General features: G+C 29.5%; 3 protein-coding genes across 5 annotated transcripts in view; 2 read left to right on the plus strand and 1 right to left on the minus strand.

Moving 5' to 3' along the window:
* The first annotated feature begins 4,105 nt into the window (after positions 1-4,105).
* On the plus strand, positions 4,106-15,683 carry LOC129959617 (zinc finger protein 586-like). Its single transcript, XM_056072485.1, has 3 exons — positions 4,106-4,665; positions 7,333-7,573; positions 13,449-15,683. Exons 1-3 carry the CDS (start codon positions 4,543-4,545, stop codon positions 14,084-14,086), a joined length of 1,002 nt encoding a protein of 333 aa, XP_055928460.1. The 5' UTR covers positions 4,106-4,542; the 3' UTR covers positions 14,087-15,683.
* Positions 15,684-29,219: 13,536 nt separating this feature from the next.
* Positions 29,220-73,455, plus strand: LOC129960879 (uncharacterized). 2 transcript variants are annotated; one of them, XM_056074588.1, is made up of 3 exons: positions 29,220-29,378; positions 67,117-67,336; positions 71,568-73,455. In XM_056074588.1, exons 1-3 carry the CDS (start codon positions 29,315-29,317, stop codon positions 73,135-73,137), a joined length of 1,854 nt encoding a protein of 617 aa, XP_055930563.1. In that variant the 5' UTR covers positions 29,220-29,314; the 3' UTR covers positions 73,138-73,455. The 2 variants fall into 2 exon arrangements, with proteins under 2 accessions (XP_055930563.1, XP_055930564.1); XM_056074589.1 differs by lacking the exon at positions 29,220-29,378 and adding an exon at positions 52,007-52,148.
* A 17,987-nt stretch (positions 73,456-91,442) lies between these two features.
* Positions 91,443-115,849, minus strand: part of LOC129960702 (homeobox protein Nkx-6.1-like) — a 51,857-nt gene continuing 27,450 nt past the window's right edge. Inside the window, exons 2-3 of one of the 2 annotated variants that reach the window (XM_056074268.1) lie at positions 100,354-100,526; positions 91,443-92,058 (exon numbers count right to left, since the gene is read on the minus strand). In XM_056074268.1, coding sequence (XP_055930243.1) covers positions 91,864-92,058; positions 100,354-100,526 — 368 coding nt within the window. In that variant the 3' untranslated portion in view covers positions 91,443-91,863. Of the gene's footprint in view, positions 92,059-97,503; positions 97,661-100,353; positions 100,527-115,849 lie in introns of those variants that run through there. The other variant, XR_008783671.1, reaches the window with a different exon arrangement.

Consider the following 115,849-nt stretch of genomic DNA (forward strand, 5'->3'; position numbering starts at 1 on the left):
TCATAATCAAATGATAATCGGAACATGTATTGAGATGAATTTCTCTAATTGCACTACTCAAATCAAACGGCAGTCCTAAGGCAAAAGAGTTCACGGCTGTTGATGAAAGACATCAATAAAATTATTTCCAATTTATATATATATATAAACAAATATTTAAATTATTTATTATTTTTTTTCATATTCATATATATATATATTAAAACTTCCGTTGTTAATTCATCAACTGAAAATGCCAGGCAATTCATTGTTCATCGAATTTCCATCTTTACTGAGCGTCATGTGCCGGGGATTAATTGAGCGGTGGAGCAACAATGAACAGCGGTTTACCTCCACAACTCCCCTCTATTGTGATGACGGTGACTCTTCATGGAAGGCAAGCCGCCACTTGCTACCTTCATGAAAGCAAAGCAAGGGGGCGCGTGAGATCTTCACAGCTGGAACTATTGTCAATGAATCACGGGATGTTGAAACGTTACGCCGCATTTAGTGAATCTGCACCTGTACCGAACAGAAAAGATTGAATAAAAAGTTCAGAATTTAATCTGCTTTGCTGCAAGATGTTAATCTGCTTTGCTACAAGATGTTAACCTATTAATTAAAAATACAGAGCAAAATTTTATTTTAAAAGTGGCCAAAGTCACCTTTTTAGGAAAATTCCTTGAAATTAAAATGGATGAATGAATTGAATTGAATGAACTTCAATTTATTTTACCACAGAAGCATAATTTTTACATAGGAATAAAGGCGCGATGCTACCAGAAGACAAGAGCGGAAGTGACGGAATTTTTCCCTTCTGTGATTTTACTATAGGATTTTGGTAAGGATTTCTTTGACAAGTAGCGATTTTTAGGCAAGAGAATTATATATATATATTTGTGTGTGTGTGTGTGTGTGTGTGTGTGTGTGCCATTTTTTTAAAGAAATAATCTGGGAGGTTTATAACCGTTTCTATTCTTCAATTTCAATGAAATAATTCAATTTTTAGTTTTTGTCAAAAGGATTTTTTCCAAGCTATGGCAAACACGATCTTTTCTACCGAAAAAATAGGCAGAAAGAGAGGAAAAGTGACCATGAGAAAATATTCGAGGCTTACATAGCTTTAGAAAAAAATTTCCCTTCTCAGCGCCAAGGCAATTTGTTAAAAAATATTAGAATAGTGTCGTTTGAGGAATTTTGTTTACAAACAGGTTGTTTGAATGCACTCTTATTATTGTTACATATACATTTGAACGTGTTTTATTTTCTAGGTATTTTCAGCGGACCGCGGTGGCCTGGTGGTAAGGTTTCGGGATTGGAGGGTTTCAGGTTCGAGACCCGTTTCTACCGAAGAACCGTCGTGTAAGCGAGATCTGGTGCATGTTAAATCCGTCGGGACCAAACGTCCTCCAGTTGCTGTGGTGTGGAATGTGGAATATTTGAAAGGGGGTGCCAGCTCAGGCGTCGTTCTCGTCATCTGACCGCGGTTCAAAATTACAAGGTCCGTTCCACAATAACCTTAGTGTTGCTTTAAAAGGGAAGTTAATATAACTAAATTAAATCTAGGTATTTTCATCCAGCGAAGATTTCAAATGCAGATCAGAAAAAGTCGCACATTAGCAAATCATCCAGCGTAAAGATATTTTCTGATTGACTTTGCTTGGAGGTTCCACGAAAAATTTCATTAAGGCTATATAAATTATTGTCCAAGTGTAGAAAATAACTTTTTTCATTTCACAGTTTTCAACAATGATAAAAAGCGCGTATTAAATATTTATTGAAACAATATAAGTACTTTTATTTCATCCATAAAATGTATTGCTATAAACTATGGTTAAAATGTTTTTGGAAAAATTTTACTAATAAGGGGGAAAATTGTGCAACGAAGAAATTGGTATAGGTCAAAATACATTTTTTTTTTTTTTTTTTTTGAATTTGAAAAACGGTCGACGGTACTTTTTGAACATATTGCAGAAAAACACTAAAATGTTGTTTAAATTTAATTAAAATTTCAAGAAAAAGATTCTCGAGTGCATATTCCCCCTTTTCCAAAGTATTTTTGTGCCAATATTTAAGTTGCTCTAGCTTTAAAGGTATATTCAGTAGAGTGCCAGCAGACAAAAGGCATGCATATTCTTATTGACACTCAAACACACACATTTTCTTTTATCTTTAATAGAAGTAAAAAGTTCAAAGCCATTGAATATAAATGTCAATGATAACTGAGAAATAGAAATTTCCCAGGGTTAAAGTTGTTGTTTCTTATGGCGCTTATCGTAGACAAGCCCGCTGACAAGGTCAGCGATTTCAAGCCGAGAGAGCGTCTCTTGTTTTCAGTAGCATCATCTAGGGTCCAGAGTACGCCTTAGCTACTCATGTGTCATATTGGCTTGCACAACCCCTTTGGTATTTAATGCAAAAAATAAAATGGAAAAAGAAAATCCAAAACGTAAGAAATATCGTTCTCGTGATTTTTTTCTGTCAAATGACATTTGCTTTTTTCAAATTATCTTCAACATGAGTTGCTGCCACTTTATCATCATACTCACTCGAGATTAAGGCAAGAATAAAAAAAAAAGTATAATTTGCAAAAGGTGAATTTCACGCATAAAGCCCAAAGATGGCCATTCAGGTGTTCTCTTTTGAAAATTTCTCATTGAATTCAGCGTTTTTCTGTAAAATGGGATTATTTTTACTTTGATAGTTTTTTCCTTTATTGGCAAGAAATTTAAAAAATTCAAGTGTACAGACACATTTATACGTAAAGAATATACTACATGCAGGTAATAGAAACGTGCTGTTGATTGCAGATATATTCTATATATATAATGTCTTAAGGTATCTGTCTACATATGGAGACAAATTTTTGAAAAATCCCTCTAACGAGCTATTTCAGTTCATTTTCTGGATCAATGGGATTGCAAATAATGAAAAATATTGCTCAGAAAATTCTGTGCCAATTGAGATTCTGTAAAATGTGCCAATTTGGTTTAAAAAAATAGTAAAAATTCCAACAAAAAGCAAAACACTTTACAAAAAAATTCTATTGCACGTATCCCACTTATTTTTATACACAACATACTTACAGCTGTGATGAAGGGAATGAACTAGAAACTAAGAAATATATACATTTTCAAAAAAATTATAGCTAAGCGAGTATTTCTATATTGAAAATCATACAAAATTTGTTGTTGAAAATTACATTAGGCATCTCTAAAACAAAAACTTACTCAGTTCAAAGTTATATCCCTAGTTCATTGCCTTTGGAACACTTAAAATAACATATATGCAAAATTTCAAGGTAATATATTAATAAGTTTTTAAGATATCATGTTTTGCGTATGAAATTTTTTTTACGAAATCCAAGTTTTTCAAAAAATTCATTTAAAGTTTTTGTTTGTTTATGTTTACAAAACATTTTTAGTACAAGACAATGTTCAAAGGCAGATGTAATAGCCAATCCTTTCGGGATAAAATCTACTCAAAACGTATTCTAATACGCGTGGCTTGCTAATTGAACATATTATAAAATAAATTATAAATCCGTGGAATTTGATATTTGTATTTGATAAAATATTGAAAAACATTCAACTTCCGGTTTCGTTTTCAGCTACAGTGGTTTATAAAAATAACATATCTCAGTTTCTATTTATCGTAGAATTAAACCAAACACAATTTTGGAAACCCAAATAAAGGGATTTTAAAGTAAAATAATAATAATAAAAATTGTATTTAGACCAAAAATTGACTTTTAAACATAGGTATATACCTTAATATATATAGAATTATAAATTTTGTCGCTTTAATTAAAAGTTGAATTTAAAACATAGATCCCCCAAGAAAAGAATCCGCAAAATTAAAAAATAAATAAATAGATCTATCTGTTAGTGCCATGATTATGATAAAAAATATTGCTTTCAAAATGTTTCATACAGAACTCATTTTTGAGTAATGCTTATTCATAATAGTTAAATGATCTCAAAGATTAAATTCGTTGGATAAAAAACTTGAATTGATATCCATTTACATTAATGTAGATATTTGTGTATAAAAGGTTTGCGTTTAGTACAATGAAGAAAGCCTCTCAATAATTCTCTTGTATACCAAACGTGTTTTATTATTTTTTTCTAGTTATATCACAAATTAACAAATGATTAGTCTTTCCATTGACGTAATTTATTCAAAATTTGATATCGAAACACGTATTTTTGAGCACAAAATGTTATTCTTCCATTTTTGAGAAATCATGTTCACATACACCTTGGAAAATTATATATTTCACACTTGGGAAGTTCCAAATAGCGAAGACTTTTTGAGTATGAATTTTTCGATGAATACGAGAAAGTAAAATCCGTTTGTGTCGTCACCCTTGTCAAAAGCGGGGGGCACCCCTCTCAACCGATGGGAGTCAAACACCTGGTACTTGGGAACCCAACGGGAATCAGTTCATGGATCATACTCTCCTCGAATCAGGTGTACGACTGACTTCCCTGCCACACTTGGGTAAAGTTTTCTCAAAAATCATTGGGAAAAATTTAGGCGGGCAAATGACGCTCTTTAAAAATGAGTTCTTCTGTTACAGCTGTTTGTGATATTCCTGAAGGAACGAGCTCACTGCCGGGAGTTGGTGATATAGCTATACAAAGGCTGTTAGAGAAGTCTACAACTAAGAAATTCCATTTTCACGTAAGTAAATATTTCACCTTGTTTTACTATCTAGATTATCTAATTTAAATGTTCTGCTTTTTAGTAAAATATGCTTTAATTGTCAACCGTCCTAAAGGAAAAATTTCGAAGAATGTTTAACTTATTTCGAATGTAACTTTCATCGTAAGACAACCTCAACCTCTTTTTCTCTTGATATCGGAGCTGCACTCGAACAATTAAAGAATCATTTTCCAATTTTCAATTAATTAGCTTTGATAAGAATGTGCATTTGGTAGAAGCATCGCTCTATATTTAAAAATCTGAATTCTGAAAATCAAATCGAATCAATATATTTATTCAACCTGAAGAAAAGGAATGTGTGAAAGAATGATTAAAACTTTTTTTTGTCAAAATGTTTGATCCTTCAAAGGCTGTTAAATTAATATTTTTTAAAGTAAACATTTTCTTTATGCTTTAATTTAATTTTATAAACAAATAGAAAGTATTTACAACGATCCCAATATTTTCACCTTTAATTTTTGCCAAGCACCTATGCGCAAATATCCTGTTTGTTGAATATTTAAATATTTTCTATTGAAAGTATTTTATACCTTATTAAAAATCAGTTGAATTGATTTTCAATGAAAGGGATAATTAACGAATTTCGAATATGGCATAATTGTGATCACATTTCTTGAAGCTTATTTTCGGATGAAAAAACAAGAGCATTTGCATTTGTTTGAAATTTTATTCCCAATTTCACTATTGTACAAAATATTTCTAAGAGCCCAAAAGTAGTTAATTTTGTATTATAGTATCAAAGCAAAGTCTGTGAAATCTTGAGTTTCATGATTTTCTTGAAAAAGATCTTTCGGAGAGTATAGAAGTACAAAACGACCAGTAGAGAATTCTTGTAAATATACTTTTTGGCGAAATTAATCATTTACTGTAAAAGAACACAAAGTCTACCTAACAATGTTTCTTTTCCGATGATTGAAAAGAATTGGATAAGTGACAACTTGTAAATTTGTGCGGTTTAAACTATTTATTACAAGATGCGTAGTATCATAAAAAGTGCTTAAATTTAAAAACTGTACAAAGATTTTTTTTTTTTTTTTTTTTTCGTTTCCGCAGACGTTGAATACGATGCATCGAAAACATAACCATACATTTTTCTATACCGAATGTATCAAGAAAGAAAAACCGGCGAAAATGAAGAATTCGCGGAAGACATCGAGGAGTATACATTTCATATTAAGATAATTAACTTTTCTTCTCGCTTCCCTTTCTTGGCACCGAAATATTGGAATAGTTATCCCGAAGAGGAAGTGTGAAATGAGAATTGTGCCAAACTTATCGAGAACGAACGAGCTTCTTTCATCTGTAGAATTCTGTCCTCTCTTTCTATATGCATATATAATGGTTTGCCTGACTGACAGAGCAACCACAGCCTAAACCACTGAAGTTAAGAACGTAATTTTTGTCAGAAAGTTACTTTTAAGTATTAGAGATTCACTAAGGGAGAATTTTGGAAAATATTAATTTTAGTTTTGCAAAATTCTTCCTTAGTGAAAATATTAAGGAAGAATTTCGCAAAATATTAGTTTTGTTTAGTTAAAAAAATTAACATAATTTTAGCATTTCCGCCATAGCACGACTTCTTACAGCTTTCGAGGAAATAAGGAAATTCTAAGCTTCATAGCTCGGTTAAGAGTATTGGTCTGCTTTATTAAAATGTCAATATGTCAAGATTATTTTTTTAAATTTGATCTATTGCATTGGGAAAGCATACATTTTTAAAAATTGTTTTCTTCCTGAAATGCGCATATTGACTCATATGCATTCCTTACTTCATTTAGAAGGTTCAGAAATTATTTTTGGATCTCCTATTCTAATGGATATTCAATTGCTTATTCTTGAAACTAGCAACATGGGATTCACAAACATTAATTTCACGGCCCAATTAAGAAATACTTTCTAAAAATTTTAATTTTTCAAACCTTTGATATTCATCAAGAACAGGTATCAAAAACATGTATGAATCATAAAAAGAAATTTTAAGACTTTAAATATTTAGAACATAAGGTTTGTGGATATAAAGTCAATACTTATGTCAATACCAAAATAAAATAGTGAAGACCAGTTTAAAAGTAAAATTCAAGAAGTAACATTTGGTTAGAAAATTTGAGAATTTCTTTTTTCTTAGAACCATTTATCGATTATTTGAATTTATGAAACTGAATAAGGTTTGAAATCTGTTTTCCTGAATCTGCCTTCCACCAGTATTGTAATATAAATAATCAAGCATTCTCATGTTGAATGGGTCGTTTGCATTTAAAGCCATCTTGCTTCTTTACATTCCTTGATTATGATTGGATCAGGAAGTAAACTTCATCTGAAACAAGTTTAGTTAAAGATCTGGAATTATTTACATTAACTTTGAGTTTTGAAGACAATAATAGTGAACGAGATGTCACCCAAAGGAAAGAAAAGTTTACAAGAAAAAAAATTATCGGTTTTTCAAGCAAAGTTATATATATATATATATATATATATATATATATATATATATATATATATATAAAATGATTCGTGATCTTCATTAATTTAGACCTTTTTTCACGTCTTCTTAGCATTTCTTATTTAATAATAAATTTATATATGATTAGTGACTTGGAGGATTAATTTTTATGTTTTTCTTTTTAGGTAGAGTTAAATGATGGCTTTTTAAATATTGTCGAAAAGCAGGTATGCCCAAAGTGGGCATGTCTCATAGCTATAGCTAAAAATTGTCATGAACAAAATGTGGAGCTGACACAAAGTCCTGGTGGATTAATTCTTAGAATGACTAAAGCTGTGAAGGCTTCTGAAGAGCTCTTTATTTGGATGGGTGCTGATCTTCTGTCACAGTTAGAATTCCCTTTCTTGACACCTATTAACATCAAAGGTAATAAATTAAAACAATTTCAGTTTATTTTAATAATTTGTACGAAAAATCAACTTATCCATCGATACAGAGGGTTGAAATGAAACATTTATAATAAACGCTCTCAACCACGAACTCCCACGTTATTTCAAAATGTTATTTATTAGCGTATTTCGTAACATTTATGACTTTTTCTTTCTGATTATTCATGATTTCGACCGATTATGTACTAAACCGTTCATTAGTCGCATTCTACACCAAGGGATTAAAAAGTATCTGAACAATTTCGGATTCATGTATTTCGAGAGTTGTTGAACGGCGTATAGTAATTTAAAACTCCAACTTTTTTTGTTTTGTTTTGTTTTGCTTTGGGCAAAACTTTCGATCATTTTCGTAAATGTAATACGCATAATCGGGAAGATATAAAGCTTAAAAAATCTTAAATTCTTTCACAATTTTTTTTTTTGCTTATAATATATAGTTTTCAGCTAAATAATACGAAATTTATGGAATACATGACAAAGTAATATCGAAATATTATATTAAAATCTAAAGTGAACTCTTTAAATATTCTAAGAAATAGGAGCATTTTAGAAAATAAATTTTAACTACGTATACATGAAATATAGAATATCTTTTCCCCCCTAATTTCTAGATAGATATATAGGGTAACTTATACAAAGATTCAGAAAGTCGACGTGGCAGTGAGCTGAATTTCAATTATTTTCGAAGTGAAGCTACGAAGTGATTTCCACAACTTGATATTCTTTTAAATTGAATCTTCGAATAGTTATGCTGAATTCTATACGAGTTTATAAATATATTAAATACATCTTTGTATTTATAAGTGAAGCACATAACAGAAATTGCAATAAATTCGACATCATGAATAACAAAGAAATTTATAATGTTACTCATTATTATTTGCTCAAACATTTGTATCCTAACATTATGCAGTTTATTTACAATATAATTGAAAACTTTCGGATATGTCAGACAAAGGGGGATGTGTGGGGATCAACATCTGCTATTGAGACAACTTCAATTGTTACTCTTAGTTGCTCGAATGTTTCTGGAGGAATTGCACACCGTTTTTGTAAAAGGAAGCTCTGTTACTAAAGTGGTGTTTTGTAGTCTAGCCCAAATTCATCCCTTAAGTGTAAGGGATTGATATCCAGACTCTGAACAGGCCGTCCTGATTCTTCAATTTCCATACGTAAAAACATATTCTGCACTTTGTGAATAGGAGCACGGGCATGTTGAAACGACTCTTTCCAAACAGTTGCCATGATTTTGAAAATCGAATTATAGCTACACCACAACGGCCAACATCAATAACAAAGCTTTCCAGTTTTCTTTTATAAGAATGAGGTGCAACTTGTTCTGAAACATTAAAAAACCTATTCGATAGCCTTCCTTGTAGAATAGAAATTGTAACTGCAGCAAAAGGTGGGCCCACCTCGTATTAGTAACAGACACACTCGAAGAATTTCAGTTATATTATAAATGAAATTTACAATAAAATTAAAGGTTAATAATGTTAGCGCAAATGATAATGATTAACATAAAAATTTTCTTTGTTATCTATGTTTGTTATATTATGTACTTACCTTATAAATATAAGGAGCTATTAATACATTTTAATTTAAGCTATTTAGTGCATTTTTAATTCTGTGTTGAATTCAGTATAATTATTCGAAGTTTAGTTATATTAACGTCCCGTTGTTAAAGCAACACTAGAGCTATTTTGGGACGTACCTCATAATTGTGAACCGTAGTCAGATGACGAGGACGACACTGAGCTGGTACCCCCTCTCCAAATTTCCGCACCACATCAGTGGGAAAATGTTTGTCTCCGATGGATTTAACGTGTACTAAGCCCGCTTATGCGACGATTCTTCGTTGGAATCAGGTCGCGAATCTGAAACCCACCGATTCCGAAGCCGAGACCTTACCACTCGGCCACCGCGACCGAAATAAAATTATTCAAAGGTCCAGGTTTAAAGATTATCAATACGAGGGGGGGGGGAAACCCATAATTTTTCTGTACGAGAGAAACTAAAATTCAGGTCGCTGCAACGTCAATATCATTCTGAATCTTAATGGCATTCGACTGTAATTTTTATTTAAATTCACTCATATATCAGGCTTTGAAATTATGAAACAAAACGCATGCTATATTTCGTGCATTAGCAGCTATATTTTATTTGCTAAAAATACTCGTATTTCCTCGAATGTTTACGGAATTCACTTCTGATTTTGCCATGTATTCCGCAAATTTTGTGTTATATAGTTGAAAACTCGGCATTTTCTAAACAAAAGACTTGCGGAAAAATTTGGTATCTTAAAAATACCTTTTATACCTTCTCGAACATTCGTCCTATATTTACGAAAATGCACGAAAGTATTGTCCAAAGGAAGGAAAACTATTGTCGAAAGCTTCAAATTCATGTTTTCAAATCATTTTCTTCCTCGTCAATTTCTGGTCGATTCTCTAAATGTTTTCATGTTGAAATTTTCACTTTAAATGGTGAGTTATAGTATATATTTTACATGAAAGAAGTTTAAAGACTGATTTTCTAACCTTCCTAGAAATATTCGGAAAAAAAATGCATCATTTCGAAGGTGTCCAGATACTTTTGTTCACATAGTGTATGAATATCGAATGAAGACGATAAAAATTTTTCTCAATCCTCGAAGCATCGCAGTGTATCGAAACATAGGTTGTCAGATTCACAGCACGGAACAATCGTTTGTGCGTATCTGAAATGCTACTGTCTTCTAAAGACTCATATCATTGAGAAAATCGCACCTTTCTTTTCTCCCTTTTCCTGTAACTATCTTTGTCTCTTGATTTCGTTTTAATATTCCTGCAAAGGGTATGTTTCTGGTTTAACAAGTACAGCATTAAAATGCTTTTCTTTACATATCTTTAATCATATAATTTTTTTAGCAAGGGAAAATAAGCATGTTTTGGAGTGTTTTTAAATGCGTTTTGGAATTATCTTGTTGAAGCATTTGCTAAAATATAATTTTCTAATTTCAACTGAACGGGAAACATTAACTTTTGCTTATTTAAAGATTCGAAGTTTTACGTTGAATTTAGGAATTTTTGTCTAGCGAAAGTTAACAGTAATTTTTAACTTCTCCTTACTAAGACTTTAAAAATTATGTATCTGCACATTGCATTGTTTTCCTGAATAAAGAAACCCTTGTAAACGTAATAACATAAACGGTAAAAGGTAGACGGATGAAATTTGGTATACGGTCTTTAAACCAAAACTATACATTTCCATCAAATTTTGACAGAACCTTTTTTAAAAGAAAGTCTATATATATGTTTGTGTTATCTATCTATCTATCTATATATATATATATATATATATATATATATATATATATATATATATATATATATATATATATATATATATATATATATATATATATATATATACCAATTTATCTTTTCATTCATATGTGAAGGCGATTGTTGATATTATGAACAAGTTTTGTGAATGAATTTTAGTGCGTTATCTTTAAAATTTTAGTTATTTCCTTAATTTCTGAGATCATTTGGGCAGAATGCCCGAATGTATGTGAATAAGGCAACATCAAAATTCAATAAGCGTGATGGATAAATTTCAGCATGCAGTCTTTGCATCCAAAGTGTAAAATCTGGACCAATCGGAGAATGCGAAGAGCTCCAAAAGGCTTATTCGGTTCTCTAACTTAAACAAGATTTAAACAAAATATGTCAAATTGTGCAAGCATTCGAGAGAGAGAGAGAATTGCTTTGATGTATTTTTCTGCCCTTGAGAAATATCTTTTGAAGCATTGCTGGATTCTGAATCTGCTTTTGATCTGCTTTCTTAGAGTGACAAGTGCTCCAATCCTCATACCTCTTTTTGACAGAATTTTTCCATAATAAATGTATTTTAGGAAAATATCTAGCTCTGAATGTGAAAAAAAAAGCACAATTAAATTAAAGTAAAATTTATATATATGTTGCTGCTGATATATGAACATTCAAATAACATAACCTTTATGTTGAAATCTTCGTTTCAGCTAAATGTGATAACTTTCAGAAAAAAAGCCGTGTTTCAGTTAAGTATTGAAATTTCAGTGCGATCAGTCAACCTCATTAAAAAATTTACAGATGCTTAAGTAATTGCAAATTTTTAAGCATTAAATAAAAAAATAAACTAGTAGTTAACCTTTTCTAAGGCCGGGAGAAGTATGCTTCTCACCAAATTTATCAATCTTTGTATAAAATTATGTAGGTTGGCATAAGTTCTGACAAATTTTTTTAGTAAGTCAGAAACTTAGATGCTTCAGTTCTTTATCTCACACAAAATGATGTGTCTTGATTTGTTACTTAATTATTAATTAACCAAATTAATTAATTAATCAAATTAAATTTATCTAATAAGCTAAATGAATCTCTTTCCTTATTCTAATTTCAAGCCTAAAAATATTTTAACATAATATGACTAGAAAAAAATGGCCCTTTAAAGGGTTAAACTATTTGATTAAGTTTCTTTTTAATGTATAAAAAGTTTCAGATTACGGAATCAGAAATTCGAATAAAATTGCTTACAAATTCATTAGACATTATTTATTTTATTAATTATTCTCCACTTTTGATGTTTTCAAATTTATCAAACTACTAACCGAAAGAAAAAAGAATGGCTTTTTTGTTCTATTCATAAACTCTCTCATTTATTTCCCAGTTAGTTGATTACTAAACAATGTGAATTTTACCATTTCCCTAAACAGAAGAATATTCTAAGGTATGATGCTCTCTATTTTTGTGAGAATCTTTGAAAGCTAAATGAAAAACAAAAACTCAATTTCTTTTTATTGCTGAATTTTCGTCAGTACATCGAAAACTGCTATCTCTTCTACAGTATAATTGGAAAGAAAGAATTTGCATATTGGTTTATTTTCTTAGCTCATATTCTAATGGCCCTCGATATTCAAGAACACAGAATGTTCACACTTTCTAAAATGTTTCTGAACGTTGGTTTAATTGAGTAAATGCATAAAATAATAAAAAATAAAAGATTAGTTTTTGTAAAAGTAGAGGACAATCATTCTTTATTTTTCTGTTACCAAGAGGGAGACCTCAAGTACGAATATGAGAAGTTGCTGAATAATTAAACAAATTCCGGCCCTCCTGGTGGGTGTAACAATGATATGGCGTTGAGATGATGACGTACTTCCTGCAGAAGGATATGGGCCTTTGTTTGTTATTAAGATTTAAATTCCGGCTTCTGAATCAGTTAAAATTCGGGTACTTAAGATAGACTTCTTTGCGGTTACGATTATCACGTTCAGTAGAAAATACTTCGAGTTATTAAGCTTATGAGATACAAATAAAAATATTCTACAAAATATTGAACTAGCCAGATGCTTGTTCAATATGCTGCTTGTAGCTATTAATATTCTCAAAATATATTTAGTTTCTCGAATCTTTAGAGTGGAATGTTATGTTTGTAATTTTGCAAGAGCAGCAAAATAGACTAAAGTTCTTCCGCTTTTAGTTGAATTGATGTTTATACCCATATCATCATACTCTTTGCATATTTTTTGTTCTGTCGGTGCCTTTCATCTTTGCATGTTCATTCATCCATATTACTTAACATTTAAATTTTTAGATTTATAATTTCTACAATAAAATTTTTTAATGGATTCTCTTTAGAATATAAACCAAAAATGAAAGAACTTCAATTAACCAAATCATTATGTCTGAATTTTAATTTCAAAAACAATGTTAAAATACGTTACTCATTTATGAACTTTGTATTTTTATTACCCAAAGATTTTTTTAATGTTATTTTTCTGTTTGATGACTTTGACACTGTGTGGTTCATGTCGATTTTTTTTTCCATAGGAAACCAAGCCTATCATTGCCATAAATGTAGCCGTATATTTCAGAATCCCAATCCATTGAAAGTTCACCTATTTTTCCAGTGTAATTTCCTAGAATCTCGAGACTCTCCCAGTATTTTGAAAGAAGCATTTCAATTGGAAAATTCTATGCCTTTTTCAACTCTTCCGACAGCAGAAAGTGAAATGCCGTTGTACGTTGGACTTGCTAACTCGAGAGCTCTTCAATCGCTGAATTCCATCTCAGCTTTAGAACATGCGAAACATTTTTATAAAGGTAATGACGCTTCGCAAGAATCAACATCATCAAACAATATGTGGGGTGATTATTCTTTATCTTCAACATCGGGTCATGTCTGCGGATATTGTGGTAAAGTCTATTCTCGAAAATATGGATTGAAAATCCATGTTCGCACACATACGGGTTTCAAACCCCTGAAGTGCAGGTACTGCTTCAGACCTTTTAGTGATCCAAGCAATCTAAATAAGCACATTCGTTTGCATTCTGAATCATATACTCCTTATCGTTGCTCAATTTGCGGTAAAATTCTTGTCAGGCGAAGAGACTTACAACGTCACATCAATTCCAGACATACTGAAGACTCTAAAAATGATATTCAAAACATACTTAAAAAGGTTTAAGAAAAGTTAAAATAAAGACATGTCAATTTTTTAATAAAGATGTGTACTTATTGCGCTTGGCTCTTTTAATATGCTCTCTAATTTTCGAAAACTGTCCATGAAATTATAATTAAAATGAATTTTAATGATCATCATCACTTGTTAAAGTACTTGTAGCGAAAGAAATTTGCTACTTTATTGATCATTCACTCAATTTGAATTAAAAGAAAGCGTTTTATATTTCTTACAAAGTGCGTCATATTAAAAAATAAATAGATTTTGGACTTATTATATCAAACAAAAATCTCCATCATCGCAAAAGATATTTTACATTATTCTAGTCACTGTCTCCCCCCCCCCCCCGAATGTTCTCATTCAACTGTTAAACATTGTAGTACTAGTAGCAAAGAAAACAATCCTTTAAATAATTCTTTAAAAAGGAATCTGGAATTCAATTGATTTTGTAGCAAACTTCCAACAATTTCAATCCCTTCGTTTGAGCTCAGTTTCATCCCAAATAATTTTGACGCTGTGTCTATTAGTGTGCATGAGAACACAATATCTAAAAAAACGTTACAATATAGATGAATCAAATTAGGATTGTGCACTATCAGTTTTGAGTTTTCTTTTGGTTATGAAAGCCTAAAAGCACCTGCCTGAATTCGCTAACAACTTTAAAATGCTAATCACGAGCAACTTGAGCAATCGTGAGCAACTCGAGGAATCACAAGTTCATCACGAGCAACCTTAAAATGCTAAATTATCAAAATAGATTCAATAATGTCTTCCATTACAAAAGAATCCTCTGTTCCCAATTTCCTACACTTTTGTTGTAATCTGGATGTGTCATCTTTTAATAACATTCATAAGTGAATTTTGACAGTAAAGGGAATAAATATAATATATTGGGTGTATAAATATGAATCAACAGATTTTTAAAAGATGGTATTTATTGTCCGCAAATAAATCGAGAAACAACAACCTTTAAAAATTAGTATGTGGCCTCTGGTTTATATTTAAAGCGAATATTTTTTTAGCTCAGGAAACGTGACAAGTTTGTGCCAAGGAAACAGCATTTGCGGGTAGTTACGTTTCATTATTTTATTTCAAAGAAAACTGTAGTAGAACCACGTCGATTGTTGTTGAATATTTATGGTGACCATGCCTCATCGAATTTAACTTGCAAAGAATAGTTTCTGCGATTTTAAAGTGATTATTTTAATACATATGGCAAACTGCATAACAAAAAGCAGAGTTTATTATGAACTGTTATAATACAATCAAACCATCAAATGTGGTCAATATGAACGATATATTGAAGGAAAAATATCCAGAATATGGCGGAAGACATGACAAGCTGTTTTCCAACATGACAATTCTTGCCCACATGTTACCAGAAAAGTGAAAGAAACTTTAGAATGATTTCGCTGGGATATATTACCTTATTCTCCGTATTCACCATATGTTCTTTAACTTGATGGAGAAAGCCGTTTCTGAAGAGAAGTTTTATTCTGACGCAGTTATCAAAAATTGGCTTGATAAGTGGATTGCATCTAACCGATTGGACCTTTTTCTTCACGGAATTTGTTTGTTATCCAAAAGATGAACAAATGTTATTTCTGGAGGAAGTAAATAAATTTGAATAAATCTATTTTATTTTTCATAACAAACATGTGTCTTTTTTGGTTAATAAAAAGATGGAGTCATATTTATATATTCAAAAGTATGTGAAATTTCCGCATGAAGGCATTAGATGAAGGAAATGAAATCGTGTTGTGAAATATATTTCTTAGTTATCGAAATAATACATTCTATTTCACCTTTTACCAGACTAAAATTCTTGCATTCAGTTCTTTATTTACAATCCAGTTTTAAAATCAACACATTTTATCAAAATTGATACTTTTTCACTATAGGAACATGAAAAAGGTAACTTTTTTCCAAAAGTGAACTTCATTTCCATTACATTTAAAAAACTTTTGAATGCCGGTTTGAATGTATATTCTGTTATTCTCTTTTATGAATTTTGGTTTATATTTAATAGAATGATTGCTAAAATACAAAAACGTTTAGTTGGTAATTTATCCTTTGTGCTTCTTCCAAAATCGAAGAGTTTAAAAAAATTACCCACAAAAAATAAATGAGACAAGGTAAAGAAAAAAAAAAATGTGTGTGTGGGGGGGGGGGGGGGAGAGCCTACCGATTACTACATGTCAATCAGCGATTCTATTCTATAGTTTTTGAATGAGGCAAATTTTCTACCTCACTCAGTTTGCTTTACACTTTAATTGATTTTCTGCTGTAGTTTCAAAAATTTGTACTCGATTTTCCATTTAAATTAAGATTATTGGTTTGTATTTGCATCAGATCATCGAGTATTCCATCAGATTCACGTTCTTCTTGCAATTAATGATTCAAATACAGAAATATTATACGATCAATCAAATAGATTGAAGCACATGGACATATACTGAACAGTTAAATCGTTGCCTTCAATTTATTAGTAGTTAAAGATTTGATGAAATGTTCTTTGATGTAAGCAAAAGAACATTTTTTTTTAAAATTATAAACTATGAATATTACTTTGAAAAATTTAATATGCGATTCGTCTACATTCTTTTAACATGAGAATAAAATGAAACAAAATAATTAAAAATTACTAATAAAGATTTTTTTTTCATTACTAGACTGAAGATATCAAATGGAATCTTACTACTGAGAAATGGTACAAATGTATTGATTTTGTTCACATTTTAATTGATTGTCGGTATTCTGTTGTTTTTACATATTGATTTATACTTTATTTCTTGCTGAGATGCTAAGTTAAAAATAATTTATTTTCTAAAAGGCCTAATAGGATCTTTAATTTCTAGGTATCTCAGCATTTGTGAAGATTTAGGCATTCTTCAATTTTAGGAACGAAACTTTATTAAAGAAGAAATACTCATAAGTTTTATTTAAACTACTTATTGATAGATGCGTTTCTTATCGTGACCATAAACCTGATCTTCTGGATAGGTCGCAGAAATAAACAGCAAAGCGTATCAAGTCACTTGGTGCGAATCATGTTTCAATATAATATCATGAATTAAAAATATATATGAAATCGCAATCGAAGTAGTAGAATTGAAGAAATTTTACTGGAGATAGATTCTAACGTGAAGAGAAATATGATCAGATAAAATAAACGAAGCAAAGTCAATATTGAGGGGAAAAAAACTATACTGTACATTTGTCTTTAGATAAATCATTTTGCAAAAATTAAAAATATAAATGATCTACTGTTTTGATATTTTAAAATTCAACATTAGTTTGACATTTGATGACTTCTAAGAAGTATATATATATATATATATATATATATATATATATATATATATATATATATATAAAAGAGAGAGAGAGAGAGAGAGAAATTACAACGTGATATTTGAAACGACACTAGAAAATTATTTTCTGTGAAAGAAGAACTCCGTTAAGCAGAATGTGACTTTGAATTATTCTGTCAAACGAAAGAGGATGATAGAAGAACCTATGTGGATCATAAAACACTATAACAATCCCGTCTTATCTCTTATCATTTGTAAGTTATGGCGGATTAAATGAATATGTTATAAATCCAGGGAAATCCTAATTTGAAAAGTTATTGACGGCCTTACTTAAAATAAGCACATATTTTGAAAGAACTGGAAAATCCTATAAGATGACAGCATTTTCATCAGAGTACTTGAATTTAAAGCGGAACTGCAAGTGCCGAAACCTTGGCAAAATGCAAAATGGAATTGTCGCCGAAATATTTAATACCGAATACCGCAAATACCGTTCTAGCTTCACTCTGTTAAATTTACCAAAAATTTGTCCATCCCATCAGCTTTTGACTGAATTTAAAATAAGTTATATCGGTGTTCCAGCTCAAGAGAAATTTAGTCTTTCGTTTGCAAAACATCTCTCAAATCAGCATTTGTCAAAAAACAAAACAAAATATGCCTATTTACAGGCAAGTAGAAATGTGCACAGAGTGAGAAAAAAAATCGACCGAGCTGAAACAAAGTCCAAAAAATGTTGACGCAGTAACAGCAGCAAATGCCAAAGAAACTGAAGAACTTACAAGCTGTTCAGTGGATTGACCAGATTTTGTATCCGTGAATGGGATGTGCACGTAAGCAAACTGGAAGATATCTTCATATCTGAAAGAATATAAACTGTCAGATTTTCGTAGATTCTATTCATCTACTATCCTTTCATTTGCTGATTTCAGTGATGTATGGCAAACCAAAGACTAAAATTTTCAAGAATTAGAGCACTGTAGTACTTATTGTACACTCATTCGAAAACTGATAAAATGGACATTTTTTTTTAAAATAATTTGACAGCTTGTAGTCAGAACGGTATTTGCGGTATTTAATATTAAAAAATTTGGAGACGATTCAATTTTGCATTTCGCCAATGTTTCAACACCTGTAGCTTGGTTTTAATTCCAAGAAATTTGGTTTGTAATCCTGATGAAAATGGTGACATTTCATAGGATTTTTCTTGCTCCTTTAAAATATGTACTTATTTTACGTGTAGGTCTGTCAAAAAAATTTGCAAATTGAATTTTCTTCCGATTTGCAGTAAATTCATTTTTATCTGCCATGACTTGAAAACGGTAAGAGAGACACTAAAGAGTTGCACTAGTGTTTTGTGATTCCCTTGAACTCTTCTATCATCCTCTTTTGCATGTCAGATAAGGCCAAACCCACCCTATATAATAAAATTCATTTTTATTATTTATATAAAAAATAAATAGAGAGAGCTATGTACCTAGGGTCACTTTTTTGCAAGGTACAAATACTGAGTTATTGACCTGTTTAAAAATTGTGAAACTTAATTAGCAAGTTACTTTTTATTGGAAATTATTATAAATACTTAAAATAATAAATGCTGTCTAATAGAAGATTTTTAAAGAAACTCCACAAATGTCCTTAGGTACCTAGGGCTACTCCATGAAAGTCAGATTTTATTCGGTAATGAATAGAAAATGAACATATACATTTTAATTTTATAAAGGAACAATATCAGGTAATAAATTTATTTATCATATAATAAATTTGTAAATTGCAATGTGCCAAATTATTAGTAAATTGAAAGTATTTCCGTAAGTTATTCAATATCATAATTTGAAAAATTGATTCCAAATGTCAGCTTTGTATATTGTTCCTTTGAAGCATCTGTAGGTTTTTTTTTTGTGCAATTTGTACACGATATTGTAATTCCCTTTTTCATAAACAAAATTTTTATCACGCAGACACTTTTTTGAATGCGTAATGTTTTTAGGTATTCAATACAATATTCTTCCTCATTAATATCTATTATTTAAGATACATAAAACTGTCCAATTTTCTGCCTTGTAATCTTGTTAAACAAAAGTATTCTTTTTCAATAGTACACTCATAACAGCAGCGTATTTATTTGAATAACTGAATTTGTATCTACAGTGGAATCAGAGGAATCTGTATTGACCTATACTTTTTTCGATTCCTCAATCTGAATCGCAGATTTTTCCAGGAATTCTCTTTTTCTTTTCATCACTTTAATTGCTTAGTTTTTCTCTCTTTTTTAAAAATTTCTTTCTTTTCTGGAGTATTTGTCAAGAATTGGTTTTCCACCGCTTCGATAACCAGGTAACGACAAGATACTAAACGAGGGCAATCTCTTCGTCTTCATCCATTCAAATAGTACAGCAGCTAGAATATGTATTATTGAATTCCGTATTTTCGGAATGAGTTTTCCAGCAAAAGTCAATACTGTATTGTTCTGTTTACTCAAAACTATCGTGTTTCATCCCAAAGTGGAACACGATTCAAAACTGCTTTTGCAGCCGCAGTTGCATTATCGGTATTAGTTTTGACATCTTTATATCGTCAGGATTTCTATGCATCTAAATATATAATTATGAATATGTAATTAAAGAAGAATACTAATAAATTAGGAACGTGGGATAAAAATTTAAAAATTCGATTAAAACATGGTTGAAACTTTATTTAAAATTATATTTTTGCCTTTAAAAACATAAAAAAATGTCCTTTTTAATAGATTATCACGCTTATTTAAAAAAAAAATAATCTGCAATAATAATAATAGCAAACGCATTTTTTTTGATAAATCAAATATATTAAAATTTACTAAGTGATATACACTCCATCCATTTAAAAAACATTCAAAGACAAAGAAAACTGATTACTTCACAGTGGTTTAGATAATCAAGGCTTTTCCTATATATATATTATGATAAAACTTTCAAAAAATAACAACATATACGATATGAGTTTTGTTGTACTTAAATCCATGTCCCTAGGTACAAGACTATGTAATTTCATACAAAATGTCTTCTACTGAAAAATCCAAATAGAGAATGGACATATTTGACTTTTCAATTAGTACCTAATGTCACAAATAAAATTATGTGCTAAAACTCTAAGAAAAGTATTTGATTTACCTTTGTGAAACAGTAGAATCGATGAACTGCAGAATTTTACTTCAGACTATCTAAAAACATTTTTCACTTATAACTTGTCACAACTTTCACCTACAAGATTTCAAAATGGCAGTTGGTATTGTGAAATATGCAACACAGACATAAAATTTAAAAGGAAATATTTTCTACTAACAAGTGGTGACCCTAATGTTGTCTTTTAAATATTCTGAAGAATCTATTAATCACTCCCATTCTTTCTTATCTTTGATGTCAAACATCAGTGATGAATTAACAACTTCGACCAGAAGACTCCTGTAATACTTTTCCAGAAATAATATACTCCCTTAAAAGTATGTAGCTTACAAAATTAATTTACCAATTAAATCGTTGAGTTATTTAACACAAAATGCTACGCAGTCTTACAAAAACGCAAAAGTAAATTACTCAAATTCAACTTGAAAATAAACTTTATCATTAAATCAAATATTACTAAATTCCTTGAATTCAAATCCTCTTAAACAATTTTACGTTTCACTTCATTTAAAAATATTTCCTTAAACAGCCTTACTTTCTTTTACAATCTATTTGTGCATTAAAAATTCCAATTTTTGAAAAATTTCTAAGGTAGAAGAAAAATAAATAGTCTATTCAAAATCGGCTTTCTTTTTATTTCGATATTTGAAATGATGTCTGACTTATCGATAACGATCACCCCCGGCGTATTTGCATTTTCATGAAGAGAATAATATTCTCTTTTCATGACACGTTTTGTTGGCATAAACTAGTTTCACATCACTAACCGCAATGATTCATATTACTTTCATGAAAACAATCTACATTATTCATTTCATTCTTTAATCAAGCTTCCTGTTTCAGGTTTAGAGTGATTTAAAACTAGTGATGATAGCAAAAGTACGCGAAAAAGTGGTAACATTTAAAATTGGAAGCATTCGCAGATTTCAAATGACTGATTTTCTTTATTTTCTTTTATTTTATTTATTTATTTTTTTGTTTTTGTTTTTTCAATCTGAAGTAAAAATTGGTATATTTTGGAGATGAATGGATTCAATTTTGTGCAGAATAAATTTCACGTTTTGAAGAACAAAAGTATTTTTACATGCATAAAGTGAGTATGATTTGCAAAAGAATCATTTATTAGTTAAAAAAAAGAATTCAAAATCTTTAAATATTTTATTCCTGAATTTATTAGTGTAAATACACTTCTCTACATTTAATCTTTTCTTTGTTCCACGTAGGTATTTCTAGATATCTGTATCGAGAGGATATCTATCAGTCGCTCTAAATACTTAGAATTTTCTATTTGCAAAAAACCCTCTGCTACATAAATTCGCGCTTCAAGTGAAATTTCATCTATGATGCATTTTTCTTCGAATTCAATTTTATTTTAGACAGATTAATCGAAAAAAATGAACTGAAAAACAAAACAAACAGAATTAACATGCTTCAAAAAATTCTATGATACTTTCTGTTTTCATCATAATTACAATATAAGGCTTTTTAAGAAAATTAATAATGCTAAATATTTAATTTGATAATATCTCTCTATCTGTTTCTCTCTATATACAATGCTGATATATCGGGCCCATAAATCGCGCGTATTACTTTTGCCGAATGGCAATAATCAAATAAATCTGAAAAAACTCTATAGGAGTGCTTCAGGTAGCTTCATCGACGTTTTTACAACTGCTTCTATTTCAATTTTCCCCTAATTTATGGAGCTACAAAATATTATTATAAATATTTTGTAGAGGGCTCGCCGAGTCCCCCAGAGCTCTATTCAGTCAGAAGAAACGAGATGTAAAAGAAATCAAGAAATAGGCATCAAACAGAAAGATTGAGAGTAAAAATAAGCTTAACTATTATCAAATGGATAATCAGTATGATTTAACAATGGAAATTGATGACCGTATCTTCCAAAATTATAATCTTACAAAAATTATTTTTGTATTAAATTCAAACAATTACCTTTTTAACGATATCGATTTCATGTTTGATTTTTTTTTTATTTTTGCTAATTTTTCAAAATTTAATTCAATACATAATCTGTAACAATGTTTTTAATGCTCTAATTAAATTCATACCCATCTATCAAAATATCCAATTGTATGCTTTTACTAATGTTAAAAATAAGATTTAAAAAAATTGCTTTCTTTGGACATTTATTCGGAAATAGGATTTTCATTTCCTCTTTCATTTTGTAATATATACGTTTTTTAAAAAAAGTGTGCACTCACATTTATTTATAGTAGATGGATTCAATTAGATTCATATTTTTCAATCGTATCAAATGACAAGATAAAATTATGAAAAATAAATTCCATATTAATGATGCAATAGCGTAAAAAGTCAATAATCTAGGCAAATATTCTGGTCGCCAAAAGCGGCTAGTTTAATTAAATAAATGTCTATTAAAGTAATAATAATACAGATCGTCACATCACCGCATTGACATTTAGAGGCTGACAAAACTTGAGTTTATCTATCCCATATTCTATGATAAGTTAACTTGGCTGTACACAAAAAGCTACAAAGTCTACCGAAACGACATAATAAATAGTCCAGTCATGCAGGACAGATTATCTGCAGGTGTTTTTGTATTCTGACCTAGAGCCGCAAATGTGACACTCCTTGGGGCAAGTCTTTTGTCTCAATAGATAAGTGATCAAAACCACATGCCTTGGTTAACACATTCACGGACAGAACGTTTATAACCGACATTTGCATATATGAGATTTAAATGCACCATAAAAACAAATGACGGCTATCAATAAAAAATGTATAAAATGTACATAAAAATATTACTCTCATCTATCAGGGTACAAAATTTTATGATTCTCTCTGTAAATTTGCTAAGATATCAAAAGGCAAATTTATTGATTTTATCTATTTATTCATAATCTGGCCGGTGTTTCAGATTCGGTTTTCAACAGAAGTTTTAAGGAAACTTCTGTTGTCTACACAACATGGACGATTATTAACAGGGCAGAATCAGAAAATAATAACGTATATTTACTATGTTTAATTAAATTTTAAAAAATGGTCAGATAAAACAATAACTGTATAGAAACTTGATTCAAAATGCGACACATATTCTTTTAACAATATTTGCACATACGGGATCGTGTTCATCTCTAGTGACTTAACGATAGACTTTTTCTATTTGAAGGCAAATGTCTACAGAGAGCGTACTACCAAAGCCATTTCACCCCTTAGTTGAGACACAATGCTAATCAAAACCAAAAGAATATATAGGTCACCATTCAACATATTGTTGTATAACATAGAACCAGCCAAAGAGTTTCTAATTTAACTAATTAATTAATTTTCTATACGACACATTTATAGAAAACTTGTACTGATGATGAACCTCTTGCACAAAGAATGGATTTTTATCATTAGAAAAGTGATAGTTTTGACGATAATATTTCTGTCTCGATTAAAATAACATTCGTTCTCCCAAACTGCATTTCTGAAAAGTAGGATTTGATTTTACCTATGGTAGATTTCAATTTAAAATTATAGTCGTGGATCTTGTAACTGTACTGAATCACGAATACTGTATAGATGCTAGTTATTACGTTGAAACTCTACATTGTCAGTTTTGGAACGTTGAGCTCTGGACTGATTGTTTGTGCACAAGCAAGAGGAGAGCTTAGAAAACAAGCTCAAATATAATTTTTGCATCACATGTATAACGCCTCATCCACCCCGCACATCTACGAGAAAGTAAGGAGCTTATCTTTTGTAATCGTTAAGTCGTTTTGTAAAAACTCTTCCTAGAAAGATACGGGGAATTCGAAAAACGACATTTGTATTCTACAAAAAGATCGGCATTGCGATTTCATACATCATAAACGATCAGTATATCCATGCTTTCCTTACTACTAAAATATATCATTCTTTTAGAAAGTACACAAGTGTCAGTAAATAGTTTTATTTTCTTGCTCAGCATTCTAGTGTTTATCAGAGATATTTTAGATGTTCAGTTTTAAAGTTTAATTGACATTAAACTTTTTAAAATTAAATTTTTGGCTCTCAAGGCAAGACTTTCTTTGTCTTCGACGATATATAGATAAAGATCTATCATTTTCTTCTATCAGCTGTTTTTCTTTTAATACAACGTTATAACTTTATAAAACGTTATCTTATTAGTTGTTAGATAGCATTCAAATAATGCCTTTAATTTTTGTTGCAAAACACAAATCACCTGAAAAAAGAATTCATATCCAATTGTTGTATAGTCTAATTTATTATCCTTTTTTTTTTTATTTAACTTAAGTGCAGAGTCCCGGTGCAATTTGCGATACAATCATTTCCTGTTCCTTTTAAAGAAACTCAGCATCAGATTGCCTTAAGAGATGGAGCTTTGAGCTACAACTAGCGGCTTAATGACTTTCCTCATTACGTTTCTCCTAACCTGTCTGTCTGCACTCTGCAGGCAGACGAACGAATTCGTAAATACGAACGAACAAATAGTTCGAATTTCGATAGTAAAATCTTAAATAATTCTAACAGCAAAGATAATCAGATTTATAATCAGATTAGTAAAATATTGGTGCCGTTTCTTTGTAAAATAGAGCAAATCAATCATTGATGAAATATTTAATAAATTTCCCTGCATTTTAAATCATTACAAAAGACTAGCTAGTACTATTTTAAAGGTCATCCTCATTTGTCAGAGTTCTATTTTAAATATTAGAATCTGAAAATATGCAGCAAGAAATTTTATAAATTTTTCAACATTAAATGAAAAATAGAACATCAATATTAGCACTAAAAAGTCTAAATCTCATTATAGGTTAGGAAAAATAGTTTGTTTAAAATCAAAATAATAGAATTATGAAAGTCCAGAAAAAGATAAAAGTCATATTAGATTATGTTGCGTTCCAAAAATTATCTAGTCTTTGACTCTAATTACCAGAAACTTTATATTATTAACATTTATTCTGAGAATTATTCAATAAAACGCATTCTAAAGAGAAAAAAAAAGAATATGATAATTTACGATTTCAAAACTTAAAAGTCATTTGAGAATATATTAATTAGAGACTTTAAAATTATGAATTTCTTTATTATTAAGATTGCAAAAGTTTGGAAAATAATCATTATTATTCCCAATAATTCCCACTATTCATAACTTTTAATTCCATTTCAAAGTCCTATGCATGCATATATTTAAAAACGACAATGTTTAGAATGGCATTGAACTAAGATGGGAATTTCTGAATCTGACATCATATTTATTTTATTTATCTTTCAAATACAATTTCATTCTTAAGAAGTATATCAAAATGCCTTTTTTTCTTTAGCATGCAGACAAAGATAATTTTCTAATTGGTGGATGTCTGTGGTGCATGCACTTGTCTTGAAATCCTTGTTTTGTGTAGAGCACTTTTTCTTTTTTTACAGAGTATCCTGTTGCGTAGATTCAAAATGCAATACTCACTAAATAATCAAATAGATTACTTCATATTACCGTCATTTGATATGGAAATATTTCTCCAAAGCAGTTGTCCACATACTTAAAATTATAATTAAAAGCAATTTATCTTAATGTATAAAATAATACATTTATTCAATATTCTGTACATGTTATATCTTATGCATGAGTTATGCCAACGTTCTTAATATGCATCTTTTGCTTCTGTATTTTAAATTATTAAATGCGTATATATACTGCCTTACTCGAAATTTTCTGGCACTTGTTGGGACATGTCGATTCTATTGTGACTGTTTTAGAATGCATTAATAGCAGTAGATAGTTTACAATGATATTTGATTTTGTTTCTTGATATTCTGATACGAATAACAGTCGAATTTTTAAATATTTACTGTTCCTCTTAACAAATATGCATCTGAATTTGTTCATATCTATTTTATTGGATCGACCATCGATAAACTTCTTTCTACTACTGCAGATCTCAAGAACAAACACAGCATTTTAATAATTTCGATCTTACTGAGCACCATTCTTCGTTGTAGCTAACTTTGCAAGAAATGTAACATTTCTTTAGAAATATTACTATCGAAAAATAACTGTATATTTCAAAGAAAAAAAATTGCACTGTATCGTTTTTATAGAATTCGATTGTGACGAGTTGCCATTGGAAAAGGACCAACAACTTGAAAGCATTCACTTTACGTTCATCTAAAGTGTGGATCGATTTTGAGAATTAACCGCATATTTAAATATTCTTCACTAAAATATTTTCCCAGAAAATTATAAAACTGCTTAAAACTTGATAATGATTACACTAGTTAAAGATGTTTCGGTACGTGAAGAATTAGATTACTCATATTGTGTCATTTTACGCTGAAATCAAATATGCAAACAAAATTTTCTTAAAATCCACAGATTTTGTACAATGACACTTTTTGTTAGCATTGCGTTTACTGAATCAAGTTTGTTCTCAATGGCAGCTTTACTTTCTAGAACAATGTTCTAAATTTGACCCAGACAGTTTAAAATTGTGAAAGCATTATGTCTTTCTGAAAATAAACAATAAATAAGCCGATTGATACATGGATCATCATGTCGTGATGATGCGCTAGATATCTATCTATTGCGTTCTGGTTGTCAGAAGTTTTGAGTTTGTTTCTAAGATGAAATGATCCGACGAAACTTCATTAACGGTGATGCTTCACAAAGAAATGCAGGTCAATAGTAGAATAAATCAATCAGGACTTTGTATTTACCTCGATATTCGAGTAATGATACCGAGAGATGACAAAGGTCTTTTTCTAGTTTTAAATATACATTTTGATTTCTGAAAATATTATTTGATTAAGTTTATTGTAATAGACTATCATGAGATAAAACCTGAAAAAATCTCATTTTAATTTAACTATCAGAAATATTTCTTCTCTTTTGAATGAACAGCCTCATTAGCTGTATGATATCTTTCCTGTGCTTCCTTGTCTTCTCACGTCATTTTACTAGTCTCGAGATGCCAAAAAAACATTAATATCCCCTTCCTCAAATGATAAATATTTTCCAAGGGAAGTAAACTTTTGTCTTAAAATCAACATTAATATCATCATATTTTTTTACCATCATTCACAGAGCATTCTAGTTTCTTGTAAAGTTGTGTAATTTTTTTAACACTTGTATACAATAATTCAAGCAAATTGCAAATTTATAGCAAGCAAAAATCACAATGTTTCATTGTGGACAGGGAGCAAATGCAGGCCTTGATCCCATTTTGTTGTAAATGCGAATTTTGATTCGTTCATGTAAGAAGGCAATGCGTCGACGCCTTTCTTTCTGAAGTAAATGATGTGGCTATGTTTGCGGATGTGCCGGTATTTTTCTAAGATAATATTAAACATTTCAGAAATTTAGGACTTATTCTTCTACAGTGTCTGAATGCTTCTAATAAATATTTCAAACATTAATTTTTAGTCATTTCTAGTTAAAGGGCAAAAGAGATATAAAATTCTGTTCAAAGAACATACTTGTTTCAATAGAACACAATTTATATAATAACATCCTATTCGATTTACTAGTGTCCCAAAACACAGCAGAAAAGTGGATAATATGAAAAATGTTTACTAGAAATCAGATAAATTTCCATAGATCTTGGGGAAGAATAAAAAATATTAAAGTAGGAATGCAAAAAATAAAATTATCTGTAAATAGTACTATTATGCAGGGCAAGACAAAAAATAGGATTGTTGACAGTCAAAAATCTTAATGGCGCAGGTTAGTCAATATGGAGCGTTCTGCTGAAAGCGCATCCAAATCACTTGGGTTCTTGTTGAGTATAAGTTAACATCTGATGGTTTTAGTTTTCAGAAAAAGGAAACTCTTATACAAAAAAGTCTGTGAGGATGAAGATGTGGGAGAGAAGGTAAACGTCTCTATAGTCTGTTCAATGGTGTTCATGTTGAGTGATTGCGATGACTAATTCAGTGTTTCACTGCTAAGTATTGATGGATAATGCGAATCTACGGCATTACCACCCTTAGAAAGAGAATTATTGCTCATGGCTGAAAAAAAAGGAGCAAGAAAACAGTTCAAAAATGTCATCTTAATATCACATTGGCGTCAGTATTCCACTAGGGTAGATATGGAGATCAGTACGGATCACGTTGCAAGAATAAACAAATATTGATTGAAAGTGATAAAATGTATAAAAATAAATAATGTAAGATGGATAAAAGACTTTTTCAGTTTATCTATAAAAATTTTCAAAGCGCTAAACAGACATGACAGTTTCTAAATAATCTACGAATCACAAATCTTCACTACTAGGAGAAAAGGTATCTCACTCTTACAAAATGTTTTTAATGCTACTCTTCTATCCGTTAAACTTCAATTAGTTTATAAAAAAAGAATATACAAAATTTAAAAACTAAGTTTAATTTACTTAGAAATTTTTAATCTTCTCTGATCTTGGCTCATTATAGGAAAATAATATTTATTCACAAATGAAAGATAATAATTTTTTACTTGTCTTTCGTTCTTATTTTTTTCAACAAATCAGCAAGACTGTCTCTGTAGAAAGTAACCCATCATTCATTTATACAATGTTCGATCCGTATTTAACGTTAAAAAAAGAATTGTTGCGGAACCTTTTTTCTTTTGTAACAAAGAATTGAAAAAAAGGATGGAAATAACTTCCCAGAATAAACGAGAATGAAAGGAGTGGGCGCGCAAGTGAGAGTGAAAAGAAAGGATTCTGGTCCGACAGGTTTATAACGGTAGCTCCAAGACCTCGTTTTTAGAGCAATGCGAAGTCGATTTTCTTGGATTCGGTTTTCACAACGCGATGGACAGATCAAGGATTGCAATAACAACGCTCCTCTTGCTGCTCGGGATTTGGAAGACTGCAGGTAAGCTCTTTCTATTGCAAGACAGGAAATACTATAATTGATTTCATTCCAATGAATAATATTCTTGATTTCTTTTGAAGAAAGTAGCGGAATGGAATATAATTTTCTAAAATAGAAGCAGGCTTTATGGATTAAAAGAAATATTTTTTTGTATTTCAAAATATATTAATTCATCTGTTCATCTACAAAATATTAGGAATGCAGCAACAGCAAAGCTGGCCACACATATATACAAAAAAAAAAAAAAAAAAACCACCGAGAAAGGATTTTTTTTTGGAAAGGTGTTTCTTAGAATAATTTAACAGTGGTTGAATTATTAACAAGAAAAGAGGAAAAATTAGGAATTAAATAAATAGTTTAAGATAAAGTTATTAATAAAAACTTAAGAATTTTTCAAATATAATCAAAATCCAGATGTTTTATAGCATTACTAAAAGCGTTTCACAAAATTCTTCTCAAATTTTTGTTATATAAAATGCCCACAGATAACTGCTTCTGTTATTTCATTCTGAAATTCAAAGAGACAAATTATTTATTAGAAATTACAATTTTAATTAACTATATTTAAAAAAATAATCGTTATCAAGTGCATAAAACTTTCGCTGGAAAAAATACTGAGAAGTGAAGCAGTGGTAAACAGATATTTTGATTGCAATTTGCATATCATATATTTTACACCATATTCTTTTTCAGTTTCCTAAAGATGGAGAAAAAAGTAAAATAAATTTCTGAGAAATTATATCACTTATTTATCTAATTTAATTTCCCAAATGAGAAAGGATTAAAATAAAATATTCCTTCTTTTTACATTTCATTTCTAAAAAACGATGCTAATAATAAGAAATGTTTACGAACAAATTAACCTTTGCCACATTTCTTTGCAATGGGTACTGTACAAAAACTAATAAATAAAGTATTTAAAGCATGTCTCCACAATTCAGAATTAAAGTAATTAGATAAATAATTGAAGTAACCTTGCAGAATTAATTAAATTAAAAATCAGTTAGGACAATTAGTGTGACCTGTTTTGAGTGCTACAAAAATTAGGCTTTTGTGGCCCTCAAAACACGTCGGCCATTTGTCGAAAATAATATCTATAATGCGATCTCTTCATAGACTTAAAAATCTTGACATATGTAATATTTAGATGGAATTGGTCAAAACATTCTATGGAAATGAAAGAATTTTTGAAAATACAATGTATTTTGGCAATTAATTAAAAAAAACTTTTCCTTCATTTGTTTTAAATATTGTATTTCGTTTGAGACGAACTAAAAAGGACATTGATTTAAAGTAATATTTCGATTTAGCCCTTTACACTCAGATGGTGACTGTCACTCATTGTTCAAGATGGTGCATCATTTTGAAATTTTATTTATTTATTTTTTTTAATTTTGATTTTTTAAAAAATACCAAAAGAATGATAAGAAGATGTAAATTAATTTTTCGGTAAAATTGAACTTTAAACTGTAATAAATATTTTTTTTTCATAGCAATAACCAAGTTCTTGTGTTAGCAGATTAATTTTGCATCGAATTACTTTTCCGAAAGCAAAGGATTAAAAGAAGAGAAAAAAATCAATTGTTGGTTTCGAAGAAGATGTTTTTCTTTATTTTATTAGCCGTGGTAAATAGAGAAGTGTAATGAATCCGACATTTAGAAAAGCAGAACTGAAAATCATTGTCGATGAGACAAGCATATGTCTATAATCCCGATACAATTTCTCAAATTACTTCAACTGAAATTAAAATTATGTATATTATCTATTAGAAATAGATTTTTATTAAAGGAAATCAACATTGCTTTATTTAATTGTAAAAATTACTTGATATTATGTTTAAAATATGTGTCAAACAATTTCGAAGATATTATTGAAATAAATCACATATGTCAATGAAACATTCCTAAAAAAATTGCACGGACATCCGAATATATATTTTAATTTTTTTAGCGCTTTTTATTTCTAAGTGGGACATTTTATAGAAACATATTAGAGAAGTGAAGCTTATAAATGTTTAAAGAAGCTTAAAAATGGAATTGCTTATTTGCTTCTCTAATTGGAAATAAATCCTTTTGTCAAGATGGGATATAACCTTTTATTTAGTAACTCATGAAAATAAAAATTTTTGTGTTCAAAAATTTATGTTTTGTAAGAATACATAACTCGTTATTTCGTGCTTTCATTTGATGCTTTGAAGAAGAGATTGTCTTCGTAATTCATCATACATTTTTTCTTCTATGATTTAAGATTATCTTGTAGCTTATCTCGGATTGAAAAAATACTTCCCCCAATCAAACTTTGAAGCATTCCAACTTATTTTGCAAAAATTGAAACCGAATCATTATCTGGAGATCATTTCGCAAGTGAAGCAATATGTAGAATACCCCCTCAGCATCAACAAAATTTCTGGAAAGTGTTTTATGATCAAATACTATACCAAAATATTTTTATAAGCCTCATTTCTAATATGTTGGATTTGACATCACAAATACTTAAATGATATTTTCAGAGTTTCAAAATATTCAGTAAGTAGCTTGTTGGTTCAAATAAGTAAACTATAGAAAATGTTCGGCAAAATTTCGTACTTCCATTCTTCATCTCTCTAGATGATTTAAGATATAAATAACTAAAGTCAATTTGTGTGAAATCATTTAATAAGTGCACTAGTTTTGCATCCCACAGCCTATATATAATTAGGTTCATTCTCAATAACATTAACGCAAGTAGATGCGAAATCCAGCAGATCAATTCAAAACTGACAAGCATGCCAAACTCAAAAGAAATATATATATATATATATATATATATATATATATATATATATATATATATATATATATATATATATATATATATATATATATATATATATATATATATATATATATTCTTCGCTAATGTATTTTCCTGGCACACATTTGAAAATTGAAGCTTCATTGAATCTTGCTTTCAAATGAGATTTTGGAATGTAGAAATGCGTTACGGAACTATTAAGATACTTATTCAGAAATTAAAATGGCACAAATATTGAAAATTTTTTTCGAAATTTAGCTTTAATGCCTTAACTGTTGTCCATGTTTTAAAATTAATGCACTGACGCTAAAAAAATTCATTCATAAATGCAGATTTTAAAAATTAAACTCAAAGAGACAAACACTAGGTTTCATTCATATTTGTTGAGAAATATATTTGGTGTAATTAATATTTGTATATTTTGCACTATATAGAGGTAGAATTTAAAAGACAACAATAAATTCTTGTCCGTTATCATTATCAAAGCATCAACTACTGCTGATTTTTTTACTAGATAATTGAAATTCTTTAATTGAATTTCCATTCAATCTTATTTTTGAATTTCCGTTTAATGAGTTACTACTTTTTAATGGATCAGTAAAAATGACTCATAGGATTTACTATGAAGAAGGAACTAAAATATTTTTTTTCTAGATAGGTTTAGAGGAAATTAATTGTGTTTTGTACGGAACAATTATTTCTTCATGATTTCATTTAGTGATATTTTTCAGTAATTAATGCAGCTTTGCTCTGTATATAAGTAAAACAATTTATCATTAATGCCAAATCTGTGCTTCCAATTTTTTGAAAAAAATATTTCTTTTCAGTCTGTTAAAGGGAAAAAAAATGTATCAATTTCCTTATATGTAATTTAAATTTGGAGGAAATGACGGGCTATAAAATGGAATGCTTGAGTGAAAATGAATGGATTTGTATAATAATTATACTTTGTTTAATATTATGCATAATTTTTGAACTTTTAGAGGAAATAATAGGCTTTATGAAAGAAAGGCATCAATATATTGACAAACAATTAACACAAACATCAATTCTGCTCCAGAATATTTTTTCCACTTTTCTGGGATTGATGGTTTTAATTTCAAACAAATTATTATTTAGAGCTAGTAACATTTAATATAATTCCTCCTATTATAAATGTAAACTCCGAAATAATATTTTATATAATTATTCCCTGTACATATTCTGGGTTATTTATCAAAAAATAATAAAATAATCCCATTGTTTATAAAAAATGCTTTTTTTTTCTAGAAAATTACAGAAATATATTAATGCTATCAGTAATAAGCTGAAGAATTGGATCATAATAAAAAAAAAGTAAGCTTCGAGTGTTTCTTGAAGCATGTGGTTTTGCTTCCGCTAACCTATTTATTTTCATACTAAGCCATTATTATATTCAGTAATCAAATCAATAATCCATTTCCGAGGAATTTCAACTCCTAATTACGTTAGAGATCATGTAGTTGAAAATTGATCTCAAATTGCTATTAGGGATTTTACACCTATTTCGAAAAGATGCCAATCTGCAAATAGTAACTGTGGATCGAATAAGAAAACGGATGCCCAGGACGACGATGACATCACGTTCTGAAACCGGTGGGTGGAGAAAGTGGTCCAACGGCTTGCTTTTCAATCAGGCTTCAGGTTCGGCAAGTTTTTTGGAGGTCGGCATCTTTCTTCTTTTTGCCTGGTGACCTATTCTCTGTGAAAGGAAATCGAAATGCGGCTCGGTATTTTCCGTCTTGGAACAGCAACAACCCTTAGAGGTTAATTGGGGACAAAATTAATGCATTTTTAGGCATGGATAAAAAGTGCATTCCCATGCAACAGGATGGGAATTTGATGATTCATCAGGCGTCGTAATATGATTGAAGAGTTTCATTATAAATCTGGTTCGATTTCTTTGATTTTCTTAAAATTAAGTTTTTGGCAAGTTTATTCTTTCTTTCCTAAGTCGATTATGTAGTTTCACTGTGCACTTATTACTAGTTCACTTCATTACTAGTTCGCTTATAAATACGCGTAACTATTGCCACGCGTATTTTTATATATCCACGAAGAATCCGATTTTGTTGCTGTTAAATCGATATTGCTTGAGTTCTGTGTATCGAAGAATCGTGTTCACCCTTGTTTTCATCTTCATTTATTACTATTTGTATCTTTAATTGAATTTCAATTTACACATCACGTTATTCTAGAGAACAGAATTAAAATGAGTAAATTATGTGCCAATATATAATTGTGTATTTTTCTCCTTCCGATTCTTAATACTCTGGTTCCCCCATCTATCAAAATAAAAGAGACGCAAAAATTTTGGAATTATTTTTGGTTTGTCAATAATTTTATTTCATAAAATTTTAACATTTCATCTTCTGTTTTCTACTTATTAAAACTCTCTTCCGACTTCTTAAACTAATAAGGAAGAAACGGGAATGCGAGTTTATAATAGTTTCAGCCATGGAGTAATTTAAAATGGTCTACAAGCTAAAGTGTCTATAAGCTTATATACAAATAATATAATTGAGAAACGAATAAAATATTTTGGTTTATGATAATAATTTGTATTTTAAAGTTTTAAACGAAAAATTTATTTCGGAAGAAAATTGTTTTCAATAAATCATTATAATTTATTCAACTTCAAAAAATGGTAATTATCTTAGTTATTAAATGTTTTTTTAATAGTTTTTCAATAAAATTTAATAATTTCCTATTCATTTTAAAAGCTTAAAGCTTTTGCGCTAAACAAATTAACTCAATGAATGTGAATGAAAAATGTCTTTGTGATGCAGGTATATAATATGCATTAGTTTTTTATTAAAACTACGATTTCATAATAATGTTTAGATAGCAAAATCCTGAATGTTTTTATAAATATTTTCACTTCTTTTATCTTAAAATCAAGGAAAAAATCCGAATAATAAATGAATAAACCACAAAATAAAAAAATCTTAAGAAAGAAATATACATCATAAGAACTGTCTTTGAAAATATATACACGCATTTTCTCTTTCTGGAAAAATTTTCTATCAAAAATCGGAAGTTAATAATCAGCTAACTCTTCCTCACTTGAATAGATTGCATTTTTCTATGGGAACTTCTAAAGAAATTGAAATTCATACAAAATTCGGCTAATTGCTTAGGAAGAATCATTGAGATGACGAAGAAAAGATTTTCCATTTAAATATTCATACCATGACTTTTGACTTCTCTTTAATTTTCTTGTTTCATATAAAAAGGAAAAGCGATGTAGAACAATACAACAGTGAAATATCTATATATCCATTCATGAATTTCGAATAACTGAATTCGACACTATATACGTGACGAAAAAAGTAACAATATATATTATTATATATCTATATTTAATGAAAAGTTTCAGTATTAATTCATCGTTGTCTGAATAGAGCGTTCTACAAATATGAGAAGCACATTTATCATGTCAGTAAGTGAGAAAAATGAAATATTAAGCTAGAAAAATATCTCGAAAAGCGTAATGCTTCTTTCTATTCAAAACATCCCTCACCAATCAAAAGACTGTACTGCAATTCGTTTAGAACATTCAGTTTTTATTTATAGAAATTACAGGGTTTCGATAACATTCTCCAAAATATGTCAATAAAGAGCATGAAAACACAAATTATTTTCAAAATACTGGAGTTGAACCTTCTTATCAGTTAGGTTGAAAACGCAAATTAGGGTCAAATAAGACATTCTTGCATATGCTTTAACAACGTGCTTACGAATGATGGCTGCTAATTAAAGATGAAAATGATCCAAATAATTGCACTGATATGGATCACTGGAGCAATTAAAACGGAATCAAAATATTTTTGCTGATTTACTAAAAAAGGAAAAAATATTTACAAGCTCTCACTACTATGAACCGTGCAAGGAATGTTAACTGATTAAGAAAGAAATATATTAATTATTTTAATTTGGAATTTTCTTTTCAAATTTAAACCACTATTAATTATTTACAGCAGATAAATGATTAAGAAGTTCTCCATGGTTAGGGAGAAATAGATCATACTTCTCAATTAACTAATGATGCTGTTCCAAGCGTATAGATTCAGATGCAGCAAAATGAATCGATTCTTTATGAGATAATTTTGAAGTGTTAATACTTCTGTAAAGTCACTGCTCAAGCATGGACTTAACGATGCATACCTGAGAGACAAAGAACTTTTTCTTAATATCCTTGAAACAAAATAACATTTTTGACCAATAATGAAGGTAACTCATTTATTGGCATAATTATCATAAATGTATAAAATATTTAAGACGTGTATGCAACTTGATCAATAAAAAATTAATGCAATATTATTGTGACGCAACTTGGAAAATAATTGCTCAATAAATTTATGAAACATTATAATGAATCGCATATCAGCTGAAGGACATTTTTAACGTCTCTTTTGCAATGCTTCGAAACATTCAATTTGGCCTTCAGAAGAAATCGATGCTATAGAGTAAGCGTTCGTTAATAAGTTCATTCTACAGAGAAAGGAGGAAAGTTTCCGACTTCTTTTTCACATTATGTTGAAGCATACTTATAGAGAAACAATAAGGCCAGAGAATCGAACCCCCTTAAGGCGAAAATGAAAAAAGACATCTAAAAATAACAACATATTCATTCTATCTGTTAAAAAAAGATGGTTTGTATTGATAGATGATTCTATCAATACAAACCATCTTTAAAAGTATATAAATAATGCGAATGAGATGAATTCATTGAGAAGAGAGGTAGATACAAAAATTATTAGGATATCTTAGTTTCAGTTTCAGTTTCAGTTATATTAACGTCCCGTTTGAAGCAACACTAGGGCTATTTTGGGACGGACCTCGTAATTTTGAACTGCGGTCAGATGACGTAGGATATCTTAGTCACACTAGGTGTATTTTATCATTACAGAATAATTTAAAAAAAATTTTTAAAAAGAAGATATCTACTATAATTTGTTCCATTTTTAGTGGGAATAATTTTAATATTTTTATATTGTAGGTGCGTGATTAAAAAAATATTTTTTCTCCTAAAATATTTTCATTTAGTTTTAGATGAAGCAGATTACTTGAAAAAAAATATTTAAAAATCGTACCTCGATTTTAAAGTATTTACATATTTAAAGAAAGAAATATATACATCTCTTTTTGGCAATATCGTACATTTATCATTGCGGAGGACTTAGTATTTTATGACAAAGGAATGTCTCGAAACAGTTTATATCTTCTGAAGGCTATAAATTTACCTTCCATTTTGAAATATTCATAGATAAGAGAGATATATTTGTAGCGCAATGAACTCTGCAAGATTTTGTTAAAGTTCGAGTGACAAAAAATACGCATCCAGATGACATTCAGTATAAAATTAGCTATTAATACTTTTTTATTAGGCTGTATTAATACTTTTTTAGTAATATTACAGCCACCTGGTCCTTGTATAACATTTTCCTTTTGTTTAATCAATCTCCTCCGAAATTTATTTCATTAGTTTTAGCTACAGATGCTTCCAGATAGTTGTTTTATGGCTACCCTGTTCTTACTGTAGACACGTTATAGTACAGGGTAGTTATAATTAAAGTGACCCTATTCAGACCCTTCTTGAACCCATTTTGTCTTTTGGATTTTGATGAAATTTGGTATATACGTTATATGGACCGTGAGGAAAAAATTTCTGCAATAAAAAAATAGTTCAAATTTTGACCACCAAGGGGAATTGTGGCGCCTAAAAAAAGGAGCAAAATAGGCCAGAATCATTAAAATTTATTCAGTTACAAAATTATCCAATCCAGAAACCGAGACCTTACCAACAGGGTCCCGTGATCCTCTTTGATTGTATAAACTGTAGCCACTAGCACAAGGAAATCACGAAATTTACAATAGTTAATCAATGTAAATTGAAAATAAAGGAATTGTAGCGTTAGAGCATGTTGCTTGTAACGAATCAGTTTCAATCGAATAGAGCTAGAGTTGATTTGGAAGGATTTCTGGGTACTTTTGAGTGTATATTCTATGCTATTCAAACTTTTACAAAACTATTGCAGCTACAACTGCTAATCTTGAATTGAAATACTTGTTCAATTTCCTTTATGTGACTAAAAGCTTCCTTTCTTGACTAAGCATCCCCTATATTTATGAGTTACTTTGTTTGGAATGGATTCACTTTTCAATCCTCACTTCATTTTTAATCCATTTCAATATTAAAATGAAAAGTTACCAAGAGAATCACTGGTGCTATATTTTGCGCAGTATTTATATATAGCAGTCAGATTACTGAAATGTTTTAAAATGTATATAAAACGTATAGTATAAAAAAAAACTTGTTAAAAATACAGAAAACATTTTGCATTGACTTTAAAGACACGGATAATTCATTCAAATTGCTGTTTATATTTTGCTATAATAAGTAATATTTTTTAAATTTGTTTCGAAGTATTTTGATGTCAATAAACAAACAAAATGGGAGAATCATTCGTTAAAACGTTATAGATCCCAACATCATAGAATCCAATAAAAGAATGAAATAGGAATCTAAAAAAAAATTGTTTGTTTACAACGCTGAGAACAAATGAATTCAACAGACTTGGTCTGGACATTGTTTCTACAGCGATCGTTAAAACATAATATTTAAATCCTTTAATTCACTCGAAAGATTAGCAGAACATTTTATAAGAGAGAACAAAAATGTTTGCGAATGTAAGTCTCGTAATATCTGAAAAAAAAAGAGGAAAATCTTTGTTAACATTAATTAATGAAAATTTTAATTTTGGAAGTCTTCTTTCACACATCTTTTTTCTAATTGTCTTATTTCTGACATCATTTGAAATTTTAATTCTCATGCTTAATATAAAAGATTAAAAGAAGATTTCTGCATATATATTTCAAAACTGAATTTTAAATTAGTTGCGTTAAATGTATCATTTCAATTTAATGAAAAGGGAGAGACACGAATTTCAATACAATAATATCCGGAGTGATGTGTATGTTTTTTTTAATGCTGGAAATGTAAGAGAATTGAGTAAAAGGAACTTCACATTTCATGCGGCTTTCATATCATGCTATCTATTTAAAATTATCATATAGTTCTTCACAATGTGATAATTTTATAATATGTCATTAAAGTTATCAATTGGAAAATATAGTATTTGCACCAGTCACTTTCGATTTCATATTTTGTACTACTACCATAATTTCATTTTCACCAGATTTTCTGGTCATTAGCAATTTGGTTATACTTTCCAGAAAAATGTTTATTTTTTATGTATTTATTTTAGTTATGATACATTTGAATAATCTTTGAAAATTGCATATTAATCCATGAAATCGATTTCTAATTGTATTGTTTTTCAGAAAGTGTTGAAAAAATCTTCGTGCTCTACTGAAACATTATGTATAATAATATTGTCTTAAAAACTTTATCACCTGTATTCACTGAATGCATCGAGATAAAATGTAATATAAAAAAACCGATATAATGATTACAATATTTACTTCATTCGAGCAAATTCATTTTCAGTGTTTAAATGCCTTCAAATTTTTTGCCATTTCATGAAAAAAAACCCATTGTTAAAATAAATTGATAAAATTGATGTAGACTCTCGGTGAGAGATTTTTTTCAAATGAATTAGAATGTTAATATGTTAAATTACAAATGTTTCTTAATTCAGAGAAAAATATATTAATTTTGTAGATATTTCAGAAACAGCATATAATACGCAAAATGTTTTGCTTTCAATATTCACAATTGTACGTTTCTTTCTAATATCATCTTCATTTTCAGAATCTTCTGAAATTCAATGTATTGAAGTTAGTTTTCAACTATATTCCTAAGGGCAGTTTGGATCCTTTACTGCTGTTCTTTTCTTTAAATGACATAGTGATAGGTTTGACATTTGTAATGTTGTAAACAAATATTCTCCATCAAGTAAGGATATCGAGAAAAATTTGTTTTAACAGAAATTCCATAAGATCTATTTCTCTTTATAAAAATAATTGTGATCTTGATCATTATCATTCATTGAATTTCTTGTTTTGGCTTTAATAAATACTTTTTAAGCTTTTGTTTCTTTATTCTCTCTTTACTTTCTTGCTTCTTCATACTAAGCTCTTGATGGTTCAGCAACAAATCACTTACGCAATATAATTTTTGCTTTGAATTAAAAATAAAATCAATCAAAAATGTTGTTATACTTCACAGAACTTGCATGTTTGTAAATTGGAAATCATGAAAACTTTGTTTTTATTCGGCACCTTCACCACTAGCTAATTTTAATGTCTGTTCCCAGTTAACACCAGAACTCTGGTTCATAATTTTCTCCTATCAATGGTATGGAGGGATATAGATATCTTGAGAGCCAGTCTTTATAATTTTGAAAAGCGTTATGAAAACAAAATGATGCTGCACATATTTCACTTTTTGTTATAAATAAAGTAAGGCATGAAAAGTGTACAAAGGGAAGCTTTCTCTTTCTATGATTTCGAAGTCTGGTTATTTCTTCTTTCTGGCGAAGAACTAACTTTACCTGAATAATTCATTTTTAACAAAAAGACAGAGGAAGCACATAAATAAAGCCAGCTAGCGGGAAAATGAATGAATATTAAAACAAAATATTTAAAAGCACAAATCTCAAAGAGTTTATTTGGGAAACTGGAAAAAAGAAAAGGAAAGGATGAGAGAGCAAGTTATTGAAAGGTACCCAAATTTTGAATTCCTCTACGATCATAGATAGGTTGATTAGATCTTTAAGTCTAATAACACTAGATTAGTTTCCTTTTTTTTTCATATTTATACTTCGTAATGACACGCTTAGAGTCGGTCGCTAGCTGGAAACGAATTTCGTAGACATTAGTTATTTCTTTCAAATTTAAATTTCTAATGCGGGATATAGAAAAGATCTTCAGGCCGCTGTGGGTTGGTGGTAAGGTCTCGGCTTCAGAGTAGGATGGTTTCAGGTTCGAGACCCGAATCCACCTAAGAACCGTCATGTAAGCTGGTTTGTTGCGCGTAAAATTCGTCGGGGTCAGACGTCCTCCCACTGGTATGGAAGTTTGGAGAGGGGGTAACAGCTCAGATCTGACCGCGGTTATCTGACCTCGTTATCTGACCGCGGTTCAAAACAATGAGGTTCGTCTCAAAATAGCCCTAGTGTTGATTTAAAATGGAATGTTAATATAATTAAAGAGATATATATATATTGTGAAAGCAAAATTATGTTTTATGAGACTTATTAAGAACTCCCTTTCTTTAAAAATAATTTAACTAACCAAACTCATTTTCAGAAACGTATCCAATTACTCTGGTATGTTTCCAATTATTCCAGAGACTTTGGAGTATTGAGAACATATGTTTCGACCAGTGGCGGCTTGCCAATTAGGTTTGAAAAACTGAGTATTTCCCAGAAATTTTTTTAAAAGCTGGTTTTTACGTTTCTCGGCCTATTTGGTTATTTTTCTATGTTAGGAGTTTGATAAATAATTAAAACGGGAAAAATAATAAAAATAAAGAATGAAGATAGAAAATGAATAAATAAGTTAAAGCGTTGGAGCTACATGGAGACCGGCTTCAGAAGATTTCAAAGTTTCTTCTCTGTGCAATAGCCAAAGATGGAAATCGAAGATATCTCCCATTAAATTTAGCGGTGGTTATGCTGCTTTGGGTGCAGAATACGTTAGGAGAATGGTCAAATGTATAATGCTTTTTCATTATTTTTTCCCCCCGTGCAAGGCTCGTCTTTGTTCTCTTCGCTTTTTCTGTTAACTATTATTTGATTCTGGCTTTGAATTCATTTTGTTCCAAAGTAAATTGCTTTAATATATATTCATTCACATTTATTAAAATTCATTCATCGAAAAAAAAATATTGCTATAATTTTCTTAAATATAATTAAAAATTTTAGGCTATTGAGAGGTAAAGCTGTCTTTTTTTAGAATTGTATTTTAATTGTACTCTTTTGTAAAATATTTCTGCAGCATTGCCCGTTTTGAGACTCATGAGCTGTTGTTTGTAATCATAAGAACGAATTGATCTGAGGAGTGTATATTTGTGATGATAAACTACTATACATTGATTTCAAACGCCTGTTCTATATGACTCCTTAGTACCTTTTCTGCAAGGACATATTTTAAATTTCCTATAATCCTAATTTTGTTTTAATTTTAGAATAATTATTCTAACAATTTTGTCGTGTAATGATGGGAAAATTGAGAAATGGCATCTTCATAAAAACTGAAAAGCGGATTGTGATATGCGAAGACTTAAAAGCGCATATAAGAATGAATAAAAATTAGTAGTTTAATTCAGTAACAGAAAGCATTATTTGCCCTTCAAGTACAATGTAGTTGATCCACTCTTCAACTTATTTTTAATTTCTCGTATACGTAGAAAAAACATTGTAATCGTTAAAAAAATCAAGCTCCAGATTTTGTCGAATCTCAATATTTCATATCTCCTTGAGTTCTGAAAAACACATATTTGGAATTATGTTTACATGTGAATACCATAATACAAACGCTTTGAACTCAGCAGCTGATATTTGGTATGTAGTCTTTATACCTAATTTGTAAATTTTTACTACAAATTTAGAACGAAATTCATTCACAGAAAGTCTGTCTGTCAGTCTGTCCAAGTATAAGTGAAGACGATAATTACAAAATGCAAAGAGATAAATGATAGATTTAACGAGATAGATTTTTAAGAGATAGATCGTTAATATAAGATTTAACGTCTAAAGCGTAGATTTCTATCAAAATCTGAACCAAGTCCGTTTTCTGTATTTTTTGTATGTGAACGTGATAATTAAAAATCTGAGATAAACGAAATTTGGTGCACAGTTTCGGTATCTAAAGTGTAGATCTTTTTGAAATTTTTAATCAAATTTGCTGACAAATTGGTCATATATTGGTCTTTATTTTCAGAAGTACGTAACCATAGAAAAATTCAAAAATGCATTGACTTAAATAAATCAAATTTGGTATATGATCTTATTACTAAAACTGTAGTTCTGTGCCGAATTTCGGTTTCAGTAATTGTAAAAAAGCGTCCAAAATGCATATTCGCTTTTCTATATTAAACTATGAAACACAAAACTCTCACATGTAAAACTCTGAACATAAAAATCTGAGCACTCGTTGTGTTAACCGTCTTGTCTACAGTTTTATGCGAATAAGGGAGGACAGAGCAGCTTTATTAGAAAGTATAAAAGACATTTTTAGGGAGATCATTCTCCCTGGTTTATTTGACATTTGCACTACCTTCTGACCTTTTATATCAACGATAATATTTGGGAATCTAATTTTTGTTTGATTCTTGGAAATCGCAAACTAGTCATTCGAATTGATTGTCCAAAACGAATTTCAGTTTAGTTGTATTGATACTCCTTAAACCGTCACCCTCAACTCTATCCCGCAGATTGATGGTTCTTCATTCTGGCATCTCCAATGATCAATGATGTCGATCAAAATAGTTATATATATTGAAAAATCAATTATGGATGATCCTCTATCTCCATTTCCCGTTGAAACGAATTAGTTATCATCATCTTCTTCTTTTATCAATATTATGTTTTCTTCTGTCTCGTCATCAGTTTCCTTCCATGCTCGGTATCAAATGACTTTGAATCATAATTAACAACATACATGAAAAGTAATATTTATGTAGATCATGTGAAAGTTCTTGTAAAAAGTCCATTTTTGAAATAACATGAAAGATAAAATGGTGGACGGGACGCTACTTCTTTCTAAATTTCAAGCTACTCTCCATATAATATAACACACTTTTCCAAATACATCAAAATTATAGTTTCCTATTCTCAACTACTCTGTGATAATTGTCAGGAAAACACTAACATCCACAAAATAAAATCCAAAAAAATATCTTCTCGTAATCACTATATCCTATTGGTGTAAGAAATATATATTTCCCTTGCTTCTGATTAGCATAGAGGACGAAATATAGCAGTTACTTTTTCTGAATACTGTGGTAACGAAAGTTAACAAACGTTCATAGATATGACAAAAAACGTTCTTCTTCCATTAAAATTTCTTAATCAATAAAAGAACTTTCCAGCCTCAACTGTTTACACAATAACCAACTGAATTTTGCAATATTCTCAGCCTTCAACGTGAGGAGATTTTCTATGATTAAGAATTCTTTTAATCTTCATTTCCTTCCTTATCTTCCAAGATCATCGAAATAATTCGAAATAAAAGAAGAAATGAATCATTGAAAAGGAGGCAGCAACTCCACGCCCTTATGGGCGAATAGTTACTTAGTTTAAAATTGATATTTAATCAGAAAAGATAAATAAAGAATATTGGCTAAACGAAGGTCCTTTGAATACTACTTTGAGTACGATACATTTTCATCTAAATTTGGTTAACATTTAATTAGGTTTAAAAGAAATGTAAATCATAAATAATTTTTATTTCTATGTTCTATTTTTTAGCTCATCGCATGTTGAAGGATTTCAACTTTTAGATGCCCTTCCAATTAAAACTTGACACACCCTTTGACTTGGTTACCTTGTAAATAATGAATATTTCTTTTCCTTCGAGAACAATAAGAAGTACAATGGAAATAACGTATCCAACAAAATGAAAGGGTGTATAAAATATTATTATTTATTTAGAAGACGTGGAATGCAGAAATTTTGTTGCGTGGCAATAGTTTGAATGAATTAGTTAGTGCTGTACACTGTAATAGATGCATCAGATGTAAGAATATTTTCGGTAACTAGCAGCATTTCACATGATAAGCCTTGCTAAAAGGTTAGAAAAGTTTTTCTTGGTTCTACCCATTTTTCAAAATCAAAATAGAGACAAAAAGGAAACTATGATACCTTTCCTTAGTTTTCTATTTTATAAAATTAAACATTTAAATTCTAAAATAGAACTATAATTTTTCCATTATTTATTCTATAGTCTACAATATCAAAATTAAACAAAAAAAAATTTAAATAAAAAATTAGTCATTTAAAAGAATTTTGGTATTTCTTTGTTTTATTTATTTGTTTGAAGAAAAAAAAAATTTTTTAATGAAAAAGAATTTTTTTTTTTTTTTTTTTTTTTTTTTTTTTTTTTTTTTTGCTCAAAATAGAACGGAAACTTAAATTTCAGAAGAAATGACTTTAGAGAATTAAATAATGCTGCAAAATCAAATGCCGAATGCTGGGAAGAAATGTAGGAACCATTAGATATAATTAAATAAAAACAATTTCTCTTCTAACTGCAATAAAACAATAAATAGAATAAAAATAAAACAATTTCGAGTAATTAAGCAAATGTTTCTGAAATAAAGGAATCTCGCTAATATCGAGTGATTCATTAATATGGTATGAATATTAAAATTTAAAAGAGCTGTATTGAATAATACTACTACTAAATGAAGAACTGAAAAGTCTTTTAATTACGGAACTGAGCTTATAGAATAGGCATGTATTAATATTGAGAAGACTTTTAATTTGATTATTTCATTTGTATTTTTGTGAATACACAATGAAATGCAATATTAACGGGAACGTATTCTTTCTTTTTAATAAACACTCACAACAATTTGAGTTTGTTAGCTGTAATAATTCCAGTATTGAAACCTGGGATCTTAAGAATCCATCAAATTATCGCCCTATTTCTTTGACTATTGTTTCTGTAAATTACTCGAATGAATGATTAATTGAATACTCGCATATTATTTGAAGTCAAATAAATTTCTAACACATTTCATAGCGGGGATTCGAATGCTGCTCTCTCTTGAAACAGATAAAAGACTCTCTTTTTTGCAGAGAAAGCATTTTGTAGAAATCTTTTTTGATATCGAGAAGTCGTATGACTGAACTTGGAAGTCTGAGCTTTTGAAGAATTTACATGATTTGAAATTTAAAAGACACCTACTCATTTTTATTAGATTTTTTTTACAACTCAGGCAATTCCGAGTCAAAGTGGAATATGTTTAAAAAAATTGTTGTTTTTTTTTAATTCAAAAGAAGAATCTTCCTCAAGAATAGCGTTTTAAGCCTGGCTCTTTTTATTTTAAAAATGAACAATACTCTGAAACAATTATCGCCATCTGAGAAAGGTTACTTATATGTTGCCGACCTGTACATTTCTTGTACAGTGATACATATGAATTTTATTCAAAGACAATTGCAAATGCAGTAAACAATATAACAAAGTGATGCAACAGTTACAGGTTTACCATTTCAACATCTGAAATTGCTGTATTTTTGCCGAAAACGAAATTTGCATTATCCAAAAACCAATTTATACGGTAAAATTATAAAATTAGATTTTTTGCCAAAAAAAAAAAAAAAAAAAAACTCAGTTTTACTTTAATAAAAAAATTTACAAAAAAAAATGCGAGGGTGTTTTAAATATTCTAAAAGTCATGTCCACTACAGCTTGGGAAACACCACTAAAGTACTATACTCTCCAAGATTGATTTTGATTGCACAATATTTAGCTCTGCTAGGAAAAGCGTTTTACAGTAATTGGACCCCATTCCCTACTTAGCTCTTCGTCTTTGTTCGGAAACTTTCAGGACATCAACTGCAAGATGCCTCTACGTTGATTGCAGTAAAAAGATAAATGTTATCATTGCATTATTATTTCAGAATTCAATCAAACACAAATAATCCATTTCATGATTAAAAATTTTTCCCACTCCTTCTTCGTTCACAGATTGTCAGAAAATTATTCATATCCGTGTTTTTCACAGAAATTTATAAGATCCTTTCTAGTTTAAATTTACTTTACCTGTAAATAACTCCACAACCGAAAAATAATCCCTCCCCCTTTGGAAATTATTACGGTTAACTTTTTTAAGTTTTTTAAAAAAAATTTTATAAATCCGACACGATATCATCTATCACCAATTTCTTGATGAACATAAACAACAATATAATGATTTCATAGCAATATATTTAGAAATATATTGCTATGAAAGCATATATATATATATAGAAATATATATTTAGAAAGCAATATATTTTATTAATTCAGTAGATCACGTTTCTCTTGCTATTATTTTTCAGACAAAACTTTTTCATTTAAACTTCATCCTTCATGTTCAGTTTTCATCGCAGAGATACCTGCTGTTTTATATGCTTTGGAAGAAATAACAAATTTCTTGGGAAATTATCATTTACACTTATTCAGAACTATTAGAGTTTTAAGAACCATTTCATATTCAATCTCAAATATGTTCTTTGGTTTTAACTGTTTTAAATCTTTAATATAAAGCCTTATCTAGCAGTTTTAATATTTTATTTTGCGTGACATAATCTCATATTGGAATTGTGTGAAATGAGAAAGTGGAGAAATTGGCGACGGCTCAAATCATTAGTACTTCCACTTTGACATCCTTGAAAAAGTAAACAATTTAACCTTCATTTTAAGTGGCAAAGTCAGTGGAAATGGAAATGCAGGATGCGATCTATTTAACCACACTTGTAACCAGCCTTCTCAAACGAAAACCCTTTTAGGAAATGGTCACACCATAAACGCAAACATCTGTATACACACAATATACGCAAATATCTATATACACACAACATACACAAACATTTATATACACACAATAAACACACACATTTGCTAACCGGAGAACAGACACCAATGTGCAGCGTAAATGCATCAAGTCATTTCAGCATATTTTGTGTTTAATTTTAACTTCACAGTTTTTTAAAACTAATTCTGTTGCTTAAACTATTTTAATTTGGAAAACTTGGCAGCCTCATCTTTCTGTTATTATGAGATACATAATATTAAAACAGTGTTTTTTAACTGAAATGTTATTGACTTTTTTTCATATTAGTTTTCTACTTTATTAAGTATGGAATTTCACTTAGTTTAGAGTAGCACGCTCAAATCTATGATTTTTGCGGAAAAAAGTATTTTTAAAAAAACAAAATAATTTTAAGCAATTCACATGAATGATATTTTTTGTTTAATAAGCCACTTTTTGGTGTTTTTATCAACATAAATTAACAGTTTCAAGAAATTTTAGTTTTATTGCAGTGAGTTGTGTTGTTCAAGAACTAGGTTGTTAATTAGCTTAAAGTTAAGAGAAAACAAAACCCCAACTAAGAAAACCTTGTTTTCTTTCGGGGGCTGTATACATCAAAGATTTTTTTTTGTTTGTAAACATTAAATTTTTTTTTCTTCTAATGATTCAAGATAAAAATATTAAATACTAGCGTAATTTTAATAAAGCAATTCATAGTTACACGACAAAAGTGACAAACATTTCATTGCTTTATACCGACTTCTGTTGTTTCTCTTGTTTCCCTTTGTGAAAACTTTAATCATCGCATTTTAATTACATCTCACGATGAGTAATTCACTCTATTATAAATTATTTATTTAATTTATCCTGTATACATTCACTCTTGCTTTTTTTCAGTTTGTATATAAAATGTGAGTACTTAAAATAATGCAAAATATAAGTTTTTTTCAATCATATCTACTTTAAGCCATTTCCTCAATAACAAAAACAAAAAAACGAATAAAGCTTATAAATTGAAATTTTTAAGAAATTTAATTATGAAATATCAAGGATTTAAAACAAAAAGTGATAATCAAAATTGAACTGATATGTAAATTCCTGTAAAAATAAAATATACAGTTGTAATGGTATCTACTTAACATAATAATGTAGTATTATATTTGTTATATTTTATTTACATTCAAATGATAAGATAGAAATTTCTCTGTATGATTTGTCATCAATTATAAGCTTATGAAGTAAATTAAAAACTGCATTTTTCCTTTGAAAATTTTGTGCACAATTTTTTTTTCTAAAAAAGTTTCCTTGGATAATTTTTATAAATATATATATTTTTATTTTCTCTTAAAAATACGTACTCATTGTAAAATACATAATTAATCCTTACGCCTCCAAATTTTTTAAAATCTATTTAGAAACAATATTTGCTAATTTTTTCAAATACTTTTGAAGAGGAGCAAATCATTACAAATATAAGCACTTTTATAGCGTGATTTAATGCAGCGCTCTAGCAGTATGAGGAAACAAATTAATAAACGCTTACGCAACTGGAGCGTTAAAGAATACATTAGTTGTATTTATATATATTTTATATATTCTGGATTATATGTTTTCCCACATACAAGAGCCCAAATGGAATTTCAATTAATATTTTTAAAAAAATAGTTGAATTTCTGTAGATAATTTTCACGTTCTTTTTCTTCAGAAAAAAATTTTAATACTATAGTATAATTCAAATGTTTAAAAAATTATATCACGTTACAAGATTACTTACGAATAATTAATCTAACCAAAAAAATCATACTTTTTTTAGTGAACTAAAATTTAATGCATTTAGTGGTAAATATGTAATCATATAATGCAGCAAAACCTGAACAAAGATTTCTCTATGATTTCCTGAGAAATTAATTTGATAGAATCACAGAAATAACTTCTGAAAGCTAGTTACGATAAAAAGTATGAAAGATTTTTTTTTTGTATCTTGCAGAATCAGATTAAAGCTATGAATTTATTTTAAAATATTGTTAAAAATATTATCCAGGTTTTTGAACTGGCATATAAACGATTTCTCTTGTATCTTTCGAAGGTAGTAGTTCAAATTTTGATTTAATGAATTAAAGTGAGAGAATCTATTGAATTCTTTTTTTTATAATTAAATGGAATACTTAACTTATAATTACTCTTCTTAGGGCCATCTAATCCATCGGACTAACTAGACTGTAAATCGTGGGTACCATTAATAGAAAGGATCTTAATATATATTGTATTGATTTTATTTTAATTTTTAACCAAATGTTCATTTAATCATATTGTAAATTATGTTAGAAATAAAAATAAGATGAGGACTTTTTTAGACAGCCATCGATATTGTAATGTTACATGAACATGTATATCAGTTCAAAAATATTCCTAATTCCATGGCATCAAGAGAAATCTCAACAACTTTCATCCTGTCTGTTTTGGTGACCAAGAAATCTTCTTGACACTAAATCTTCTTTTAAAAGTGCGCAATTATAACTGTGCACAGAAAGAAGCAGCTCCTGCATTGCATAATTCTGGAGGCATCTCCATCTTCACTTTTTACTTATGTATAAGTACTCTTGTAGCGTTACATACAACTTTATAAGATACGGCTGTGCAAATTCACATTCTGACATTGGTCATAGTCTGTTGCATGTATTTATAGCCTTATGATGTTATTCGTCAGCAAAATCTTGAGAACCTAATGGACCAACTTTCTTCAACTTTTCTTTTATTCGGTGACTTAAACGGAAATAGGACTCTGGGGGCTCGGATAGTATAAATTCTTGTGGGTGGCAGATCGAATAGTTCGTGTCTGATAACTGTCTTTTTTTGCTCAATGATGATGAGAAAATCTACTTCTATGAACCCACACGTACCTTTCATAATGTCGATCTGCCCATATGCTCTCCTGAAGTCCTACCATTATATACTCTATGAATATTTCAATATTAGTGTTCATTACCCTGTCTCCCACGTCGATAGCGGCGATTCGACTCTTTGCCGTCAGCGTTTTTTTTTTTTTCTAGTGGGCAGACTGGACAGTATTTTCGAAACTGGTAGTTATCACTGAAACTATGATCAGTACCTCAAACATCTCGGAAGCAGTATAACATGTCGTTGATGCAATAATAAATGCTTCTAATATCACAATCCTGAAGACAACCCCACGTCTAAGAAAGTTTTGTAGATTTGGTGTAATGAGGCTTGTCGTGACAGTCATAAGAACAAAAAAAGACTTAGGAACATATTTAGAAGGTGTCCGACTACAGAGAAACTTGTCGCTTTTAAATGAACCAATGATCTAGCTCAACGCATTAGCCATCGTAGAAAGAGAGAATCCGAGATTAATTTTGCTTCATCCATCATATCCTCTACTTCCAGTGAAATGTTATGGAAAAAGGTTAAGGCCATTAATGATTTTCATCATGAATTTTCCAACCCTTTTTTAAAAACAGGAAACGAGTTGTATCCCGCCCCATTAATCTTCCCCAATATTCGTACAAATTTCCGCATTTGATTCTTATAGTCCTGATTTTCGGGCAATTAAGAATTGCGCGGAACGTCTACCATTGTGCTTTAATACTCGGAAAAGCTTTTCATATAACAGTGATTTCAGGAATGTTGGAACTGGAAATGGCCTTGTCTCAAACCCATGATACTAGTCCCTGGCCAGATGGGATCATATGCAACATGCTTCACCATTCGAATACAGCTTCCCTTTCCATTTCGTTACTGTTGTACAATCGAATCTGGTCTAAGCAGAAGTACCCTTCGCAATGACCTGAAGCTATTATGATCCCAGTCTTAAATCCTGACAAGGAAACTTCCTATCTTCTGAACCACCGACCCATTGCTCTGCAAAATCTTTTAGCGAATGGTCAATGCTCGTCTCGTATACAAATTGGAGAAACAAGGACGTGTCTCTCCATTGTAAAGCAATCTCCGTAGAGGTCGATCTACTTTTCATTACCTTGCTTTACTATTAACTCAAATACGTAACACATTTGTCAAGAAGAACCATCTTGTCTCCATATTCGTTGATTTTGAGAAAGTATATGACCATGCATAGCGCAAGGTATACTTTCGGCAATTTTTAACTTTGTTTTAGAGGAAAGTTGCGCATATTTTTGTAGAGCTTTTTATCTCATCGAACCTTTCGAGTTTCATATATGCACTTTTTAATCTAATAATTTTATTAAAGTTGTGGACGTTCCGCAAAGATATGTTCTCAGTAACGCACCTTTCATTGTTCATCTTTGCCAAGTTTTAACTCATTTGCCTTCATCTATACATGATAGTCTTTATGTTGACTCATGCCAAGGGAGCAATCTGAATTGATTACTTATCGAAAACTTGATTCCGACAAGCGTTCATGCAATCAAGAAAACACCTGGTAATATCCAAAGTTTGGAATCGTAGACATTGCTTTGGAAGGACTTCGGTAAGGGTCATATATATTGTTTAATTGATAAACCTTTATAAGTCGGATTTATTTCAGACTGCATATAAGAGAAATAAGTTCTCTGATGTTTATGATGATTTTATTTTTCACTTTTTAATTCGATTGCTTTGCTTTAGCATATGCATTTGAAATTTTAAAAAATATGTAATTTTTCAAACTTTTTTTCCCTCTAAAAATATTGTTTCATTTCTATTTCTTAATATATTTTTCAATAAAATATGTTGTTTTTTTATTTAAGATAAAGATTATTTTTTGCAACAAATCAGTTCACTCGTCATTTGATTGCTATCTAAATTTTGATACTCATCAATCGTGATAGATTTTGATAGAACTTTCGATTGCTTTTTGAAAACTTGATTGTGTTCAAGCATTCATGGCATTGAGAATAAGACTGCTAATGTCCACCGATTAGATACGGAGACATCGCTTTGGAAGGACTTCGGGAAAAGTCATATATATTGTAGGATTGATGGACCTTTATTTCTCGGATTTATTTCAGAATGTATGCGAGTATAATATGTGTAGTGATGTTGATTAATCTTATTTCATATGCTACCATATATTTTCAAAGTATGTAATTTTACAGAGTTCTAAAAGTATTGTTTCAATTTTATTTCATAATAAACTGTTCATTAATTTATTTTACTTTGCATTTATGATAAAGAATTTAGTTATATATCGATTGAACCATCATTTGTTACTTGTTTGAATTTTGATGCTGATCGGACTTGCGTAGTCGTCCTCGTCATCTAACCGTGGTTCAAAATTGCGATTTCCATCCCAAAATAGCCTTAGTATTGCTTTAAAACGGGATGTTAATATAACTAAGATAAACTGATCGGACTTTCAAGAGCATAGAGAATCAATCCTGGCGTTCTTCCGTTTCTGTAGCCTGGAGTGACACTTGTTTCATTCTAATATTTAATGGGTGCATATGATTATGGGATGATTAGCCTTTTTCTTGGACTTATACCAGTTTGTATGATTGAGCAATGCGTTTTACTATTTTTAGATTCCTTCAGAATTTAAAAGGATCTTTTGCTTTTCAAATATTTAGTCTTTTGAATTGTTTAAATGTCTCCAAATTATTTAAGATAATTTTTGCTAAAATATTTTATTTCCTTTTTTTTAGAGATTATTTTTAGTGCTATTTTTTCAATCTATATTTGTATTTCAATTTACAATTTTTAATATTCAAATTTTCAACTTTATAATTCCATTTTCACCATATACCTAAATGTCGATAGAATAATAGGAAATGCTATTAATATTCAGAAAGATAAGCATTTTGTTTGGATGCTCATTTTGTTTTCGCTGAGTTTGTATTAATTTTAACGTTCGTGAGAGCATTTTTCTTTTACTTTTCCATGTATTCTAATTGCCTTAAAATTGAAAGCCTTTTCTAAAACTTTTAATTTATCGTAATATTCTTTCACAAATGCACTTGCACTCTATAATGGTATTCATAAACATTTCGAAATTATTGTTTTTAAGTTATTTTCAAATCTCTTTAGTTATTATTTTATAGACAAATTGAGTTAAAATTCTAGTTACATATTTAAATTAAATCTGCCGCTAATACTTTTTAAATAAAAACTTAAGTTATTCATAAAACGAATTATTTTTTTTTCATGACATTAATTTCAAATTCGTGATTCGTCAAAACTATTTAATTTAGTATGAAAGGCATATTTCTTATTTTCGTCTGTGTATGAAGAATGAATGGAAGGTACCATTTTAAAAATTATTCTATTAAGGAAGAAATAAAATATTAGGGTATATTGAGAAGTGCAGATATAGCTAAAACGAAATGCTATTGCAACACTATCTATTGAAAGGATTTTAATATAATTAAATAGTAATTACTTCTTCGGAAGGAAAAATACGAATATATTTTTAATATAAATGAAAATTAGCAAGACAACTGAAAATTTCTCTTATATGAAGAAGATATGATATGTCAATATGTTAAGAAAGGTTATTTATAATTTATTATTGCATTAACCAATAAAAAAAATTACGATATATCTAGAAATATTCATTTATCTTGAATGTTTTACCGCGATGATGAAATTCTGTCATCGTCCAGCCCTATAGATAGGGTAGACCAGCCTGCCATTTTTCCTCACATCGAATGTGGATGCATGGTATATGAATCTACTCGTCCTATTGTTTTACGCCAATTAGTCTTCATTCACCTTTCTGTTTTACGAATTTTCTGAGGCGCCTTTCGATCCTCAGGGGCTCACCTACTGTAAGTGAATGTGAGTGTCCCAATTTGGAGGTAGCCAGGGACCTTTTCTTTCTCCCAGTTTACCTTCCCCGTCGCTTTCCATTTTCAGCTTTATTCTTCCATTCCTAGACGGCAAGCGAGGAGTTCTACTTGAGAAACTATCGCCGTTCTGATAGATTCTTGCTTCTCATGCACAGCCAAGGACTCCTAGTGGCCGTGCGTAGCGACGCATTAGACGGGAGATGCACTGTGGTTTCCGGTTTATTAAGTCGGCTGGTATCTAGACACTTGAGTGGTTAGTTTGCTAAGGATCAAGCGAAGGGTTGCATCTTGAGTTTGGTGCTAAGGGTAGCCCTTGTCAATGGGAGTAAATCTGAGTTTAGAGATTCCAAATAGAACCACGGTAAACGCCGGGACTAGAACTGTTCGATACCGGCGTCGGGTCTAAAACTTAATGTCATATGGGCAAATCAAAATGTTCTCTCTTTAATGGACAACACACTTTCCAAGGCATCAAACCATTCACAGAATTTCCGATTATAAAGATACATTTCATGGCGTGTCTAACCTTTCATGTTGAAAAGGATATTTTTAGAAAAAAGTGAGATCCCTCAAGAAATTCGGATAAGACAATTTTTTGGTTGAAGTTCAATCTTTAAAACAAGCCAAGCAGATTTTAAATCTCAGGTCATTGTTAACTATTTCCATTCAGGTGGGTCCTTAATCATCATTAAACTCATATAAAGGATCCTGAAGGGGAATGGTATAATGTTCCTATTGAGGAAATTACTAAAAAGCTAAAAGTCCAGGAAGTGACCCGTGTCATACATATTACAATACGGGGGATGGGAAACTCCTTAACCCTAAACGTCTTGTGTTAAATTTTCATTACCGATTCATTTTAATTCACCAGATTATATTAAAGCAGGGTACATGTGCCTCTTGGTAAGAATTTATAAACCAAATCCTTTGAGATGCATCCCGTGTCAACATTTGGGTATTCAAAATCTTTTTGCCGTGGGACACTGACACGTGCTCGCTGTGCAGAAGTCGACCACAACATTAACTGTATTGATAAAGCGAGTGTGTTAATTACAAAGGCGAGCTCACTTCATTCTCTCGAAAATGTTGTTGGACCCTCCATGTCCCCAAATCACTGTTTTATATTATGTGCTGTATGTATCCCGGTATTATCAGGCTGCAATACATATGGTCCACTACCGAACATCTGCCAAAGGCTAGGAAGCACATATTTGTCTAAAATACTTTCATAGTCTTCTGCATTCAGGGTTGCAGACACTAAAACCAATCGACAGAGTCCAAACCAGGTAAAACAAGACCAAACCCTGATTCCATCGCTTCCAAATTTAACCGTGGGAACACTGTATTGCGGTAAAGATGCTTTCGCCAGGTCCAGACAATCCGTTGGAATGTCAATACGGGAAGCATGATTCGTCACTTCAAATTATGTTCTTCCTCTGGTCCAGTGTCCATTTGCGCCATGTTGTATACCACTGTAATCATCAGAGCGCTCAGCTCGTTCATTGTCTCGAAACGTACAGCTCATGCGGTTTCTATAAATGTCTCACGAGTATTTTATATTCATATGAATGACGTTATAACGATGACGTGAAGACTATTCTGTTTCCATTTCGGAAGAGTCCGTTGACATGCTATATTTGCATACAGCCCTTATTTTCGTCGTTTCATTTTGAAACAATGGATTTCAAGCTTATTCTACTGGCAATAACTTGTAGAGCTTTCAAGCTATATTTTTGAGACTTTCACAAAAGTTGCATCAAACATTCTGTTAATACATTATACACATTAGAATTTGATTGCATTCACGCATACGAAATGAAGCATTATTTAGTAAACCACTCATTTTTCACTTAACATCTAGTATCTTTTAATTCTGATTGAAGGATATTGTGTACAATATCTTTTGTCATGGTTTCTGACATGACATTCTTTTGTATTAATAACTTTTCAAATTATAAGCAAAAAATTTGGTGAAATTTGGGATTTTTTTTATGAAAACCTTAATTTTTCCACAAGTATACGTGCTATCCTCATAAAAATGAACGCAGTTTATTACGAAAGCTCCCTTAATCATGTGCTAAAGTTTGGAAACTATTGTTTCATTAGTTTTTGTATAATTATCCAAAATATGTTCGTTTTTATTCCATTTAATAATGGTCCTCTATGGAGTTTCGCGAAAAAATTCTTCTCCGAAATATAATGCTCTACTATGTTGTTTACACGCCTGAAGTTTCATGATAATTCCAATTGAATTTTTCTAGATATTTAACAAAATATCTAAAATCGCAGGTGATCAGTCATCATAGGTCAGGTAGTGTATATTGTAATGAATTAAAAATATAAAATTTTTTCATAGATATATATTACAAAGCTTATATTAAGATATATAACTAGAAAACAGAGCTTCGACCGGCATTTTTTTTTTTTTTTTTTTTTTTGTAAGATAACGTTTTTTCGGATAAAATATTTAGATACGAATCATACACTGATTACATATGAATATTTTTCAATCTTACCTACATATCAACTGGTTATTTAAATAGAAAAAAAAATCATGAATGCACTTAGACTTAGTTTAATATATAATTCGAAACAATCTGCTATATTATATTAGTCATTTTATCTTTATCTATCATTATTTCACTCATGGTGAAATCGGGTCCGAGGTGAAGCTCCTTTTTAATATTTATGTAAAAAAAAATTGCATATAAATTCCCTCTGCATAATTCACATTTAGTTTAACTTTGTGATTACCACATGAAACATAATGATTCAATTTGTTAAAAAAATATTTACCAGAAAAAGAGTATAAACGAATGAAAAATATCTAATGCTTTAGAATGTTTCTACACGAAATAAAGGAAAGTATTCGAGAAGAAATATTTAATATATCAGGAACAAGTCAATAACATTTTATGCATAAGTAAATAATATTTTATTTCTAGATGCAAAATGCCCTTTCATCTGGATTTTCCAGAAATTGGAACAATTAAAAATCAATTCAGCGCGAAGTTTTAAGGTTTCATTCATGAAGTTAAAATTGTTCTTTGAAGCATACATTTTTATATGCTATACTCAATAACACTTTTTGATTTTGGTGGAATTAAAATTGTTTTAATAAGCTCTTTATAAAATTTTATGAACATTTAATAAAAAATGAACTTTTTATTAAAGACTGAAGTTTGCAACTTCTTGTAGAGAAATGATGAAAAATATATGAATAAATCTTTTATATATATAAAAAAACACAACCAAATCTGAAGTTTACGTAGAATTGATATTGGTTGCTTCTTTAATCGCCAACTTGTTTATTCCACCCTTTCCCAGCAAATGGAAAGAGAAACTACATTCACATACTTGGCCTACATAGAGATAGCCGCATACAAAGTTCATCGTTCTACTTTCACCCAAAATAAATCGAATGTTCTTTACTTCCTAATCTTTCATTTTGTTGCAGTCTCGTCTCCTCTTAGTATAACAAATGAAGTGCAGATGGTTAGATTCGCAATTACGACACACTTTTGCTTTTTGAAAAACCCCGAAGGCAGTGAGTGGACCATGAGTTGTTTTCAATCTTGTGATTAAAATTTCCCAAAACCGAAAGGGAAAGGAATTGTAAAAATAAAACCAGTTATTCAGTTACAAGAGTCAAATAGATTTTTCTCTTTTTTTTTCTTTTCTAATGTACTTGAGTACTCTCTCTTAAAAAGTATTAAAAGAATAGTCAACTTTTGTTGTTTGATATAAGAAACTGCATCTAGAAAAGGGAGCTCCTCAAATCCCCCCCCCTTGACTTTTCGCTTACAAAATTACATGCCACTCTTTTTAAAACAGAAAACTGTTTCCATGCAAAAAAAAAAAAAAAAAGATCAAATGTAATAGTTATTTAAATTAAAAAAATTTTAATATATCACGTTTTTAAAATGGACCAAGAAGCATAAAATAGTTTCTCTTATATTCATATAGATTTATAACCTCATAGACAGCCCTGAAAATTTCTAATTGTGAATTTTCAAAATCACAAATTTTCAAGACAATCTGCATGGGATTATGAGAGGTTATTTTAAAATTTTTATTCTATTTCAAAAATGTAGTATATTATTTTTTTAAATTTAAATGATTATATTCTGCTTTTTAGTCTTGTATGTCTGAAATTTCGGAATCAGTTTTAAAAAACCTCCCGATGAGCTAACGATTTGGCAGGACGCCATCTATCGGTAATAAGCGTTTTTAATCGATTGCAAAATTTGAATCGAACATAGAAATCAATAGACAGAAAAGAAAGCGAGTTCATATTGCATTATCGTCTATTTTTGGGCCATGTTTATTTTCAAGTTTCTAGATCATCGAAAAGTTAGTTTAAAATCGATTGTGACATTTGTATCGAGAAGACAAGCAGAGAAGAAAGCTAGTTTATAAAGACGTGTTAAGAAAAAGTGCAAAACAGCATTGATTAATGAAAAATTATAGAAATGAAGTAAAATGTAACTATTAAAAAAACGAAATGGAATATTTCTGAATTATTGAAGGTAGCATCGAAAAATTCTGACAAATAGTAATAAATAACATGATACTTTTTTTATCATATGAAAGAAAACAAAAACCTGGCTATCTGAGAAATCATTACAGCAGATTAAAATATTTAATCGGTCTGAAATAATGTTTTTCACTTCAATTTGAGTAAAATTCAGGTCATAGGTTCATATAATACGGAATAAAACATGCATCAATTAAAATATTTCTTTTCTTGAATTAGATATCTTTGTTCATAGATTTTTAACTTTTTTGAAAGATATTTTTTAATATATAAGAAAAGAAAATCAAGTAAATAATGGTGTGATTATTTTATCATAAATGAATTATGATTTTGTCGCAAATAATGGATTAATAAACTGTTCAAGAACGAATTGAAAAACAGCTTGAATTCAAGTTGGTATGCAAGTTTTTATTCAGTTAATAAGCCTTTATTGTTATTTCGCTTTTAAATATTCAAAATATAATTTATTCTTTTTATATATAAAAGTTGTCTATCTAATGTTGTCATTATTCGAAACTGGTTTCTAAATCGTTAAAATCTTGCTTGCAATGAAGTAAAGAAATAAATCTTATATCGATTCAGTCAATAAATATATATCTGAAAAAATTCGAACTCAAACATATTATACAATTAAAAATATCAGGACATTTTCAGATTAACTCTTATTTATTTATTTTTCTGGTTTTTCTGAAAGATCGAAATGAAATGTTTTTTCTGAAAGATCGAACCTTTACAGTTGTGGCCAGAGTGTCAGCAGATTGGTAAAATTTTTTTTGGTAATCTTGATACATAAAATTGAATGTCACTTTATTTATCTGAACCTTATTCAATTCTACAGCCCTTGACGGATTCAAACGAAAGTCAGCACATATGTTCCTTAACATCTAGAAGGATTAATTGAGTTATTAAAACGTGCCAGGTTCTGTTCTCCTAAAGGGGATGGAAATAGTGGAAACAGATTTTATATTTTTCCGCCATAATTTCGGAACACATCATTATACAAAAAAATTTTGTATACCATTATAAATTTAAAAAAAAAAAAATTGCGTTTTAGTACTACCCATTCCAGTTTTGAATGACAGTTTCTCTAATTGTAATGAATTTGTTAAGTCATATCACTGACTCTTCGACCCGCCCAAATGAACACGGATAAATAATACTGAATGACCGGACCGCCGCAACAATAACACTGGAGGAATTGTAGTTGAGTTCTAAGGGTCATCACCGGCCACGGTACAACCACTCCCTAAGGAAGTACATCCCTTAACCCTTTCAAAATTTTGATACGACCAGTCGGCGTATAATAGGCTTTTTAAAAAAAAACCTGGGCGTTTTTTTAAATCTCATTCTCATTGAGTAAGAATTTATTTCATTTTATAAGTTTCACAGTTTTTGTTGAATTATTATACACTTTGTCTCATTAGCTTCAAAGTTATACTTTTCCAAACATGTTAACGGATACAGTTTCAATAAATTCCAGGATTTTGGCCTTCATAATATCTAGAATTTCCTGTTGATGATTATGAGAATATCAACACTCAAATACTGCATTTAATATCACGGCTCTTAAAACAGTCTGGGTGTAAATGAACATTATAAAATTTGTATGAAATCAAAAACAATTTCAAAGGAAAAAAATATTATTTTTAGAAATATGGTTATTTTATTTATCCGTTGACTACTTGCATTATTGCATTTTGCTCCATGAAAATTATTATTTGAGTATTATCTACAGTGTCAGTATTCTGTTTTAGTATATGCTGATATTATGTGTATTATTACATCAAGTAATAAATTAAGAAAATATTAAGTATCTGATATTAAAGAGCTTTTTAGGTTAAAATTGTTAATCTGTTAATCTCTTAAAGTTGCCAATATCAAACTAAAAATTTCATATTTTTCCACAGTCAAATGTATGAATGCCTTTATATCTTTGTCAAATGAGAATCTTTACGCCAAACAGGGAGATTACGAATAGGAATTAACTATTACTTTTAATTTGGGATGATGATACTAAAACATCTGATGGCTTAAGGTCAAGCTCTTACCATGCATATAGAATAAGTAAAGGGAAGCAAATACAAAATTTTTGACCTTCGAGTTAAAGATAAACGATGCTTTGGTATTGATATTCTAACAGTTGTGATAAATTTTTCACGTGAAATAATAAGATTGAATTTCTATCGAAATGTTAACTCACAATTCTCCGTATTCGAAACGAAGTTAATTATTATGATTTTTATGTATATTTCTTTACCTTTATTCTTTTAAATCTCACTTTTAATTAATAATTAAGATAATGTCACGAACGTATTAACTGAAATTAAAATGAAAGTAAGTGCTTTTAGGTTAATCGTTCACAGCAGTGTAGATTGTTTATGCTTTTTTGTTAATGCTTCTAAACTACTAATATGAAATATCAAGATAAATTAAGCCATCAATAGCTAGTGCATAAAAGCTCCTTCAATCAAGACAATTTTTTTTGTCAAATATTGCTTGAAAACCAAATTTTAATTTGATTCATTTTGCATGACGAATGCATTTGATTCCTTGCAATTTCCTTTGCAGCATTGAAGAAATCGGTTCAAAATAGAAAATAGAACGAGTTAATAAGACATTTGTAAAATAGCAGCATAAGTTTAGGTTGATTTACTAGTTGATTATAAACATGAATTCATTCAGATGGGAGTTGATTAATTTCGGGTGTATTCATTATTTCTTAATATGAAAATAATTTGAAGAAATGAATTAAAAACACCTTTTTATTATTAGGTTTAAAAATGAATAATTTTTATAATGATCAGTAAGCCTATATTAAACTATATCCATTTAATAAGTAATTATTAAGCTTTGGTAAAAAAAAATAAAAATTCGTCGATGAAATATAAAAGGAGAAATTTAAGAGGCATTTTACAATGACATGTGGTAGGGCATATAATTATTTTGAAATGAAAAGAAGTATAGTTAATGCTTCTAAGAAATAATTAAAAAAAATCAACAGCAGATGAAGAAAATTAATCTCGTTTTCAACTCCTTTATTTGCATAAGTAATTTATTCCGAATGCACGTTGAAAACGAAGTCTGCTAATAATGATAACAAGTTCCTTTTCAAGGTGATATGACGCAACTTGTATGAAACTGTTAATGAATATGCATCCTGTTTCAAAGTGAATAACAAACTCTTCAACTAAAAAAAAGAGGATTTCGAGTGCTTTATTTTATCAGTCTGCCTTGTCTTGAGAAACTTTTCTGAATTGGTAGAGATAAACAAAACATTTTCTACTGACCCAAGTAGTGTAAAGATATAGAAAATTCGTGGTGCCCTATTATATAAACACAATATGCAGATGAACCACCTTCTATCAAAAATCTTGGACTTCTTTCAGAAATATATTTTCTAAAGGAGAGCATATCGAAGAAGATTTTTTATATATCGGCAAAGCACTTTCTCATAAAAAAAATTACGCATGCTCATTGCAGTCTGAAAGCACCCATATATTTCGTTCATAAATAAGAATATAAACTGAAAAAAAAAAAACTATTTCGCCTATTCTTGTTGCAACAGCGGGAGATTGGACATTGCAGATAACATAAACCGGGTATTATTTGTTATTCTTAAATTTTCCAACGAATTCCTTTTCTAACTTAATGCGAGATTTACATTTTAAAATCATTAGAGTCAGGATGATCCTTACACAGAAGTATTTAAGTGTGAAAAAATAAAGGTAATAAGGGAGGATGCGTGGCTCCGACGGATTTAACGTGCACCAGACCAGCTTACACGACGTTTCTGCAGGGGAACAAGGTCTCGAAACTGAAACCCTCCTGTTCCGAAGCCTTTACATACAGGAAAAAAGATATGTTTAATAAAAATGTGTAATAAAACATACCGTAATCAGATTGATAAAAAAAATTTCCAATAAACTATGGCCGATAAATTAGATGTCACTTCTCTGTCTAAGAAAAAATATTTTTTTCGTGATTTTTAATAGCTTGAGATGAAGATTTTAAATGCATTGCATTATCATATAATGCACAATTTTATTTAAAATTGAACGAGGAAATGATGTGACAAGGCAAAATCTTACGATTTAGATATTGAATAACACAATTAAACTGAAGCAAACAAAAACAGTAATCCATTGCAAATAATACAACTAAATTAAAATTAGTTAATTAATTATTTAAAATTAATAAATGACTAGTATAATTGTTTGGGTGGGGTCGTTCTTATATGACAATCAATTTAAATATAAAAAAATAAAGTGAAATCGAATGCCTCCTTTCATATCAACTGTGCTTTGTTCTATATGTAAGCCAGTTTCTAGAACAAGCAGATTAGCTACAAACTGATTACAGATATCCAAATCAAATCTTGTCTGTCTGAGTGATTGGATAGCAATACACAAATTATTCTCTATTGCTAGTATACCCTGAAAAGGTGGTACGTCCCGTCATCGGAAATGAATCAAATTAACCCGTCATCCTTCATTACTGTACTGCCAGAAGATGGCGCATACTTCCATGGACTTGTCATCCTTGGATCAAGCAACACTGACATCATGAAAGTCATTTTCAGAATCATTTTTTTAATAGTCAAGTGAATAGAATTTAAAATGATTGGAATGATGGAATCACTTGCATCATCAAAGGCAATAAGCAGCAACTTCTAGTGCAAATGCTAAAGAAACCACAAATATGGGAAATATTAAATAATGAAGGAAATTTTTGTCGCTCCATTGGGTGTGTGTGTGTGTGTGTGTGAGTCTTCCTTTGTTGCTTCACAAGTTGAAAATAGCTGCGGCATTCAGAGGGTATATCGTTTTTAGGCTTCATTGGGGCATAAATCGAAACATTTATTTTTTTTACTAAGATATTCTTCCTTATAAATTTTTGTTTTAAAACTGATTTAAAAATGTAAAGTGTACTGTATTAGGTGCTTGCATGTATTTTAATCATTTTTCACTTTAACAAGGCATTTATTGAGAAAAATTGGTACAATATACATCAATTAAAATATTTTCCATCATTTTCTACAACTTTTTCCCACTTTCGTCCAGTAAGTCTTGTGACTGCTTATCTTCGAATTTTTTTGGTCCTCCAGGCTGTGCTTTGTCATTGATATCGAAATCCCCACTCTTAAATCGTTGAAACCCAAACCGACAATTGGGATATGACGGAGCAGCATTACCATAAGTTTTTATAAGTGTCTGATGGGCTTCAGCAGCAGATTTCTTTAAATAAATAAAAAAAAAGCAATGAATGTCGAAAATGCAATTTGGAGTGTTCCACGAAAGGGGTCTTTATACACTGAATAACTCAATAATACTAAATGGAAACCTTTCAAAATGATAACAATAAAGTAATAGTCAATTGGTAAGACCCGAAACCATTATCGTTTATATAGATACTTCGCATATTTACCAATAGATGTCGCTGATTAAAATACATGCAAGCACCTAATAATATTTCATCTGAGTACTAGATAGAACTATGACATATATTATTAATTGTATTGACTAAGGAAATATATTTCTTGGATCATTTTAATAACAATAAAAATGTTAAGAAATTTAATGTGTTAATTACTTTATATACTATTTGAGTACATCCACGAACGATGTATGCTTTTCGCATCCAAAAAGCATTTACGATATGAAGTATACTATTTTTATAATATTTGTTAAAATTTTAACATTTCATAGCATATCTAAATATAAAAATACTTCCTAAATAAATTATTTAAATATAAAATATTGATAGTGTTTGCATTTGATATTAAAATGAAATTCAAACTATATGTTTTGATCATTTCTGAAATTTGGCATTCGCGAGAATGAAAGAAACTATAAAATTATAACACTTCTTTGATTTATTCCAATTGAAAATTCAAAGTCATGAATATTCAAAGTCACGAAAAAGACTGATTCATGTTTACAGAAAAGGAATTTGCTTGAGGGAAAGGGAAAAAAAAGTAGTTCAGCAATTATCCGTGGGGAAGACATATCAACAGGTGCTTCAGGCAATTCCTTCAGATGCTATCGGTTACATTCTTAATGAGTGTTCAAATGTTTCTGTTTACTTTCCCTCGCTGAATTTCCTCAAGGCAAGAATAGGAAGCAGCATTTCCTTAGAAAACAAACTTCGAAACTTGCTTTCTAGATCGTGATGGTTTTTTGAATGAAAACTTACGAAAACTATTAATCAAGTTTGTCTAAAATGTTAAAAAAGTCTTTTCATTAAATTTAAAAGTTCATCTGAACCTTTTAAATTCAGACATCTTGAACCTCTTAACATTCTTGCTTAAACCTTTTAACATTCAAAATTTTATTCTATATTTTCCGAAATAATTTTTAAAGACCTCTTTTTTTAATTTAACAAGAATAGACGGAATGAATTTTAGTAAATTTATTTCTCAAAATCCTACTCGACTTTGCCAAGAAGGAAAAAGTGATTTTACTATACGACAATGCATAATGTTGAATAGTATCGTTATACTACTGAATGTATTATGAAATGTATGATCCAATCCCTTCAGAAAGTCAATTTGAAACAGTTTACGCTTTTTACAAATCAATACTCCAAAATTCAGATTTTTAAGTAACAAATTATTTTAGTTTAAAGATTTTTACATTCATATACATTTATTTTTAATTATATTTGCGAAGTGAAGAAATTGTTTTTGAAATTTTCTTTTATATTTTTTTTAAATACTCACTTACAGGAATTGGCCAATTTTGTAATCTCTAAACTCTTTGTGAAATAAATAAAAGTATTCAAATATGAATTGATTTTAATTTTATAATGAGTATCAAATTATAGTGAAAGATACAATCAAAACACATATATATATTTCAATTATGATGAATGAATTATTCTGCTTGAAATGATCAGTTTGCCATCATTAATTGCGCTAATGAGGCAATTAATGAACTCTTTCTCAAATGAAGGTTACCCTTAGATTTTTATTAAATGTTTGTGCGTTTATCTTCGTTTGATTTTATATTATAATTTTGTGTTATTTTTTTAATTAAAGAAAATCAGAAAATTGATGAACTATGTGGAAACCAAACAGCAAAAAATCAACAAAAGCAATCGAGTTGGTGTTGAAAATAATAGGGTTACTCACTCTAATGGTAGCTAACTTCTGATCTGTTAAAGATAAACACATGTTTCTTATTGAAAAACGGCATAAAGAATTAGATTTTATGTCATTTGAAAAAATTACGAAATTTTCTAGTCTTCTTAGTCATATTTAGTAAAATGCTCTTGACACACTAACAATTTTACAAATGAAAGTTCTATTTTTCTGTTACTGAGATTTGAATTTTATTATTTTTAGCACCTCTAGAAAGGAATGTTCGGCATATATTCCTTAAGGCGATTATTTAAATAGTTTAAAATCTTCTAAAATAACGATATTCATAATTTGGGCAGATTACTTGTAAGAGTGGAAATTTTTTATTTAAAATGTTAGAATATCCAGATTATTTTACTATACGTGATTAATAAGAGAGGCGACTGCGTAAATTTTTGACTTTGTAATTGTTTTAGCAATATATACATTTATTTGAAATAGTAGAAAAGGTAATTTTCTCTAAAAACTTTTTTGAGAAAATTTATTTTTTGATATATTTAGAACGAAATACAGCAAAAATGAAAGAAATCAATGATTCAAAACTGGTCTCAATACTGAGAAGAATTAACTTATGTAAAGATAATAATTTCTTGTATAGAGCAGAAGTATCAACAATTTGAAAGTCTCAGCTTCAGAAACGGCGACTTTCAGGTCTGAGACTTGATGTGTAAGCGGTTCTGGTGCACGCTAAATCTGTCGGGGCCAAATGCCCTCTCTCTAGTGTAGCGTGGAGTGGGGGTGCCAGCTCAGTTGTTGTCCTCGTCATCTGACGTGGTTCAAAATTGCGAGGCCCGTTCCAAAACAGTCCTAATGTTGCTTTAAAAATGGATGTTGATATAACTAAAATAAAAAAAAATCTCATTTAGCCAATATTTGTCCTGAATACATAAGAAACCCGGGGAAAACTGTGCACATTTAAATACTGTATTTTCTAAAATAAGCCGACACTTCTATAGAAAATTTCTTTGCAGTTATATTGAATTGCTTATTCTTTTAGAATCCCAGGTGGTAACGGCGAGTAGCAGCGGCCTTGTAGCAAGCATTGACTCCGGGGGTTTGCAAGGAAATGTTGAATTCCTCGACGATCCTAAAGGAACAGCCATTCGAATTTTCCTGAGAGGGGGAACATACGGAGAAAAGTTCCGATGGAAAATACACGAATTTCCTCCAGTGCCAGGAACAGCCGATCCTTGCAGTGCCGAAAAATTAGGAAGAATGTAAGACCTTTATCTTAACCTCAGATCTTGAATTGTCTTTTTTAAGGACTTCCTTACAAACATCAAGAAGATTCATTTCGAGAAAATAAATTTGTTTTCATTCATGCGAAAATAATACAAACACGAATAATATTTTTAACTGTAAAATAGTTGAGGCAATAATTTTAATTTTGAATTATAATAATAATACACAAACAACATCAAAAGGCATACAAGCACAATTCGCATGATCTTCGAAAAATCAAGTTGTAGGTTACAAATCTGACAAACATTCGGCATTTGAAATCTATTTTAAAAAATTAGTATTGCGCAATCAAAAAGCATCTGGCAAAATATGAAAGGAATACTCATAAAAGGTTTTCTAGCCTTTTAAAATCGAATTTATTGTTTCAAAAAAACTTAGACTTCAAAATTGTGAAAAAATCATGAATATGATTGTACTAATTATGAAAATAACAGAATTTCATTATAAATGAACGTCCTTTGTCTGATAAGATATTAGATGCAGATTGTTAAAAGAGGTTTTAAGAATTAATGACAAAAAGAAAGGAGTGAAATAATAAAAAAAGGGCATTTAAAATTCCTTTAAATATTAAAGTCTATCACCAAAAGAAAAGCAGCTGTATATTTATTGAGAAGAATTAATATTTTCAAGAAGATGTTCTTAAACTTCAGATTCATGATCTTCAAAACGTAGAAATCTTTAAAATATTAATAATAGCCTTACTTAAAAGTATAAAATTTAAATAATAAAAATTAATTGAAGTTAAAAATACACTTTTATTAATCTACTAAAAGTTTTTACATTTTAAAATCAATAATATGGGTGTCAAAACGAAATTGCATAGATAGGTACAATATTAGGTACAATAAGTATTGTTTTGTACAATAGGTATCGATAAAAATACTCTAAGAATACTGGAATTTGAATCTAATTCACTATATAACTTAATATAGAATGAATAAAATTTTCTCCCTTATGATATGAATTGTTTTTAGCGTCTCATTATCCTCTAATTTTGATTGAACATCCATATTTTTAATTTTAAAAAGGTTATATTTTACATCACCAATAAAGGCGTAGTTTTTATTTAAAAAAATATTTATTATTTTCTAATTTTAGTCTTCAAGTAAGTCATAATTCGTAATCATAAGAGTTATAAAATCCTAAAATAATTTCCTACCAAAATCTAAATACCTTATTTAATTTTCAAATTTACTACAGGGCAGCGCCATGGTGTCAAAATTTAATTAAAATATTTTAATGTCATTTAGAAGATACAAATGTGCACAATTTCTAGATGTGTGTGCGTTGAGAAGTGTATCAAAACTCAATAAAAAAAATTTCATTTTTATAAATATGAAACAAGTGAAACTATTTCCTTAGTAAGTTTTCAGATGTACACTATTTTCGCTGATAGATTGTCATGGTTTTGATAACTCTTACCAAAAAAAAAAAAGACTTGTAGAGAAAGTTGTAGAACGGTATTGTTGTTGAAAGTTGTGTACAGGTTGGACGATAATTAGAAATAATTTATATGAATAATCCCTATTTTCTCAGTAATCAAAATCATTCAAAGAATATCCTACGAGAATATGTTGATTAATATGCTCATTGATCATTATCGAAACGTATCAACATCATCTGTATAGGAAAGAATGTATTATAAATTTTCATATTACTAATTCAAAAGAAATGATAGTATTATTTATTTAGAAAAATAATTATTAGCATATTATTTACAAAAAGAAAAGGAGCTGTTTTTATCTCAGAGAACTATTAGGAACCAATATCCGATTATCCAAAGTTAGAGGTTTATGTTGAAACCATTCTTCTGGAATTCTTTCATCTGATTTCTTTAATTACCTCATTGAAAAAGCTAAGTCTTAGGAGTTATTATAATTCAGGCGATTAAAATCAGAATTATATTTATCTAAATCGTTTCCATTTAACTAAAGATACAGTTAATAACAGATTTACACGATTAAAAAAACACGCACATAATTTTTCTTTTTGTTCCTGAGCAAAAATTTAATTCTTTCCGTAATTAAAACATTCGACAAAAAAAAAAAAAAAAAAAAAAAAAAAAAAACTTTTTTTTTTAAATATTTTAACTTGATATTTTTATTGTTAATTGTTTGAAAAAAGAGGATTTCAAATATTTTAATTTAACTTTGTATAACTGAATGATATCGTAAAATTCAAAGCTTGCAATACTTTCAAATATTTCTGCGCTATACAACTACTGAACATTACAATCTATTGAACTTAATACTACACTTTGTGCCTATGAATTCATTGAATGCTTCCATATCATCATACAGGCTTACTGATGAATGAATTATCAACTCATGAATTTTGAGTTCAAAATTATGTCTGGACATTTGACTGAATCCTCTGTAAATTTCAAAAGAATATGGCAAATATTTCTCCGGATATGAGGTCATGCTGAGGAACACATTATCAAGGACGATGAAACTTTCGACCATTTTTCTTTACGTTTTTACTAGTAAGCAGCTTTTGTGTGTGTGTGTGTGTGTGTGTGTGAGTATATCTTGAAGTAAAGAAAAAAAAAACCTTAATTTATTGTTTGTTTGTAATTTCGATGATTCCACAAGTCTTTTCGTATTAGTTTCTGTCCAATCAGTTTTAACCTTTTTTGAAAAGAAAATTTGATTTTTCAAGACTCTAGCACACTTAATTTTGTTTACTTTAGTTCTGACAGACTTTTAAATACTACGAGTTCACAGAACGGTATAGTGCTTTATTTTTACTTTGTTTGATGTAAAAATATTCGTAATTAAATGCTTGAGCACATGCTTCGTTTTTCAAGAAAGTGGCTAGTTTCAAGATAGTTATTTCTCTTTCTATTTTATTTAAATGTTTTACAATTATTTCTGGCTATTAGTAAGCCCTTTACGAAAACAATTAAGAATTATTTGTTAAGTCAATTGACTGTAAAAACATAAAGAAATTGAATTTTCTTCATTTTTCAAAATTATCTCTGATTAAAACTGAATTAAACTAGAGTATGATTTCTAAGGGAAACGACAAAATTTTATTCTTTTATTATTTTCTCATTTATAAATAATCGGTTATTGTTGAGAAAATAACTGGTTTGATATAAGCTGCTTAATCGTAATGTTTCTGCGTTTGAATCCTTAAATCTATTTTTCTCAGTTTGCTTTTTTACAAAATCATGTCTAATATAAAACGCTAAAAGTCAAACATATTTTATACTAATTAATTTGAAATTTTTTTTGTAAATTCACAGATATCATCTTAATTCAAATAGGGATGAATATGTAAAGATTTTGATCAGAATTTTAAAAAAACTAGTGAAAATGAAAAAAAGATTGGATATTTTCCAAAAAAAAATCAAACAGATTGTTGAGAAAATATTTGTTGCTCCAGAGCAAATTTAGATATTCTAATCTCACTTAATTCACTACGGGGATCACTCAAAAACCATTTGACGACCAAATATTTAAAATGAAATGACAAAAAGCATTTAAAAAATGTTCAATTAAAAGTAATTTTTAAGGAAATTTTTTTTTAATTTTTGAGCTTAAGAAAAATTATTCCTAAGCTTAAAATTTTAATTTCAAACTTATGAATGATATTTTTTTTGAAAATATCATTCCTATTTTAATAAAATTAGGAATAATATTTTTAATAATAGTATTTTTAGGGATAATATATATAATTAAGAAATTAAATATATCTGAACAGTTTTTGTTAAACTATAGAAATTTTTTTTTTATTGAAGTTATGGGAAAAAAATGGAGAATACTGATTCCCCTTAAGCTATGAAGACATTTTTAATGTAATTCAGTCCTCTAAACATAAATTCAGTTGACAAAAAACCAAATATTGAGTCTTTTGATCAAAACATCTGTTCTGTGCATCTTAAATAGTTACAGAAATATTTCTTTAAATAATTGCCAAATCAATTGCTAAATGATTTCGGTAATCTTAATAAACTATGTCATCCTGGCTTATAAAATCTTATCAATTTTCAATATAAAAAGCTGATTGAGCTAATTGAATAAATAAAAACTCTGATTTAAAAAGAACTTTCATCGTAATTTCCTATTTAGTTTATAATGACGATATACTGCTTAACTATAGAATACTATAAATGTGGAAAGGAAGAAAAAGAAATACTGTTATTCAATGAACTAACTTTTGTGATATATTCATACTAATTTATGTAATATATTCATATAGGTATGTAGATTTTACGGAACCCCATGGTCCAGTAACTGTTGGTCAAGATATGGTTTTACTATCAAATCTGAAGCTTATAGGCAATGCCTCCATCTTAGGCCGAACCTTGGTTCTTCGAAGCACCGAAACAGGGAGAGTATCTTGCGCTGTCATTCAACCAACATCAAGAATACGGACATACCAAGCTAAACTCAAAAGTCCCCTAGGTGGCACAGTTATAATTCGTCAAAGTGGATTCGGAACTGGTATTCTGTCCCAGTTATGGTATGTCAATGGTACAAGGAGAGATTCAATACACCGTTGGGCTGTATTGCAAACTCTAACTGGACCGACAGAATCACCAACAACTGTTTATGAAAATGAAATTACACGCTGCGTCAATCTGCAAGCTACGCCATTCTTTCACATTTCAGAAACTGTTGGGTATGCTGCAGTAGGACGTGAGCCAAACATTATCACAGGACGAACATATCACACTGTAGTATCGGCACCCGTTTTAGAAAGAGTGCAAAACAGTCTATATATAGTTATATATTCTGATATTGATCCTTCAAAACCACTTGCATGTGCAAGAATAACACCAATCGAACCTAAGCAGGCCATGGCTAAGTTTGATTCTGAAGTTTCAGGAGAAATATCCTTCCGACAAGAATCGCCATATGATCCCACTTTAGTGACAATAAATCTGAGTGGACTGAATAATAAAGCATATAGTTACGGTATTGATGAGTTACCATTGATTTTTCGGGGTGATAAAACTGAAGTATGTCCAAACGTAAAAACTGTAATTTATAACCCTCTCAAGAAATCACCAGATTCAGTTCCTGAACCAAACAAAGGTAGTTCTGATCAATACGCTATTGGGGATTTAAGTGGAAAATATGGTCCTTTAGAGAATCGAGAAAAACATTTTCAACAAGTATATGATCCTCAGTTATCGCTATTTGGAGTTCACAGCATTGTAGGTAGAGCAGCTGTAATTTATTATTCTGACGGTCGACCTATGGCATGTGCCAATATTGAACTTATAGGAAGACGAGTCGTAACAGCATTTGCCACTTTCGATTTCCCGTTACAAGGACAGTTAATTCTTCGCCAAGACCGTGATGATCCTTCCGCTGACACATCAGTATATTTAGAGTTATCATACCCTTCCGCTGCATCCCATACCAAGACCTATCATCATCCATGGCATGTAAATGACCGAGCTATTCCCACTGGCCAAAGATTCAGCTTAAGTGGCATAGATTGCCTACAAGCTGGGACTGTGTTTAATCCTTACAATGTAAGTGTTGATGGTTTTTATTATAGCCACTGTTCCGGCTTAGCATCTCAAAGATGTCAGATTGGTGACTTCTCTGGAAAACTGCGTTATTTGGATATACCTCCTTTTGGTGTGCAAGGAAATAAACAACAAATTGCTCGCTATTACTTCACAGACCCTTCATTACCTCTGGCAGGTCCAACTAGTGTTATCGGAAGATCGGTAGTAATTAATGAACCAGACTTCGGTGAAGGACGTCTGGCTTGTGCCAATATTTTTGAGCATTATAGTGATTATGGAAAATAGTGTTCTTTTTGAAAACAAGAAGTTACGAAAGTAAACTTGAAAATTTTCCACGATCTTCTGAAAAATTATCATCTTGCAATAATCATGAACTGAAAAACACTTGTTGCATTTTATTCAATACAATGATTAATTTAAGCCATATAATACAAATGAGAAATCATCAATCACTTCATCAGAATGAAATGTTTTGACAAACGTTCTCTATGAGAATTTTTATTGTATGAAAATGTAAGAAGCAGATTTTTGTAATTATGAGTGTGATATGCTACTCATATAAAATATGTAATACTTGAGATTTGTATAAATATTTGAAACCTCTTTGGATTTGTTGATATTTTGACTCATTTACAAATCTGTGTGTAAATTAACCATCACATCCAGAGCAGGGTTAATATACTACAATATTAAACTCTCTCTCTCTCTCTCTCTCTCTCTCTCTCTCTCTATATATATATATATATATATATATATATATATATATATATATATATATATTATTTATATAAGCATAATCTTAATGAATTTCTTTAATATTTTTAAATATTTATAATTTATTTACTATATCAAAAACACTGAAGTGCATGCAGTTCACTACATAAAAAAATTCAAACAAAAATCAACCGAACAATGTTCATTTTTAATATAATATATAGATCATAAATAAATGGATAGTAAATTGCATAATACATACAAAAGAAAAGATCAGAAATTCGACAACCGACAATACGTCATAAATTTTTTTAAAGATTTATTCATACAGTTATGTCTTAAAAATGGATTTCAAGCTTCTTATAGTAAAGTTTCTATTTTGATGCTCTCAATGGACCCAGTTTTTATTCAGCTCCCCAGAAACAAAAATTCTGAATGCAATTATAATTTTTGGCCTACCAGAGAAAAGATATCAAAAATTAGGACTATTAACTTAGTTAAATCTGAATAAATATAAAGTAGTCCTTTATCATTTGTTGTAATATTTCAAGGTTTACTAGTTAATAATTGGTTATCATTGTCGTTTAGCATATAATACAGGGAAGAATGCATCCAAAATGCATTAAATTTCTTACGAATGTAACGTTAACAATCTTTTTGATATAATAATAAAGGTTTAGAATTTATATAAGTAAAGATGTATTCACTTTTATATCTCACCTGAAACTAATTCGCCATATATTCTTATTGGTTTTCTTTTTTTATATTGCTGAAAAGCTGTCCTTTATTCTTTCATGTTAATTTGGTTATGTGTGATTAGTAATAGCAATACCAGTGTCATTTTCATTTAAATTTGGCAATAAATTACTTGCTCTCATCACCTAGACTTATTGCATGAAAGTAACTAAAATAAAATTTTAGAAAGAATAAGTTGTATAACCTTAACACAAAAGTATTCTTTAAAAATATCCGATGATATATTCGTAATTCATATTTGTTACAATCCTGCTAATTGAAATTTCACGGTTCTTTTGATAGTTTTTGGCGTTTGTAATAGGATTCCAATGGAAAGCTACAATATCGCAAAATTCATATGTAAATGAATGACCACTTGATCTTTTTTGTGTGTGTGTGTTTTTAATGCGGTTGCTCTTATGGCTGTACTGTGCCTGTATAAATATTGTATCTGTATTGAGGATGAATTCTGCTACTGAAAATAATCAAGAAGGCAATTGATGTTTTAATTAGTCTATGGAGATAAAAACACTTCGTTTGGATATTAACTAATTGAATCGAAAGTTAATCCTATAACTGCAGTTTTAGTGTCAAAAACACAAACCAAATTCCATCTATCTAACTTATTACCTCTTCAAATAACCTCGTTTGAGCACTCAGGAATTTTCAGAATTATTGGCATTTAACACAGCTGACACGAAATTTAATACTTTTCGTTAGTCCAAACATATCCCTCCGGAAGGCACCTCGAAATGTAGATTAGATTATTCCGGTATGGTGGTTGGATCTCGCCATCCTGGAGGGTACATGTAAAGGTGGAGGTCTGGCTCCTCCCATCGATGACGGGATGTACTTCGTCAGGGAAGGGTTGTACTGTGGCCGGTGATGGCCCTTAGGACTCAACCACAGTTCCCGCCAGTGTTGCTGTTGCGGCGGTACGGTCATTAGTATTTATTTATCCGTGTGCCTTCGGTCGGGTCGGAGAGTCAGTAATACGACTTAGTCCAAGTATAATAGAGTTCTAGATTTTTAATGGAAATACGAAATTTTATCGCTCTAACTCGTTCCATTTTTGAGTATACATTTTCCCATACAGGCGGACATAATTCTAAATATGTCTCTCTCTCTCTCTCTATTTAAGCTTCAAGGAAATCTAAAACATTAAGTAAAGTTTTGGTAAATTCACGAGGTCAAGTTATACGACAATTACAATGATTTGTCTTCTCTATATTTCGTGTAAGCGAAAATATAAACAGAAACAAAAATTTTCTCGTGAAATAAAGGAAAAAATGTTAATTTCGTTGATGAACAGTTTTATCACCATAAATATCAGCCATATGCAATTATTTTAACTACATGATGTCAATGGAATTTTTTTCTGTGAATCAACTTTTATTTCAGTAATTTAAAATCTTAAATTTACTTATTCAATTAATTCGATTAAAATATAGCTGAAGTGTGTTTAAAATCAAGAGTAATATCTGTATTATAAACAAAACGCTCTTCTTAGCTTAATGATTCTATTTAATTAACAATCGCTTCTACCTGAAAATAAATTTATTTCTTTAAATAAAGGCTGATAAATTCATTGGCTTAAAATGCCATTATGAAAAATAGTTTTTTTTTCTTTTAACCAATGAAGTGAAATTTCACTTAAAAATATTGGAAGGAATGCATTTAATGCACAGTAAAAGCAGTAAAAGATGCTGAATGTTATTGAAATGTCTAAGGCAGCATCGACCATAAAGGCGTATTCGAAACTATTTTGAAAAATAATGCTGTGCTTAACTTTCCAATAAAAAAAAATCACATATTTAATGGAATTTGAAAATGAATGTTTAAGCTAAAGATCTAACTGATTCACTTTTCGGCATCTCAAGGAAATAAAACAACAAAAATGCATTTTTTGCTTTTAACAATCTGAGATTTATTTAACAAATAGTGCTATGTTGTTTAGCTCTTTCAGGCAATTTTAAGCGAATAAAATTAATTATATCTCAAAAAATATATCGAAGTTTGGAATGAAATTTCATACACATATAGAATAAAGTAGACTGGACCTAATTATTTAACATTTCGTAATTTCGAATAATTTCCCTCAATGCGAATTTTGTGAAAATGCGACAAATTTACAGAGGTGTCCCTTTAGTTTTGCTGACGACTGAATTAATTAATTATAATAATTATAATAACAAAATTAATTATATCTCAAGAACTATTGCGAAGTTTAGAATGGAATTTCATACACTTATAGAATAAAGTATACTGGTTCTAAATATTAAACATTTCGTAATTTCGAATATTTTCCGTCAATGCGAATTTTGCGAAAATGCGACAAAGTTACAGAGGCGTCCCTTTAGTTTTGCTGACGACTGTACTTCTTACTAAGAAACAAAGGAATAAAGTAACTCCTTATAAGATGTATATAATAAGGTTTGGGGACAGGATGCTACCACTACATAAGAAGTAACTTCTCATTTAGCGTGATGAAGCACATTTTTGTCTCTTATTTGTTACCACCTTTAGTAACCTTGATTAGTTTTCTCATTAATGGAGTGCACTTAGAAGATGGTCTTAATATCTGAATATTGGACAGATTTTGTGATTCATTCATCTGATTAAATTCCAAAATGCGAAATATCCTTTAAAAATAATTTGCCTGAATGTGAGAAAACAAACTAATATTTAGTTATTCAAAATTTCATGATAATGTAGCATCTCCAACAAAGAACTGAAATCACTGAAATTCAAAAAATAGAAATTATTCCTAGAAAAAAAATGCCTTTACAAAAAAAATTTTTAATCAGCCCCAGTTCCGTATTTAAATACGTTCTGAAGTTTAAAAAAATCATGCAATATTATCGTGGATTCCCGAAAAAGGTATTGTTTACAAGAATCAGAATCGAAGGAACATTGCGAATTTAGTCACAGACTTATTTCACAACAGAAAGAAGTATTTAAAAGAATTCAAAGAATATCAAGTATACTTAAAATAAATGAACAACTTACACTGACAACCAAAAAATTTTTTAAGATAATGATGTGACAAAACGCATGATGTGAAATACAATAAATGGATTACATAATGATGTATCATTGGTATTTTTAAGATAGAGTCTTTGTTATTTGAAAAATCCAGTACATTGATTTTCTCATATATGTGAAGGAAACTATTAGGATCGGAAGCGTTCTGAGTTACATTAGCATTTTTCTAGAGAAAATTACATTAACATTCAACAAAGTCATTAACATTTAATTAATAAACAAATATTAATATTTCGACAAAAGTCATTAACATTTAATTAATAAATAGATATTAATATTTCGACAAAGTCATCTTCTAGACATTAAAAAGGAGGAAAAATCGTATAAAGTCTTCTGACGTTTACCAGAAGCTGCAATTAGCAGAGCGACAAAGTCGATCGCAGTTAGAACAGTGCTGGGGATAGTCTGGTGAGTACTTTTCTAAGACAGATAGGGTACATTTTTTTCTAGAGAAAATTACATTAACATTCGACAAAGTCATTAACATTTAATTAATAAACAAATATTAATATTTCTATAAAAGTCATTAACATTTAATTAATAAATAGATATTAATATTTCGACAAAGTCATCTTCTAGACATTAAAAAGGAGGAAAAATCGTATAAAGTCTTCTGACGTTTACCAGAAGCTGCAATTAGCAGAGCGACAAAGTCGATCGCAGTTAGAACAGTGCTGGGGATAGTCTGGTGAGTACTTTTCTAAGACAGATAGGGTACATTTTTTTCTAGAGAAAATTACATTAACATTCGACAAAGTCATTAACATTTAATTAATAAACAAATATTAATATTTCTATAAAAGTCATTAACATTTAATTAATAAATAGATATTAATATTTCGACAAAGTCATCTTCTAGACATTAAAAAGGAGGAAAAATCGTATAAAGTCTTCTGACGTTTACCAGAAGCTGCAATTAGCAGAGCGACAAAGTCGATCGCAGTTAGAACAGTGCTGGGGATAGTCTGGTGAGTACTTTTCTAAGACAGATAAGGTACATTTTTTTCTAGAGAAAATTACATTAACATTCGACAAAGTCATTAACATTTAATTAATAAACAAATATTAATATTTCTATAAAAGTCATTAACATTTAATTAATAAATAGATATTAATATTTCGACAAAGTCATCTTCTAGACATTAAAAAGGAGGAAAAATCGTATAAAGTCTTCTGACGTTTACCAGAAGCTGCAATTAGCAGAGCGACAAAGTCGATCGCAGTTAGAACAGTGCTGGGGATAGTCTGGTGAGTACTTTTCTAAGACAGATAGGGTACATTTTTTTCTAGAGAAAATTACATTAACATTCGACAAAGTCATTAACATTTAATTAATAAACAAATATTAATATTTCTATAAAAGTCATTAACATTTAATTAATAAATAGATATTAATATTTCGACAAAGTCATCTTCTAGACATTAAAAAGGAGGAAAAATCGTATAAAGTCTTCTGACGTTTACCAGAAGCTGCAATTAGCAGAGCGACAAAGTCGATCGCAGTTAGAACAGTGCTGGGGATAGTCTGGTGAGTACTTTTCTAAGACAGATAGGGTGCAAAAACTAACATCTATAATCTTCAATACTCATTAAGTTCTTTCACATGTTTCGCAATAATTATAAATTTCTTAATAATTATCACAATAATTACAAAATCTTAAAAGGTTTTATAATTCGCAAAAATTATAAAATCTTTTCAGATTTTAATACCGAGGTAATGACCACAGATTAATGCTTTTTTTTCTGTCTCTGTTCTTGAAAGAAACTTTTAAAAATAAAAGTTGAATAAGTAGCATTTATGTTTGAATATATAAAACTTTTCTGACAGCATATTTAAAGACCAATATCTGAGCCTTTCAATGTTATTATGGTGGCATATTCAAATATGATGATAATTCTGTCTCTGACCTCAGTTTTTTTTTTTTAATAAATAAAGAACAATTGTTTTAACTAAACTTAATATATATGTTATGTTAATGTCTTATGTTAAGAAAAACAGCGTGGTTTTTTAGGAAAATTAAATCAAAATTTCATTTATCAGTTCTTCATATAGATTTTATAAAGGTCTTTCTCATACCTTACTTTTTCATATCAAATCTGAATTTATTCGTGGATGTTTTGTAAGCAAAAATAATTTTTATAAGTCCAAAGAATACTTCTGATGTTTTAAGAAAGTCGCTTCTTTTTAATATTCGATTTCAGTAGTATCGCATCGCCGAAAGAATAGTATACATGGCATAACTCAAAACTGAAATTTTTTTGGCCAGCATTAGTTCTAATCTAAGTCAGCCAGCATTAGTTCTAATCTTATCTGAACGACTGATTTATAAGTTACTAAAGACTTACATAATATACATAATTAATTTATGTTAATATTCGTGTTAACTGAAATATACGTAAAACATTTTCAATTATTTACAATTTATTGATTATAAACACTGATAAACAAAAAAATTTAAATAAAACTTTCAAATTTAGTTTCAATTATTTTTCACACGTATACAAAAAACTTGCTGGTATACCATGGGAATGGATTTTTAGCGAAGGAGCGAATGTACTTAGATCATGATGCTTTTACACCAGTAGTACCATATTATTGTATAATATTTGGGAAATATTTAAGAATATTGTTAATGCCGAGGAATACCGAATACAGTATAAACAATATAATGCAACATGTAACAATATTCAAAAGGCACTGAAATTTTTAAAAAGCCCTGATATATTAAAATTCTTGTACAAAAATGTTATTTATTGTTTAGTAATGATATTTCATTCCAAGATATTAACTTGAATGATTTTTTTTGAAAAGATGAATATTTTATCATATTGAGAAAGCAATATTAAAAATTCTACATTGAACAGTACTGTGAAAACTATTTTGCAAATTATACATATATCAAATCAACATCGGGATGATACTACTGTGAATTATGTATTTAACAATAAGAAATAACTGCTTATTATTCATTTTTATTTGTTTTACTAGAAATGATCAGTCAACTTGGATACATTTTTTTTCTATCTTATTATTTATTGGTTGATTGATTTAAAATAAATTAAATAAATGTTGGAGAAGTAAATAAAAGAAATTAAAAAAGTAAAATAAAAAATTAATTACGTATTACAAAATTATTTCTGAAAAATATCTTCAAATAACTTAAAGCAAATTATCAAGAGTTAAGCAGTCCTTGTTTTACTGAGAAAAGATGAATATTATCTACTTTTTCCTTAATAATGAAATTTTTATTTTCATAAATTAAAAAGCGGTAAATTTTTTGAAGAATTTTTTTTTATTTCCCCCATAATTAAAAGTTATTTTCATTTGAACCTAACTTTCGTAATTGATTCTAAAAGCAAATTTTAGTTGCAAGAGGAATCCCTTTCTCTTTGGCTTCAATTCCCATTCTTAACTCGAAATTTTAAATTAATTATTAAATTAAAAGTGCAGTTCAATATTAGGTATAAAAGTGCATATTCCTGTTGAGCCAAATACTCAATTACATAATTGATACTCGCGTTTTGAACCCTTGCTAAGTCAGTGGATAAAACTCCATCTACAAACCAAATGTCGCTGGTCTCAAATCTGAAAGTAAGTGTGAAATAGAAATTTGGCTGGTTTAGGTTAAGAAGTAGTCAGGCAATGAACTAATTGATTTTAAGAATAATTATAGAAGTGGGATATTATATTATGCAATATCAAAATCCAATTTTGATCCATATAACAAAAATCTTACATTTCACATTGTTTCAATACTGTAAAACTATATTGTTTTACCAAAATTTTCATTATACAATATTGTATAATATAAAAATTAATTACCGTTTAGTTTGCAATAGATTTCTACAATTACTACTCATCTTGATTAAATTTATTTTCTTTTTCAGAAAAGTTTGATAGTAGACCTATATAGATGAACGTTTTCTAAAAGAACCTCTTCTGCTCGAAGAGTTTTATCGGCAAAAATAAATAAGTAAAAAAATTGGAATAAATTTCAGTACTTATAATTTAAAAACACATTAAGTACTAAAAAATTACACTGATTTAATTTGCATAATAATGTGCTGTGTTAATAGTGTGCTGATTTCTCAACTCCTTCTTTAAAGAGAAATTCAAATGCACTTTGAACAACTAGATAATTTCTAATATCTTAAATGAATGGTTATTTTATTCATTCATTTTAGTTCACCACAAAAGTATTCTTTCGATATCTTTGATTGCAGTTATTCTCAGAAAGGAAGCTATTGCACCTCCAGTTATCAGTAAATTAAAATAATGACACGATTAAATGAAATACCTATCTTACCAACTGCTTCCGCAATCTTTCAAAATTTACATTTAATCTCTTCAAAAAACCGCAGCGTGAAATTGTATCTCCAACTTGAAACGTTGTTGCAAGCGCCATCTATTGTATCGAAATCAAATCATTTTAAAATGCATTCATATATAGAATGAATGAAAGAAAAACGTACTTTATTTTTATTTTATGATGTAAAAAATATATAAAGAGAAAATATTATAATCGTCAAAAGAATGACAGAGAGAAATCGAGATTCCGCGGAATCTCCATGTTTCAGACCTTTCTGAATCCGAAAATGTGTTTTCGGATTCAGGAATATTTACAAAATGTTAAGAGATAGATAAAATTTGGATACCATCTATAATATAAGCAAGAAGCAAATTTGGAAACAAATCTATCAAAAAGTTGACCGGCTGAATATCTACACTTTTGTATGCATGTAAAGGTGTTGAAAATGTAACTATTTAAGTAGATGAATTTTTGCTTGTGATCTTATGACTACAATTATAGTTCTATGTCAAATTTCGGTTTCAGTTGTTAAAAAAGCACCTAAAATATATATCCGATTTTATAGCACTTATGTGTTAACCGTATGTTATTATTTTATGGGCTCATTCATTTTTCTTTGCTTTATTGTTTGGTCTGATGGGAGATACAATTATTAAAATGTTATTAATGTTTTTATTCGGATATGAACAATTGCTTGAAGTATAGAATTAAAAAGGGAAAAGTTTAGTGATCTAAATGCTAATTTGCCAATAGGACGCTCATTTTGCATATCATCTTTTCTTACTACACTATAAATTTTATTTTGGTTTCAAAATCAGGAATGTTTCTTCAAAAGAAATGCAGACCGACTAATATTTATTTATCATTGAATGCGATGTACGAGTACATGGATTTCCAACGAAATTAAGTTAATGGCCATAAAAAGTTTTCATAAATTTAAACCTTTTTTCGATTCGATCGTTAGCATATTGCTTACATCTGTTGGGAATTATTTTGTTACATTATTTGCTAATCATTCCTTTTAAACTCTCTCTCGTATTTTTAAACATTTTTTTTTCATCTCCTTTTCTTTGAGTTAGAGCTGTTTTACTTCCTTTTGAGAGCCTTTTACTTTTTATTTATTGTTTTTCCTATTCGTAGGAGGGCTCTGATTCGAAAATTTGTTGTGCAATAATTTGTTGGCTGGATTTCGATGAACATGAACAAGTTTCTTCGATTTCCTTCGGAGGATTTCTCTCAGAGATGAAAGAACGGTTTAGAAAGAACGATTTTAAAATCCACCGATAGTTGATTTTATTCATAAGCTTGACATATTTGTTATATTAATCCTGCAAATTTTGTTATAAATGCTGAAATATAAGAAAGATTTAAAGACCATTTCGAGAGAAAATTAATTAAATAGTTAATTTTTAATTAATAAAAAAAATTGAAAATGGATCAATAGTTTTCCTGATACAAATTATTAATCCTCTCTGCTTCTCAATTTTTTCTTAGAATTTGGCTCATGCGTTTCTTCGCATGTATTGTTCGTCAACAATAAAAAATATTTCATTTGTTCATTTGGTTTGTTCTTTTGGTCAGCATTATTATGAAATTTAAACTCATTCGTCAAAATATTCAATCGCGTGCTTTTGTCCATGTAAAAATTAAGGTAAAAAAGAATTGCTTTCTATGGACATTTAACTCAACACAAATAGATTTTCATTTCCACTTTTATTTTATTGTACGTACACTTTTTAATTTGCACGTACAATATTTTGTAATAAACGAATTCAATAAAATTCAAGTTTTTCAGCCTTATCAAATAACAAGGAGAAATCTTCAAAAGAATGCATTCCGTATTAATAGTTTAACTGCCAATGTAGTTAATAAACTGGACCAACAAGTTCATCACCAGTGTTTAAAAGAGAGGTTTATTATTACTATAGTGCATAAATTAGCAAATAATTTATATTTAATTTGTAAATATTACTATAAAGAACTTTTAATTAATAAATATAACTCTAATTCAACATACATTTTAAATAGTTCTGGGAGAAAAGAATTGGGTAAAAGGATGCTTGCTTTCGCTAAAAAACACTAAGTTAAGGCTTCCTCTTTAAACTATTCTCATTTGTTCGGTAATCCTCAACGGTAAAATTTCATAACAAACCATTAAAATTTAGATTTGTAACTTATAGCATTGGCAGTTATAATTACTGCATGGGAAAACATTTCCTTAAATATCTAAATATTATCCTGAATAAAATTAAAGATGAAGATAACTTTATAATCAATAGTAACAAAGAAGTTCTGGATTTTTGAAAAAATAACTATATTAATAAACTTAATACTTATGAGTTTGAAAATTTGTACACAAATCTACCTCATGAAAAATTAATAGATGTCTGTATTTTTATATATGACGGATATTTAAATAGAAATATTATTACAAAAAATAAATGTCTTGAATTATGTAAATTTAATATTTCAGAAAATTTTGTTTTAACGGAATTTTAATTTTTATTAAAAAGTAAAGGGAATCCCAATGGGAACAGCTTATTCAAGTGCTTTAGCCAATGTTTTTCTGAATTTTTTTGAGAAAAAATAATTAAACATAATTTAATAAACGGTTGGAGATATATTGATGACTTACTTTTGTTAAATATAGATAATGCTAATGTTGTTATTGATTGTTATCCAAAAGATTTAAGTTTAGCTGAAACGAACGAAAATCAACATAAAGCTACTTATCTGGATTTAAAAATAGAAATTTCTAATGAAAAAAACTTTTGTATGTATTTACGACAGAAAGGATGAATTTAACTTCAAAGTAATTAAACTTAATAATTACCATTCTAATTTAAACTCTAAAGTTTTCAAAAATTTGATTTTCTCATAATTTAACGGGATTAAAAAAATTTGTAATAACAAAATTTCTTATATTGAGACAACAAACAATCTCATTAAAATTTAACTTCTAATGATTTTCCCAAAAATTGTTGCCATATAGAAATTTTAAGAAAAGAAGGTTTATCTATTTTCTAACATATTCTATTTTTTCACAGCTAAATATATACTTTCTGGTTTGTTCACTTTGGTTTTTTAACTCAATAGATGGCGCTGAGATCATTCAATTTATTTCTTATGGTGACGAGACATTTTGGCTAAGACTTATAGACGTATGCAGCTTTAAACGCGGGAAAATTGAATTTAGTTAAAATTTTGTGCCTGCACTGATAGGATTATTTTCTTCACAAAGTTTTGGGAATTTTTACTTTCAGCTGGTATGTTATTTGTTTTTACATTTTATTGATGTTTTTTTTTTTTTTTTTTGTTTTATGATTAAATGGCGTTTTTGTAGTTTGGTTTGATACAATTTCCCTGTGGTCTTGCTTAGATTTATAATTTTTGAAATAATATTTTTCTTGTTATTGTGTAATTTATTGTCTTTGATGTTATCATACTAATTCTTATCTCCAAAATATCAATTTCTTGGGATTTTCGGGTCACGAGGGGTCAATATATTGAACGAAAGTCAGAAACCTCCCAGAAAAAATCCCTGCCTGATGAGGTACGCTTGAAAAAGTTTTAAGGCAGGATTCATCATTTCTTTCTTTTTGTGCCATTTTTGTATTTAAACTTAATATTTATTTCTAATTCGGTTAGGTCTGATTTTTAATCCTTTGATGAGCAAACTGTAAAATTTTTATCTACCTTATGTACTCCAGTAGAATATTATCTTGTCATCTATGAAGTACGATATAAGGTCTGTCTTAAGGAAGAATTAAGTTTATTAGTTAATATTTGGATAAATGTTACTGAGTATTACTATAATATTTTGATTCCGAATTTTTTACTTAGTGTGTGTTAAAAACTTAACTACACCAAGAAGTTAAACTAATTGTGCTCCCATCGCTAATGTATATTAATTAAATATGATTTTATATGTATTATAAGCTATATTTATTTTTAAATAAATATTAGCTTTATCAAAAATTGCAAATTGTCTTTGCGAAGCATTTCTTATAGCTATAGAGTCTTATAGTATTACATCCATGCTGGATCTCATGATCCGTTCCTGGTTATTATTAAATGTTATATAAAAATTCAAATGAAAAAATGCTTAAAATGCATAACGCAATGCTGTTTTTCATGTTGTACAGTCATGAATTCTTGATTTGTGTGAGTTTAAATTATATTTTAATTCACTGCTAACTAGTGTGTTTCGGTGAAATTGTAAGGGAATCAACTCACCATACCAAGCGAGTTTAGTTTAATAAATTGTTATTAACTTCTATTTAAAGATGCAATAATTATAAAGGTCCTGGAGAAGTCATTTAATAGTAAATGTGAATCTTTGTGAATCGTAAAAGAAAGGGTAATTTATTAATATCAAATATTCAAACCAATATAATGTACGCTTGTTTTCCTTTTTTAATTCTTTTTTATTTTTCCTCCATCTTTGACGAACCAATTTATTACTAACTCCTTTATCATTCTATAAATTTATTTTTTAATTGTTAGACGCGTATCCAAGTACAAATATAAAATTTTTTCCACAAAGAACTTAACCGGATTTATGCAGAAACATTTTTACAATAATATAAAGCTGAAGGAATTTTACTTTATTCATGATGAGTTAAGATTCCTTTCGTAACATAACTTCATGCTTTTCGAAGAACAGTTTGATAAAACTTAAACTTAATAAAATGCACCGTGGTGGATTTATACATTTTGAGGCCCTAGACAACACACATCTTAGGGCCCCTCTTTTAATAAAATGCTTGATTAAATTTTCTATTTCAATATATTTTTCATTTAATCGCTTAATTTTTACCAAAACAGTAAAATAGTAACTTTATGAAAACCTGTTTGTTTTGTAACTTGTTTATTATCTATTAAGTAACTTGTTTTATTTATTATATATAAACGAAAAAAATAAGTAAATTACTTGAAAATTAATCTTAGATATTCGACTATTTCCTTAGATACAAATAAACGCAATTATTACAACAGATGATACAATGTGCTTCAAACATATATAATACACATTATTTTAAAGGATGGTCAACTGAAATATTCCATTATATTATATAAATAAGCTATTAATTATGTTTAGATTACTATTCAGTCTTATAGTTCAAATCGACGTGCCTTTAAAACAAACAACATAATCTTTAATCACATCATCGAATTCAAGTTGAAAGTTCGAAACAAAGAGTGTGTCACTTGAAGGTCTATCTTCTGATGCATCGTTTTTCAGTGAATCCTTTATTCTTTTATTGATACTATGAGATTTTCCTCCAGTTGCATTAGTAGTCATGAAAACAGAGTATTATTAGTAACTTCCAAGAGGCAATCTAATTGGTTTCAATAATTAGTTTCCTGGAACATTTAGGCATGCTTGAAATTCATCTTTCATTCAACTCTGCGGATAATGGATTTTGATAGGTTCGTACGAGTAATTTTTTTTTAATAAACACGTGTGGACTGTGAAAGATCATTTTTTAAAAATTTGTTAAATGCCGTGGTATATTTCTTATAATCTGCAGCATCAATGCTCAGCAGATTTCATGTTTCAGTATCTCTTATGTTAATGTTATGTTATGTTGCCTTCAGTTGTTTAATATTAGATTACTCATAATTAGATTATCAGCATTTATTTACTCTCTGAATGGGCCCTAAAAAACTTCAGATTCTTTATCATTGCTTAATTCAGATATTTCTTTAAGGTATCGGACTATGTTAAAAACACTGGTTATCGACTACATTGGCGAATTCTTTTTTTATTATTATTTCTTGTAGTCCAGGCTTTTCTCTTTCAGAAACAGTATTTTCTAGGAAAAGGAAGGTCTGACTTATCATCCAGGAGAATTTTAAACAATTTTTCAGCTAAAATTTTTCTTAAACTTCAATTTTCTCAAACTTTAATTTTTATAAAAATTATCCACAGTTAACATATCTCAAACTAATAGAGGTATCTACATAAAAATTTCAGCATGTGTTTTAAATACTGTGGGCAATGAAATGAACCAAAATTTTTATTGTTGGTGAAATACTTTTTCATTTATAGGTGTTTCAGAAAAATTAAGTTGTAAAATTATGGAAAAAATGTATATATACGTATATTTTTACCCATAATTTCTTTGCATCTCAATGTTTCTTAGATTTTGATTCATTTCATTCATCTTTATATTCTATAACTTGTGTACAAAGAAAAATAGAATTGCTGCATTACAATTTTGTGTAAAGTGTTAACCGTTTTGGTTAAATTTCATTAAAATTTACTTCAAATTTTCCTATTTCTCAAAATATATTAAATTTCCAAATAATTTTTTGTATTTATAGTGTTTATAATTGACAATGCATCTAAAAACCATAAATAGTTTTTAAAAATCCAATTTTTCAAAAATATTCCTTCAAACGTAGTCGGTTACTGTTCTACATTGTTAGCATAAGTTTATCTATTTCAAATTTAACTCTAAATGGTATAAAAGTTCGTGATTCAAATATTTAATTCCACTTGCAGAAGCTCCCTTGATACTGAAAAATTGATCATAACAATACTTTTTTTTTCATTCAGAATTTTGGAATTGGTCTTTTCTTTCTTCAACTTTCATTTGTGCGCCCAGCTAATATTGTGTAAATTCTTTTCTATTTCCTTAAATTTGTTTTGTATTATCACTTAATAAAATTTATAATGTATTACAGTTAAAAAGAAAACTGGCATTGATCTGAAACATAACCAAAGTTCAACAATAACCTACAAATCATGGGTAGTACTTGGTCAGGAAACTTTTGCCCTTGAGCAGAATCATTGAGCCATCTGCCTTGACATAGATAGGGTAGTTAGATTGATTCGTGAATACGTGTTACTCACGTTTATCCACAGTATATTTTATACTTTTTATGCTTATAAATATTTTAAGCATAACTAAGGGAATATATAATATAATGGAACCTGACCAAATATATTGGAAGATGTAAATATAATTTTATTTTTTTATTGACCTGTTTACTGCCCCATTTTCAGTTCTGTTGCCGTAAGCAGCTGCACAAATCTAAGAGTTGATAAAGGTAGGTGACTAAGTTGAAAAGTCAATTTATTTTCGAAATTATGAATTTTAATATTTAATTTGAACAAATTTCATTATAAAATTGTTAGAATTTTGTTTCAAAATCCATTTGTTGGGAAATCACACAGATTTTTATGTTTGCATTTACATACGTTTTAATGCCATTTTGCATCTTTAGATTTTCTCAAATATAGAATATGATGGAATTTTAAGAAAAATCTCATAGAATATGATGGAATTTTCTTAAGAAAAATCTTATTATAGAATATGATGGAATTTTCTTAAGAAAAATCTCATATTCGTAAATTAAAATTTAGTGCATATATTTTGTTCAAATGTGGTATAATAATTTCTCAATATATTCTGAAGTTCCTGAAATAGAGAATATGTCATCTATTCGTATTGAAATATTTTATAGTTGTTTTAGTACTTCACAATGGGAAAAAATGGAAAATTTCGTATTTATCAATCGAACCTCAATATTTAAAGAATGGTTACAAATACGCTTATTTTTTAGTTCAGAAATTAGATAATATATTTCTTAAGCTGTCTGCAAAATATTAAGCAAGTCGTTTGATAAATCTCTAAACTATAAGATTTTTGCTTTATATTTCTTATTAGCCAAAAAAAGTCATTTTTTCCAATTAAAAAAAAACGTTTGCCACTTAGTTAGTATAATTTGGTTTCATCGATGTGTTTTCAATATTTTTTATGCAAATATTCAAAAATCGAACTATTTTCGAGAGTTTTTCGAAAGTTTCATCCCAAATGTAGTCACATACCGTAACAACCTCGGTCATTTTTATTAGAAGCTAACGTTTCATAACAATTAATTATAAAGAATAAATTATTGCTTTTGGAGTTTTTGAATTACTTCATGTTTGTGGAAACTATTCAAAATGTATGTTTTAAACCTGTATTCTTTTAGGGTTGCTTGTCTTCTGACATTCAATTTCTGTGGTATATTTTTTCTAAGAATTATTTTTTTTATTTCACTATTAAAGTTTAAAACACGAAGAATCACACGAAGAATTTCAAAATATTATGCTATCAAATTACAATCTGTTGTTGATAATAAAATAATTTAAACTAGTAAATGGTTTATCCTTTTATTTGAAAATTTTGTTGAAGGTATATTATTAACTGGGGCATAATTTTTCAAGAATATTTCAGATGCACAAAATGTACACTTCATAGATTCGATACTTTACTTTTATTGAATTAAATACATGGAAATTATTCAAAGTTTCAATTTTTACAAAGATAACTGAATAAAATTAAAAATCGATCACCGATTGTTACTTATTCTGTAGAATATGAATTTTAAGAAATGTTTTTAAATTTTAAAAATATTATTTCTAAATTCAGTTAAGCAGTTAGATTAGATTGCTACATGATATTTAATAAATTATAAATGTAGTTCTAAGTTCCAAAATGAGTGTTTTGAATTTTCATAAAATTTATGATTTTGTTTTTCTTATTAACCTCAATGAGCTGATGAAACTGGATATATTTCAAAGAAATATTTACTACAACTAATATGAAACATTAAAATATGTTATATAAGCTTATCTTCTGCATGGATTTCAAAAAGAATTTATTAATTTTCAAACTGCTATACATTGGACAGTAGAGGTTTTTCCCCTCCTATAAGAAAACAAAAATGCGATATACTGTGATCCGAACTCACGATTCTTCTCAAAAGTGTCAATATTTCTAAGATTTCTCATATTTCAGGAATGAACCTGATTAGGCTTTTAAAAAAACATGTTTTAAGATAAAGTAATAAGTCTTAAAAAGCCATTTATTAAGTGTTAAAAAATGTGTGAGGTGAAAAGCAGATGGAAATCGGAAATTATTTAATTTTTCCTCTTCGACAAATATACTGATCGGTTACTACTAATGACCACTGAAGCTTCTGATAATCACTGAAAATAAAGTCTAATGTTTCATAAGAATGTTTTTTTAAATAACGAATAAGTTTCTTCCTCAAGTCTGTTAGTAAAATAGACATGCCGAAATCTATTAAATTTCGGCCTGTATGAACTTTGCCTTCACATCTGGTTAAATAGAGAAGATCGTGAAGAATTTCTAAATCTATCATTTTTTTAAAAATATTCTTCAATTTGGGGACCCTTTTCTGTTTGAACCACCTGGTACGCCTGACTTTTAATGCTGATCAGTGCTTACTATCTATGAATGTTAGTTCGAAGAAAAAGTCATGCTGGTATTTGAACATTTGCAATCATTCTGAATTTAGCTTTTGTGATCGAATGCCAGATATATGTGTAACCTTTTGCAATTTCTTTTTTTGTCTCATGCTGCAAGATTGTTTAATCAGTAAAAAAAAAAAATCAGTGTTAATATTGCTAGGAAATTTCCACAATTTGGACAAGGCAATAAATCAATATCAGTGTGCTTCATAAATCCCTTGTTTATATCTAAATTAAAAAAACAAAACAAAATAAATTTTCACTATTGCATATATCAGTATTAAAATGTTTGATTCATTTATAAAACGCAAAAACGAAAACAACTTATTATTAAATAAATAGAAAATATCTAACATTTTCATGATTTTATAAAATTCTATAATATATACACAATAAGTAAAAACATTTATGAAAGAAGCTGATAACTTCTTTCCACTCATATCCTGCACAAAATGTATAACAATCTTATTAATATTAATACTTTTAAAGTATAAGATATTGCATATTATGTATTTTTCTATCATAAGTAAAGAAAATATTTGGTAAATTGTTGAAATATTCTTCGGCTATTGTAAATAGGAACAATGTTATCATAAGCACATAACAAATTAGTTTCAAACCTTTTTATAAAGTTTTCGCAATGGAAATTCTAACAATGTAAAATCAAAATTCTACTGAGTTCACCACTTATCGATACTGAAATGCATCTTGACAATATCTGGCTAAAGCAAAATATGGCATATTCTTGCTGGTCAAACTTTTTTCATTAGCCATCAGGTAAATATTTTAAGATCATCTATTTTTTTCAATGATTTGGAAGACATTTAATGACCTGAAGATTTTTGAAAGGTTCATTACTTGGGTTGTCATTAATAGCAATCGAATTCAGTGTTTATTCGTTGGTTTTACATCCGAATCAGTTGTCTCGCACTGAGGTCAAAGAATCCCTTCCGAAGAGTCATTGTGTCTGCAATTTGCTCTGAGAACATTCATCTTTAGTCGCTTGGAATCGAAATCTTCTCGATCATCATGTCGAAATTGTTCTGCTTCTGAATCATGTTTCCGTTTAGCAGTGGCCATTTCTGCTGCATGCTTCTTTCTCCATTTAGTTCTCCGATTCTGGAACCATACCTAGAAAAAAGAAGAAAAAAAGCTTTTACTTTTTGTGAGCTACAATCTCTAAATTGTAATGGCATTATAAACATTTTATATTTTGGTAAAAATAAATGATCAGCTGTTGATATCTTTTCAAAATAGTTAAATTAAAACGAATATAACTGAATATATGTTACTGTGAAAACCCGAATTAACTAGGAAAAATTCGTTTTAATTGACAACTCTAGGGAGAATCAGTTTTATTCGTGTTTTGACTGATTTGTTAGACAATATTATTTGTATCTGTCCAAAATTATTGTATTAAACCATACTTAGGTTCTTTCCTCTAATACTGTTTTACTATCATTGAAGAAAAATTCTTTATTTGGATATTATTTAACATAGTTACGTTATTACAAATTACTTATTTCGACAGGGTAAACTATTGCGACTCTTAGAATTGCAAAGAGAACCATTCTTCATACAGAAACATCTCTTTGAAGAACAATATTTTTTACAAGAACAGCTAACGAACCCTTGTCCAGTTCCTACAGCACCTTTTCTTGCTGCTGTACTCAGTAAAATTTCCCGATTCGGTTCTCGTGCTTGAGTTAAGAAAATTTGCGGCGATACATCGAATTCAGATCTGAAAATCTGTGAATATGATTTTGTATCAAACTAGTAGAATGATTAGTTGTAGTCTACTGTATAAGTACTTGTAGAACTTAAAATTATTATAAATAATAACCATATATTTATTGAATAAATATTGAACTAATTAAGCTTAAGTATCATTTCTTACCACGAATTTGAAAATTTTACAAGCAACAAATCGACATTCATCATTAGACAAAACCGGAAATATCTATAGAAAACCGGTTCTCCCTAGCCGCTCTCAGTTATAGCGTGTTTTTCCGACTTATTTCGGATTCTCCCTAGCTCTGTTAGTTAAAACGCATTTTACCTAGTTAATTCGCATTTTGACTGATTTCAGATTTTCACTGTAACATATAGACAGAAATCTGTATGTCCACCACCATCTGCTTCTAGTTAATAATTTACAACCTAAAACTTTACTCTGCTTCCACTTCTCTGTATCAGCAATACTATCTTCATTTAAATAACTGATTTCTAATGAAAGAAAGCAAGTAAAAAATAAATGATATGCAAAAATATTTCTTTCGTTCCTATAATTAACGGAATTCGTTAAAAGTGTAAAACAGTCTAAGCGTATAAAGAAAAGTTTTACTTCAAAAGCCTGGTGTTGAGGTTTCATCATACAATAAATTTTCGCTTATAATATATTTTTACTGAAATATCGATAGCCGAGTATGAAAAAGTCTAGAAAAAAGAAATTTGAAAAATTTGCCTCAGATTTAACGAAAGAACACTTATCAATAATTAAAGAATTTTACAGTTCAGAAGGAAATTTAAGCCGTGTGAAATAAAATCAAGCAGCATGAAAGAAAATTCCATACTCGTACAAAAGTTTCGAACTAAATCGTATTTTACATTTCTATTCATTTTTCATACTTTACGAGAAACCATCAATCATATTTCGATTCATTCCACTAAACAAACAAAAATAAGTACCAGCAGAATGGATCCGCTTTTGAAGAAACGAAAAAGGTTATTTAAATTTTTTGAAACAATTGAAAACCTCTAATAAAGATGGAGATTATAAAAGGACTATCAGTAAATATTTCTTTTACCCCTACATTCTTTACAGTTTTTATATTTAAAAAAACGATTTCAATGGCATAGCAATAATTCAGCTTCCTACGCACTTTCATCAAAGAACCAATGAATTCTTCTAACGCCATAAGCAATGATTCGTTGCTGTCGAAGTAAATTTTTCCGTCTGTGAAGAGCTTTCATTGAGAAACGACAGAATTATTTCAGCAGTCACTGTTTTCAGTTAAGAAACAAAAAAAATAAATAATAATAATTAGATTGAAATAAAATAGAGATTTAATAACATGTTTTGATTGTGCTGCTGCTTTTTCGGATTGTAATATTCCTTAAAATCGATCCACAGCTTTTATAATTTGTTACACTAATAAGCGGAGTGTCAATTCTCAAAGGACTTGACAAGAACCTTTGTAAGAAGATGAAGTGACACTCACTCTCTTAAATTTTAGGAATACATTTGAGTTTATCTAAATCTTCCGTCTCGAGCTCAGATCATATAGTCTTTCATCAAATTTTGATTCATGCCCGTGAATCCTTTTTAAAAACGGATATATAAAGTTCATAATGATTTTATTTCTCTTACCTTTGCACAATCGCGCAAAATTACAATAAAATATTGCGAGTCTTTTTCTGTCAATGCTCCTTCCAGTCAACACTATTTTGTTTCAAAAGTTGTGATACATTTGATTCTAGCTGTAATTATTTCATTACGATGATTGAGTTATCGGTGGATGAAGAATTTATTTTTTGAATAATCGGAACATTTCCAGTCTTCGCATCACGTTTTGATAATTCAGTAGTAGAATTATTTAGTCAAGAAGATTCATCAGAAGCTTCAAATTCGAACTCGCATTTGGCATATTAAATAAAAAAATTATCTAGAAAGGCCTGTCTTTCGTATATAAAAATTCCCCTGGAATTTCGGAGACCATCAAGAAATTCTTTAAAATAAGCTCCCAGGTACAAAAATCTAATGGAAAGCAGTTTTAAATCTAAAAATAGAAATCAAATACAAAATAATGTCAAGTCTGAGGATACGACTCGAATCGAATGACTGTAGAGAATCTCCATAAAGTAAACTGAAAAGGAAAGGGAATATTGAATCCTAGAATCAAAGATAAAATCGATTCACAGGCCGAACATCGAGAGTTTAAAAAAAATCTTTTGTTTCCCGAAAAGCCAGATATTGATAAATAGCAAGTGCACGAGGTCTGAATCTTCAAAGTAATTAAACAGATTCACAAAAAGTTCACACATAAACAGGTTCACAAAAAGTTCAAAGCCTGTCAGGTAATCAAAGAAAAGTTCAAATTTACTTACAATCGTATTTATCTGGTGAACTTCAATTTTAAAAAGTAGAATCTGATTTTGAAAAAATCGCCTTATGTTTTTCTTTTTTAGCCAAAAACTCATTTTACAAAAAATAAAAAGCCGAAGAAGATAAAAAGCTCGTCCTGTTTCTTTCCTATTGCAGAAAGCTTGTCAGTTATTCCAACCAAATTTAAGATTCTTAAATATAGAGTTATCATATTTTTCCATTACAAAAGTCGTAAAATCATCAAATAATTCTTTCGCAACTGTAAAGTGTTCAGACGCATTCTGTTATGGCTCTCCGACCCCATCCTTATGTTATGGATATAATTGGATCACAGATATGAAGTTATGTTTTCTCTGCATATATATAAAAAAAGTCTCCTAAAACTTTTAATAAAAATTCAAAAAAAGGTGGTTTGTGAAATCCTTTTTTAATATTTTAGACATCGTAATTTTGAGTTGTGGTTTACCCCGGAATTAGTGTTCCTTGCCAAGCTACAATTAGGCGGATATTAAGACACGAACCATGACAAAACAAAAAGCAAATGTGCATGAACAGCGACTTGTGAAAAATAAACACAAAAGAATTTTATCAAGTATGCATGATTTTTGTCCTCTTCTTTGTATTACGTGAAACTGGGGTTTTCCACACAATAGGTAAGGCTTATTGCAAATTGACAAATAGGAAACATAGGTAATACAGTCCATCAAAAAAAAGTCTCAGAGTGCTTTTTATTGCTGCCAATCTACATATATTAAAATCGAGCAAATGTGTCATTTGCTTTGATAACAGGCCCTCTTTAAATACATGTAATACATACATGTATATTCTTGTCAGAAGTTCATGTTCGAGGTTTTATTTTCAAATTCTTTTAGTTTCTGATGACTAAATTTTTTCCTTTTAAGCGATTTAAAGATTCTTCAAGCTGAAATCAATCTGAATGTGAAATTTTAAGTAAATATTAAAAAAAAAATGAAAAATGTTAGCGAGAGTTATTTACTCTTTTTTATATCCTTATAGTATAGATACTACAATTTATAAAATTTGCTTCTTTATTTTCGTCTTATCAAACCAAATTCTATAAAGATCTATGATTTGGCACTTCATTATATAGTTCTTTAAATGTTTAGATTTTTAAAAAATGGGTTAACCTAAAAACCTTAATATAATATAAAAATACTTGATCAGAATTATTTTAAATGCATCTGAAGAATGACACTTCTGTGATTCTTTTGAGGAATTTCCTTAAATATGTAATAATTTTCGCAATAAAGTATATCGCAAGCGCAAATTAATATTTGCAATGCGGCATTCACGCTCAATCCTTTCATTAATTGAATTACTTCCATTCACTTTTCAAGTTGTACCTCTATAAAATGTAAAGCTAGTATTTAATTCATTCAGAAATTTATTATTTTGCATCATTCGTTAATATTTTTTGCTTTAATAGCTGCATTCGTTCGTTTTACCAACTTTTCAAAGATTTCTTTTCATTATTATTTATAGATTAAGGATCTCACAGAAATTTTTTGAAATTCTAATCAGTTCATTATGCATAAAAATAGTTTGAATGCTAGCGAAATGTTTGCTGAATCGATTGTCCGATTCTGCTTTTTGCATTCGAATTAATGTGAAGAAATAAAGGTGTTATATCAATCTTTTTTCCCCCTCTAAAGTAATATAAAGTAATAGCCAAAATCTATCTCTTCCTCACCAAGTAAGCTATTTTTAAAATCTTCGCTATATATTTTCGGAATCGCTGGTTTATAAGCAACAAAAAGGCTATTTTCCGAAATTTTGTTCAGCGGGAGAATTTTTATAGGATTCCATTTCATAATTTTAGATCAAATTAAATAATAAAAGCGTTCATTCTTGATTTATATTATGTAGCAATTTAATGTTAGCCAAAAATTATTATAATCTATGTCAGCAACATATTTTTTAATATTAGAAGGCTTAAACTTCAATTGTCCATCATAATCTATCCATTTTTTAAATGCCAAAATTTTATATTTATTTAATTTGAATTTAATTTTAAATTGAGTGAATCTATTTGGAAAAAGTATGAATTTTTATATGTACAAATAATACGTTATTTTCATAGAACAACACAAAGTTTAGTTTTTATATGTTGCTGTAACGAGTAGTGTGAAAAACATTTTAAAGAACTATGAATTTCAATCTGTGAGACTCGTCTTTTTTTCTCAATAATTATTCAAAATACCACGAAATACCAGGGCCGATCTTTAGCAGATTGCTTCCAATGAAACCCCGCTCAAGAATGCTACAAAAATTGTACTCGAATTTATTCAAAACAAAATCAAATATTGGTTTATTTTCAGATAGTTAAATTTAGGATTTTTTTTCATGTTTCGAAATTTGTTTATAGACCTATGTAATCCTTTTTTTTGCAGCCATCAGTTTTACGAAAGTGTACAAAAAGAAAAGGGAGGAAAAGTACATAATTTAATCACCGCTAATATTCTCCCAAAGATCACCGCTTCCTGCTTAGAGATATCATTTTCCATCCGCTTTGCCGCAACATCTGAATGGTCGGTTCTCTCGGTCACAAAAACGGTTTTTGTTTGTAATATAAAACATATATAACTATTTAAGTAAAGGCAAAGGAAATTCCAGCAATTCTCTGCAACAGCAGGTTCTTCCCTTTCTCTCCACCCCATACGCACCTTGGGACAAACTGTTTTATGTGTAAAGAGACTGTCGGGGAAATTGGTCGATCGATAACTGGTGTAATTCGATGACGACTTCAGATTGCAACATTTGTGAAAACGGGTTCGAAGTAGAGTGACGGTAACAGATTTATGGCCGAAACGAGTACCTTTTCTAATTTTAAGGATTTTGCTTCTACGTCATCGGCAATTCGAATGTTTTGTCTGTGCCCTTGAATTTCTTATCAACATAATATTAAAATATCTTCTGCGTGAACGAATTGATTTCTTTCGTTTGAAAACAAGTTTACAAATTATAATTCTTTTAAATATCTCGGTTAATTCAATTGTTCAAATACATCTGTACTTTTTGTCCACACTAATCATGAATAAGTAACTTTTTAAGACCTTTAATTCCCTCGTGCATTTGATTGCTATTCAGTGTATCCAATAAAAGAAAGTTCCTGAATTTCTCAATTCTTTCCAAGATTTATCTAAGTTTATCAAAATATTATGAAATTATAATTTTTTTTATTAATATTGTTTTATTATTTTTAAAACTTTATGGTTTATTCATTATGCACTATTTATTAAAGCTGTTAAATATAATGAATAAATTCCTTTTTACCTATTTTAGTTTAAAATTAATCATTTACTCATGCTTCATTTTTAGCAGCTTTTCTTAAATTTTTTTGTAGAAGCTCCAAAATAATCAGTCTCTCTTTTCATTATTTTGCATTGCTTTTCTTTTACACCATTTGCATAGAAAAAATTATTTCTTTGAACAGATCTGTAAATGTATATAGATATAAATTATCATTGAATGTTTATGACAAAATAAAAAAAAAATGAAGATTTTTCAAATCTTGAGATGAGAAATAAGAATTTTTCTCGTTCGAATGCCATAGGCATAATAAGTGTGAATGAAAATTCAAATAGTTGAGTTTCGAAACATTTTTTATAGTATCTTTTGCCGTTTGTGATGATTTTGAAAGTCAGAAATATTACGATTTAACTCTTTTCTATTGAGTCATTTAAATAATAATAAACACTTTAATTTAAATATCTTAAAAAAATAAATATATATTTATTTATATAAATCATGCATTTGATATGCATTCTTTATTTCTATTTCTGTATTTCTCTGTACTTTGTAATGAAATTTTTTAATGTTTCATTAATGTAAAATATCACTGACACTTATGTCAGTAAAATGTCACTGACTTTTTGATGTAGTGGTTTTGAACGATACTTTATTTAAATTTTAATTCTTTGTTATGGTACCACTTGAAGTGAATTTGAGAAAGCATTTCATGTTAAATTTGAATAACGTAACGTATATAATAATTGATTTAAAAGTAAACACTTAAAATAAAAATAAAATCATACTTTAAAAATACTTTTGTATAAAATTTATTTTGTATTCTGGTTGAAAGTTGACCGGGAAACAGATGGTATTGAAAAGTGTTTCCGGTTGGCCTCCTCACCTCCTAAGACCGGTCTACGAATTACTCATCAGAGCACTGAAGACGACCTCACAAGCTTCTGCTCTTCTTTAGAAATCTCGCATGAAATTCGTGACACTCTGGTTCTAGTTCTCAAATTGGCGAGAATTTGAGACTACTAGTTGGCGAGTTGAAAGGAAAAAGAAGACCTACTGAATTTGCAAATTTTCATCAAATTTTGAATGAAATCCATTCATGGTAAATCTGGCTGGCTGTTCGAATACAAGCGATAACTATAAAACGCAAACAGATGGGTTGATACACAGGTTTAGTGTCTAAACTATAGATTCTTAACACATTTTGAATGAAATCTATTGAAGGGTTGACCATCTGTCGGTTTGCACTTTCATTTGCATGTAAACGCAATAACTCAAACTCAGTGACTTAAAACCATGAACATTCTGTATGTTATCTTCTAACTATAGTTGTACTTCTGTGTCAAATATTGGTTTAAATTAATTGGCAAAGAGGTGCCCAAAGTACATATTCACACGATAGATACAATAAAAATCCTGGATTTAAGCAAAAGATCTACATTTCGGAACTATTTTTCGCCAATGCGATGCAAGGGGAGAGGGAAATAAGACCTTTATTTGGAATATGCGAGAAAATTTCAGGAACATCACTTCAGCTGATTTGTAGCTATAATCCTCTTTTATGTCCAGTTTTCATTAAATTGCATTTTTGCTGTAGTTTCATAGGCGCCAAGCTTCACTGGATAATTTTTTTTTCTTCGCCTCTTTTTATGCCTCTCATATCCAAAGTTTTACCTCCCTTTACTTATGATACAGTAATAAAGGTGTTTCTAATTCGAATCTGACTCAGAGCGCAAATTAAGACATTTCCCCAATAGTTTTTTAGAACTTGCATACAAAACACTACCTTTACTAACGTCGAACTGCGGTTAAGAAATTGCTCTTCAATAAGCTTGGATTATTCTTTTTTTTTCTTGCTGTCAAGCCTGTTCTACGCTGCTGTGCTAAGCAGCTCAACATGCGCCTTGCATTATCCTATTGTCAAACTCTAGCAAGCGGGTAACCACTATATCAACCTAAACATCAACGACTGTCTATGAATCGATAAAAAAAATAATAATAAAATAAAACGAGTGAGTGAACTGCATAGAAATAGTAGTGACTGTTAAACTTACCTTCACTTGGCTTTCTGACATTCCTAGAGCATAAGCCAGCTTCGCTCTCTCAGGACCAGCAAGATATTTTGTCTGCTCAAAAGTTTTCTCGAGAACATAGATTTGGTGTCCAGAAAAAGTAGGTCTGGTATGTTTCTTCTTTCCGTCTTTGTCTGTACAACTTTGGGCGGATACTGAAAACCAAAGGTAAAAATTACAATCAAAGTTTTGATTTCAGAAAGAAAGATGTGAATATCTTAACTAAAGTAGTATTAAATTTATTAGCATGAAAAACCTAATAATTAGAGCAAAAATGATTCATTCTCATTGTTATTTTTTGGTTAAAAAAAACAAGATATGCGTCTGGAAAGAAGGCAAGTCCTTATTCAAATTTCCTAGATTTCGTAATTCATAAGACATTTAATTTGCAGTAAGAATTTTAAGTCTCACTGAATCCGAAAAAAAAAACTTTTTTGAAATATTTTCCGATATGTTTATTTTTCTTTCAAATTTCTCTAGAAAGGCTCGGATTACTAATTACCCTTGAAATTCGACCATGCAAAGAATAAATTTGAACTCGCCTATTTCAGTAATGATTCGGTCCCACAAGCATTTAAAGGATGAACCAGAAATTTATATAAAGAATAATTATTTGCCTTCGCTCAGTTTCACAGACACCTGATGATGGCTTGCAACTTTTTTATAATTGATTTTGTTCGCTTTTCGCAGTATCTTCATGCATAAGAATTAAACGAATATTTGTAAAGATATCAAGATTTTTATAACTATATCAATAAGGCCCCAGACGTCCGTTCAAAGAAACTACGGTGGGAGCTCGAAACAGCTGCCTGTCACTGTGAACCCCCCCCCCCTCCGCCTTCGTTTAGTACGATGGATAGAATAGCCGTGGACGTGTTTTGTTCCTTAGAGAACCACGCCTGGATGAGTTTGGGAGTTTTTCTGAGAACTCTCAAAAGATATCCTAGCATACGTATGCTAAATAGCCATCAGCTAAGCTAGATACTATTTTGTATATCAACTCCTTAAGAACACGAGCTGCCATTTCGGGTTTTTTTTTCCCACATGTTTTTTGCTGCAGTACTCGTATCTTTCTGAATTTTAATGACATTCAATGAGTATTTTTCTATAAGTTGTTCAATATTTCTGGCTTTGATGTTTTGAAAGAAGAAATATGCCTTGCTTTATTCCTGTACAGTTAAAAGTTGTACACAATAAAAGTTCTTGTTTCCTCATAGTCAAAATGTTTTCTTCAGATTTTAATATAATACAGTACTGGCATATTATCATGTATTCTATGAGTTTCATATAATTTGGTGTAAAACTCGGCATGTTTTAAGCAAAAACACATGAAGATAAATTTGGAGTTTTAAAAATTAAAAATTTGTCTTCCTGAATATACAATGGGAGTCAAAAGAAAATAAACTTCCAAACTTCTTTCTGTTAACTTTCAAAATGTATTATTTCAAATATATTATCGATTTTTGATTTAAATTAAATACCAGAACTAAGAATTCCTTGAAACAGAATTTAAAAACTTAAATATTCAATTAAAACAAAACACAACAAAAAAATTGAATTTAAGCAGAAGTGTATCCACCTTTATGAGTCAAAAAAGAGTACTTTGTAACTGTTTTTTCATTTTATTTTAGTTATCAATTAATATTTCGATTGTCTGATTTTGGATTTTAGCAATGCCTTTAATCTTCTAGGTATAGATACCACCTTTTTTTTCTTTTATTAGCTGAGTTGAGATCTTTCGCCATTTTTCCGTGATACATTTTTCAGTTCTTCTTTATTTGAATTGTTTTTTTTTTTGGACGTGATTTGTTTTCAAAATATGCAGATAAATCTTCAGCGGGTTTAAGGTTTGGTAAGTGCGGATGGTTCAAAGTCTTAGCTGCCCTGTATTTTAATCATTCCTTCAAAATTTTTATGTGTGTATGATGCTGCTAGTCCGAGTTTGTGACAATTCCAACTTCTTAATGCTAGGGGACACATTTTCTTTTAAGATAGTTAGGTAACTCATTCCATTCATTGTAGACTGAGACAAATATCAATTTCCAGCGACTACTGCCAGTGGCGGTTTTCTGCACAAACGTTAGAAGCGGTTGCCTCGTGTCCGCAGACCTTCAGAGAACATCAAAATCAAGTCAATGTACATCACTAAGTCGATTTCCCAGCATTAATCAAAGCATAATCCATTCCTCCTGCAAAAAATCTCCTTCGCTATTCTTTTTCTTAAAAAATAAATTTAATAAAAAGAAACGAAAGAAATGTTATGGGAAATGAGTCCTAGTGCGGCAAATGTGCGCCTTTATTTATAAACTACTCTGCTGGTCAGAAGAAAACGTATGTGCTCAAGGCAGAACGAGGTAAACAGAATGCCATAGCATTCCTTTGAAGATGCGTCCATTTTACACAGGGTGCAATGATGTATTAATTGCTTTCATGTGTGTAACTTTGAAGAAGGGTTTATTGTCATGCTCGGTTCCAGGATTTACATTTAGTCAACACCATCAATTAAGATCACCATTCCCAGAAACTGTACAGCAGCAAGTCTCATCCAGACAAGCACTTGCTATTGTCCGCTCTTTCAGTGCATGTACAATCTTCATTCTAAGCATCGTGATCTTATTGGAATCGTATACATGGCTAAGTGTAAACTCACCTTAAGGTAAATTTTTAGTCCTATTCAAACTATTGGTGACTGTCAAATGAGAGTATCAGAGCCTCAATTATCAGAATTTGCGTTTAAGAAGAAAGTTTTTTAAGGCTATTGAAATCCACTTGATTGTTTAATACATTAAGCACATCATTCATGTCCCGCTGACGGGTAAAAGTTTATATTTTTCCCGCAACCAAAGTATGAGCAGAGTTGTTAAATTGAAAAAATATATTTTTATATTTACGAAGAGGCGTTTTCGCAGGGATAGGGGAGTTTGAAAGAGGCATTTTGTAGTTTTTTAGAGGTGGTTTATTTATTTATTTGCGGTTTATTGGCCCAGGAGCGATAATTGGATGTACTGTGCCATTCTTGCCAAGATGGAGAAATGTCAAAAAATTTACATTTGATTACCAAATGCAAGAGCACTAACATCACAAAAAAAGTACTTACATGCCTTTTAAATCTTAACTCGAAATATTGAATATGTAATTCCCAAAATTTTTGTAGATATTTTTGTGTAAGCATTGTACATTAGTAGTAACATAAACTTATTTAATTTTTCGGAGCGACGATACAAATATTATACTAAGTTATGCTCCAAATTTTGCCATTTGTCGAATTCTCATTCAATTTATATTTATTTCTTCACAAAATTATATGAAATTGAACTTGCATAGTAATGATTTTAATTCTTGATTAGGGAAAATAGCATTTTTTTAAAATGATTTCTTATATAACAGCTTACTTAAAATAATTTTTCAAAGCATTTCATTAAATAAACGAAAAAAGGGAATGTGACAGATATGTTTCATATTGATATGTATAAATTGATTATAGATTTTTGGAAGCAACACTTTTTCTCGTGGGCACAATTTATTAAAAATGAATTTGTAATGCAAAAGGTCATTTTCTGTTCTAAAAGGTTTCAAGAATTGAAACAGTATGAGCCAACTGAGTTCAAATTAACAATGGCTCCAGTACTAGAAATGACAGTATTGATTATGTATTAAAAAATATAGATACAGTTCTTTAAAAGTATATATTTTGAGGATTTTCAATAACTTGTAAAATTTTATGCTCGTTTCTTTTATCATTATTGCTTCTTTTATTACCGATTTAAAAAGTAATATTTTCATATTATTTACTATTTATTTTTTTATCACCAAAACTTAATTCAGTTTTTATTACGACATTTAATACTATAATTTCTTTTAATGTCATATGAGGATGTATTTTTATAAATTTTATTTCCCATATCAGAAAAACATGAATAAACTAAATTTAGTATATCAATATAATTTGTGGTACACTTTTGTGTAGTTAAATTTGAAACTCTTATCATCTTTTTTAATAATTCGTATCGTCACACTTTGAACATTTTAGAAGAAGAAAGGGGCTGTGAAAACATTATTAATGATGTACTTTGTACCTCAAGTAGTTGATGATAATTTAAAAAAAAATTCCTAGATTGTCTCAAATGATACTTTTATGCCTTTTTTTAGGAGGGCAATTTTTTCGCGGTCAACTTTTTTTCTTTATTTCTAACAGAATAAAATATTCAATCCTTTGAGACAAAAAGAGTTGAAACTGTTTATTCCTGTTCGAATTTCCGAAATAATATAAAATGTTGTTTTTATAACTTTCTGTTAAGAGTAAATTTTTATGGCTCATAAACAAACTGATGATTTATTATCTCATTTTCTATTTTTTAGTTGTTTAAATACCGAAATATTAAAAAAATGTAAGACCTGCCCCTTGTCACTTTCTTGTATTATATTATCAAAAAAAAAATTCTGTTTAGAGGAAAATGATAATAATGAATATAAAAAACTGCAGAAGCATTAAAATTTTTTATTCATTATATATTTATATATATACAACCCATATATATAACGTAAAGACCTGAGAGTTGTACCTTGTCTCTTTCTATATAAATAATATAAAAAACTCAATATGTGACAGTTCTGAGTATTCACTGATCGGTTTAGGGTTAAGCGAACACCCTGAGGGTCCTTTACACTGAGCTCTACTTCTACGTTTCTCATTTCTGAATCAATGAATCATCTTAATTTGATCGTTCTCTAAAAATCCTTAATCTGTTTGCTCTTGATGCATCTATCAGATTTTTTTTAAACCTTTCAATGATTTCTCTGGATAATTTCTTCCATTTCACGTAGAATAGTGTGTGATAAAACTGTTAATGAAGTGAAATTAGTTGCCTTGATTCTGTAACCATTAGTTCTGCTCTCTAACGAGCAGATCCTGAATTACTCTCCATTAGTTAAGATGACCGGCCTTACTGATATTGCTGTATTCACTTCGTATAATACATAAGTTTGTTTTATGAAGTAATGTCACCACTGTTCTTTTATTTTGTAGCAATCATTGTTTATAGTCATTAAAATTATAAGAACTTTATTTAGTCGAGATTATTATATATTTACTAAAATATACAGTATAACAAACAATAAAGATTTCTCCAAAAGTAAATATTGCTCCGTTTCTTTTTTATAAGTTCTGCATTCCGACTAAGATCGAGTGCATTAAGTATGTATGGGGGGGGGCGGATACTACTCAATCTTTTCTCATCATTTAAGACTAAATTATAATTTGTTAAGGATCTAATATGCCGAAAACTTACCAGTGTTGATAAATCTACAGCCTCTAAAGCATGGAAAGGCTATAGGCGTGTTATCAAGTTGGATGAGATACTTACAAATTGTAAAAAGCTTCAATATTCCACAGAGTACCATAGAAGACTAAAGAAAAAAAGACTAAAGTAAACCAACTGACTTCTTATCTCGTGGTTAATAAGAGTGGATCAGGCCCTTGCGCCATTGTATTTTCTGAGCAATAAGAAAAAGAATTAGAGTATAACATATTGCAGTTGGAGAGTAGGCTTTTTGGTTTAAATCTGACAAAGTTCGAAGATTAGTATATATTGGGTTGGTGCATTATCAGGCGTTCTTGAACACTATTTATTATGAAAAAGGAAATATAAAAATTCAACAGTAACATTTTAAAATGATAAATCTAGAACGTAGGTATCATCTACTTCAAATAACTGCTTCCCATTTGCTTGGAAGATGGTCGATTAAACGGGAAAGGAATTCATGATTCTTGGAGGCAATGTATGCGTTGATTCTTGGAGGCAATGATGCCAATAAGTCATCGAAATCGACATAAATTTTGTTCGGCTGCCAGTTTTTTAGCAACCAATTGACGTGGTAGTCGATAAGCGCTTCTGTGGAAAAATATGGTGGATTTGGAAGCAGTTTTCAGCCCTTATTGGTGATGCTTTCAATAACATGACGCTCAACATTTGTACGCGCATTATCGTGATGGAAGACGATACGGTTCTTTTTGTACTGTCTTTTCGTCCCGATTGCAGCCTGAAGACTGTCGAGTTGAGCCAGATAGACATCACTGTTGATGTTGATTTGCCGCTTGCCGTTTTTTTTCTGGAATCAGTCTCTGTTGACGCTCATCGTCGCCGTTCCACCAATAACAAATCCCGTTAAAGATGATTTCCCAATGGTTCATTCCACTTCTGTCCCATCAAACACACCATACTGCCTTCTTATAGTGCATGTCCTTCGTTATTCCTGTTGGTGAAGCTCCTGACGAAACTCAGACCTTCTTTCTTTTGAGATTTTTTGAAGAGAAACCATGATTCATCCTCAATGACAAGATCCTTCAGAAACGGACCCCGCTCGTTTCGTTGAAGCAAATCGGAGAAAATTCAGACACGTTCGGCTTTATTGCTGTCGCTAAGTTCATAGAATAGCTGATTTCCATACTTTTCCAAGCTTTTTGAGACGATTAAGGATGGTTGAATGGTCAACATTGATGTTGTGAGCCAGAAATGGAGTAGTCAAGCTTTCGTCTCCTTCTGCGGCTGCCAAAAGTGCCTGGTCGTCGAAAACTGATGATCGACCTCTTCTTGGCTTATCTTTCAAACTAGTGTCGACAGATTTGAAACGGGCAAACCATTGCCTGCATCGACTTTTGCTAATTGTGACCTCACAGAAAAGTTCGTTATGATTGCGAAATGACTATGTTGCTTTATATCCTTTCTCAAAGTTTTACAGCATAATATGATGAACATGATTATGGTTATCGGCACGCATTTTTATAACCTAAAAGTAAAAGAATATTTTCATTCATGAATTTATAAAAAATACTGTAAATATTTATTAAAATATAGCATGTCAAAGAAATGCCTGATAATTATGGCTCCAATCCAATAATTCTGCAAACAAAAATGAATTGTAGCGTAAGTTCTATAATGAAACCAAGATGGTGGGTACGAAACGGTACAAATTGGCTGGACGGTTTTCTAGATTTTCTAAAAATACCGTAACAGCAAGGTTTCCTTGCGACTTCCAGAAAACAATTCAACATCAAAAGCCATGGGTTTCAATAAGTAGGCTGTTGAGAATTTTTTGATTTGTTAGAGCGTTAACAAAAGAAATAAAAAATTTTCTTTGAGATGTGTACAGGGCATCCCAAAAAGTAGAAAAGCTATTTCTCTAAAAGACTCGGACATATACTTCCAATTACAAAGTTTCATTGAATAAAATGGGAAAATGTTTTAAAGCCCTTTGGTTTCTGTGGAGATTGATGGTAAAAGGTGTTTTAAAAAATTAAAGTTTTATGCATGCTTGCAGTGCAAAAATTACAATTAGTAAAATGTTTTCCGTACATTCATCTATGCACACACGAAGTTTCACATTTTTATCTAAAAATGTGCGGAGATGCTTATTTTTAAATTTACAGGGATTAATTAATCAGAAATTTAAATGAAAACATATTTCAGAAATGCAAATTTATTTTAAAAAGCAAACTGCCATCCGTAAATATTTGTCTCGTAATACATCATCCGATCATCGCGACTTGAATGAAATTTGCTAATCCAGCAAAATGTTGTTCACATTGATTGGACGACAGTTACATCATCGAATTTATAAAGAAATGAAGAGAAACTTGAGAAACTGAACGCTTGGCATATCCCAGAGAAGTACTGGAATGCCAAGAAAGAAAATGAAAATATTTTCCAGCATTTTTGTGCTTTCTAAAAGAATGACATATCTCAGTACAAAGGAATATTTGGATATGCTGATTTATGTTGCGCGTACTAGTGATGCCGACCTAGTAGAATACAGATATCGTTTTCCGAATTCCCGATTCCTGTTGGGAAGTGTATTTATAGAAGGGTGTAGCGATTGCAAGCTACATATCCTTCCGGAGAGAAAGGAGACTTTATGCATGTGATGTAGAAATTCACATTTTGCATTATTTTTCAAGTTACCCTCACGCAGACGAACAGACGGCCTATATCTCAACATTCCAAAACAGAAGCGTTGACAGTATTTCAACGTAATAATTAGCATCCATACATTATTCGTGGAGACAATGGACTACAATAGGTAAATGGACAATCACACTATCGACATTCAGAATTTCCCATTTAGGCCCTACCTTAGATAGAATCAAACCCATCTTTTCAGAGAAATGCAAATTCGACAGATTAATGTTGCTTTATTCCAGATAGAAATATTAACTTCTTCAAAATGACTACTGTTTGAACGTTTAAAATTCATTCTTGATTTAAGACGTTCATTATCAGTGGCAATATTCTATAAATGAGTGGTATGGCATTTTTAGAAATACTAGCAATAAGGAAGCATTGCATATGCTAACGGTTTATGATGCATATAATTACAATGCCGGCCTTTCTGTAGAAGAATACAACCGACGTTTTACGAATTTGCTGCATCTTTCTAAGAAGTTTTTTTTTATAACAGTTTAACGATTATAAAGACAGTTTCCTTATTTTCTCGTAGAGGAACGGTGAGGATAAGGCGTTATACATTTGATGCAGAACTTGATATTTGAGCTCATTTTTCAAGCTACCCCATGTATATTCAGAAACAATCAGTCCAGAACTCAATATTCCAAAACTGACAGTGTAGAAAGTATTTCAATATAGTAACTTGCATCCATGCAATATTCATGGACCTAGAACAGTTACATAGACAAATACAAGATCGACGTCCAAAACTTTACTTTGAACCCTACCTTAGGTAAAGCCAAATCCTACTTTCCTGAGAAATACAATGTAGACGGACGAATGTTGTTTTAATAGAGATAAAAATATCTTTAAAATTATCATTTTTGTAACGGCAAAAATTCATTTTTCATACAACTGGTTCACTATCAGTAACAGTTTTGTATAAATGCGTGGTGTGGCATATTTAGAAAGTCTTTGGTTGGTCACATTTTGTAAAACAAATACTGAATGGTGACTGATATATTCAATTAGTTTTGATTGGCTTTATATCTGATGAATTAAATGCGGCAGTATATGCTCTGCTAATCTTTGCCGGCGATTACAAAATGTCTGTCTTTAAGCCAAATGTAATGAACCCGATCGCATATGTACAAGGATTGTTAAAAGAATAGAAGTTGTTCATTTTCCTGTAGAAGTTGTTCATTTTTAATAATGTTTTAAGACACCAATTAATATATTATCTGGTCATTTTTTAAAATCTTATAAAAGTTAATAAATGCTTTATTTTATGATTCTGCCCTTTCACTAATCTTTCGTGATATGTATATTATCCCTGAAAATTGCAATGAAGGTCTCGCTGAAACACCGGTACGAAGTAGGGGAAAAATGAAAATTCGCCTTTGAATATCTAGCAAGTATTATAGGCAGACGTATGAAATTTTGTCTCTTTATTGATGAGAGCAAGAAAAGCATTTTACTCATTGTAATTCTTCATTCTGTGATCTATAAAACTTGTCTAGCTTTTTTAATACACTTTACAAAAGTCAAAGTATTTTCATGCATTTATTAACCTTTTTGATGAAACTTTGCATTTGGAAGTAACTGTCTAATTGCAATAGTCAAGGAAATAAATTTTTTGTGAAACCCTGTATAATGTCAACGAGATAGAATTAACTGGTATATCCTATAAACTATCAAAATTCTCTCCGTTAGTAGGGAAAAATAACAGATTATAAGCTGATATGTGAGATATAAGTAGAATGGGATGTTCTCGTAACTGCTGAGATACGCATGAGAGAATCGGACAACTTTATACCTTTTATGTTTATTTTCCATCAAAAGAGATAAAACTCCATTTCATTGATATGCTACCAGGCTTTGTTCAATATCATACTTCTAGGTGGATCGGACAAATTTTTGTGCACTGATTTCGTAAATTTGAATATCCACCAGTTCTCCAAAGCATCAATTGGAAAAATAGTACTTTCATACTATTCTACGAATAGCCAAAAGAAAAGAGCACCGGACCCCCCCTAAAAAGTTTACTTTATTGTGATGAGTCATAAATAGTACTGTGCGGGTTTTCAATTTATAGAAAGAAAAAATGACTTTTTTTTATATCAGTTTTTGAAAAATACCGATTTATCGGTATCATGATCATGAAACATGGTTCACGATGAATCGCTATACAATAAATCGATATTCACAATTTTCAATTTCGTTTGGGTTTCAGGGTAGTGTTTATTTTTGTTGATGTTCATTGTTTTTCGCCTTCGTACTCAATTTTTGTTGCTGTTCATTGTTTTTCGCCTTCGTAGTCAATTTTTGTTGCTGTTCATTTCTTTTCACTTTCGTACTCAATTTTTGTTAACATTTCTGTAAATATTATCATATTCTAATATATTAGCTTTAAGTCTGTCATTTTGGAATAAACTGCTTTCTATTCCCTAACTGAAAGATACCACCAACAAATTTATAATAAAAGAATTATGTATCTTTTATTTTCATATATATTTACAATTCAAGTAAATTTTTTATGCTTTCTTTATTTTAATCATGTGAAATGTCTTCCAGAAATAATGGTAAAGCAGGTTTGAAATAATGTTCCATGCGTTTATGAAATATCTTTAACAATCATAAAAATAATTGAAATAAAAATGTATCTGTTCATAAGCAGATGATAAAAAATATTTAGTAAAAATAAAAAGAACTTAAGAAATTACGGTTGAATTAAAACATTGTTATATATTAATTATTATTTCATTACATTTAAATTTGAAATTCAGAGCAAATATGTTTAATTTGAACGTTACCATCATTTTCCAAGCATTTTTTTTTTTTTTTTTTTTTTTTTTTTTTGTTTAATCCTTTCTAATCGTTTTTTTTTAGAAGTCTAAATTTTGTAATGTATTTCAAAAATTTACTTACGCATGTACGTTGCAAAACATAAAACTAAATTTTTTATAAATTCGATTCAAACATAAGTTCCGTTTTTGAAAATTTTTGAATTAATAATTTTCTAAAACTTTGATTTTTAATTTATTATAATAATTTTTAAAAAAAATTTTACTACAAAAATTGGCATCCTTTAAATCTTTGTATTATTGCTCTAGGCAGCCAAGAGCAAGGAGATTGCAACTTAATACATACATATTTTTATTAAATAAACATGAAATTAAAATGCAACTTCTTGTAGTAAAGAATACAAATATTACATTTTACTGTAAGATTATATACTACTAGCCGCGTTTGGCGACCAGCCGGTTCGCCAATCTTAATGTTCGTTAAAATTTTCATAATTAAATATTTTATGCAGTTCCTACTTTAATAGCTTCTTCATCAAAATATTTTAAAACTTCAAATTTTGGTAGGCATATAATTCACTTATAATATTATAAAGGCCTTCAGTCATAACGTAATATGTATCTCTCTCATTTTCTGTTGGCTCCCATAGAATTCATACTTTAAATTAAAGTGGAAAGGATTAATCTTCAATTAATATAATAATACTTTTTACTGAAACAAAATATTTTTTTTTTTGTAATATGATTATTGAAAACAGTCACTGAGTGTTTAAACTTTATGGGCACTAAAGAATATCTTTCTTAATTTATGTAATATTTCAAAAATTTGTCAACAAAATTTTCTCAGATTCATCATGACCAGATTGATTCATTAACAATGTTTAATTTTAAATGCATCAAACACTAAAAAAAATAATAAAACGAATCGTTTAAAATAATCCATTGAAAACAGGTTAAAAAACACTACTTAAAAGACGATGGTCTTAAAACTATAAGCATACACAAAAATATATATAACTACCATAAATACACTTTAATTACAAAAGCATGCAATTAATCTAAAAATAATTTAAATCGTCCGTTGATATTGATTGTCATGTCAACAATCAGAACACAATGCGCACGCGTGAATTTACAACGCTAGTTACGGTAACGCAAATGCGTGAGTTTTCTAAGCCAGTTGAGGTAACGCTATGCAGATTAGAAATTTTTATTTCCTTTATTCTGTTTTATTTTAATTCAAAAGTATTTCAGAATTAATCTGAAATATCGATTCATTAACAATGTTTAATTTTAAATGCATCAAACATTACGAAAATAAACAGAATCCTTTGAAATAATCAGCCGAAAAATCTTAAGCCTAGCCTCATTACTGTTGGGGAAAAAAACTGAACTCTTACTCATTTGGTGATAGGGAAAATGAATAATTTTTTGTCGCGAAAGTTAGCTTTTAATTAATAATTAAAATTCTAATTAAAAATTCAAAAAAAGGGACCCCAGGTGCACATTCCCGACCTCTAAGATACATGTACCAAATTTGGTAGCTGTAGGTCAAATGGTCTTTTCTGTGGAGCGCCAACACACACACACACACACACACACATTGAACTTTATATATAAGTATAGATGTTTTTTTAAAGCAAGCGAAGAGGGGAAAAAAACTATTCTAAAAAATTGGGTAAAGCAGGTGTTCTTATTAAATAAGTAATTTTTTAAAAAAATGAAACGAAAAAGGGGAAAAGTTATTCTATAAAATTGTGTAAAGCAGATGTTCTGTGTTAGAAACTTCTTTTCCCTTTCCAGCTCTGTTGCCATAGAAACCGGCGCACAGCTGTTTACTCGTTTATGTTTATCTATTCAGATTTTATAACATCTAATCAGAGTAACGGTGAATATCAATGTGTTCGTGTTCGTCAATAAATGTTAATTTTTTTAATAACATGATTAACGAAAACAGAGTCATTGAGCATTTAAACCTTATGGGAACTAAAAAATATCTTAATTTATGTAATATCTCAAGAATTTATCGACCAGCCGGTTCGCCAATCTTAATGTTCGTTAAAATTTTTATATTTAAATATTTCATGCAATTCCTACTTTAATAGCTTCTTTATCAAAATATTTTAAAACTTCAAATTTTGATAGTCATATAATTCACTCATAATATTATAAAGGCCTTCAGTCATAACGTAATATGTATCTCTCTCATTTTCTGTTAGCACCCTTAGAATTTATGCTTTAAATTAAAGTGGAAAGAATTAATCTGCAATTAGTATAATAATATTTTTTACTGAAACAAAGAATTTTTTTATAATCTGATTAATGAAAATAGTCACTCAGCGTTTAAACTTTATGGGCACTAAAGAATATCTTTTTCAATTTACGTATTATCTCAAGAATTTGTCAACAAAATTTTCTTAGATTCATCATGAGCAGATCGATTCATTAACAATGTTTACTTTTAAATGCATTAAACACTAAGAAAATGAAACGAATCGTTTAAAATAGACGGTTTAAAACAGGTTTTAAAAAAACTACTTAAATAAACGATGCACTTAAAACTATAAGCATATAGAAAAAATATATAACTAACATAAATACATTTTAATTACAAAAGCATGCAACGAACCTAAAAAGAATTTAAATCCAGTCCGCATCCGTTGATAATTATTCGTCAACACAATGCGGAATTCAGAACACAAAGCGCATGCGTGAATTTTCAACGCCAGTTACGTAACGCAAATACGTGATTTTTTTTTCTACGCCAGTTGGGGTAACGCTATGCGGATTAGAAATTTTTAATTTCCTTTATTCTGTTTTATTTTAATTCAAAAGTACTTCAGAATGAATCTGAAGGATCGATTCATTAACAATGTTTAATTTTAAATGCATCAAACATTAAGAATATAAACAGAATCGTTTGAAATAATCCGCCGAAAAAAGTTAACCCTAGCCTCATTACTGTTGGGAGAAAAAAAAACAACGAAAGCCTTACTGATTTGGCGGTGGCGAAAATGGAAGATTTTTTTGGCGGAAAAGTTGGCGATGGGGAAAATGGAAGATTTTTTTGGCGGGAAAGTTAGTTTTTAATTAATAATTAAAATTCTAATTAAAATTTCAAAAAAGGGACCCCAGGTGCACATTCCCGACCTCTAAGGTATACATGTACCAAATTTGATAGCTGTATGTCAAATAACCTGGCCTGTAGAGCGCCAACACACACACACACACACACACACACACACACACACACACACATTGAGCTTTATTATAAGTATAGATTAACAACTAAATATAGCCGAGATATGAAGAGTCGTCGTTCCACGAAGAAAAAAAATCTTTGCATAAATTTAGTATAGCAGATAACTTTCAAATTCTACATTCCAGATATAAATTCCAGAATATATTCTACATTCCAGACAAATTCTACATTACAAATAAAAAAGCAACATCTCGAAACTTAAATTTTCAGCTGCGCATTGAAGTTAAAAATTTAGTGTAAATGTGATCTCAAACCTTCTGGAGCAAAAAACGCATCAGCCTTTGAAGTCTTTCAGATCTTGTAATAATACATTTAAGAGATTAGTATCAGCGTTTTTAAGGCAAAACAAAATTACAAAGCGAAAGCTTAATTATCTGCCATAAAATGTTTTCTACACATATGGCATATGTTATGCGCTTGTCCTAACATGGGGGTTTTGCATAAATGGTAACAAAACATGTGAACTGAAATTTTATGTAAATGTCCTTTTTGTGAATCCCTTCCTTCTGCTTTAGAGAGCACAAAAATAGAAAGCCTAAAGAAATTTCCTTTCTACTTAAAGGGTGGAAAGGAAATCAACACCTCTTAAAACGATTATCATTAGGGCTCTTAAAAATTAAAATTCATTTCAAAACTAGTTTGAGTGCTCGATTGGTCTTGTTCGAATCTTCGATACTTATCAAATTTTCGAAACAAATTGAATTTTCAAGGAATTTTGAGATCTCAATTCTGATCGAATTTGCATGACTATTGAGAATCAATCATAGTAATATATTACGACTGGATTTCAAGGCACTGTTTTGTATATTAGTTGAAAATATGTTGGTATCTTTTTAAACTTTTCAGTGCCTTGTTTTTCTGTAGTATGAACTTTCATATTTTCAAAAACATAATTTTTCTAATTTTATAACTTTAAAAAATGCCTTTTTTCCAATTTCATAATATATTTTTTATTACAATACTTTATTTTATATTTAAGTTCAAATTTATCCATTAAAAATTATCTTTATTACTTCGATTTATTTCAGTTTATATGATTGGATTATATGTTGTGGGTTTTTCAAATTTTCAGACGATTTAAAAGTCCCCCCCCCCTTTTTTTTTATCCGCGTGATTTTTTTTTATTTCCAAATATACAGCATTGATTTAAAAATTTCTGCATTCAATTAATTAAAGAATTTTTTGTTAATTATTATTTATTTTTTTTGCTTTTGTTTTTAATATAAAGATATTTTAGTGGTAATTTTTCAATGTTTTAACTGTTTTTATTTAATCCTTTTTTACTTTAATTTTCCATGTTTAATTTATTTTTTCATAATATGCCAAAATTTCGATAGAATAATTAGAAATAGTAGATAATTAGCTAGAATTTTAATATTCAAAAACATAGCGTTGTATTTGATTGATGGTTATTTTTTCATTTAACTTATATTAATATTTATTTATAATGGCATATTTTTCTATTTGATCAT

The sequence above is a fragment of the Argiope bruennichi genome, chromosome X2, assembly GCF_947563725.1.
Source record: "Argiope bruennichi chromosome X2, qqArgBrue1.1, whole genome shotgun sequence".
Classification (NCBI taxonomy): domain Eukaryota; kingdom Metazoa; phylum Arthropoda; class Arachnida; order Araneae; family Araneidae; genus Argiope; species Argiope bruennichi.

Excerpts from the sequence above, each read along its gene's own strand:
- LOC129959617 (XM_056072485.1), top strand. The coding sequence starts at position 4,543 with ATGAGTTCTTCTGTTACAGCTGTTTGTGATATTCCTGAAGGAACGAGC. Across the intron at positions 4,666-7,332 it reads CTAAGAAATTCCATTTTCAC|GTAGAGTTAAATGATGGCTT; the intron begins GTAAGTAAATAT and ends TTTTCTTTTTAG. Across the intron at positions 7,574-13,448 it reads GACACCTATTAACATCAAAG|GAAACCAAGCCTATCATTGC; the intron begins GTAATAAATTAA and ends TTTTTTCCATAG.
- LOC129960879 (XM_056074588.1), top strand. The coding sequence starts at position 29,315 with ATGGACAGATCAAGGATTGCAATAACAACGCTCCTCTTGCTGCTCGGG. Across the intron at positions 29,379-67,116 it reads CGGGATTTGGAAGACTGCAG|AATCCCAGGTGGTAACGGCG; the intron begins GTAAGCTCTTTC and ends TTATTCTTTTAG. Across the intron at positions 67,337-71,567 it reads GCCGAAAAATTAGGAAGAAT|GTATGTAGATTTTACGGAAC; the intron begins GTAAGACCTTTA and ends ATATTCATATAG.